The sequence below is a fragment of the Zingiber officinale genome, chromosome 1B (assembly GCF_018446385.1).
Source record: "Zingiber officinale cultivar Zhangliang chromosome 1B, Zo_v1.1, whole genome shotgun sequence".
Lineage (NCBI taxonomy): Eukaryota > Viridiplantae > Streptophyta > Magnoliopsida > Zingiberales > Zingiberaceae > Zingiber > Zingiber officinale.
Window position 1 is genome coordinate 107,515,359 of NC_055986.1, and position 144,179 is coordinate 107,659,537.

Consider the following 144,179-nt stretch of genomic DNA (forward strand, 5'->3'; position numbering starts at 1 on the left):
CAATCTAGGATAGGTTTCGTTCTTTTTGATAACATGTCGAGCTCCAATAAATATTGGAAGGAGCACTTTTTCTATATGCGTTTCCCCGAGCCGCCGACCTTCCGTATCAAATGGCAGACGGCGATGCCAGCGCAACCAGAGCTCGGCAAGTTTAGAGGCGATGTGGCCTACCTTCATGCAGCCGATCGGCTGGTCGGCCAGCGCTATCACATCGACAAGCTGCTCCTCCCGGGAGTAATGTGTATATTCGGCTTGTCTTCTACCCCGGCCGATCTGCCCTGCAGTATGAGTAAGTTCCCTTATCATCCCGTTTGTTTTGTTCTAACTGATTTATTTTTTACTTCTGCAGCTGAAGTCATGTGGCGCGCCAATGCTACCGAGCGGCTGAAACTGCGAGCCGCCGAGATCGAAGCGGCAAAGAATAGGGAGGTCGCCGAGCGGGGCTCGGCTTCAGCTGGTCCGGCCAGCGAAGAGGATGAGGGGACGCAAACCGTCCCTGAAGCCTTAGACGCTCCTGCTTCTCACGACGAGGCCGCGGGCGACATAGAACCCTCTGCTCAAGCCGAGGTAGAGGGTCGTTCGGCCGACGACGTTCCTCTGGCAACTCGGAAGCGCAAACAGCCGGAGTCAGCATCTATACCAACTCCATCTGATGAGCCACAGTCCGAGTGGGGCGATGAAGCTCCGGTGTTATCCGGGACGGTCTCTATAGAGAGTACCCCTACGCCGCTCGGCTCTCCAAGGGCTACCTCTGAGGTGCCGCACTCCAGTCCTCCCCGAACCCTGCGGCGTCTCAAGCGATTGGGCGACCGTCCTTCTTCCTCCACCGGTGAGCCGTCTGGTAAGGCCGCTGCTTCGAAGGGTGATCCGAGCGGCCCAAAACTGATAAAAACCATCCTGCGCCTCCCGTCTGAAGAATACATGGCGGCCGCTGATCGGCCGGTGATCCCTAAACAGCAAATCACACTCACGGGTCCCCTCGCCAAACCTTGGGAGGCGCTCGTCTCCGAATCGCCATAATGACTCCTGGTCAGCTCGGCGATAGCAATCTTCAACAGGCGACCGGGGTATGTTGCTTTGCTTTGCTGGTTTTTTTTTTTTTTTTGATCGAGCCTCTAACTTGCTCATATTCATTCGCAGAACTGGGTGGAGCAGATTGCCATCAGCAATCGCCTAGCCGAACTGGAGGACGAGCTGAAGAAGCTCAAGGCCGCGGGGGACAGCAGACAATCGACGGCCGCTCTGGAGAAGGCCAAAAGGTTGTTGGAAGCCGAACGGGGTAAATCCTCTGGCTTGACGAGCGAAGTGGCCCGCCTAGAAGCCTTGGTCAAACAGCGGGATAAGGAAGTAAAGACCGCGACCACCCGGAAGCTTAAAGCCATCGAGGACATGGACCGGATGAAGGTGGAGAATCGGGGACTAGAGCTACATGTTAAGGAGCTGGACGCCTCGTTGACTGCCGAACAAGAAGGCCGCTCCGCCGACCAAGCTAAAGCAGAGGGGGCTTTGAAGGACCTTCAAGATGCTCTTGACGCTTCCAAGGTTACTCTCAAAGAGTATCAAGATGGGGAGCCAGGCCGGGCGGCGGAAGCGTGCAAAGCATACGTCCGCTCAGATGAATTTGGTGAAAAGTTCAGCGACAAGCTGTCCTTAACCTTTGAAGAGGTGATCAAAGTGGCGGTGGACTATATGAAGACCAAGGGCCACATACCCGCCGAGCTGTCCGTCCCTCCCGAAGATCTAGCGAGCATGATGGGCTCCATCCCCGACTCTCTTTTTAATTTCGATGACTGAATGAGAGTCTGTTAAGTTTCTTTTAAGTATCTCCGCTCTTCTGTACGCTTGCCGCTCGGGGCAGATGTTTATAAATTTTGTCTGTCCGTCGCTTGGCTTGAACGGATTTTTTCTTTTGTTATTCGTTTATTTGACCAGCGTCCAATCTCTATCTTTCGTCTTGGTCATAATTTGTCCGCGTCAGAGTACATTTGGCGAAGGAGCCGCCTGGCCATACGATGGCTTCATTCTCGCTATCACAGCCGACCCGATCACCGTTCGGCCCTTTCCACCGAGGACCTCGCATAGAGCCATTCGTCCGACGGCCTTACCGGCTCCGATTGCCCATCTTTTAACATCGAATTTTATCATCGGATCCCGACTACCTTCCGGTCGGAAGGCTTATAGGCGCCGATCCGTCTCTCGATTTTTAACGTCGGAGCTCGACGGTCTTCCGCTCGGGGGTTTATAGACGCCGGCTCATCTCTCGATATTTAACGTCGGAGCTCGACGGTCTTCCGCTCGGGGGTTTATAGACGCCGGCTCGTCTCTCGATATTTAACGTCGGAGCTCGACGGTCTTCCGCTCGGGAGTTTATAGACGCCGGCTCGTCTCTCGATATTTAACGTCGGAGCTCGACGGTCTTCCGCTCGGGGGTTTATAGACGTCGGCTCGTCTCTCGATATTTAACGTCGGAGCTCGACGGTCTTCCGCTCGGGAGTTTATAGACGTCGGCTCGTCTCTCGATGTTTAACGTCGGAGCTCGACGGTCTTCCGCTCGGGAGTTTATAGACGTCGGCTCGTCTCTCGATGTTTAACGTTGGAGCTCGACGGTCTTCCGCTCGGGAGTCTATAGACGCTGGCTCGTCTCTCGATATTTAACGTCGGAGCTTGACGGTCTTCTGCTCGGGAGTTTATAGACGTCGGCTCGTCTCTCGATTTTTAACGTCGGAGCTCGACGGTCTTCCGCTCGGGAGTTTATAGACGCCGGCTCATCTCTCGATATTTAACGTCGGAGCTCGACGGTCTTCTGCTCGGGAGTTTATAGACGCCGGCTCGTCTCTCGATATTTAACGTCGGAGCTCGACGGTCTTCCGCTCAGGAGTTTATAGACGCCGGCTCGTCTCTCGATATTTAACGTCGGAGCTCGACGGTCTTCCGCTCGGGAGTTTATATACGCCGGCCCGTCTCTCGATATTTAACGTCGGAACTCGACGGTCTTCCGCTCGAGGGTTTATAGATGTCGGCTCGTCTCTCGATATTTAACGTCGGAGCTCGACGGTCTTCGGGCTAGTCTGTAACATAGCCGCTCGGCAAACATACTAGCCATCCTTTAATTTCATTTCTGCTTCCTGCATTACAAGGACATGTGCGACTAGAATATACACAAAAATGAATTACACCAGTGCACCTTTCATCCGGCACGATAAGGCTGGAGATGATTTGCACTCCATGGCCGATCCAGCTGCCGTCCGTCTTCATCCTCCAAATAGTAAGCGCCCGAGTGGAGCTTTTTGATAACCTTGAAGGGGCCCGCCCAGGGAGCTTCCAGCTTGCCGACGTCGCCGACCGGCTTGACTTTCTTCCAGACAAGGTCACCGACCTAGAACGATCTGGGGATTACGCGCCTGTTGTAGTTTTGCTTCATCCGTTGACGGTAGGCCATCAGCCGGACGGACACCTTGGCTCTCTCTTCGTCAACCAAATCCAGCTCCATGTTTCTCCGCTCGGCGTTGCCTTCATCGTAACTCTGGATCCGGACGGATTCGACACCGACTTCGACGGGAATCACCGCTTCGCCGCCATATACCAGATGAAAAGGCGTGACGCCCGTTCCTTCCTTTGGAGCCGTTCGGATGGCCCATAGGACGCCCGGCACTTCATCCACCCAACTTCCTCCCAAATGATCGAGTCGAGCGTGCAGAATACGAAGAATTTCCCGATTAGCTACTTCGGTTTAGCCGTTGCTTTGGGGATAGGCTACATATGTGAAGTGTTGCTCAATGCCGAAGCTTTTGCACCAATCTTCGAGCAATTTTCCTGTGAACTGCCGCCCATTGTCGGAAATAAGTCGACGGGGGATGCAGAACTGACAGATGATGTTCTGCCAGATGAACTTCTTGACCATCTGCTCGGTAATCTTGGCTAGCGGCTCGGCCTCCACCCATTTGGAAAAATAATCAACCGCCACAAGTAAAAATTTCCGCTGCCCGGTCGCCATAGGGAATGGACCCACAATATCCATTCCCCACTGATCAAACGGACACGAGACCGTTGACGCCTTCATTTCCTCCCCGGTCGGTGGGAGACATTGTGATACTTTTGGCAGGATAGGCACGTCGACACGGTCCGAGCGGCGTCTGCTTGTAAGGTTGGCCAGAAGTATCCGGCCAGCAGGATCTTCTTAGCTAGTGATCGTCCGCCCGGATGCCCACCACATGATCCTTGATGCACTTCTTGGAGGATGTAAGCCGAGTCTTCCGAGCTCACGCATTTCAACAGCGGGCGAGAGAAAGCCTTCTTATAGAGTTAGTCACCAATAAGTGTGAACCGACCGGCTCTCCTCCTCAGTAGCTGGGCCTCATCCCGATCGGACGATGTGGCACCCGAGCGGAGAAACTCCATGATGGGTATCCGCCAGTCGCTCGGAGATGTGAGGCCCTCCATCCGATCGACGTGCGCCACCAAAGATACTTGTTCAATTGGCTGCTGGATGGCGATCGGCGTTATTGAGCTTGCAAGTTTGGCTAACTCATCAGCCGCTTGATTCTCCGCTCGGGGTATCTTCTGGATAATAACTTCTCTGAAGTCGGCCTTGAGTTTCTCGAAGGTTTGAGCGTAAAGCTTGAGCCGAGCGTTGCTGATTTCAAAAGTACCTGTCAGCTGCTGAGCGGCCAATTGGGAGTCTGAATGGAGTGTTACCCGTCCGGCCCCTACATGTCGGGCAGCCTGTAAGCCAGCTATAAGGGCTTCATATTCTGCCTCATTATTCGTAGCTCTATAATCCAGCCGGACGGATAAGTGCATCTTCTCTTCTTGGGGAGACAGCAATAAGACACCAATACCGCTCCCGAGCCGAGTGGAGGATCCGTCTACAAATACCTTCCACATGGCTTCGGGCGCTGGCCTTTGTATCTCGGTGACGAAATCCGCCAAGGACTGCGCTTTTATCGCTGACCGGGGCTGGTATTGAATGTCGAACTCGCTTAATTCTGTTGTCCATTTGATGAGTCGCCCGGATGCTTCTGGATTCAGTAATACTCGCCCGAGCGGGCTATTGGTTTTGACAATGATGGTATGCGCCAGGAAGTATGGACGAAGGCGCCGAGCGGCGAGGACCAGAGCGAAAGCCAGCTTCTCGAGCCCAGTGTAGCGAGATTCAGCATCTTTTAAAATATAACTAAGAAAATACACAGGCTCTTCCCCGCTCGCCTTCACTAGTGCCGAGCCGATTGCTTGCTCGGTCGAAGACAAGTAGATACAAAGTGGCTCACCCGCAGCCGGCTTGGCCAATACAGGGAGAGAGTTCAGATATGTCTTCAAATCTTCGAACGCCCGATCGCATTCTTCGCCCCAGTGAAACTTAGTGGTCTTGCGCAAGATTTTGAAAAAAGGAAGGCTCCAGTCGGCGGTTTTAGATATGAATCTGGACAAAGTAGTTATCCGACCGGTCAAACGCTACACTTCCCTCGTATTTCGCGGAGGCGGCATGTCTTGTAGAGATTTCACCTTGCTGGGATTTGCCTCGATACCCCACTCGGTCACTATGTATCCTAAGAAACATCCTCCTTTTGCTCCGAACAGGCATTTCTGAGGATTTAGCTTGACTCCATATTTCTGTAACGTTCGGAAGGTTTCCTCCATGTCTTCGAAGAGATCAGCCGCTCGGACGGACTTGATAAGGATGTCGTCCACATAAACTTCCAGATTCCGCCCGATCTGCTCCTTGAACACCTTGTTCATCAAGCGTTGATAGGTGGCTCCCGCGTTCTTCAATCCGAACGGCATCACATTATAGCAGTAGGTGCCGTCAGCCGTCACAAAACTAACTTTTTCTTGGTCTTGCCGGGCAGCCGGCGGTAGAATCCACCAGTTGATCGATTCGGGGTAAGGGGTAAAAGTCCTTTGGGCACGCCTTGTTAAGGTCCCGAAAATCGATGCACACTCTCCACTTGTTGCCGGGCTTGGAAACTAGCACCACGTTCGCCAACTAGCTCGGGAACTGGACCTCGCGTATATGGCCGGCCTCCAAGAGTTTCTCCATCTCCGCTCGGATTATGGCATTCTGCTCGGCGCTGAAGTCCCTTTTTCTTTGCTTTACTGGCCGAGCGTCCGGTCGGACGTGGAGCTCATGCTGCGCTATACTTGGTGAAATTCCGGGCAGCTCATGTGTCGACCAGACGAAGACATCATGGTTTCTTCGGAGGCATTGGACCACCTCCTCTTTCTGATTCGCCTCCAGATCGGACGCGATGAATGTTGTGGCCTCCGATCGGGTCGGGTGTATCTGCACTTCCTCTTTTTCTTCATAAACTAAAGAGGGAGGCTTTTCAGTGATGGCGTTTACCTCGATCCGGGGCGTCTTCCGAGCGGAATTGGCTTCTGCTCGGACCATCTCGATGTAGCATCGCCGAGCGGCCAGTTGATCTCCCCGTACTTCTCCCACTTTGTCATCCACGGGGAACTTGATCTTCTGGTGGAAGGTGGAGACGGCCGCTCGGAATTCGCTGAGAGCTGGCCGCCCCAATATGACGTTGTATACCGAAGGAGAGTCCACCACGACGAAGTTAGCTGTGCGCGTCCTTCTGAGCGGCTCCTCTCCCAGAGATATGGCCAAACGGATCTGTCCGACCGGCTGAACTTCATTGCCCGTAAACCCGTAAAGGGGGGTTGTCATGGGCAGCAGCTCGGCTCGATCAATTTGCAGCTGATCGAATGTTTTCTTGAATATGATATTGACCGATCTCCCTGTGTCAATAAAAACGCGGTGAATAGTGTAGTTGGCTATTACCGCTTTGATGAGAAGGGCGTCGTCATGGGGGACTTCCACTCCTTCCAAGTCCCGGGGTCCGAAACTAATTTCGGGTCCGCTCGCCCGTTCCTGGCTGCAGCCGACCGCATGGATCTGGAGCTGTCGGACGCTCGCCTTTCTTGCTTGGTTAGAATCACCTCCGGTCGGCCTGCCAGCGATGATGCTGATCTCGCCTCGGGAAGTGTTACTTCTATTCTCTTCTTCCCGAGCGGACGGTCGAGACAGTTCTCTAGACATTCGGCGATTCTCACGCCTGGGAGAGCGATGCCGATCAGGAGTTTGTTGTTTTCGCCTGTCACTTTGAGTCCGATCGGCTTCATGAGTTCTCTGTCGCCTATCGGATGAGGGAGATCGTTGACCACCACTTCGAGGAACGGGTTGAGCAATCAAGGGAAGACTTCGACAATCCCTTGTGTTGTGCGTATCCATCCGGTGGAAGAAGCAGAACATCGGGGTCCATTTCTTCTTTGGCTTGGGTCGGGCGGCAGCTACCTCTTGCACGTGGGACCTTGCATAGGGGGAGTGGATTGCTTCGGCTCTCGGTCCTCTGGGTGGATGAGCAGCGTGCGGCTTCCGCTCGGCAATAGGAGCCCGCTCGGTTGGTGTTTCTTTTTTCCGGGCTGCTTGGGCTTCCTCTACGTTGATGTATTCGTTGGCCCGGTGTAGCATGTGGTCGTAGTCTCGGGGCGGCTTGCGAATGAGCGACCGGAAGAAATCCCCATCCACTAGGCCTTGTGTGAAGGCATTCATCATTGTCTCCGAGGTGGCCGTTGGAATATCCATGGCCACTTGGTTGAACCGCTGGATATAGGCTCTGAGCGTCTCTCTGGGCTCTTGCTTGATTGCGAACAAGCTGACACTCGTCTTCTGATAACGCCGACTGCTTGCAAAATGATGGAGGAAGGTCGTTCGGAAGTCCTTGAAGTTTGTGATAGACCCATCTGGCAGCCTCCGAAACCATCGTTGAGCCGATCCAGAGAGGGTGGTTAGAAAGACTCGACACTTCACCCCATCCGTATATTGGTGAAGGGTAGCCGTGTTGTCGAATTTACCCAGATGATCATCCGGATCGGTGGTCCCATTGTATTCGCCGATTGTCGGGGGCACGTAGTGCTTTGGCAAAGGATCCTTCAAGATGGCTTCTGAGAATTGGCGATTAATCCGCTCGGGCGATGCGTCCGCTCGGGGGGCTTTCCCTTATCTGTCTTCTCGTCTCGGTCTTTCATCAGAAGAAGATCCCCGATCTCTATGGGTTGCTGCAGCTTCGGGGGTGCGGAATAGGGCCCGATGAAATGCAACGGTGGCCTGCGGTGCTTCCGCTCGGCCACCAGACGCAGACGTTGCTTGCTGCTCCGGCCGCTCGGCTGCTGCTTTCTGTTTTTGCTCCACAAGCTTGGTGGCCCTCAACTCGACCAGAGCGTCGAGTTCCTCCGTAGAGAGCGTCACCGTGTGTTGTCGTCCAGTCTCGTCCATTGCTTCCGCTCGGATGCAGGAGCGTTCCCACAGACGGCGCCAAATTAATCCTGTCCGAATGCTGAATCAACGGACGCTGGGCACGTGGTGCTTCCCGGCTGCTGACGTGGGTCTTCGATTGGTTGCACGAACCTTCGGTGAACCTGCACAGAAGTCGGGCCGGGAAGGGGTTCCCAGCGGCGACCCTCCGACGCTCAAGTCAGGCAAGCAAGCAACAGAAAAGAGTGGCTCCAAAGGTGTTGAACGCGTACCTCCGGCGAAGTATGAGGCTCTTTATATAGAGTGGTGAGAGAGCTCCTGCACGTCCACCGAGGCACCTACATGTCCGCAGCCCATACCTCGGTATGTGTCTGTCAGAAAGCTTACCTGACGTCATACTGCTACAGTCCAAGTATGTCCTCGATGGGACAACAGAACACCTCGTTGTCATAGGACTTGACAGCTGTTATAAGATGTTCTTGTCCTTCTCTACCGACCACAGGCCGGGGTGTCCGGCAGGCCGGCTGGACGGGAAGTCCGTCCGGCCAGCCCTCATCTTACGCGCCGGACGGCACTCACCTCCCGTCCGGCCTGCCGTTGGTATCGATATGCTGGGGATATTTTCGGTAGGGTACTATGTAGGGACTGTTAGCAGTATGTCACCTTCTCTTAGGCCTTCCGCTCGACTCCTTGTTACTGTTCCATTGAGCGTCGGAACCCCGAGTTCTGTCGGGGCGCCTTTTGCCTTCGGCTATTCACCGGTCGGCCGGCCGGGGCCGGTCGGGAGGTCGGCCCCTCCTTCTCCGGTCGGCCCCTTGGCCTTTTGACTCCAGCGTGGCATTGACCCCTCAAAATGGGGGTCCCCTGTTCTAACCGCCGGATCAACTAACATTCGGAATAAATTTTTTTGTTTAAATTCTATTCGAAATTAAGTATATAGTAATTTTTCTAAGAAATATGATTTCATGTCTTTTTTTAGAAATTTTTTCAGAATTTTCTGTTTAATATATTATTTCTTATGAACTTTTTTAATAAAAATCATATTTTAAATTTTAAAAATATTTCTTAGGATCATCTTTGTGAACTTTGTTTTTTGTGAACCCTTACCATTTTCTATATATAAAAAAAATTCTAAAATTTTTTGACCATTAGTGAATTTTCTATGAATTATTTATCCAAATACTACCTTTTAATATTAAAAATTCTTAATAAGTTATTTTTTGAAATTTTATTTTTTTTCAAATAAATTTACTATAATATACATATTTATAAATTTTTTCAAGATTTTTCCGGCATAAAAAATATTTTTAAGTAATTTTTAAAGAAAATATATCTTTATGTAGAAACAAATTTCTAACTACTTATATTAATTTTAATTTTTCATGAAAATTATATCCCTAGTTTAGATATTTCTGTTTAACTATTATAAAAATTTTCATATTTTTACCATGATTAAAAATATTTTTTAAATTATTTTTTTCAAAAATAGTTTATAAATTGTGAAAATCTAGATTTTTTAAATTTAAAGTTCATGATTTTTATGGATGATAGTCATTGTATTTTTATCTCTTAGACTCTATTTTAAATTTACTTTAAGTTATTTTCGTAGTATATCCTTATTTTTAATGTGATCAAAGGGGAAGCTTTAGAGGTTAAGTCTAGGGGATGGTACATTTTAATTTTTACACATTTTTTTAATTATAAATTATATACTTGTTACCAAACTGTTTTTGTTTTTGTTTTTGTTTTTATTTTTATCCTAACTTAACTTGATTTGTTCATATTAAAAAGGGGAAGATTGTAATTACCCCGTGATAGTTTTGATATGATCAAACAAGTCAAGTTAGGTCCTGTTGTGATTTGATGTCTTGTGTCTAAGTGTGTAGAAACTTAGGAGCATAAGAATTTGAGCAAAAGATGCAGCTAGCGAGAAGGACGGCACGGGAGAGAGTTGATGGGCTCGGTGCATCCAAGGGACGAGGTGCTGCGGAAGAGTACACTGGCCGATGAGAAGGAAGCGCGCGACATTTCCGAGAGATGAGAAGCTAGAGTGGAAAACTACTCGAGAAGGCCAGAAAATAAGTTTGGGTGAGTCCAATTCCAGATGACCGAAATCACCCAAGTGAGCAGAGCCAGAGTAGAAGACCCGAACTGAAAGTCAACTTGAAGTTGACTATAATTCGAGGGCCTGGACCTGGTCCGGGCACTCTGATCCCCCGGGCAGTCAGGGGGTGCCTCGACTTGCTCAGCAATGTGGATAAGATTCATAGGGGTCAGGGTGCCCGAAGCTGGTCCAGGTGCCCAGACTAGAGAGTTTATACAAACTCGTTACGACGCAATCTGTTGCGACGTGGATAAAGTTTTATCCATGCTCAGGTGCTTGGAACCCTACTAAGTGTTCGGATCAAGGTTATAAATATAGCCATGATCCCAGTAGTTCAGAACAAAACTTGTAAATGATTCTCTTTCTGTTCTACTACTTTGTTTGTGAATTGTCAATATTGTAAGAGGCTAGTCTGCCCAAAGGAGATTTTTAGTGAGTTTTAATTGCCTTGAATTATCAATCCTCTTATTGCAAACCAAGTAAATCTTTCTATACCTCTCTCTTTAATTAATTAGTTTCTTAATTCTTTTGTACAAAGGTTTGTCTTAATCAAGCTATAAGATCGAGAAAGGCATTTATTTTTTTTTATGCTGGACAATTCACCCCCTCTTGCCGGCCACCGGGGACCAACACAAAGGACTCCAAACTAAGCTGGATCATGTTAGAGGAAGTTGGGTAAATGAATTATCCAGTGTGTTATGGGTCTACAGCATATGCCTAGAGAAGCCACATGTATAACTCCTTTTCAGCTTGTCTATGGTGGAGAAACAACCATCCGGTGGAAGTCGACTTGGAGTCTGATCGGCGATAGTTATATAATCATGACAATGTCAATCAGCACCTTAAGTTGCTCAATCTAATAGACAAGATTAGAGATAAAGATGTTGCTCGGTTGTCGTCATATCGTCAATGAATGAAACAAAATTATAATCGGAGGGGCATCCCAAGATCCTTTCAAATAAGCGACCTCATTTGGAAGCGGATCAAGTCAATTGGGGATGTCAGTAAGTTAGAGCCACAATGGGGAGAACCATACAAGGTGGTGTAGAGACTCACCTTGGGATACTATTATCTTCAGGACACTAAGGGAAGAAACCTAGAGCGACCGTGGAGTGCAAACTACTTGCAACCTTATCGAACATTAGAGGATGCTGGTAATTTGTTTATATATGTTGTTAAATATGCATGCTCAATAAAAAGACAAGCAAACTTAGCTCAGGGGTCATGACTTCCAGACTCTCGAGCCTTAGCGCCGAGTTTCCCCATACCCTCCAATCGGTCACCCGGTCGGGGGTTCAATTCTAGACTCTCAAGCCTCAGCGCCGAGTTATAAGTGGGTTTCCTCATGCCCTCTGATTGCCCGTCCGGTCGAAGGTTGTATTCCAAACTCTCGAGCCTTAGTGTCAATTTATAAACAGGTTTTTATTAGGATTAAAAGGAATTTAGATATCTCCATAATGGTATGATTTTATCTACTTTAGGCCTAAACCCTCATGATTTTATTTTTGGGCTCTACCCAAAAGGCTTGATGCCAATAAAGATATCTTTTTCTACTATGTTTGCAACCTTGCAACCTTAACAATCTCCCCCCCTCAAACAAAGGACCCCAAGATCCCTCTCATGAATCATGTCACTCTTGACCTGCTCAGAGCCTCCCCTCGAGCATCAGGTCACTCTTGACTTACTTAGGGTCTCCCCTCAAGTATCAAGTCACTGACCTACTCAAGCCTCTCCTATTTCATTCAAGATTTCACCCAGATGGTTCAATTTTGGATCATGGCTTTCTTTAGTGCTTCTTCTAGCAATTAGTTCAGTGAAGAGCGACCTCACTCTAATACCAATTGTTAGTTGAATTTATTAGATTAGTTTTATCTGTAGATTTATCTTCAAGATTTTTATTTATTAAATTATTTTTGATAGAAATCTCTAGATTGACATTATCTAGATTATCAAATATTTTATTAAGAAATTTATTGATTTTATTTATTTTAAGTCCGTCAATGTTATCACTTGAATTTTTAGAACTATTTAAGTTTGAATTATTATTTAAATTTTTAAATGTATTAAAATTTAAATTTTCTGAATTATTACAACTAAAATTTTATTAATTATTTTAAAATTTTTTATTTAATTAAATCTAAATTTTTAGATTTTCTAAATTAATTAAATCTAAATTGTTTAATATATTTACAGGGGTATTTTTATGAATATCTAAATCATCATGCAGATTTATAGAAGAATTTTCTAAACTATCATGTACAATATTTAAATTGCTATTGATAGGGGTATTTTGATAAAAACTATTAATCTTAAGCGCGACCCCCTAATTTTGTAGGCTTCTCCGTTGGATTGAGCTCGAGCTTGGATTCATTTCAAAGACTGAGTCTTGGGGTAAGTAGTGTGGGATGAAATGAAAGTATTAAAATTCGATTGGAGTTGCACCAATTCAGAGTATTTTACAATAGAAAAAAATTGTCCAAATAGATAAATGCACCAATTTAAATTATATCAAAAAGCTCAAAACCAAAATAGAAAATTAAAAGAAGGTTTTGAAAGTCAACCCTTTACCTGATTGGTAGTTGCACCAATTCAAAGCCAACTTGGTTCTGATACCACTTGTTGGATCAGAAAGATGCTAAAGGGGGTAAATAACATTCTTCGCTTTTTCTCAAAATCAAGAATACGCAGCGGATAAAAAGATAATGAAAAAGAAACTAGAAGGAAGAAGACAAGCACGCGCTAATATAAATAATTTTTTACTTGGTTTGTAGACTTTGATGACTCATACTCCAAGGTCCATGGTCATCAAGTGCTTTCGTTGGACAATCCACTAATAGTTTGAAAAGTTACAATAATGAAGTACAAGAACTATATATGAAAGGTTACCGACAATAGAGAAAACTAAGAAGAGCTTGATGTTTGGTTGTCGATGGAGTGTTACAGCATCGTAGAAGCTTTTTCGGAGTAGCGCGCAAGAATGAAAGTTGGAGCAGATATTCTATTGAAGTTGTCGATCGAAGGCCCTTATATAGGCTCATTCTAGGAGCCTGGAACCCCTTTGGGTGCTTGGACCATTGCTGACGTGATGATCTCTCGTCGAAACTTGATATGTCAAGTTTATCCACCTCCCGGCGCCTGGACCTGCTCCGGGCGCTTGGACCGTTAACCCACTCCAACTCAACTTCTAGATAACTTTTCTGGTCTGAGCGCCTGGACTAGCTCCTCGGACCTAGCCCACCCAGGTTCCTAGCCAGGCATCTGCCCTCCGATCGGCCATTCAGTCGGAGGTTAAATTCTAGATCTAGAGCCTCAGCGCCAAGTTATGAGCGAGTTTTCCCATGCCCTCAATAGATCACCAATCAGAGGTTCAATTCCAGACTCTTAAGCCTCAATGTCGAGTTATAAGCGGGTTTCCCCATACCTTTTGATTGGCCACTCGGTCGGAGGTTCAATTCCAAAGTACTCTCAAACCTTAGCGTCAAGTTATAAGCGAGTTTCCTTGTGCCCTCCGATCAACCACTCGGTCGGAGGTTCAATTTCAAATTCTTGAGCTTTTGCGTCGAGTTATAAGCGAGTTTCCCCTTTCTCTTTGATTGGCCACCTGGTTGGAGATTCAATTCCAGACTCTTGAGCCTCAGCGCTAAGTTATAAGCGCGTTTTCCCATACCCTTCGATCGGCCACCCAGTCGGAGGTTCAATTTCTTACTCTCGAGTCTCAGCATCGAGTTATAAGCAGACTTTCCCATGCCCTCCGATCAGCCACTCGGTCAAAGGTTCAATTCCAGACTCTCAAGCCTTAGTGCCAAGTTGTAAATGGGCTTCCCTGGACCCTTCGGCTATCGGTCGTTGTTCAAAATTTTCCTAACGGCCAAAGTGATACTTATGTGAGTTGGCAGCGGTTCAAGTACTACTCGCACAAATTCGAGCAAATAAATTGGTGTCATGCCAAGGAAAAATGACATGACATAATGCTTAGGAAAACACCATGGAGGTAAAAAAAAGTAGTGGAAAAATATATACATCAAAACATCATAAGTTTTTAAGTTCTTCACAAGACTAAGGAGATGAAACCCTGTAGGAGAAGTTTCTTTTAAGTACACTAAGCAAAGTCTTCGAAGGCGTCCTCTGGAATGCTCTCAAAATTTTTTGACAACGAATAAATTTCTTAGGGATGTCCACTGTTAGATGGCCTGCTTCCCTAAGTTGCTTTATAACCCCTTCTGTGTCATAGCTAAACATTTTGGAGATCCAACGAGCGACTATCATGTTGAAGTCCTGAGAGCGTAGATATTCCACTCGAAAGGCCTCGATCCAATCAGGGTCCCCATCTTTGTAACTCGTCAACTCGAGCTTTATGGCCTCCAGCTCGACATCCTTGGAGTTTATGACATGTTTATTCTCTTCAAACTGAAGTTCTTGATCGTTAGTTCAACGATTTTGTTGACCCACTTAGAGGTAAGAGTGGCCTCTGTTTCTTCTAGATTTTGGGCGAGGGTGAGGGCTTGGGCATCAATGTTCTTCATGTCCAAGTCAGCTATGGCTTAGACTTTATGAGTGTTCTCTGATCGAAGGCATGACTCAGATTACTTCTGTAGCCTCTCAATCCGGACGGTCTGGTCGTGTCCTTTATCTTTTTCTCCTGTAAGAGCCCACTCAGCTCTTAGCAATAATTTGGATTGGCTCTCAAGTTCACTCTTCAATTGAGCCAGTTCAATTTCGAGAGGCTCGCCAAAGCCTTGAGAGGTTCTCACTCCTCCTACTGAGCCCTACAGAGTTCGATAGTTGTGATTTAGCTCTGCCATGTTTTGGCAAAGTGATAAGCCAACCACCTAGAACTGATGAAGTAATGAATGATTAGTGCGACATACAATAAAGAAATGAATATGAGACAATGTAAATAACTTACCCCTGTGACATCTTGGGAAAAACAATCGACCAACTCCTCAGGAGAGAATTCGGCCATGCAGGCCCGAGAGTCCGCCCAAGTCTGAGCTAGGGGGCTTTGTATTTTTATTAGATGCTGGGGGTGAGTGACTCGGCTGCGTGGGTGTAGAGCCACTCGTGAGAAGGTAGTCGGGGTGTGGCGCTAACCTTCTTGGGCTTGTGTTGTCTGCTTAGTCCCTGTGAACTAGACTTGGACTTTGATTTGGGGGTGGAATATATTTGGAGCGAGGTTGCGATGGTTCGGTCGAAGGAGGTGATAAAAAAAAGATAAGCTATACAACAATCACGCCTGTCAACAAGGCAAAGATTGACAATGTCTTCTCGGATGAAGCAAGAGTTGGGGGGTCAGTTCCAACTATCGGAGGAATGAAGGAGGGGCTCTCTCTCTACTCAAACAATGGACGCAGAGCTGGTGCTTCAAAGGAAATTTATTGTGCGGGGGTAGCTGATCGACGCCTCTTGCATCATTGACGTTGAAGTAGGGGTTCTCCAGAGGTGGTGGACTCGGAGGAAACCTCCACTAGCAACAGAGAAGGTCGGGGCGGCATTTCCTTGGTATTTGCGACTGAGTCACTTCTTGCGACTTAGTTTGAGCCCTCTTCATTGGTCGGCCCCTCGGTTGAGCCGATCAGGATAAGCTCGTGGCTTCCAGCTCGTCTTCACCGCGGGCATCTAGTTCCTCATTGTCTAATTTGGTGGAGTCTCTGAGACAAGCTTTCCACATGGTTTTGGTTACAAAATAGAAAAGAAAATTAGTTAGATACAACAGTAAAGGGAGATCAGATTTCTTACCGAAGCTGTCAGGCAGTCGGACTTGGATGGGGTTAAGCCCGAAGATTTACATAACGCCCTCCACAAGCAGCTTGTGAATGTTGAACTTCAAACCGGATGGTTGATTGGAGGAGGTACGGTAGATCAACTCCCATCAAAATACACTTATCTCGGGAATCGGGGTAGTTCCATTTGCCAACCAGTTAGGAAGACTACTAGAGTGACCGGTCAGAGATAAAAATAATGAGATTTCCAACCTTTGTTGGAAGTTGACATCTTATCAAAGAAAATGAATTCACTCAAACTTAGAAGATAAAGACACCCGACTCAAATTTCTTTTGATAATAGAAATAATGAAAGATTCAGGGGTATAGGGGGACTCGGTACAAGCGAAACAAGATGATGACTCCACACAGTAGCCTAATGGAATTGGGGGATAACTGTGGGAGGGGAATATGGAAATAGTTACAAATTTCGATGAAGAAAGGATGCAAGGGAAAACAAAGGGCGACTAAAAATTGAACCTTAAAGAAAGTTAAGTAGCCGGTAAGGGAAAGGTTGGAATGATCGTGGTCTAACAGGATGACAATGTGGTGGTCGTGGGGAAGATTATAAGTAAGGCGCATCTCGTCCACTTCCCCACCATTGAAGTCGGAGGCGGTGGAAGTATACCAGAGACCATGGACGTTAGTGGGAGGAGCATTGGCCATGGGGAAGAAGAAGAATGAACGAATAAGGTAGGGAAAATGCACTTACGATGGGAAGATGGAGCGTGAACCGTCACTTGCAACAGCAAAGGAAGTTGAGGAAGAAGGTGAAGGAGAAGACAAAGAAGAAGAAGAAGATGCAATTGTGAAAATGATAAGGGTTGTATCAAAGGTTGTAAACTTTAAAAACCCTAGTGGTGGCCTCCTACAGTCGTCTGATCATGGTATCAAAGGAGAAAAGATTAATTCGGATCGTTGAATTTAAACTTCCAGGAGTCACATCAAATCTCAATAGTGGTCTGTCATTTCAGATATCTTTCTCACAGGCTTGTGCCATGTGGCAGAAATATAAAGGTTGCATTTATTAGGGATGGTAAACATGCTTATGATAAAAAAGACGTGTTCATCATACTAAGCATTAATGATGAGTAACATGTCCAGTTTTCAACGCGCCAATGTGATGTCAACTTCGGCAGAGCAACGAAACAAGGACTGAGTGTCTGGTCAGAGAACGAGAGATATAAGAAACACAAGTGTCTAGTTAGTCGGGCTTGTAGTCTCCTTTGACTAGACTTGAAGGGAAGGCTTATAATATGACAAATAATGCGAGACCCCGAAGTTGGGGTCAAAGTCAAGAAAATCGGTTGAGGTGGCGATTAAGATCAAAGAGGGATCAACAATTGGGGGCAAGTGTGGTTGTATGTCTCAGCCAAGTGTGGTCGCATGTCTCGGTCGAGTGGTCTAGCCGATTGGACCTTTGGTGTGATCAGATCCTAAATTCCTCAGGATTGATGAAACCTCGAGTTGTATTGGTGTGATTCAGAACTGAGTCAGGTGTCATGACCAAGTGGTCTGGCCGATTGGACATTCGATCCAATCAGACATGCTAGGCACATGGCCTGACTCGACCGGACTCTTTGGCCGAGCGAAAAGGTTGAGCGAAAGTCAAGTCCTCGAGAGGCTTATCATTCTTTAGCCAACCCAACCCCAACCATGAGTGAAGGCCGATCGAACATCAAAGGGGACTCCGTCGGTCTACCAACAAAGCATGTTAAGAGCCCCTCAACCCAACAACTTAATATTCCCTTTTGACATTTTGTGTAACGATTGTCAGAGAATCAAGAGAATATTCCCTGTTCAATCTTTACAATAGAAGTTGCTACCTTGCAAAACATAGAAACAGTGAGTCCATTTCCGAAATGTGTCAGAATGTCAGAACGATGATAGGTCATTTTTTGGAATACATCAATATTCGTGCACAAAGAAAAATTGACACTGTATATGGAGTCTCCTCCTAATAGTGCATGTATGCAAAATTACGCACTCAAAGCCTATTATTCTTTTCTACTGTTCATTATATTCTTTTTCCTCTTGGTCGTCTGCTCGTTGCTGACATTTTCTTCTCTCTATTTTTCCCTTTTTGATACACAAAATCGCTTGGCACCCTTTGCTTCCAGCTTAAAGTCTTCTCACAATTAATATCGAGGTCACCTACCCAGCACGCCATCTTCCCCGATTTCAAATAGTCTCAGACTTGGTTGGGCTGATCAGGCCTGCGTCCACCTCTTGAACTTGCTCTTCAACCCAAGGTTGGTTTCACCTCCCGACAATGGAGGCATCTCCTTTACCCGCGCTTGCGCCGGCCGATGGCTGTTTCTCAATGGCGGATGACGGACCTATCATCTTCCTTAATCAATCAAAGTCTAACCTGAAAAAGCGTATCAAGTTTCGAATCCTTCGACACTCTATCCTTCTCCTACCTCACCATCATCTGATTGCAGGAGTTGGCCGCATTCCGGCGGCCTCTCAAGGCGCCACTGAAGATAAGTTTACTGTAATCAAAATCGAAACTTGATTGTAAACAACTCAGTTTAATTCTCCACGCCCGTTTTGACTCTCCACCTCATCGATCGAACTCTAGAATTCCTTGGCTTGCTTCTCCTGATTCCGCCCCTCCGAAAGCAGCATGCATTCGAGTGGAACCGGAGACCAGTCGCATGATCTCACACGCCAAATCCGATCACGAATTGAAGGCGCAGCAGAAGCAACAGAGGCAAAATAGATAGTCGAGATCATGTTACTGAAACATACATGCATCATTTATCCAAACATGCACAGAGCCGAGAGCGACAGTCCCACTGACGCCACCCCCCTCTCCTCCCTTCCCTCCGCAACCCTGCACTCTGCCTGCAATAGAAGCTCAAGAAGAAGTGTATTTCAAGACACAATCATTACTTCGTTCCGGAGAGGCAGAGCAGGAGGCGTGGAACTGGAAATTGGAAATCCCCTCCTGATCTTTTTGATTTTTCTTTCTTTCTTTCCATTTTATTTTATTTTATTTTCTCCTCGCGCGCAGTACTCGATTCACCAGAACTGGTCGCTTGATCTTCCGTTTGCTTTCTCTGTTCTGTTCTTTTTTATATGCTTAGTGGCACTGATCAGTTGTTGTCGGGCCGGGGAGAAGAGGTGTAATAATAGGGCTACGAACGAGGTGAGCCGTCTTCGATTTCGGCATGGGAAATCACAGAGCGAATCGCGTAAGAGCGAAGTAATAATTCTCTGGCTCGATCTTCTTCCCTTTCCTCCAATCCGCATGAGGGTTTACGCTTGCTGCTAGCTATACAACCAAAGGGGGAGACAAAAAGTTGTTCTTCCTCTCTGCGCCCATCATGCGACCACGCCGTGGACGATCGATGTCCATCGATTGATTCCTGCAGCTGATATATATGCATGTGTTCCTCTGTTTGTGTTTCAAGAATCGAGTCGATATGGAAGGCAACAGCGACGACGCCGGTGAATTCCAAGTCTATGATCACCAGCAGCAGCAGCAGCAGCAGCAAGAAGCGGCGACGGCGGCAGAGGATGGAACGGTTTCCATCCACAACGACTGCACTGCCGAAACCACTTCCACGATCCTTCCCTGGCCGGCCCTCCTGATCCCGCCTACAACGCCGCCGCCGCCGCCGTCGTTATTGACTTCTTTCTACCACGATCTCTACGGCGCACGGCGGCCCTTCCAATTCGCCTACGACCGCGGGGGGCCGTCGTCGTCGTCGGCCGCGGATCCGATGGGACTCGCGGCGCTCTATAACTGCAGCAACTACCTCGGCAGCGCTGGCGGGCGGCCGGGGATGCTGATGTCGTCAACCGCGGCGGCCCCTTTCGAGATGGGAAAGATGACGGCGCAGGAGATCATGGACGCGAAAGCGCTGGCCGCGTCGAAGAGCCACAGCGAGGCCGAGCGCCGCCGCCGGGAGCGCATCAACGCTCACCTCGCCCGCCTCCGAAGCCTCCTCCCCAGCACCACCAAAGTAAGCAATTAATTATTACCGATAAAAATGGATTAACCTCCTCTGTGAGAATCAATCAATCTTCCAAATAGCTTGCTAGCCTGCACACGTCTATAATCACCCTAGCTAGATACATAGAGACAAAGGTGGAGGAGGAGCCGCCTCTTTGACATGAAAAAGAGGAACCAGGGAGAGGAAGCAGGCAAAAAGCTTACACGGAGAGAGAGTAGTTGCCGGAAGGAGGAGCAGTCGAAGGAAGGAAGCACGCGCACTCGCCAGCTGTGTCAGAAGAAAAAGGAATTAATATTGCACCAGTTGCAGTGACTCGCTCGATTCTCGACCTCCTCCATCTCCATCTCCATCTCCAACGCCAAATTCCATTTCTATGTGGAAGCGTGCATGCGAACGCTGATCGACTTCCTTGCAGCTTCCCCTTCCCCATTTAGTACCTACTTAATTCTATTTTTAACATATATATACAATCATGCATATTCTTTGTAGGAGATTGGGATCGATAAGAAATTAAATCCTAAAAACATGCATCTCGTTTTCAGTCTGCAATTCACTATTGATGGAATTTGCTATTTTGATTGCATCATGAATAGACGGACAAGGCGTCGTTGCTGGCGGAGGTGATCCAGCACGTCAAGGAACTGAAGCGCCAAACCTCTGAGATCGCCGAGGAGAGCTCGCTTCCGACGGAGACGGACGAGCTCACGGTCGTCTCCGCCGACGAGGTGGAAGGCTCCGGCGGCAGCCCGCAGTCCCTAGTCCGCGCCGCCCTCTGCTGCGACGACCGCGCCGACCTCCTCCCCGACCTCATCAAAGCCCTCAAGGCCCTCAAGCTCCGCTCGCTCAAGGCCGACATCACCACCCTCGCCGGCCGCATCAAGATCGTCCTCCTCATCGCCCACGACATCGACGACCACCATCTCCAACCGCCATCCCTCGCCGCGATCCAAGACGCGCTGAAGGCCGTCATGGAGCGCGCAGCGACACCGGCATCCGCCTCCTCCTCGGCCGCGGAGGACTCCTCCGCCACCATCAGCAAGCGGCAGCGCACCGCCGCCGCCGCCGGCCTGCCCAGCATACTCGAGCACAGGTCGGCGTGAGGCCCGTGGACGATACACTCATAGCCCGATCGCACGCGCGCATGTGATTCAGAAAGTATAAGTGTGCTAATTTATGCGTTGTGTTCAATCGATTGCATGCCCACCATACGCTGCAGAGGACCAGTAGTGCTTTAACTGTTGTTACACCAATTAGGGTTTCTTGGTTTTATATATTCAAGAGGTGCTAAAGGAGTGTTCCAAGTGTAGAACAAAAGGAAAGGGTGGATCTTTTTCGTAACCAGGGTGGACTACTTGTACAACAATATATATCATGAATACATTGATCTATATATATATATCTACTTCTTGTGTTTTGATTTCATGTTATCTTTGTTGTTCTCTTGGACTTGCAGTGGCACAGTGAGTGCATGCATGCAAGTGCATGTCATCAACGTGTAGCACAAGGCATGAATCATTATCATTGAGGTACAGTTTAGTTCATCTTAATTATCAGTCTATATATATCTGTATAGCTTGGATCTTGGAGTTTGTGTTCATATATACTGTTTTTACTAAGATTTTACGTACCAAGATGGAGTTTCTGAATGAGATCATGAAAGTATTCATTGTTTTAATTTGTGCTGTCAAAATAAATTCAATGATTTAGTAGCATATAGATACTTAGATACTTGTTGATTTTCACTCTCATATATTTCACTTTGATAACATTCTTAGTATTTACATGTTATTCTTTTAGCCAAAATTATAAAATGCCTCAATTTAATTCTATTTGATTAATCCTTTTAATCTCAATGAAAATTCTCTTCAGAAGGTTTTCTATCTAGCCATGCATGAAGCCTTTCACTTAAGTGTTTCCTATGTAATTTAATCACCTTATAATCTTACATCACTATGTGGCATAATTAGGACTTAGAATAATGTACTATCTGATTAGCTAGGTGTATTAATTATTCAATTTCATAAATGACTAACTCATAAAAGTAAAATAAAAATATTCTTCTCAATTAATTGTTGAGTGTTTGTTTTCTCTTGGCTAGAGCTTGCAATGTAGCTCTGAGTCCTATTGTTTACTTTGCTCTATTGTGATCTTGATCTCAAATTAAACTTTTAGACCCTATGGATAAACTAACCTAATAAAATGCAATGTGTATAGCCAGACTACATGCATCTCAGGTGGACTCAACTAGCATAGTTTCGCTCAACCTAAGTATAAACTCATTCATCTCTGATCTACCTTATAGTCTGACTAAATCCATCTTGAACAAACTCAAATGACCTCCCATCCTATAAAATATATTGACCAATTTTGATACTTTTATAACTATCTAGATAATTTAATTAACCAAAATACTTTGATAGTTTGATGTAGAGACAGATCCATAAATTAAACCCGGGAGGGGCTTGAACTTAATGAGGTGGGTTGGGCTTTAAGTGTGGAAGTCGTTAAGTAAAAAGTTTACATAGGCAACAAAAAAAGATCTGTCTTGCCCCTACTTTGATGGTCAATAGTTATTCAATGTAATCATCTAAAGTCATTCTACAATGCTTCAACAAGTCTATCTATAGCTTTAAATGACCAGTTTGGGTAGTTTATAATCATTAAAACATTTTAGCTAAAATTAGAAATAATCCAATTTGATCATCTTATATGATTAAATAATATATATATACTCATAAATGTTTTTCCCAAACACTTTGTTGGCAAAAATGGCAAGTGTTTTGACAAAAACAATTTCGTGGATAAAAATAATGTAAATTGGAAATATAAAATCCTCTCATTGAGTGTTGGGTCTTTCCACCAATCTAACTACATCCTCAATGTTAAATTTAGATATTTTATAGCTCCAAGTAATAAGTGGAAGGGTAATTCTCACTCTTCAAATTGAAAAAGAAAAATCTCGAATTAATGAAATGTCATACATTAAACCCAACCCCAGCCCACAGTCTAAGGTCTTAGCCCACGGATCACGGCCCACCGCTCACGGCCTACGGCCCAACTGGTCAATAATTCGCGAGAGAGAGGACCCCAAAACTGCGGTCGCCCTCGCCCTCGCCCCCTCCTGCCCTTCTCTTCGCCTCAGCGGTGGCGATGGGCCCGATGGCCAAGGCTGGCGGCGGCCCCCCTGCGATCCGTCTCCTTTCCATCCCCAAGGAGGGGGAGCGCGTGCTTGCGCCCACCCGGAGGCCTGACGGCATCCTCAGAAAGCCCATTCGCATCCGCGCCGGATACGTCCCTCAGGATGAGGTTGCCATCTACCAGTCCAAGGGCGCCCTTGTGAGTCTCCTTCCTCAACTCTCCTCTTTGATTTGATAAAGGTTGAATATTGTTCTGGTCATTGGGCTAAATGTGTCTCCTTCTTGTCACCCGTCATGGGGCGCAATGTCCACGGATACAGTTAAGTAAATCGAGCGAGGCCACAGTGCCTCCAGGGTACGATCCGGATCTGGCTGAGAAGACGAAGACCAAATCGGCAAGGAGGAACGAGAGAAAGAAGGAAAAGAGGCATCAGGTTTCCTATCTTTTACACCTATCTCTTTGTTGTTGTTGCCTGTTTACGCAAATTGATATGTTCACTAGTCAATTAAATAAGCTTTACAACTAGGTTGAGTGGATATTGAGGTTTTTGGAGGAGTATAAGGAAGCAATCAGGAATATACACACAAAGACGTGGCTTCCTTTGTTGTACTCTTTTAATCTACTAGTTGCATCAACATGTAATTACAAATACAATTTTTGTTTGTAACAATTGTTGTATCTTTTCATCAACTCAACATAACTACTAGTTTGCTGGATAGAATTTCACAAATAAGTCAGAATTAATAGGTAGACGAGCTTGATACACATTAGCAGTCATAAATAGACATGTACCAGTTTAACGTTAACATAATTCATGATTGTTATAAGTAAATTGTCAGTTGCCAAAGTGAGTCCCACCATATTCCTGGTTCTTTATTTGGTTTCCAAGTGAAGCCAGTGTTGTAAATGGTGGTAGATGATGGTGGTACGGTCAATGATCGCTTACCGCCTTTGCTACCTAGGCGGTGCCTAAGCAATGCCTAGGCTGTGCCTAAGTAGTGCCTAGGCAGTTGATTTTTTTACTATTTTTATACATAATCAAATAATATATTAACTAAATGATCAAAAATTTTAAAAAATACTATAAAATATATTAACTAAAAATAAAAAAAAATAAATCTAAATATTTTTTTTAAAAAAAATATAATAGTATATATATATATATATATATATATATATATATATATATATATATATAGGTTACTTTTATTGGGTTTTAATTAAGGTTATTTAAATTATCCCAATTGAAGCGGTGGTGATGAGGGGCCCCACCCCGCAGAGGATAGCTGTCATGGTGGAGGTCAAAGTCAAGGCGGTCAACGCGCAGATAGCATCGGCCGGTTGGGCGAGCATGCCCCAGCCGAGGGGAGAAGGTCCCAATCCGATCCCGCCTTCGACACGGCGACGCTCAATGGGGTATTGGACGTTGAATGGAGGAGGAGATGATTGCAGAAGCTGTGCCGAGCGGCTACCCCACTCGGCCAGGCAGTAAAACTCGACATTTGGCAGAGCGGAACTTCGGCCGGGCAGACGAGACACAGGAACGGAGTTACGGCTGAGCGGACGTGACACAAGTACAGCGCAGTTCCAGCCAAGCAGACGTGACACAAGTACAGTGCAGTTCCGACCAAGTGGATGGGACACAGGAACAGCGAAGCTCCGGCCGAGCGGCCAACCCGCTCGGCCTAACAGTACACTCTGATATCTATCGATATCCTTTTGGGAGTTGGTGTCGTTGACACCGGGCATGGACAGCCAGAAGATCGTACGGCGGAAGCTTCCACTATTACTTCAGAGATATGCTCGGCCCGTTAAAGTACTGTGTCAGAGACACTTTATTGACAAATCTTTTCAGGGGAAACTTTGGGAAGCATGCTCGCCTTAAGGAGCGTGGACGCACGTTACAGGAGCTTTATATAAAGGGGGGTCCAAGCATCAGCGGAGGTACGCAATACGCGATAGACACTTCTCGCTATTGTTCATTTTGCTCCGCCTTCTGCTTCATCGCCGGTGATTGACTTGAGCATCAGAGGGTCAACGCCGGGGACTCGTCCCTGGCTCGGCACTAACGTAATCTGTGTTGCAAGTTCGAGTGGAGTCTACAGGCAGTCAACGGGAGCGCCACATCCCCAATTTTTCCATCTCATCGACTTTCGAGCAGGATCACCAATCATGATTAAAATTATTAATTAAAGTTTCGATTAAATCCTAAGTTAAAAAAAACACCACCTATTCTATTCAGCGATCGGCTTAGGCGTTTTGGCGTCAGACGCGTCGCTTGAGCCCGACGACAAGTTCGAACCCATCGTTTGGCCCGACGACGAGTCTCGAGTCCGAATCGGAAACACTTTACCGCCGCCTAAACACAAGATGGTTCGATTCAAGACGATGCGGTTGAGGTCTGCCTCCCGCCTAGGTGGCACTTAGGTGGCCACCTCAACTGTTCTTTAGAACACTGAGTGAAGCTATTAAAGTTCTGTAGTCTTTAATTAGCTAAAGGAACTACAAAGATTGCATATTGGACAACCTGAGGCTTTCAAGAAAAAAAGAGGAGTTAGAGGCTCTCATTTTGTGAACTATTTTACACATGTTACTCCAGTTTCATGCTGAAATGCTCTGTAGCAAAAGGAACTATAAAAGATTTGTATATTGAACAATAAAAGTTTTCCCGAGGCTTTTCAAGAAAACAGGAAATAGAGGGTCTCATTGTATGGACAACTATTTTACACACATTACTCAAATGTCTACCTAACTTGTCTTTCAAACTTTTGAAATTATTTCACCTAAAATTTATGTTGAATCAATATCTTTTACTTCACAAAGTTCTATATATGTTTGTTTTATTTTTTTAAATTTTTTATAATCTCGTTATGTCTTCTCTAATCCCTAGTAGAAGATAGGACTTGCTTGTCAATACTCTTTTGTAAATTGTCTGATTAATAATGCTGCATCTTTGGACTTCGTAGGTTTTTTTAACTTCATGTGTCTATCATTTTAGGTTTATAGAGGTAATTAAGTTTGCATATGTTGTCGTTAAGTTATTCTTTCAAATACTTTTAGGGATGTATCACCTCTGATTGCTTTGAATTTATCTTGAGGCCTTTGATAGCTACATAGTGCTCAACTAGCCTGTAGCTTCATATTGCCATTGGCGGTTATGTTCTTATAATCTCAAAAGATACCTCCTAATTTTATAGGCTGCACTTGCAAAAAGAAAAAAACATGGTTTTCTGAAGGAGCCGAGGTGGTAAGAACTGCTAAATTTGTTTCTGCTGATAGTACCTCTCAAATAGAGGAATTTGAAGCTGTTACGGAGCAGATAAGTAGAATAACCTTATTGGCAATGCCAGCAATACCAGAGGTGTCAAACTCATCTGCAGAACCAATGGAAGTCTCAAAAACCAAGTCTTCTGGCCAGGATTTTGATAAGAAAATTTCAGCACTTAAAAAGAAGGTAAATTTGGTTCAAAGCCTGGACATAGCTCTGGTTCTATGCTTTCTTTCTCCTTTTATATTACAGTCAATTGCTTCCTAACAAAATAGGATCGATGTTCATGTAGCCATTCATTCATAAACAAGTGCCTCCTGAGAAACTTAAACCAATACCTTCTGAAATGCCTAACGATCTTCACTTCACTACAAAAATTACTGCATTTTGGGATGAATTTTGGGACGAATTTACAAAAGAAAATTCGTTGCAGAAGTTTTGGGGACGAAATTTGGGACGAAAACATTTTCGTCCCAAATAGGTTGATGCCAACTTTTGGAACGAATTTATATTTGTTGCAAAATTGGCAACGAAATTGGGGGTGAAATTCGCAACGAAAAAAATTTTCGTCGCCATATTTGTAACAAAAAATTATTTTCGTTGCAAAACTTTATACAATTTTGGAACGAATAATTTTTTGTTGCAAACTTAGCAACGAATTTGGGGTCAGAATTTTTTGTCGAATTTTGTTTTGTTGCCAAGTTTGTCCCTAATTTTGCATATAATTTTCCAACGAATAATAATTTTGTTGCAAAATCGGCAACGAATTTGGCAACAAAATTTAGCAACGAATTATATTTTCGTTGCCAAATTCGTCACCAAATTTGCAACAAACCATATAATTTTGGGACGAAAAATTTTTTGTTGGAAACTTTGCAACAAATTTGGGGACGAATTCAGTGACGAATTATTTTTGTTGCCAAGTTTGTCGCTAATTTTACAACGAATAAGATATTTGTTGCAAATTTGGCAACGATTTTAGCAACAAAATTTGGCAACGAATTACGTTTTCGTTGCCAAATCCGTTGCTAAATTTCATTAGGTATTCTCAGACGAATCTACGATAGAATGGCAACAAATCATTTTTGTTGCCAAATTCGTTCCTAATAACAAAACTAAATTCCAAATACAACTGATTTCTACAATTCAATCCATACATACATATACAACAAATTCAAATAACACATTCATATACATTCAACACATCCTAATTAACATTATCACATCTTAATTAATTCAAATGTCTATTCACATACATCTATTCACAACAAATTCAAATGTCTCAAACTCAACAAGTCATACAAGATCTTTGTTCTCTAAGCTACTCAAAAATATTTCACAAGTTCAACAATCCAACAAGTTTCCATACAAGTCCATCAATCCAAGAAATTAAACAAACTAAGATACATCAAGTCATCTTCTTATTCCACAAAAGCTTTCATCCCCATCAAATCTTCTTTTCCTACATAAAAACAAACAAATAAACTAGATCATATGTAACCAGAAAGATAATTACTTAAAATGTAATAGTCTCATAATTAGTTTGCTTGCATGGAGTGTGACATCACAAACTTGGTTTGAGGCTTGATGCTTGAGGATGTTGTATAAGTATTGTAGGCATCAAATAGATCCAACCAGTAGCCCTAGTGTTTGAAGATGTCAAACACAGGTAGAAGATGCGGAGGGCAAGAGTATTAATCGGAATTATATTGAGTAGTGAAACAAAAGGTAAATAACCGAACTATCGCTTCAATGTGCTTAGATTGGTATAGGAAACAACACATAACTCTGAAATTCCTTGAACATTCAAATAAAGGCCCTATTTACCAACGGTATCAACTATCCATTTCATAGCAACGATAAATTAAAATATAAGAAGTACCTTGAAACTAACTAAAAGTATCTTAAATATGATACAACATATTTCATCATATCAAATAAAAGCTACAAATATCCTATTTCCATCTGGCATGAATAGCATGAGATGCATTCTTAAAGTTTCTAACATATGAAAATATCTCAAATGAATAAAACACAAACTTGTTAAGATCAATTAGTTGATACTAGTATTTTTAGTACTCAAGGTTGCTTGGTTGCTAGGCAAACTCTAATCATAATTTAGAATGTGAACTAATAATGCAGTAGTAGCAAATTTCAACAAATTTATAAAAAGAATGATACCCTTATTTAACGGTTCAAATGCAACTTGGAAAAAAATAAATAAATCAATAAAATTAGATTACATAATACTTATTTTTTTCTTCGACATATATTTCACCTCACCAACCTTGGCAGTTGATGAATTTGTTTGGTCCTGTGAGCTCCGTCTACGTCCACCACGTCGAAATATATGTTGAAAATTCCACCAATACAGGATAAAGTAAATTATAGATATGATACATAAAAAAAAACATTTAAAAACTTACCATTTTTATGTAAAGCTTATAGAATAAGGGGAAAAAAATATGAGATAGTCACCTCTAATGACATGTAGGAACAAATACAATGTATTAACAGATAAAATAAATAAAATTATAAATGAGACAGTATAAAAAAAAAATATGGCAAATTTCTTTAAATAAGCTAACAAAACTTACCCATCATCAATAATCAAAGTCATCATTGTCATTATCATCCATCAGATCAAAATGAAGGAACACAATTAATCAATCAACTATAACCTAATTATTTAAAGTTAACTTTATATACAGATAAGAAAATGTATATTAATGTACTTAGGAATACCGAAAAGAGACGAACAAAAACAGTTGTCCTGATCGTACACTGAGATCACGGCAAATTGAGACCTGCAAAAACAACACAATGAATTCTAAGAGCACCTTTCAAATTTTAAATAAAATTTGATACAATAATAAATTCCATGTTGTCGCGCTTAGCCGGGGCAGCCGCGGCCAGCATGGGCAGCCGCATCCCTCGCGCCCAACAATGGCCACAGTGGGCAGCCGCTGCCACCCTACGTGTGCAGCAGCGGCCACGCCCCGTCACGGCCAGATTTGGCCAGTCGCTGCCAAGGTCGGTCATGCGGCCACCTCCGACCAAACGTAGCCACCCCCAGCCAAACTCGCCCACCCACAACCAAACGCGGCCAGGCCACAGCCAGGCCAAGCACGGCGACTCACGCCTGCCGGCAGCCACGGCCAGGCAACGGCCAGGCGCGGCAACTCATGCCTGTCGGCAGCCACGGTCAGGCGCGGCGACTCGACCAGGCCACGCTCAGGCGCGGCGACTCGGGCTTGCCGGCAGCCACTCGCGGCTGCCACCGTCCATGCGGCCACAGAGGAGAAAGGGGAGATGGGAGAGGCCGAGATAAAAGATGCATACCGCCACACACTTCCGCCGTTGGAGATCAACACCGTCGCCGGAGTACAACGCTGCCGCCGAAATGAGCGTAGATCTGGGAAGGTCGCAAGGGGCAGAGACGAAGACTAAGGGACAGAGACGAAAAGAAGCAAAGGAAATTAGAGCCCACATATCAGATCTAGGGTTTTTTTTGCATCAAACAAGTTTTGTTACCAATTTCATCCCAGATTTGGGGACGAATCCAGGATTCGTCCCAGATTTGGGGACGAATCCAGGATTCGTCCTAGATTTTGGGACGAATCCTGGATTCGTCCCAAAATTTTAAAAACTTTTTTAAAAAAAAAGAAAAAGAATCGAAAGGCTTATATCTGAACCTAGAGACATCAGAATTTTATGAAATAAATTTCTATACATTTGTATCGTTGTCCTAATCGTAATTATGTCACATAAATATTTTTTACCAAATATATTGATTGTTGGAATTTTTTTATCCTAATTTGATTTAAAAATTTGAATCACTCAAAATATTAATTTAAAATTATGGATGATTCATATTTACGATCAGAACAACGATACGAACTCATAGAAACTTGTTTCACGAAATTTCGATGTCTCTAGATCCATATTTAAGGTTTCGGTCACTTATCTACGAACATGCGTTGCATAATAACTTTTTAGTTAGTAGTAAACTATATATGTTTTAAAAAATATCTACCTAGAGACATTAGAATTTCATGAAATAGGTTTCTATGTGTTCGTATCATTGTCCTGATCGTAATTATGTGCACATAAATTTTTTTGACCAAATATATTAATTGTTGGAATTTTTTATCCTAATTTGATTTTAAAAATTTAATCACTCAAAATATTAATTTAAAATTATGGATGATGATATATTTACGATCAGGACAATGATACGAACATATAGAAATTTATGTCATGAAATTCCGATGTCTCTAAGTTCAGATATAAGCCTTCTGTGTTTTTTTCTTTTTTCTTTAAATAATTTCAATTCTGGGACGAATCCTGTATTCGTCCCAAGGATTCGTCCCAGAATTTGGGACGAATCCCGGATTCGTCCCAAACTTTGGGACGAATAGATGGATTCGTCCCAAAATTAAAAAAAAAAAAGATAAAAAATCGGAAGGTTTACATATGAACCTAGAGACATCGGAATTTCATGAAACAAGTTTCTATGTGTTCGTATCGTTGTCCCTAGAGTAATTATGTCCACATAAATATTTTTGACCAAATATATTGATTGTTGGAATTTTTTTATCCTAATTTGATTTAAAAATTTGAATCACTCAAAATATTAATTCAAAATTATGGATGATGACATATTTACGATCAGGACAAGGATACGAACGCATAAAAATTTGTTTCATGAAATTCCGATGTCTCTAGGTCCAGATATAAGCCTTCCGTGTTTTTTTTCCTTTTTTTAAAATAATTTCAATTCTGGGACGAATCCAGGATTTGTCCTAGATTCTGGGACGAATCCAGGATTCGTCCCAGAGTTTGGGACGAATCCTGAATTCGTCCCAAAATTTATAAATTTAAAAAAAAATAATAATAATTGGAAGGCTTATATCTGGACCTAGAGACATAAGAATTTTATGAAACAAATTTCTATGTGTTCGTATCGTTGTCCTAATCGTAATTATGTCACATAAATATTTTTTACCAAATATATTGATTTTTTAAATTTTTTTGTCCTAATTTAATTTAAAATTTTGAATCACTCAAAATATTAATTCAAAATTATAGATGATGACATATTTACGATTAGGACAATGATACGAACACATAGAAATTTGTTTCATGAAATTCCGATGTCTCTAAGTTCAGATATAAGCCTTCCGTGTTTTTTTTCCTTTTTCTTTAAATAATTTCAATTCTGAGACGAATCCAGGATTCGTCCCAGATTTGGGGACGAATCCAAGATTTGTCCCAAACTTTGGGACGAATAGATGGATTCGTCCCAAAATTTAATAAAAAAAGATAAAAAATTGGAAGGCTTACATATGAACCTAGGGACATCGGAATTTCATGAAACAAGTTTCTAGGCGTTCGTATCGTTGTCCCAATCGTAATTATGTCCACATAAATATTTTTGACCAAATATATTGATTGTTGGAATTTTTTTATCCTAATTTGATTTAAAAATTTGAATCACTCAAAATATTAATTCAAAATTATGGATGATGACATATTTACGATCACGACAAGGATACGAACGCATAGAAATTTGTTTCATGAAATTCCGATGTCTCTAGGTTCAGATATAAGCCTTCCGTGTTTTGTTCCTTTTGTTAAAATAATTTCAATTTTGGGACGAATCCAGGATTCATCCCAGATTTGGGGACGAATCCAGGATTCGTCCCAGATTTTATAAATTTTTAAAAAATAAAATCGAAAGGCTTATATCTGGACCTAGAGACATCAGAATTTCATGAAACAAATTTCTATGCGTTCATATCGTTATCCTAATCGTAATTATGTCACATAAATATTTTTTACCAAATATATTGATTGTTGGAATTTTTTAATCCTAATTTGACCTAATTTGATTTAAAAATTTGAATCACTCAAAATATTAATTCAAAATTATGGATGATGGCATATTTATGATCAGGACAATTATACAAACTCATAGAAACTTGTTTCACGAAATTTCGATATCTCTAGGTCCATATTTAAAGTTTCGATCACTTATCTACGAACATGCGTTGCATAATAACTTTTTAGTTAGCAGTAAACTATATATGTTTTAAAAAATATCTACCTAGAGACATCAGAATTTCATGAAATAAGTTTCTATGCGTTCGTATCATTGTCCTGATTATAATTATGTGCACATAAATATTTTTGACCAAATATATTGATTGTTGGAATTTTTTTATCCTAATTTGACCTAATTTGATTTAAAAATTTGAATCACTCAAAATATTAATTCAAAATTATGGAAGATGGTATATTTACGATTAGGACAACGACACGAACGCATAGAAATTTGTTTCATGAAATACTGATGTCTCTAGGTCCAGATATAAGCCTTTTGTGTTTTTTTTACTTTTTTAAAAAATAATTTCAATTCTGGGACGAATCCACGATTCGTCCCAGATTTGGGGACGAATCCTGGATTCGTCCCAGATTTTAGGATGAATCATGGATTCGTCCCAAATTTTAAAAAAATTTAAAAAAAAAAAGAAAAATAATCTGAAGGCTTATATCTGAACCTAGAGACATCAGAATTTCATGAAACAAATTTCTATGCGTTCGTATCGTTGTCCTAATCTTCACATAAATATTTTTGACCAAATATATTAATTTTTGAAATTTTTTATTCTAATTTGATTTAAAAATTTGAATCACTCAAAATATTAATTCAAAATTATAGATGATGGCATATTTACAATTAGGACAATGATACGTACACATAGAAATTTGTTTCATGAAATTCCGATGTCTTTAAATCCAGATATAAGCCTTCTGTGGTTTTTTGCTTTTTTTAAAATAATTTCAATTCTGGGACGAATCCAGTAATTTCAATTCTGGGACGAATCCAGGATTCATCCTAGATTTTGGGACGAATCTAGGATTCATCCCAAACTTTGGGACGAATAGATGGATTCGTCCCAAAATATTTTAAAAAAAAGATAAAAAATCAGAAGGCTTACATATGGACCTAGAGACATCGAAATTTCATGAAACAAGTTTCTATGCGTTCGTATCGTTGTCCTAATCGTAATTATGTCCACATAGATATTTTTGACCAAATATATTGATTGTTGGAATTTTTTTTCCTAATTTGATTTAAAAATTTGAATCACTCAAAATATTAATTCAAAATTATGGATGATGACATATTTACAATCAGGACAAGGATACGAATGCATAGAAATTTGTTTCATAAAATTCCGATGTCTCTAGGTCCAGAGATAAGGCTTCCGTGTTTTTTTTTTCTTTTTTTAAAAATAATTTCAATTCTGGGACGAATCTAGGATTCGTCCCAGATTTGGGGGCAAATAATGGATTCATCCCATATTCAGGACGAATCCTGGATTCATCCCAAAATTTAAAAAATTAAAAAAAAAAAAAAATCGGAAGGCTTACATATGGACCTAGAGACATCGGAATTTTATGAAACAAGTTTCTATGCATTCATATCGTTGTCCTAATCATAATTATGTCCACATATAAATTTTTTACCAAATATATTGATTGTTGGGAATTTTTAATCCGAATTTTACCTAATGTGAGCTAAAAAATTGAATCACTCAAAGTATTACTCCAAAATTATGAATGATGATATATTTACGATCAAGACAACGATATGAATGTATAGAAACTTGTTTCATAAAATTCTTATGTCTGTAGGTCCATATGTAAGTCTTCCAATTTTTTTTTCGTTTGTTTTAAAATATTATCAATTCTCGGACGAATCTAGGATTCGTCCCAGATTTGGGGACGAATTTAGCAACAAAATTTTTGTCTATTGCGAACTTGAAACGAAATATTTTTGTTGCAGATTTCGTTGGTAATTTGAGTCGATATTTATTTTTGTCACTAAATTTGTTCTAATTTTGGGACGAATTTTTTTCGTTCTAGAATTTGTCCCTAAATTAGTGTTCTTTTGTAGTGCTTGCAGATTCTTCTAGCAGAAGCTAAGCTAGTCGGTGATCAACAAGGTATGAAACCTAAACAGACGGAGAAGATGAGAACAGTCAGAGAGCGACATGAGGAACTAACATGAGGAACTAAAACTCTTAGAAAACAGAACGAGGGAGTCACTCTCACGAGCTCGACAAAAATTTAGGTCAATCTAATTTATTGTGGCCACAAGTTGCAAGTTATTATATGATATTTGATCCCTCGGGGCTACGGTGCACTTCCATAGTTAATCAAACATTCATGGATCAATTTTCAGCTATAATGCATTGCATAATTAATTCCCTCTGGTAAAAAGACAATTCTGAAACGTTGGCTACGGAATGATGCGCCGTTTGTGTTTCTAGATTTATTTTGATGGTCGGTAGAAATTTTCATGGGGTCTGATCACCTTCAGGGTTAGTTTGAAAAGTTAAATAATTGGATTAACAATTATCTGATATTTGATCTTCTCTCCTGAACTCAGCCAGATCCTCTGGACCGCAAATGCGGTCCAGATAAAGCTCCCTTTGCATATATTGGTGGAGATATATGGTCCCCACTTATAAAATAAGTGGGGACCATGCACCTCCACCAATATATGGAAAGGGAGCCTCCTCTGGACCGCTTTTTGCGATCTAGAGGATCTCTGCTCGAACTCAGGACCCCTATTGAATCTGTATCTTGATGGTGTGTGCCTGAACACGTTCCTTTCACAGTGACGTGGGTTTCATCTTTGAACATTCTAGGTGATTACAATCCTTGACATTCGGAACTTTGAAGATCGTCTCACAAGTTGGTGAGTTATATGACAAACAATTCAGCCTCTTTATTTGAATGGTTGCTCTAATGATTTGATGAGGATGTTGCATCTAGGGTTGTAAATGAATCAAAGATTTGTAAATATGATAAAGAACTTATTTATGTTTAACACCCAATATCAATTAAATGAACAAATTTGGATAATTTATTAAATAAAATGAATAAATTTAAATATATGTGTTCAACTTGTTAATATTTATGAACATATTTATGAATATTATTTGTAAATAATATTTATCAATAAAATTCTTATTACATGTTAAATAAATAAAGAAAATTTTAAAATAAATAAATACGTTTATTTTATCAAATTTAATAATTAATTAATAAGTTTAAAATTTTAAAATAATCAAATAAGTTTAAATTGAAATTTTGATAACATTTAAATAAATTAAGTTTGAATCAAATTAAGCTTATAAAAAAATCACTTGGAATTCGGTTTGGTTCGTTCACCGCGTCTCCCCCTGCCACTGCAATTTGGACCGAAAGACAATTAGTCAAAACTGTTTGAAGTCAACATAAATTGTCCATGTCTTCTGTAGAGATAGACTCGGTGTACAAAGTCTCTTGAACCCTCACTTTCACTCCAGCTAAGGGAAGTGGATCTTCCGTTTCGTTGCAGCTGGAATTTCATCGGATGTTTTGACAGCAATTGCTCGACACTGAGTCGATCTCAGTGCCGACTTCTCTTTATCTTTGTTTGGTGCTCAGCTAAGGAAATAGTTTTGCGGTTGACTCCATGAATTTCCATCACACACCTTTGTCTTATTAGTTGCAGTTAAAGCAACAGAACCTGGTGAATGTTTCATGAAGAGAAGAAACAGAGCTGAAGTACATATTCTACAATGTATCTATTAGCGTTTACTAGTCTGGCTTAAACAGCGGTCGTTGAGGACGAGGTAGAGGAGTTCAAGCCGGGCTAAATTCAAGAAATTTTAAGTAGGTAAGTCAAGTATAGTGCAGCGGTAAAACATTCAACAGGCTCTCAAGTATTCACAATTCGAATCATAATTATAATACATTGGCTCTCAAATACTCATGACTTAAATTTTAGTTACGACACATTGACTTCCTAATATTTACTGTTCGAATCTCAATTATAATGTATTGTAGGATATTTTCTACGGTGAAATGATAAATCTTAGAAGTGGGTTGTTGGATGTGAATCTGTTTATACTTTCGGATTCATTCGATGTGTGAACCAGAGAAATATCATCCACGGATTAGTTGACACTTTAATTTATCACAAGAAGTTTAGTTATGCCAATGCTCCAAGTTAAACAAGGGTAACGGATCTTTAAAATAAGAAAGACGAACTGATTTTTTTTACTTGATATCGAGTTTGAATATTAACAAGGTGAAATAAATATAAATATTTATTTTTTAAAACAAAATTTAAAATTGGAAGCCATTTAGAAAAAATAAATAAATAAATTAGGTAACATAACTTAGAACATTGATTCAATCGTTGTTAAGACATCACAAATACCCAATATATATGGTTGCACGTTTTACTTGGAAAAAAAATCTTTATAAATATCTCATAATTAGAGATTGAATTATAAATACATAATATTTTGAATAACAACTTGACTTGCCTCTAGATTTATCATTCAGTATAATATTCAAATTGTTATTGAGACACTTACACTAATTGAATTTATTTAATAATAACTTGACACTTTTAGCCCCGGAAGTCATTTTGAGTAGAGATGAATATTCGGTTAATTCGGTTAATTTAATATTAATTTTGTATAAATTCTTTTTATTATTATTTTAAATAAATTTAATTAATTCGATGTTAATTAAAAAAATTAATTTAGTTAATTCAATTTTAATAAATTTTTGATTTAATTCGATTAATTAATACTAAACCGATTTTCAATTAATTTGATGTTGAATTTTTAATTTAATTTAAGATGCTAAGGAGGCAACAGTTTGGATGCACTTTGTTTATTAATGGACAATGGAATCCATTCAATGTCACGCGACGCGACGCGACGCGAGCCTTGTCGATGACGACCCTTCCATGACGCCACGCAGCGAAGCACAGCCTCCTCTGATCCAACGGTGGATGGCGGATCATCGGACTGCTGAGATTGAGTCTTCTCCGCCGCGTTTACCCGGCGAACAAGTCTTCGCACACTCCTCGCCACACTACTCGACAACGACTTGCGGGATCCCTAAAGCCTCTGTTTTTCATTTTTTTTTTCTTTTTTTTCTTCTTTTCTTTGTCTTCCCTTCGTCGGTCGAGGAGCGCAATAAATCGTCGACTTTCTTGGCGACTTGTTCTCGATTCCTCATTCTGTGCCCGAAGTTTGCTACGTTTTGTTGATTCACTTCACTGAGTTTACAATTTTCTTGTTTTGAGAAGACTCTTCTCCCTGGATTAAAGCTCGTTTCGTCTGAATCATTTGGGATTTTTGCTTCTTTGAGCCAAAGGTTTCGTCTTTTGATTGGTTTGGATGGGTCAGCTCCTCAAAATCCTTTCTTGTTGCGGGTCTTGGTGATGAGTTTTGCGCTACAATGGTGCCTTGTTATTGAGCCATAAAAAACGTGGCGTCTGGCTTGGAGCGGCTCGGGATGGACTCTCGGAAGCCGCTGTGGAAGCCTCCTCAGCGTCAGCAGAAGCAAGGGGCGGCGTTGCGGCCGAGACTGGAGCGGTGCAACGCGTTGAAGCACATTGACTACGAGGCGCCGGCCGTGCGGGCGTCGTGGTCGGCGGGATCCTCCTCTGCTGCGTCAGAGGAGCAATCCAACACCCGCGCGACGCGGTCGCTGGACATCTGGCCGCTGGCTTACGCCCACCAGACGAGCTTCCGGATCGACGGCAGTGTCGAGGACGAGGTTGGCATGCTTTGTCGCAGCCTCGGTCTCGAAGGCCCCGATGACTTTGCCATTTCACTTGACGAGTGGGAGAAGCGAAAGGTGCAACCGTCTCCAGATACTGTAACTAGGTCTAGGCTTTCTCCGCAGGGCAGCCGAACCAGCTTCAGCCACACCTTGTCTTCGGGTCCTTCTGTGTCCAATTTGTCTGATGCAGACGAGCAGAATAGACAGGACTCGGGAGAAGGAGATATGAAGCTCTGTGTTGTTCGGAAACCCCATACTATGGTTTCCGAAACTGAACCCATCGAGATTCCATGTGCTTCTCCAAGGTCCAGGGCAGGAGATGGAGGTATCCGAGGAGTCCGGCCACCGGCTCTGTCTCCTCCACCACCTTTCACAACATTTTCGCCTCCACAGTCTGGACCTACAAGGAACAATCTACCATCAACTCTCAAAACTCCTCCCTCTATGCCCGTTCAAGTTTTTGATTCTTCCAGCACAACTTTCGATAACCTTAGAGCCTTGGCTCCAGAGAAGAGTGGGCGGGAGGCAGATCAAATGAAATCTGTGGATTCTGAGGACAAAGTGAAGGGGGGAGTTCCAGTAGTAGATGAAATGAGTAACAAGGAATTGAGGGAGATGTGGTTGGAAGACATATCAGCTGATGACTTTACTAGGACATCTTCTTACTCAACAATGAATGATGATGATACATCGAGTTCGACTACTGAAACATTCATCATCTCTCCAAATGGTAGGTTCAAGCTGAAGATGAAATCATGGATGCGTGGCGTACTCTTGGGGAGTGGTTCATTTGGTTCAGTGTACGAAGGGATCAGTGAGTAAGTAATGATGCTAAACTAATCCAGAGACTTATTGTTGAATTTCATAATATGTTAGTTGCATAATTCACCAAATTGAATACAATATGATTTTGCTGAGTACTTTTTGTTAGCTACTGCCTACTTGATCTTAAAGAGAATGATTTCTGTAGAGACTTCCTTACTGTGAAGTGGATTAATTTGATTTGCATGAACTTGTAATGGTTATTTAGGATGAAAATACCTAACATGTTAAATTTGCTAATTGGATTTTGCTTTAATTTATGTGAGCATGGTTAAGAAAAAAATGAAGCCATTCTGGCTCAGCAAATGGATGTTCGAAAACCTATCCAATCACTTCCATGGAAAAGTTAGTTATATTTAGGAATAGTTCTATTGCATCAAGGTTGTTGTGGTTCAAATAGATCCTTTCTGTGTGATTTTCAGCTCTTTCCAATTTTCAAGAATAAGTAGATTCTAGTTCAATATCTCATAGTTCCAGTTCGTTGTGGCATATAAACCAGTTCATGAGGTTGGAAATTTTGGTCACGTGTCACATTATATGATCGACGAAATGATAGTTTCTAATATACTTGGATTTGCATGTTAGATGGCATCTATTGTGAAACAGTGGAAGAATGACCTGTATCTAACTTTTAAGTGGAAACTTTAGTAATTTGCAAGTGCTAGGGTGGCCTCTCATATGATTTTGATGCCCTACAGATTCTAGCCTGTATTTTGTTAGCTCTTTCATTCTTGCAACTTAATCTAATCATCAGACACTTAGGTTCTTTTGGATGTTATTTCCCTTGTTTGTTCGGTAGTATTTTGTCGACATATCTACAATCTAGTATAATTAGATCTTGTATCTTGCTCCTTTGGAAGCTTTGGCTGTTATAAACTGGGTTAAGTATCATGTGATTGACTTATTATTTATCACCAAATATGTTTTGTCCATAGGGATGGTATATTTTTTGCTGTTAAAGAAGTGTCTTTGCTTGACAAAGGATGCAATGCTCAACAGTGTATTATCCAACTTGAGCAGGTATCCTGATACCAATTTCAAATTGTTTTATCCTGTTTCTGTTTATAAAATTGCTCTTATCTTTCACCATTCGAGTTAAATTTAAATTCAAGTTTAAGTATATTCTGACCTTGCTTACTTTCCCTTGCCAGGAGATTTTGCTGCTAAGTCAGTTTGAACATGAAAACATTGTTCAATACTATGGGACTGACAAGGTAATAACTTGTTTCTTCACCTTTCACAGATCACCAATTTCATGAACTTATTCTTCAAGATGGTTGCATATAGTTAAATGTATCAAATTATCATCAACTAAAGGAGATTTTTGCCTTAATTAATATGTCTTCTGTCAGAAACTACATGTGTGGCAAAAGACTAGTTGGTGGAATGAGAATACCCTTTTCATTTTTTCCTTAATTATTTGTATAACTTCTATAGTGGCATGTATTATTTTGTAGGAGGAGTCAAAACTATATATCTTCCTTGAACTTGTCACACAAGGTTCCCTTGCGTCTCTATACCAGAAGTATCGTTTGCAAGACTCCCAGGTTTCTTCTTATACCAAACAGATTTTAAATGGATTAAACTACCTTCACGAGCGTAATGTTGTGCACAGGTGAGGCAGCCATTTATTTTATGTTGGTGAAAATCTGATCTCTACTAGATATGACATTGAGATTTTTAGATCAATTTTCTCAGTTGAGGTTATGTTCCCCTATCTGAATCCATTTATAACTTAAAATTTTCTTATTATGATCATGTATTTATCCTGGCCTGTGACCACAAATCCTGCATACAAGAAAATTTGCTCTTTCAAAATTTTCAGAAAAATTCGAACAAATCTATTGAGGGAGATGCAATGCTATCTGTTCATTATCTTGGTAGCATGATCCATTTGGTCACTCATCCTTTGTCCTTGATTTTTGATCATCTCCTGGTACAATTTGACAAATGTTTTCCTTAACACCATATGATAACTATATTTTTCATATTTTTCTAGGTTTTTTGTTTTGCTGTTTTCTATATATATCCTATGACAAGGAACTTAAGAGATCATTTCTTTTGTCAGAGATGTCAAATGTGCAAATATATTGGTTCATGTGAATGGCTCTGTGAAGCTTGCAGATTTTGGATTGGCAAAGGAGGTTTGTTCTGATGTTCTCGAACTTCTTAAATGCACAATGTCTGTGAATATATAATTCATTGTTTCTGTTGCTATAAACCATTTCAGATGACCAAGTTCAACATGCTGAAATCTTGCAGAGGAAGTGTATATTGGATGGCTCCAGAGGTTAGGCCCTTTCTTGATTTTAAGTGGATATATCTTAATGTTTCAATAAACATTGCAAAACTTTTCAGAACACTGTCGTTTTTCATCATTTTGTTATGGATTTGGTGAGAGGCACTTTGTCTAAAGAATCTATATGATAATGCATGGTATGTTAACATTCTTATTATCAACTAAGATACCCGTTTGACTGGGGGCTGCAATATCAACATTCAAACCTAAATAGAAAAAAATTTGGACTCACGTCATGAATTGCTAATTTCATGGCATTTTCTCCCTCCTAGTTTGAGGGAACTGGACATCATGAGCAAATATAACTTGCCAAATTAAGTAGATTTGATGATATGGGAGCATTTTCTTCTTTCTAAATGACTCTACAAGATAACCCATAATTCACTTGGCTTACATCAACACGAGCCTATGCAAATGTTTGGGTCTTAAGTTTGTTGATAAATACAGAAAAAAGAGTCTACGAGATAACCCATAATTCACTTTTGTTAACATCAACATGAACCTATGCAAAAGTTCAGGTCTTAAGCTGGTTGACAAATACAACTTGGGAGACCATCCTCGGTAGAAGGCTTCACAACAATCAAATCACAGATAACTTATCCACTACCTAAGCAATCACAATATTGCTACAATGATGCTACATGCACAGAAGCAAAAATCAAATATTATAACTGATCCGGCGGTAAGAATGGGGGACCCACAGATGGGGTCCCGTCCGAGCGGAACCAAAGATTACCCAGCCAAAGGTTTGGATTTCCGACGCCAAAGCAGGAGAACCGGAGCCGAGTGGCCGAGCGGAGGTGTTCGCTCGGCCGAGGACAGAATGGCCGAGCGGAGGTGTCCGCTCGGCCGGAATCGTGGCGAGGGAACAGTGGTTAGCCGAGCGGCCTATTCGCTCGGCTCGGGATATGGTGTGTCAGCAAAGGCATGATGATTAGACTGTACGCAAGATGACACTATTAAAGGCCCCACCATCACGTCACGGAAAGGTTGATACAGTAGCAGTATGGTCTTATGGATGCCCTTCTGACAGGCCCACACCTAGGCATGGTCGAAAGCAGGTGATTGCTTCGATTGGTGTGCCCAGGCTCCTTCGAGAGGTCTATATAAGGCCTCCACTTCTTCAACCGGAGGTACACAAGTCTACATTTTCTAAGCCACTTTCTTATTCCTTCGCCTAACTTGAGCGTCGGAGGGCCGTCGCCGGGACACCTCCCGGCTCGGTTTTGTTGCAGGTTCGCTGGAACACTCGAGGATCCAGCAGGGAGCGCCACATCCCCAGCGTCCGTTGACTCCTGGTTCGGACAGGATCAATTTGGCGCCGTCTGTGGGAACGCACCTGCATCCGAGCAGAGGCAATGGACGAGGCTGGAAGACTACATACCGTGGCACTCTCACAAGAAGAGCTTGACGCTATAGTCGAGGCGAGGACAGCCAAGATATTGGCGCAGCAAAAGGAGAAAGCACAGGCTGAGCGAGCGCAACAGCAAACAACCTCGGCTTCAGCAGGCCGGGCGGCGCAAGCAGACCGCCCGAATATGTTTCAACAGGAGGGTTCCCTCAGGCACTCTTCCGTACTCCCCCAGAAATCGCGCCCGCTCACGGGGAGCAAGGATCTTCATCCGATTAGCCTCCCGTTCGGGATCATAGGAAGGGCAAAGCTCCCCGAGCGAACGCACCACCCGAGCAGGTTCACCGACAGTTCTCTGAAGCCATACATCGGGATCCGTTACCAAAATACTATACACCACCGCCGATCGGAGCTTACAATGGGACGACCGACCCTGACGATCATTTGGGGAAGTTCGACAGCATCGCCACCTTGCATCAGTACTCCGATGGCGTAAGGTGCCGGGTATTTCTCACCACTCTATCGGAATCTGCACATAGGTGGTTTCGGAGGCTGCCGGACGGCTCCATCACTAGTTTCCAGGAGTTCCGAACGGCATTTCTTCATCACTTTGCGAGCAGCCGACGTTATCAAAGGACAAGCGTCAGCCTGTTCACCATCAAACAAGAACCAAAAGAATCTCTCCGGGCGTATATACAGCGATTTAATCAAGTAGCGATGGACATCCCCACAGCCACCTCGGAGACAATGGTAAACGCATTCACGCAAGGCATCGCGGAAGGGGACTTCTTCCGCGCGCTCATTCGCAAACCGCCTAGAGACTACGACCACATGCTACACCGAGCGAATGAGTATATAAATGTGGAAGAGGCGGAGGCTGCCCGACGGAAGGGAACTCATGCCGAACGTCCAGTCCAAGCCGAACGGAAGCAGCCCGCTGCCCATCAGCCACCAAGAGGACCAAGAGTTGAGGCATCCCGGGCACATCATGCGAAGTCCCCGGTGGTTCAAGAGGTAGCGGCCGAGCGGTCAAAGATGAAGAAAAAGAGGGTATGGACCCCAATGTTTTGCTCTTTCCATAATACTAACTCCCACAATACCCGCGACTGTCGGGGCCTGCCTTCAATCACCCATCCCGTACGACGGGGTGGCCCTCGTCGATCGCCTTCACCCGACCGCCGGCAACGACATCAAGAGTCCGGTCGGCGAACATATAGGAGATCTCCCGAACAGCGTTTCCCTCCAAGGCATGAAGATCGCTCTCGAAGGTCCAATGAGCAACCTAGGCAGTCCGCTCGGGAAGAGGAGAACAGAAACAACACCTCCCGGGGAGAAATCAATATTATTGCGGGTGGGCCGACCGTAGGAGATTCACACAGGGCGAGAAAGGCAAGCGCCCGGCAGCTCAGAATCCATGAGGTGGGTTGCAGCCAAGAAAAGGCGAGCGGACCCGAGATCAGTTTCGGGCCCAAGGATCTTGAGGGAGTTGAAGTGCCGCATGATGATGCCCTTATCATCAAAGCGGTGATAGCCAACTACACCATCCACCGTATCTTCATTGACACTGGCAGCTCGGTCAACATCATCTTCAGAAAGGCTTTTGATCAACTACAAATCGATCAAGCCGAGCTGCTGCCCATGACAACCCCCCTCTACGGGTTTACGGGCAATGAGGTTCTTCCGGTCGGACAGGTAAGACTGGCTATCTCCTTAGGGGAAGAACCGCTCCGGAGAACGAGGACAACAAACTTTGTGGTGGTCGACTCCCCTTCATCCTACAACGTGATACTGGGGCGACCGGCGTTAAGCGAATTCCGAGCTGTTGTGTCGACGTTCTACCAGAAGATCAAATTCCCGGTCGAGGACAAAATCGGTGAAGTACGAGGAGATCAGTTGGCCGCTCGGAAATGGTTCGAGCCGAATCCAGCGCCGCGCGAAAGGCTCCACGGATCGAGGTACACGCCATAACCGAGAAACCTCCTGCTTTAATTTATGATGAAAAGGAGGAGGTTCAGATCCATCCGAGCCGATCGGAGGCTACAACCTTTATTGCCGCCGACCTGGAGGACGAACAGAAAGAAGAAGTGGTCAAATGCCTCCAGATGAATCATGACGTCTTCGCTTGGTCGACGCATGAGCTGCCCGGTGTCTCCCCCAGCATAGCCCAACATAAGCTTCACGTCCGGCCGGACGCTCGGCCAGTAAAACAAAGGAGAAGAGATTTCAGCGCCGAGCAGAATATTATCATTCGAGCGGAGGTAGAAAGGCTCTTAGAGGCCGGCCACATACGGGAGGTTCAATTCCCAAGCTGGTTAGCAAATGGGGTGCTCGTCTCCAAGCCGGGCAACAAATGGAGGGTGTGCATCGACTTCAGAGATCTGAACAAAGCTTGCCCGAAGGATTTCTACCCTCTGCCCCGAATCGACCAGCTCGTAGATTCTACAGTCGGATGCGAGCTTATATGTATGCTGGACGCCTACCAAGGCTATCATCAAGTGCCACTCGCCCCGGAGGATCAGGAAAAAGTTAGCTTCGTTACACCGGACGGGACGTATTGCTATACGGTGATGTCGTTCGGACTGAAGAATGTCGGAGCAACATATCAAAGATTGATGAATAGGGTCTTCCGCGAGCAAATCGGACACAACTTGGAGGTCTATGTAGATGACATCCTCATCAAATCTTTCCGAGCGGCCACTTTATGCAAAGATATGGAAGAAACCTTTCGTACACTCAGAAAATATGGGGTCAAGCTAAATCCTCATAAGTGTTTGTTCGGCGCCAAAGGAGGACGTTTCTTGGGCTATATTGTGACCGAACGAGGTATTGAAGCTAATCCTAGCAAGGTGAAGGCTCTTCAGGACATGCCATCGCCCAGAAACATGAGGGAAGTACAGAGGCTGACCGGTTGGATTACAGCGCTGTCACGCTTCATCTCCAAGACTGCCGACCGGAGCCTTCCGTTCTTCAAAATCCTCCGCAAAGCTACAAAGTTCCAATGGAATGAAGACTGCGATCGGGCCTTTGAAGAACTGAAGACGTACTTAAATTCCCTACCTGTGCTGGCCAAGCCAGCTGTCGGCGAACCGTTGCACATTTATTTATCCTCAACCGAGCAGGCTGTGGGATCAGCGTTAGTCCGGTCGGGAGGTGAGGAGCAACTTGTATATTTCCTTAGTCATATCTTGAAAGATGTTGAAACCCGCTACACCGGACTCGAGAAGTTGGCCTTTGCTCTGATCCTTGCCGCTCGGAGACTTCGTCCTTATTTCCTGGCGCACCCGATTATCGTCAAGACCAATAGCCCGTTGGGACGAGTGCTTTTAAATCCAGAAGCTTCCGGACGGCTCATCAAATGGACAACCGAGCTAAGCGAATTTGATATCCAATATCAATCCCGCTCGGCTATCACCGATTTTGTGACGGAGGTGCAGGACCCGGAACCCGAAGCTGTGTGGAAAGTGTTCGTGGATGGATCGTCCACTAGACACGGGAGCGGAATTGGCATAGTTTTGCTGTCCCCACAAGGAGAGCGGATGCAACTCTCCGTCCGACTGGATTACCGAGCGACCAACAACGAAGCAGAATATGAAGCCCTTATTGCTGGATTGCAGGCCGCTCGGCACGTTGGAGCCGTCCGGGTCATCCTCTATTCAGATTCCCAGTTGGCTGCTCAGCAAATCTCGGGGATTTTCGAGATAAATAGTACAAGGCTCAAGCTCTACGTGGAGGCTATTGAAAAACTTAAGCTCAACTTTAGGGAGGTGATTATTCAGAAGATCCCCCGGGCGGAGAATCAAGTGGCGGATGAATTGGCCAAGCTGGCAAGCGCGTTATCCCCGGTCGGCTCCCGATCGAGCAATTATCTTTAGTAGCACATGTCGATCGGATGGAGGGCATCACATACCCGAGCGACTGGAGGACAACTATTGTGGAGTTTTTGCGCTCGGGAGCTACCCCATCCGACCGGGAAGGAGCTCATTTACTGAAGAGAAGGGCTAGTCGGTTCACCCTCGTAGGAGATCAACTCTACAAGAAGGCCTTCTCCCGTCCGCTCCTAAAATGCGTCAGCTGGGAAGATGCCGAGTACATCCTTCAAGAAGTGCACCAAGGTTCGTGCGGTGGACATGCGGACGGTCGTTAACTGGGAAGATTTTGCTAGCCGGGTATTTTTGGCCAACACTTCAAAAGGATGCTGCCCGGACCGTTGCAAATTGTCTATCCTGTCGAAGTACAACATGTCCCACCGACCGGCAGATGAGATGAAAGCATCAGCTGTGGCCGACCAATGGGGATGGACATCGTGGGACCCTTCCCATGGCTAGCGGAAGTTCTTATTGGTGGCGGTTGACTACTTCTCAAAATGGGTTGAGCCACTTGCAAAATATCCGGCGGATGGTTAAAAGTTCATACGGCAAAATATCATCGCTTTGGCATCCCAAGACGACTCGCTCCGATAACGTCGATTCACCGGAAGTTGCTCGGAAGTGGTGCGAAGTTATGGCATCGAGCAGACTTCACATCGGTGGCGTACCCTCAAAGTGGTCAAGCCGAAGTAACCAACCGAGAGATTCTCAAAATTTTACGGGCTCGGCTCGACCGTGAAGGAGGCGGTGGGAGCCGGGCGTCTATGGGCTCTCCGCGACACGAAAGGAGAACGCAGGCGTCACTCCATTTCACTTGGTATATGGAGGGGCGATCATTCCGATTGAAGTTGGGGTGGAGTCCGTTCGGTGCAAAATTATGATGAAGATAACGTCGAGCGGAGGCGCTGGAGCTAGACTTGGTCAAGAGGAAAGAGCTAAAGCGTCCGTCCGGCTGATGGCGTACCGGATGAAACAGAACTACAACCGGTGCGTGATCCCCAGCTTTCAAGTAGGCGACCTAGTTTGGAAGAAAGTCGGCCGGTCGGAGATGTGAGTTGGAAGCTCACAGGCGGGACCCTTTGAAGTGGTCAAGAAGCTCCGTTCGGGCGCTTATTACCTCAAGGATGCGGAAGGTCGAATGCTAGATCGGCCATGGAGTGCAAATCACCTTCAGCCATATAGAGCTGGGTGAGAGGTGCGCTTTTGCTCTATTTTGTGTAAATTCAAAATAGCTGTACTCCTTTTATCGCAGGAAACAAAATATTCCCAAGGCATTATGTGTTCATAGCCGAACGGTTAGTTATCCGAAGGCCCCGTGCCGCTCGGCCGGAGGTAAATTATCGGAGCCAAGCGCTCGACGACGAAGGCCCCAAGCTGCTCAGCCGGAGGTATATTGTACGAGCCAAAGGCTCAATTCCGAAGACCCTGTGCCGTTCGGCCAGGTAAACGTTGTCCAAATTGGCTTAAAAGTCCGACGAGCTCCGTCGTTAAAGATCGAGAGCCGCGCCGACCGGCTATAAATATCCGCGCCGACGAGCCCCGTCGTTAAAAATCGAGAGACGGTCCGGCGTCTATAAACCCTCCGGCCGGGAAACCGGGAGACGGTCCGGCGTCTATAAACCCTCCGGCCGGGAAACCGGGAGACGAGCCGGCGTCTATAAATCCCCGAGCAGAAGACCGACGAGCTCCGTCGTTAAAGATCGAGAGCCGCGCCGACCGGCTATAAATATCCGCGCCGACGAGCTCCGTCGTTAAAGATCGAGAGCCGCGCCGACCGGCTATAAATATCCGCGCCGACGAGCTCCGTCGTTAAAGATCGAGACGGTCCGTCATAAACCCTCTAGGGAAGCCGGAGACGGTCCGCGTCTATAAACCCTCTACGGAAAGGAGACAGCGTCTATAAATCCGGCGAGGCAAGGCGAGCTCGAGTCGTTAAAGATCGAGAGCCCGACCGCTATAAATATCCGCCGACGAGCTCGTCGTTAAAGATCGAGAGCCGGGCCATAAATATCCGCGCCGACGAGCTCGTCGTTAAAGATCGAGAGCCACCGACCGACTATAAATATCCGCGCCGACGAGCTCCGTCGTTAAAATCGAGAGACGGTCCGGCGAAACCCTCCTAGGAAACCGGGAGACGAGCCGCCGTCTATAAACCCCGAGCGGAAGACCGACGAGCTCAGTCGTTAAAGATCGAGAGCCGCGCCGGACGGCTATAAATATCCGCGCCGACGAGCTCGTCGTTAAAGATCGAGAGCCGCCGACCGGCTATAAATATCCGCCGGCGATAAAGAAGATCGAGAGCCGCGCCGACCGCTATAAATATCCGCGCCGACGAGCTCGTCGTTAAAATCGAGAGACGGTCCGCCTATAAACCCTCGTAGGAACCGGGAGACGGTCCGTCTATAAACCCTCGGTCGGAAATCGGGAGGCGAGCCTATAAATCCTCGAGAAGACCGACGAGCTCGTCGTTAAAGATCGAGGCCGACCGGCTATAAATATCCGCGCCGACGAGCTCCGTCGTTAAAATCGAGAGCCGACGGCCTATAAATATCCGCCGACGAGCTCGTCGTTAAAAATCGAGGACGGTTCGTGCCTATAAACCCTCCCACGGGAAGCGGAGACGGTCCGGCCTATAAACCCTCCTAGGAAACCGGAGATGGTCCGGCGTCTATAAACCCTCAGGCCGGAAGAGACGAGCCGGCTATAAAAATCGAGCGGAAGACCGACGAGCTCAGTCGTTAAAAATCGAGATGGTCCGTGCCTATAAACCCTCCGTAGGAAGCGGAGAGGCCGTCTATAAATCCCGAGCGGAAGACCGACGAGCTCAGTTAAAGATCGAGAGCCGCGCCGACCGCTATAAATATCCGCGCCGACGAGCTCCGTCGTTAAAGATCGAGAGCCGCTACCGGCCATTATAAATATCCGCTACCGACGAGCTCGTCGTTAAAATCGAGGCGGTCCGTGCCATAAACCCTCGGAAAGGAGACGAGGCGGCCTATAAATCCCAGAAGACCGACGAGCTCCGTCGTTAAAGATCGAGAGCCCGCCAACCGGCTAATATCCGCGCCGACGAGCTCGTCGTTAAAGATCGAGCCGCCGAGGCTATAAATATCCGCGACAAGCTCCGTTTAAAGATCGAGAGCCTCACGGCTTTAAATATCCGCCGACGAGCTCCGTCGTTAAAGATCGAGCGCCGCGCCGATAAATAGCCGACGAGCCTCGTCGTTAAAAATCGAGAGCGTCCGTCTATAAACCCTCCGTAGGAAACCGGGACGGCAAGGCGTCTATAAATCCGGCGTAAGCGAGCTCGTCGTTAAAGATCGAGCCGCGGCTATAAATATCCGACGAGCTCCGTCGTTAAAGATCGAGAGCCGCGCCGGCCGGCTATAAATATCCGCGCCGACGAGCTCGTCGTTAAAGATCGAGAGCCGCCGACGGCTATAAATATCAGCACCGACGAGTTCGCAAGTACGAGATTGATTAAGGCCGCTCGGCCGTCGGTTTGCCAAAGCCTCGCAGTCACTGAATGCAAACGATATAGCCGAGCGCTAAACGATCGAGGAAACGAGTCAATGATTAACCCGACGGCCGTTAGAGCTGCGCCGACCGGCTATAAATATCCGTGCCGTCGAGCTCCGACGTTAAAAATCGAGAGACGAGCCGGCGTCTATAATCGTCCGAGCGGAAGACCGACGAGCCCCGTCGTTAAAGATCGAGAGCCGCGCCGACCGGCTATAAATATCCGCGCCGTCGAGCTCCGACGTTAAAAATCGAGAGACGAGCCACGTGGCGCTCTGTCACCGAGCGCAATTAATGCGCCCATACCGCGCATGCTTCGGCTTAATGAAAAAGACTTGCGCGATTTTCAAGAGGATTTAGACAAGCAAACATCCACGTTGGGCGCCAAGGCATACAAAGCGAAGAGCCGAGCGGCTAAATTTGGCATGAGGGCCGAACGGCTCAAGGGATATCAGCAGCAGCGATGAGGCGACGACCGCCCGCTCGGACACACAGTCCAGTCAGTCGGACTCACTGCCTCCTTCGACTAGACTTGAAGGGGAGGCAAGTGATCCGGCGGTAAGAATGGGGGACCCACAGATGGGGTCCCGTCCGAGCGGAACCAGAGATTACCCAGCCAAAGGTTTGGGTTTCCGACGCCAAAGCAGGAGAACCGGAGCCGAGTGGCCGAGCGGAGGTGTCCGCTCGGCCGGAATCGGTCCGCTCGGCCGGAATCGTGGCGAGGGAACAGTGGTTAGCCGAGCGGCCTATTCGCTCGGCTCGGGATATGGTGTGTCAGCAAAGGCATGATGATTAGACTGTACGCAAGATGGCACTATTAAAGGCCCCACCATCACGTCACGGAAAGGTTGATGCAGTAGCAGTATGGTCTTATGGATGCCCTTCTGACAGGCCCACACCTAGGCATGGTCGAAAGCAGGTGATTGCTTCGATTGGTGTGCCCAGGCTCCTTCGAGAGGTCTATATAAGGCCTCCACTTCTTCAACCGGAGGTACACAAGTCTACATTTTCTAAGCCACTTTCTTATTCCTTCGCCTAACTTGAGCGTCGGAGGGCCGTCGCCGGGACACCCCCGGCTCGGTTTTGTTGCAGGTTCGCCGGAACACTCGAGGATCCAGCAGGGAGCGCCACATCCCCAGCGTCCGTTGACTCCTGGTTCGGACAGGATCAATAACAATAAACATAATATCTCATGAGTCTCATGCTCTCTGGTCTTCGTCTCCTCGAGTCCATCAAACTCCTCCCTGAGCTCCAAATGCAACATTGAGACTGTTGTTGTGGTCGAAGATCGAAACTCATACGCAAGACGATATTTTGAAGCTTACATAAGTCATCTTTAAATGTATAAGATTTCTTACTTGAATTAAGCATTTTCTCAGGTTGTTGATCCTAAAAGAACGTATGGACAAGCTGCTGATATATGGAGTCTTGGTTGCACGGTTCTGGAAATGCTGACTCGCCGGATTCCTTATCCTCACCTGGAACCGGTTAGTTGCTAATCTGTCACTATGAAAGTTTCTTAATTTTTTGTTAAAGTGCCTTGTATAAAACAATAGAACTTGCTTTCTTCATGTAACTATCAAGCATTTTTCTCGTGTGTTCATATTCCTCAATATTAGTCCAAAGATTTCCAAGGAGTTATAAACATCTTGCTTCTGATCTTCACTGTTCAGGTTTTAGCATCTTCTATATTTTTTTTAGCACATTATTAAGTCTTAATGAAAGTTTAACATATAAATGAAAGTTTAAATAATATCTAGCATGTAAATATTCATATAGTGTCCTCATTAAAGTTCAACATATAAATGAAAGGTTAATCTAAAATATAAGCATATTTAACTTTTAATAGAAAATCTAAAATAAATTGGAACTATGAAAATAAATTAAACATTTTCTTTACTTTAATTAAAAAATTATGGATAGGGACTTTTTTAATTACATTAGTGTTGTTTTTATTATTTTTTTAAAAAGACAAATGTTATATAAATCTTAGTTATTTATGAATCTGGATGTATTGTTTATTTTGAGTACATTAAATTATTGTATAGTTTCAAAACTGAAATTCAGTATTTTATCTTTTTGGTTGAATTCTTTTAGAATAATAATTATTTTATAACTGATATAAAATTTCAATATTTGCAAATTTTTGGCTAAATGAAAATGACCCCTTTAAATTTAGCATGATTAAAAGTAAATGGAACACATCAGAATGAATTATTGGTTAAATTTTTATTTTGAGTTTGATTCATAATTTAACTTTGGAGATATGTTTAACTTTAGTTTAAATATATTTAATGACAAACTAATGCCTAAATAATTAATTTTAATTCATAGTTCATAGTAATAAAACCCGTGAAACTGTTTGAAACTTTCAAAAATACATTTGGATGGGAATATTAACTCTCAACTGGAATTGGACTTTAGACGCAGCGGTTAGAGCACAATGAGCTAATAATGCATTATGGCATTCAGAGGAGATAATGATGCATCAGTACAGGATATTTCTGCTTGATTTTTTTTCGTCAGTTTTGATTACATGTATTGATAGATGGTTCAATGTATTGTCGTATCACCCTTTGCACTGCACTGACTTTTCAGTTAACGTTTAGTTTACACTTAATAGTATGTTTGCATACTTTGGAGTTTATATCTGTTGCAATCAGTTGTCTATTGCAATACACTTATACAGAAGAGCCATACTGATTGTTATTTCTCGATTTTGTTTAACATTGCAGACACAAGCTTTATTCAGGATTGGCCATGACGAACCACCACCTATTCCGGACTCCCTCTCTCAAGACGCATACGATTTCATTAGCAAGTGTGTTCAAGTAAACCCTGATGACCGTCCTACTGCTTCTGAATTGTTGGAGCATCCATTTGTAAAACGACCGCTGAAACTCTAAATTCTTCTTCAATCAACAATGAGAAATTATACAGTTAGATGGCATTAGTGGCCTCAAATACTCCAAGGTAAACCACTCAAATGTTTGTTTTTATTCATATAGAGATTCCAAACAAGTAGGAGAATGATTCTTTGAGGATTGCCATGCCATTAATTATATGAAATCTCAAAACTCTTTGCTTCGACGGTCACTAATGAATGCTATTAGTGTGTCGATTACTGCAAACATGGAAAGCCCGGTTGACGTCGGATGTCATTTCTTCAGTAACAGTAGGGGTTAGTTTTCTTTTTCCGGGGTTGTTGCCTTACAATTTTGATTTACACTGTCAATCCACTCAAAATTTTGATTTACATCTTTGTTTCATGTATCTTGTCTCCATAAGATTGCAGTGTGATATATAGTTCTAATTCCATATTAACTAGTTAGGTTATTGCACAAACTGTGTATAGTAAGTATTATTGAAGTGATCTTACTTTTGTGTACTACTGTTATCTGCTTCTTCTTCTGCTCTTTAATGGTGTGCTTGGTTCATGCAGTGAAATAAAGATCTATTTCCAAAGAATGGAGTAAATAGAGAATAAATTCGGAACAATTGTTGTATAGTTTATAGAATTGATGTGAAATAGCTGTCCTTACATTTCTTCTTTGAGAATGCCATAAAGAATAGAAGAAGTAACAGTCAATCATAGCTCTTCAGCATCAGCAATTGATGGTTTCAACTGTTGAGCAGTGTGTCAAGCACATCGAGCACGATGCAGAGAAACATCTCAAGAAACCTTGACAGATACCTGAACAGACCCCCACGCACATCACACCTTTCATTAGTTATGCATGCTCCTAATGACCCCACTCATGATCAACCAAGTCATCATTGCCTCATGCTCAACGCCTTGATCTAGTTGGACCTTTTCCATGAAGAAATCTAACCATGCTCAATCAAGCCACTCACACGTGTGTGATAATTATGAAGGAATCCACGGCATAACCTTCTTCATTAATTTGCACCCTAAGAACAATGCTGTCTACGTGAAGAGAAATGAAAGAAGAATCATTTGTGGGTGGGTGGGGCTGCATTGTTGCACCTCTCTCTTTTCCTTTTCACAGTTAGTTTTGGGGTTTATTGCAGAGAACAGCAGCAGTGAAGCATGCGCCAGTTGCTTTTGCTTTCTTCCTTGTCTCTCCATGTTTGAAGCTTTTATACCTTTCAGTTATTCATGGAGATGGAGATTTAGGGTTTGGTTGGCAGTAGACAGATTGGTGTTGATGGCTTTGTCAAAGCTTGTGGTCTTTGTCTGCATGCATAAGTGCAGTGCAGGCCCCTGCCACCGAGTCTCCTCCATTATGAGTTGAGTTCTTGAGGAGGAAAAGTGGTGAGCATGCCTGCCTGGTTTTGTGGCTGCTTGTCCCTGCACAACAACTTTACTATTATTATGTCACTCACCCTTCACATACTGTTTTAATACATTTTAATTAGATAATGAATATATATCAGGAATAAACAAAGAACAACTAGGGTATAAGATTATAGTTACTTGACTTAGTCGATTGATCTATCAACCATACAAGCTGACTAGCCCAATTAATTTATTAGGCTCATTTACTTAGCTCGATTGATCTTTGAACTTGTTGAAGTCATCTAGTTCAATGAGTTTAGTTGATTAATCAAATGTGTTAGTCTAAGGGATACACTATGTTAGAAATAAAATAGTCTTTTTTTGAAAGTTCAAAATTATTATTTTTTTAAAAAAATAAAATAAAATAGGACAGAAAATGTTTATTGTACAAGAGAATACATCTTCATCGAACCATGGCATGGTTTGTAACCGACACTAGCCGGTCAAGACGGTTATTTGATCGCATCATTGTTATTGACTACAAAAGGCATCGAATTTACGAGAATAACAGCGCAAACTCGGAGAAGGACCAATTTGTATTTAACGAACTAGCCAGGGCGTTGTAGTTCTAATGCTTCCATAAAGTGCTACTCCCCTCGCCTTCTTCTTCCCCTCGCGATCGCTCGTGCTTGTTCCAGAAGAAAAAGATTCGTTCTCTGCCGCCCGTCATTCTTCCGCTGCTAGAGCGCATCTTCTCGTCCGCGCCTGGAAGTCGCTCTTTTTGGTGCTCTGCATCTAGCCAGCTTCCTGGAGGCCGAGTGGGTAAGATCTGTTACGGTTAAACCCTGGAAATTGCCGAACTCTTGATTTCTGGTTCACGAATCGATCGAAGGGTTTCGTAGAACGTGGATTTTTATATTCAGAATCGAATTTTTCATCCTCATTTTTTTTCCGGCATAACATGTTTTGATGCTTAATTATCTTCTGTCGAACGGGATCATGTGGGTTTCTCCTCGTGTTTCTGGGTTTCCCTCATTTCTTCGTATCAAAAATCCATTCTTTTAGTAGTAGCTCGCACTTCAAATCAACTCAAACTTACAGTTTTTTTTTTTCCAGCAATTGTTTTTTCCCGCATGTTCTTTTCGCACAAGTTGATGAGTGGTGGGGCTTAATTACTTTTCTCTAGATGAAGCATATGCTTGATTTTTTGGTTTCTAAAAGTCAAAATTCTCCTGATATTATTGGTTACATCGTTGAAAACTTTGGTAGATTGCGTTGACGCAATTTGTTTTAACTCCTGTTATTTTTCATTAAAAAAAACTTTTGTATTCTTCTTGATGAACTGGTAACCAAGTATGCTTTGGAATTCTAATACTTTGATTCGCTAGCAGCTTGATTTTTTGTTGTTGCAGGAAGTTCTAGCTGCAAGAGGTGGCCTTAAATAAAATTTGAGGTTAAGCATTTGGAACGGTATGCAGTGGTTGAATCTGTACGTTGATGTTCACCGCCGAGTGAACCTATATTGTAGGGTGATTCTGTGATTAATTTCTATCTGTTTCTTCCCTTCTACTGTTTTCTCCCTTTTCTTATTCAGGCATTAAATCCCTCACTCTTGGTGTAGCTTCTTCTGCTTGTCTCCTTAATTATATTCTTGTTCATCAAGTATCATTTTGATCTTTTCCTCTTGATTTCTTTGTGCTCCCTTGGTTTCTTGGTGAACTGGTTATCTTGAGGAAAGAACTCTAGGAATGGTGTGCCAAGCAGAAACAAGGACAACGTTCCAAGCTTTGAAACATGAGAATGGGATTGCTGGTAGCTCCACCATAATCATTAGGATTATTGCTTGCTTCCGTCCATTGCAAGATTGCCAGGTAAAGATACAATCTGCCTATTATCTGTTGTGTTATTGTTAAAAAAAGGACAATGAGTATCTGTTTTTCCTTTTCAACAGGCTGAATACTTCCGCCACCTCCTAAAGCCAGTTGCGTAAATTATCGTCTGTTGCAGTTCATCTTCAATCAAACTCGAAGAATTTTGCCTCCTTTTTTATTTTTGGTTAGATCCTCTCGTGTGGGAATAATATTTGACACTACAATTGCCTGAGGTAAGAAATGTGCTTTCATTTGAATTGTTACTGATTTGTCCATTATTGTTAATTCATAAATCTATTTAAACCAACTGATACTTGCTTTCAGGTGATTAACACGCACATTCTTTTGATGGGGCAAGATAATAATCCTCGTATCAATTTGCAGTGCCCAATTTGGCAATTTAGTTACATAATCTCTGCTAGAGATAACAGACAATTTGCTATCAGGCGTCAAAACTTGAATCCAGTGTTTTTCTCTACTTGCGTTAGTCCAAATGCTTGTGTCTTGCCAGTGACTTTTGCAACACCTTTCCCTGATTTCTACGCACGCAATTTCTTTCACAAAGCTTCACCTTTGATTCCTCCTCTGGCCCCATTTCATGTCACTTCCAAATTTGATGGCTCAGAGAAGAGATACTTGGTTTTTGATCAGCTAAGGGATGGAAGGAACTTTGCCTTTAGCTCATCAAGTGTCCCCATTCCATGCATGGATTCTGTGAACCCAGGTTTCGATGTGCAGGGCAGCACTGAACCTTCTGATTGGCATGGATCTGAAGAGATACATGAAAATACTGAGGAACTTGATGCACTGTTATACTCGGATTCCGATGACAATCATGTTGTAGATGAAGCCAGCACTGGAAGTTCTCCAATTGAAGAAGTGGAGAAGACTATTTCTGCGGTGGCTAGCTCTGTACTTTCAGTAAAGCGGAAAAGAGCTGATGATGAATTTGATGCATCAGTTACAGATACTGCAAGTTCGCAAGTTCTTCACTTTCCTAATATCTCTTCAGATAACAGGAATAAAGAGGATGACAACTCTGCATCCATCTGCTTTGAGTTAGTAGATGATCAAATTGAAGAGACCAGGCAACTCAAGAGAACGAAAATTCAGGAAACAGTTGGCCTATTGAGAAAGATCATCCCTGGTGGTAATGCGATGGACGCCATCACTGTCCTTGACAAGGCCATCAACTATCTCAAGTCCCTTAAGTTAAACGTCAAATCTTTTGAAACTTTTCCATAGTATCTATTTGAGCAATAGTTTCATCAATAGCACCCCATATGAGGGTGGTGTTATGAGAAGAGAGAAAAGTAAGTCAAACAGTTGCTCCTCACACAGCTGGAATATGATTGAATGCACGAATCAAATTCTTGTAAGGGGAAGAGGAATATGATGGTGCAATAAAGCATAACTATGTTGTAGTGTTTGTTTGTGCAAAGGGAGGACTTCAAATTAGCACAAAGCTTCTTTTGACCAAAAGTTTTGATGGGCTACGCAAGGTGTGCGCATGGGGGACGGATCTACAAAGGGTAGGAAAGCATGCACATGTTATGTTGTGCGGTGATTGTGACTCGGTTGGTGTGCTCCTTTGAACAGCAGAGTAGCATTGCAGTGAAGGAATGCAAGTCTGGTTGTGCTGTGCCACTTTAATGATTTCCTTGAGGTTTGTGGATGTTATGTTGCTTTTGTTGGCATGGGGAGTGAAGGAAGAAGCTTCATTCATTACTTTACCTTGCTATGGGGCCGTTCTTGAAATGCTTTGAAGAAAAAGGCATTTGGCATCATGATGAGTGGATAAGTTTGTGGTCCATTGATCCTTTTTTTTCACACAAGTGGGTGCCACTGTGCTATTGGAAGGTCTGTCTCTAGTTAAGCTTGCTATTGGATGAGTCTGGGAATGCTTGCTGGAAAGACTTTGTGCCAGCATGATGGTTTGGAATGCTCATGGTTTTTTGCTATTGCTATCCTCAACTTCTTTGTTGTTAACTTTGATGGCAAATATTGTCGAAAATGAGGCTTTCTACTATAACTTCATTCCATTGTTTGTGCTTATTGATAAGATATTTATGTCATTATTTGTGGTTTGATATGTGTGTGCTTGTGTGTGTTTGATCGCGTTAAGCATGTTGCAGAATGAAAGGTATTGACACAAAGATTTAGTGTTAGCAACTGAGATTGTCATTCTCTTCCTATAATGATAAGCATTAACCATATTTGGTGTTAGGCATTTGTGCTCCAAGAATGTTATTGCATTTGAATTAGCAAACTGATTGGGCTTTATTTTAGGTTTGAAATTCTATTTAGGTTTGTATTTTTATTTTGACCCCATGATTTAAATGATAATATCTTTCTAAATTATAGGTGTAGAATGAAAACCCCTAAACCACTTTGATAGAAAAGGGCAATAATTTTGAGCTTTCAACAAGTAGTCTCTTTGGTTATTTTCATGTATAATTTTCCTCTTAGCCCCTTCAGGGCAGTACGATGGTTGAGACATGAGATGTTGTTGACATGTTCGAACATACTTTTTTCCATTTCTTAGCCGTCTACACTAAAGGTTAATAGTCATTTATAATTTATTTTTTTTCGTGTTGACCTAAGGATAAATTAACAAGGATACTACGGGTGGGCAGATTATTTTTTGTAAGATCGAAAAAAATTTAGATATGTCCACAATGATATGATATTGTCCACTTTGGGCTTAAGTCTTCATGGTTTTGCTCTTGGGTTCTACCTAAAAGGCCTCATACCAATGGAGATATCTTTTCTCTTATAAACCCATGATCTTTTCCATGTATTTTTAATATGGGACTATGTTTGCAACCTTGCAACTCCAACAATCCCCTCATCAAACAAAGGACCATAGGTTTCCCACGTCCGATCCTCGACCCACCAGGTCTTCCTGCCCCTCGGTCCACCCGACCTACTAGGACTTCCTTGCCTAGTCGCAACTAGGACTTCCTGCCTGGTATCTAGTCCTCTTGATCCGAATATAGGAGCCCCCACTTTCTTTATTTGAGGTCAATACTACACCCACATGGCTTAATCAGACCATAGCTCTTGTGCACAGTCGGCGGTTAAACCTTTTGGCAGTTGACCATAGCTCTTGTGCACAGTCGGCGGTTAAACCTTTTGGCAGTCGACCATAGCTCTTGTGCACAGTCGGCGGTTAAACCTTCAGGCAGTCCGGCTCTGATACCAATTGTAGGATCGAAAAGAATTTAGATATCTCTACAATAATATGATATTGTCCACTTTGGGCCTAAGCCCTTATGGTTTTGCTCTTAGGTTCTACCCAAAAGACCTCGTACCAATGGAGATATCTTTTCTCTTATAAACTCATGATCTTTTCCATATATTTTTAATATGAGATTATATTTACAACCTTGCAACCCCAACACTTTTTATCACTGATAATCTTCCTCTTGCAATTTTATAATACAAGGACACTGAAACTATACTTTTTGAACATTTTGAATTGTCATCACTGGACTCCTCTGAATTCATCAAGTACCCTTGAAACATAATATTCGAGACATTTATAAAAAAAAAAACCACTTCCTAACTCAAACGGTAGCAATTGTGATAATAAGTATAACTGAAAAGCTAAAAGCACGCTGCAATATTCACCCAGATTGAAATGGAACAAGCTATATCACTAACTAGAACATAAAAAAAGACCAATCTTTCAGAGTATTCCCAATTGTTTTGAGTTTTGAATTGCATTCTGACTCTTCTCTAATCATCAAAAGTACATGATCCATGCAAGCTTCTTATTTGTCACTCTTCAAATTAAGGTCAAACAGAAACAGCTTATTCAACAAACATGCATGAAGATTAGTGCCTCTGTAACAGATATTTTTGTAGCTATTTTTGGGTCGAAGATGAGTGCTGCCGCCTGCTCTTTGATCTGTGTCTGTTCTTTTGCTCACTCCCATTAGTGACCCCCTTAGTCACAGAGCTTGAACTGAGCACTGCACACCTTGTTGATCGTTTCCGAGAATTCCAATCAGTGCTCCTAAGTGCAGCCTTGGTGACGTTATCAGTTACCACCTCCCTTGACCTGTGGGACTTAGGCGGCCGCTTGTTGAGGTAGGCAAGATGGGGAAGGAGGCTGCAGACCACCTTTTGGAGCTGGTCATCCCCGATATGGGTGTGAATCGGATTCCCGAGTAGGTTGAGAGCTAAGAGGGAATTATAGTTAGCAACAAGTTGGCCAAAGGCTTTTGCTGTGGTGATCTTGTTGAAGCTCAGATCAAGAACAGTAAGCTTCAAAAGCCTGTGGAGTCCTTCTACTTCACTGATCTTGTTGCCAACAAGGTATAGCTCTTTTATGAGAATGCAGTTTGACAGTCCTGGAAGTGGGAAAAAAAACAGAAACTCACAATCACTGACATTGTTAATCGTTGACAATAACATAAATAAAATGTTATTAATTCATTGGAAGGATTTACAGTCTTTAGTAATATTCCTTATTATTGGATTAGCAGCAAAGAGAATTAAAACATCAATATCAAAGGTAAATGATCCACTTGGACTTTAGTATTGAACATTTTTTACAACAATTGACTATCCCAAATCACAACCTTAACAATCATCCATTGCCAACAGTTATGATTTTATTTTACTGATGATTACTTAATAAAGAACAGTCAAATTAGAACGGAATGAAAACAAATGCTCCTTAAGGTAGCACTAAACTAAGTGCTTTTATAGTTCAAATTTATTCTATGATGCCAATGCTTTAAGCCCATTTGCACAAAGAATCATCCAAAACGGTTTGTTTTTAGGTTCACAAGCAAGGATATGGTAGAGTTCAAAAACAAAAGAATCACTTCTAGCAAGAAACTAAAAGATGGAGTGAGGATTTTACCATGACCAATCCGCAGGATTCTATTGTAATTAAGATTTAGTACCCTTAGCTTCATCAACTCTCTGAAACCTTCAATTGTGGAAATCTTGTTCCTTGATAAATCAAGTGTATGAAGGCTCTTAGGTAACGATCCAGGTGTAACTCGAACTGCAGCAAAAGCAAATAAGTCATGAAGAGATTAAAAACAAAAACTCTAGATATAGAAAACATAGTAATTAGGTTACAATCTCATACCTATGAAATTGTTTGATAAATTGACTACTCGAAGGCTAGTGAAAGCTGAAATTCCAGGTATAACTTTTAAGCCCATACCAGAAATATGGGCCATTGAATGCAAGGAATTGAGAGATCCAATGATGTTGTTGGCCTGCACAATTTCCTCCAAAGCATGCTTGGCAATATGAGTGTGGTTCTTTTGTGAATGCTTCCTCACCCTAGCCGAAGCTATCTCACAATTAGCGCCAGATGATATTTCACCATTTTCAATTGGGAAAAAGGGGCCTTCCTCAAGACTATGGACCCAAGCATTAACTTTGTCTAAAGAAGAGGATTCTGCACAAAAAGCAATCCATTGATTCTGAGGCCATAAACCAGCAGCAATTTCTGACTCTTCCATTGGTTTCTTCTTCTTTATGTCAACAATAGGACTTGACTGAAGTGTATTGGACCAGTAACCATCTTTCTGGTTTGAGGCACCCCCTGGAAGGACTTCCCTCTCTGGTTTTAAGGTCCAAGACCTTTGGAGATTCCTATGACTCCAAATGAAAAGCTTCCACCAGAGCTTCCTGCTTCTTGAGGGAAGCACCTGACTTGAAGATACCTTCTTTAGTATTACCTTGTCGGCACTACAAGAGGTTAGTACTGACAAAGGGCTGCCTAAAATGTCATGTGATTCTCCAATGCCGTGTCCAGGCAAATTGTGCAGATCTTCGTAGGGAAGAGACTTGGAAAGTGATATAGACAACTTACCGTTTCTCTTTCTTTCGATCATGGAGCATGATCGCTTCAGCAAAGGAGAAACCCAAAAAGCCATTGTCTTTTCCATTCCAGGATCACTCACGTGTCCACTTTCAATCAGCATCTCAGGAGTGATCCTCTCATTTTTCTCGGAATTATACTCCCTCATTTTGACACGGCATTCTAGATTAAAATCGGGTGATTCAAGTTCACCTTTCTCTCCAGCTAGTGCCTGGAAATCAATAACAGAGAAGTCTCTCTTTATTGATTGAACGTCATCATGCTCTTCACTTCCTTCATAAGCCACCTCAACCACTTCTGGATTCTTAATCAAAGCACCATCCTTGCTTTCACTCTCTACCACACTCCTCGTTGAAGGGTTTTTCTGCTCAAAAGATGCCTCTTTTGTTCCCTTATCAAGAGAAGGATGAACTGATTTTGCTTTAGCATGCAAATCTCTCATAATGTTAAACCTTCTGGCATTGCGTGGATTAATGGATTTCTACCAACATCAATTAAGAATCAGTAGAAAATTCTACCAAGATATTTTCAGAAATAGCAATAAGAGGGTAGCGCTTACATCAGATTTCTTCTTCTTTGGGATGAGAAGACTAGAGAAGCAATTGAACCTCGCCATCTTTGCAGGTACTAACAGATCAACAAAGGAGTAAATAACTTTTCTTCTACAATCACGAACAAACCGGTACAGACTAAAGCTATACAAGTCTCTTTCACTGATTCTCCTGTCAACCGTTGTCAATCAGGTATCCTTTTTCCGAACAATGAATGAGCCAAACAAGGACAGTGGGGAAGACTGGAAAGGCAGCGTCCTCCTCAGTCCACACCTTCAGAATGATGCGAGGAATCACCTCAGTGCCGGCCAGAGTGATTGAATTAGAGTTTGAAAACTAGTGATCCTTTCCGAAGCCGTCTTTGATATCTATCGATATAGGAGAGGAACAAGTTAGAATCTAGCAAGGAAATACACTGATCCATGACACCTCTATATTTTTAAAGAGAAGACGGCAGTTGTTGTTTGAGTCTCCCTCTCAAAGACAATAACATCAACAACACTGCAACACTGCATTCGAATTCGATTCATAAAATCATTTCTCTTCCCATTGTTTTACCAACCAAAATGCCATTTTTATTATTATCTTCATGATCCGAACCCTCCTAAACATTAACTCTTTTCTATCTGAGCACTTTAACCGCCGACGGAAAAGATGCGGAAACACATTCTTGATCGAATCGAGGATCAAAACCAAACAGACATCAACAAGAGAAGGGGAAAAAAACGCATTCTTGGATGAAATCGGTCGAACAATCAAAGAAACCCCACTAGAAAGCAAATCTGAACACAACAGTATACTAAAAGCCAAGTGAAAGAAAGAGATAGAGATCTTTCTACCAGAATCTTCCCCAAATCCAACCTTCGTCCAACCAAGACGAAAGACGATAAGAAGAGAAGGAGATCGGAAGAATGCTTAGAGGATAGCCAACAAAGATACGAATGCCACGTTGCTGACCTCGATCCGATGCAGCAGAAGGAGAAGCTTTCCTCAGATGGAGCAGGAGAGAGAGCCGCGCTTGTGCCTTCGATTGAGAGAAGCGGGCGCTTGATCGACGAGGAAAGGAAATGGTGCGGAGGCGGCCTACAAATAGACAGCGAGGTTCCGTGAGAACTGACAGTTTCTGTTTTGTTCTAATTTGCATTTCGCCCCTATAATTTTGAAAACTTACATTTACCTCCAATAAATCTTACTTATTCTTCAGTTACTTCCTCCTCCTAAATTCCTCTAGCCTTATTTCCAACCCGAGGTCAAAGCTAGAAGCTCAAGACTAGAAAACTTCTACAATAAGTTCCTTGAAAAGGTTTATCGGTCTCGCTACGTCCAGTTACAGATTTATTATAATAGAATAAGAGATTAATTTCTAATAAAAGTGTTTCTTTGAAGAAAAAAATCTCTTCCATCTCATAGTTAATTTGACAGTCAATCCATAATTTACTTTTCTTCATATAATCTAAGAACGAATTATGAAAGACGTATGAGATGAGTGTAATCATCTTTTACTATAATTGAAAAAGTTTATCGCAACTTTTATATTGCATTAAGACATCAAAAATTTATGATTTTTTATAAACTATTTAGTGTCTTGCATATGTTTAGTCGTTTGAGATTTAGGGTTTATGTATCAATTTACAATGAGTAGCCAACTAATTCAAGCAACTGTTATTCTTTAGCTCAACTAGATACCATCCTTTCCAAAAACTCGGTGCATAGATTTAATTGATGAAGAATCTTTATCGGGTGGCATTTAACTAAAGAGGGGGATGAATTAGATAGTATAACATGAATGATTGAAACATCGAAGATTTCGATTCACCATCTTGAGGTGGAGGAATCAGATGCCTTGCATCTCCATTCACCCACAACCTCACACTTTCTAATCAACGAGTAATTCGATCTCATTATTCTTGTGTTATAATCCCTTTTCGTATTGGAATACTTATAAATATAGGGGTTAAGATGCAAATGGGGTGTTGAGCGAATCAAGAGAATGAGATGCTAACTAAATATTTAAGAGAATATATAATTCTAAGCTAAGTGAGCATTTGTTCTTTTCTTGCAATTGAAAATATTGGTCAAGATCCTAGGTTTAGGGTTTATTCTCTCTCTAGGATATTAATTTCATTACTTAATATGTGATTAGATAATTTTTTAAAAATGTTAAATTGTAGTAGAACAATGCTATATATATATAACATTCTAAATACATATATATTATACCCTATGAGTATATAAAATTGTTTACCTTGACCACTATAACCCAAGAGGAAAGTCTGAATCTTGGAAAAAAATCTTATTAACTTAAACTTATCTAACCCCTAAGTTTTAAAATTTTAAACCCTAAACACATATAATATATTCGTGAGTATCTAAAATTTTTAATTTGAACACTATATATATATATATATGATATACTGCGCGACGCTGCAGTGTGCGACTGTGCGCGTCGCACAGCATATCAACATTCGTTTTTTTTTAATTATTATTTTTTAAGATTTTAAATTTAAAAAATTCAATATTTTCTTATATAAAATATTAATACATAAATATATTCCCTAAACACATTACAATACTCCGTAAATACTTAAACTTATTTTATTTTTTATTTTTCTTTTAATTAAACATTATAACTCAATTGGGAAGCTTGAACCTAGAGAGAGAATGGGTAATGTAAAGTATTTTCAAAAAGATTTAATTAAAATTAATAGAACTAAGTAGGAAGTACCTTTCCAATTTCTTCAGTAGCTTTCTTATTTCTTAAAATAGAACTAAGTTCACTGTAGCTAGAGTCTTCTTACCTACCTACCAAGCACCAAGCTAAGTCGACACGTCTAAATGCTAGTTGACAAAGAAGCTAACCAAGTGGAAGAATATATATGTTAGGGACCAAACGTGTCTTATATTTGTCCATATTTTTCTTTTCTTTCTCTTGTATTATTTTATAAATTAAGAGTCATTTTGATATCTCAAGTATTAGATAACTTTAACTCAACAAATGATGAGGCACAGTTTGAACCATTACTTGTGGCACAAAGTACTTAAGAAGCATATATAGATCACACTTGGCAAAAGAATCGACTGCCTCTACGCATTTGACCCGTAACAACATGACACCTAACTTTAACCAATCCTTTTTCATGAGTAACCACCCTCCTTTAAGTCATCTCCCAATTTCAAATTAAAGAAGTTTGTCCTTACGAACAAATTAAATGTAAAACTCTTATTCGAAAAGATTTTCTATACATTCACATAGCACTCTCTTAATTAACATAGTTACCATTTTCAAATGAAATTACATAGAAGAATGTCTATTTTTAAAATAAGGAATCATTGCAATCTGTTAACAATAAGGCAAAAAAAATCAACTTAAATAAGGGGGTGTTTGGTTCAAATTTATCAATCGGAATGATAATGGGTTTGATTATGGAGTCAATGGGAATGGAAATCAGGATTGCATTATCAGCGTTTGGTTCAAAATCTGGAATGAATATGATTATAATTGATGATATTTGTTTCGAATCAACATTAGTAATGCGAATCAAATAAATTCTCAATTTTACCCTTATTAGTTAATGCATTAAAAAATATTTAAAAAATAATATCTCTATTTTTCAAATAACATACATGTTACAATTATCACAAAAAATATTTTAATTTTTGATCAAGTTCAGAATAATAAGCTTTTATCTAAGTTTTGATCACAACTATCAGCAGCAACAGAATCCTTATTTCAATTACTTTCTTAACACCAACACGTAGTTGCTCAGGTTCTCATCTTCACAATTAGATGAAGAAAAATCTTTGAAAACAAATATGTGAGATTAGATTTAAGCAACACTGTTCAAATCATCTTGCCAGATGCATTTCGTAGCATACCACTATTTCGTTTCACTGTCAAAATATACTGTATAGACTCATCTATTATAATTTTTTAGGTAGATTATATCTTTGAAGATGGCAGCATATGAAACACGGTAAGTCTCTATTCAGTCCCCTAATGCTCCAACATGGAACTCACTATTAATTCCATATCCTCCATTAGCATATTGAGGTCGGTAACAATCTGATCCTGACATGAATGTTACAAAAATATCTTCAATTCATTTGCTTGAATCTCCAAGATTCGGCGAGGCAAAATAGTTTTCATTTGGCCACTGGTGCAAGAACCCTTCTCATGTAGTAATTTCCAGTGATTCACTTTGCTATTTTACTCCCGATTCAAACTAGTAGAAAAAGGAACAGTTCCCAGTTAACTTCAACTTATGCATATGATTAAATTGTTGACTGTTTTACCTGTCGAGCCTCAATACTGGAAGCCGCCATAGCTCCTACATAAGGAAGGCTTTCGATAACAGCATCAGCAAGATCTGAAATAAATATAGGCGCACATCCTAAAGTAGGAACACATCCCCAATTCTCAATGCCTGATTTGAGAGCCAATTCTTTATATTCCACATCAATTTCTTCTAGTGTTTCAATATGTTCACTGACAAAACTGCAATGGATGCGAGAAGAAAACAAGTTTATGATAGCTCAAAAGCCAATCAAAACATGCATAATTTTCATAGAAACAAATTCTTGAGGTACACAAAATGAATAGATGATACATAAATGCAATAGTAATAGAGAGGGCAGGCAAGGTTTTATATGCAAGGATGAGGCTAGAGTTGAGTGCTCAGTTGTTGAATAAAAAGAAGATGGAGGAAGAAGCAGGAACACTGGAGAGAGTAATAGAGGTGAAGAGAAATGGAGGGACAGAGGAAGAAGGCAGAGGAAGAGTGAATCAAGAATGAAGTTGGCAAGTTCATGCATACATCATCTATCCATTTTTCAAGTAACATATTCAAAATATCACCAAATCATTTTAAAAAATTATCAAGTAACATATTCAAAATATCACCAAAGACAATATTAGTAATAACGCTGTCCATAACCATTTTAATACAAAATGAAATGTCTCAATGCAAAACCAACAATGAGAAGCAAAAAATAAACCTATCCATAAAACATTAACCTCAATAGTTGAGGATAACAATGCCAAAATCAGGATCTTAATCGACTTTAGTTATATTAAAGTGAGCACATAATCTCTCTCACTTCAGTGGAATCTAAACTGAATAATAAGTCAACATTCAAAGGATCTTGACAAATTGCTTTAGAAGCCTTGTACTTATCCGGACCACTGAACCCATGCTTTTCCAGCAGTTCAAGAACTTGTGGCATTCTTGAGGTTGTACCTTGCATCCAAGTTGACATTGTGCTAAGGTGACCATCAAGACTCTTCATAAAACCCCGAATTTCATCATTAAATTCCTTGTACTCAGTTTCAGCATTCTTCACAGGTGCAAACTTGGTCTTCTTTGAAGCTTTATGAACTTGATGAGGACATTTTTTCTTGGCAGCACATGAACTGGAAGAATTAGATGGTAGTGACTCCATGGTAGATAAAAATTCAATTTCAGTGTTGGAATCACTCTCATCTGTCACAGTCAAAGTAACATCAACATTTCCTAAATTCTTATCAACAGCAAGTGAATCTTCAGCCACATCCCCCGTTGCTCGATCCTTGCCATACACAATATCCAAATCCGTAAAGTAAGGGAATGAAACATTATATAAGCCCTTAGCATCTTTGTGAATCTGTAAAAAAAAAATACAAAGCCAAAATTGTAATTAGATTCTACATAAAATAATAACATAGCTTTTTAATTATAGATTCATGAAGGGTTCAAATTTGTCAAATTTGTGAGGTAAATAAGGATTATGAATTCCAATAAAAACCTGGCATCCACCAAGTAGTAACAATATGTTCGAGGACAACATCAAAGTTCAGAATAATAAAATAGAGATAATAAAAGCATGATTCTTAAGATACTTAGATACTGTGTTGTAACATGAACTTTGGTGATCTAAGCTTAGATATCTTGATAATAAAACCTGAACTTGATACTTGATGATAATAAAACCTAAACTTTGATGTTATCTAAGATAATAAAAGCTTTTATCAAAGTTCAGGACAACATCTAATTTATTGATCAAGTTCAAAATAATAAAAAAAACATGGTAAAAAAAAACATGATTCAAATACTTGTGAATCTGTGTAAAAAAAAAGATACAACATTAAAGTAACATCAGCATATACCTTTAATAATATTATAAAATTACAAATTAAAACACATGAATTGACATACCTTAATCCATTCGGTATACCATGTAAATTCACATGCAATCTTTTTTCAACATCATTCCAAGAACATTCACTCTGCTTGCACATTTCATTAATAGCATGATACCTTCCCTTCAAGAACTTGATCCTAAAGTCAATGTGCTTCACTTCAATTATCAACTGGGGTAACTTTTGCACCATTAATCTTCTTATCTTGTTCATATAATTGTTTTTAAAACCACCATCTGTTTTCCAAAGAGGATCAATGGCCATATCTTGTAAACATCTAATTAAGACCCAACTTTTCTCCTTTGTCCAAAATTGCTTATTCTTGCCTCTTCCGTATTCTACATCATTTGTTTCTTGGTTATGGACATCCACTGTACTACTTTTCATCATACTGTTGTTCAAAAAATATGTGGTGAAGCAGAGCAGAGATAAGAAAAGCACAAACATATGCAAATGTTCTACAACTCAAAAATATAAATATCAAATAATGTTGAAACAGTTAGGCAGTACATAAGGCAGCTAGTAGAGTCATACAAAATCCTACATCACATTGAAAATGTTCTAATCAAAATACAACAAAAGCACAAACATATGCAATAGTCATCCCATATTAAAAACTCCATTTCTCTAACTATTAAACATTTCAATTGTCATATTAGTTCTAAACGCATTCCACTGGTCAGTTGGGGCAATTGTTCGTATGTATTCCACTTCATCATCACTTTCCTCATCTTCGCTTTCTTCATCATCCTCTATAGATTCTTAAGGATCTGTACTCATAAATTTGCGAATCAGATTATAGAGTAGACAACAGGAAATAATAATACGGACTTGGGTTTGTATTGGGAAAAAAGAAGGGGATGCTAGAATTTTTCAACGCCCCTTCAACAAACCAAAACACCTCTCAATTACATTTCTTGCTCGAGAGTATTTCATATTAAAATATTCTTCCGAAGTCTCGGGTCGATGACCATCAAACTCATTAAGATGATACCTATGCCCACGATAAGGCGCAAGAAATCCAGAAGAATTACAATAACCAGCATCCACCAAGTAGTAACAACCTTCGGCAATAAAACAATACTAAATGTAAGACTACAATAAACAACTTAATTTAGAAATTTAAAATTAAGGTAATTAGTTAATTCACAACTTTTTATATATACCTTGAGGTACTTTAAGCCCAGTAGACCTACTAATGGCATCACGAAGAACACGACCGTCGTGAGCAGAACCTTCCCATCCAGGTAACACATATATAAATTGCATATTTGGGGAACATACTCCCAACACATTCGTCGCTATACCTCCTTTCCTTGTGTGATAACGTTGTTTTTCTTCTTTAGGAGGTGTCACTAGAATAAAAGTACCGTCTAACGCGCATAAGCAACCCTATATTATTCAAATGAATTAATAAGAAATACTAGTAAAACATAATGACCCTAACATGTTACTAAATATTTATCATATGTTATTACCTTAAATGGTTTCCATCTGTCATCTTCACAGTTTTCGAATATAGGTTCTGGTGTTTTGAGTAATATGTGGTGAAGCTTCAAAATTGCATGAAGACACAGATTGAAGTGACGACTCACAGTCTCTTGACTTCGATGAAAAAATAGACTAATTGTTCTATTTTTCTTGTGATGTGCCAAAACATAGATAAAAAATGCAATAATTTCATCAACGGATGCATTTCTTGTATCTTTTAATCCCCCAATGTCTCTTACCATATCACATAATATCTCAAAGGTTCTCCTATCCATACGGAGTTCACTAATACAAAATGCATCATTCTCTTTTGTAAGGCTAAATATCCATTACATTCGCTTAATTCGTTTTTCTTCCTTATTTTTTATTCGGCAAATTTTAGTACGTCGATATATTCGATACGAATGTTGATAGAATATGAGAACCAACACAGCCATAAGTGTAATATGTGTAGCCCACAATGTGTACATTAAATTTTGACTTCTGCTATTAAAAGGAGGTCGCGCCATGTTTTTCTACAACAATACAAGTAAAAAAATATCAATGGAATATAAGAGAAACAAACAGAAATTAATGCATAACTAACGAGGATATATAACAAGAACACAAAGTTTAATAGCAAAAAAAAAAACATGTCTAGTTGAATAATAATATATATGAAACATTCGTAAATCTGAACTATAGTTCCTTTTTAACGTTGTTGGACCTGGACTAAAGCCCATGTTGACACCAACTATGAGACATGAGTTATGATACAAACATAAATATCTGAGAATTATTGTAAGGTCGTATATGCATGCGGTTTGGAGGGTGTGGGATGGAATTGTCTTCAACAGCATGGATGCTTCTAACAAAATGCTTCATTTGGAGGATGCTAAATGACTGGTTTTACAAAGTTCCCTCTGCTTTAAGAGCAGACTAATTTCAGAATTCTTCTAGAAAGATTAAAGTTAACATATACGATCATGGTTTATTGGTAGCCACAACAGATGATAATTATCCTTTTTGGAAAGGTATTCCGCTGTATTTTCAGAGCTGTAGGATTTCTATTCTATTCTAGACATACTACTGCAGTGGCTGGAAATTCCAGTATATGATAGTTGTGATTACTATTAGTAAAAATTTCACTCCATCAAAGAAAACAATTAACGAATTTATAACTGAAAACAAAAATCTCAGGTTTTGGATATCATGTTTCATACTCAATTAACAGATTGAGTATCCTATTTTGGGTATTTATTTCACAGACCTAGGGATTACATCGATTATGTTCGAGGACACAGATATCTTTGAATCGAGAGGAAAAAACATTGCATTAAAGGGGTACCTGGTGGTGAGTGTGGGGAGGAGACGCAGCGGTTCGTGATCCAGTTGGAATACCTAGGGCACCGGTACGACGCTACTGGGGAAGGCGGAGGAGTTCAGATTCGGGGAGGAAGGAGATCTTCGAATCCCTGGCGAGGTGGGGCGTTCGGCGAGGTGGCGGCGTTCGACGAGGTGGAGGCGTTCGGCGAGGTGGCAACATTCAGCGTCGAGCGACGTTGGCGTCGTTCGAGAATAGGTTGCAAAGAGGAGAGGAGGAGAGAAATGCGATGGGAAATTAAGTTAAGGGTATTTTTGGTATTTATGAGAAATTGTGATTGCTGCAAATACAGGAATGAGTGATTGAAGGGGTGGGACACCGGAATAAGCCATTACCCACTAATAAGGAATCATTCCCTCATTTATATTGCCATTGTTGTAATCCAAACATTAACATTGATTGCTATTCTCATTCCTTACTTCTATTCCCTTAAACCAAACGCCCCCTAAATTTTGATTACATATTTTAGATAAACAGTTGGTTAATGAGAATTAATTGTTTCATTAAAGATCTGCATGGATTCAAACCTTCGCTTGTCTGGGTTCAAAGCTGTTGAATTTGTATGAATGGAGAAGAGGTGGAATAGGATAAAAGGTCCATTATGAATAAGATTTTAGTTCAATATTGAAAGTTTTATGGTATATTGGTTAATTTATATTGATTCACATGATTGAAAATGTGAATAAATACATAGGGAGAGACTCTTTCTCACATGTGGGTGCGCAGGAGGGGTGCAAATTCAGGGCCGGATTGTACTAAACCAAGTTGACTAATGTGCGGGCACGACCTGCGCGCGGCGAATGCCGGACCAGTTTGGACAAAATTTGCCCAAGTGAAATAACCAACATTCACGAACAGCAGCTCTCCACTTTCATTCCCCCCCTCCTCTGTCGTACAACTCCTGCTCGCTAGAATGCCCGTGATAGCAATCGAGTGTCATTCAGTTCGTCGTAACCATCATTGCTTAGTGGAGATCACGGTTAGCCGAAAACTGTGACTCTCACAGGCCTCGGTCTGTTGCTCGCTCTGTTCTATTGGTCCCGCTTGGTGTCAAAGCTCGGCCGCCCATTTGCTCAGAATCTTCACTCGACCAGTCTCTTTGCTCCTCGGCCTATCCACCCGACAGCCTAGCCTGTTTGCTTCTCCCGGCCTGCCTCTCGCCCCGCCTATCTACTCGACCGCTCGGCTCTAAATCCCGGTCAACCTCTCTACCCGCCGAGCTGATCTTCCTGCACAAACATTTTGCTCGGCCTACCTACCCGACCGCTAAGCCCGCTCTGTCAACACTGTGCAGTCTGCCTTCATCACTTGACAGAAATCAGCTCCTGCTAGCAACCTGAGATTATCAGTTCATGTCATCTCAATTGTAAATTAAATTAAATTTAATTATTTAAATTCAACTAATATCTCATATATCTCCGACAACGTATTATTTGTACAACAAAAATCAGAGCATTTATTGGTCCAAAGTGCCCCTTTACGCCACTAATTTCTTCTTGAAAACACATGAGATAGAGAAAGAGAGACCATGAATAATTAGTGGAACTTAGGTAACACACAAAAAAAAAAAAAAATTGAACGACAATAGCGTAGGATTCTTGAAGAATAAATGTAGTATACCTTGTGAAAAAATTTAGCCTCAAATTTTCCAACTCGTCGGTCAGTAGTAGTAATATCTATTTCTTCTTGGCCTCCCTCAATAACCACCTACCAAAAACAATAGAGGGAGCTAGAATCAAGATGAATTATAAACCTGACAACGTACGTAATTCTCAACTGTCGGACATTGCCATATGAACATAATTCATCAAAACTCCACTGCTAAGATATTTTAAATATCAACAAACAGTTAGAAATTTTTGAGGCGTGCAGTTCAGCACATTGTATATAATTTCGTCCAGAAACTGAGTTAGATGGGACCGAACCGGTGACGAGGATGAGAATGTTGATGGAGGGAGGACTAGGAGCTAGTACCGGAGGACGGGAAACACGGTCTAAAGTGGTATCCACGAGCTTGCACACACTACAGAGAGATCACACAAGAGTGTTAAGGCGAAAACTAAGGAAGAGGTGTCTAGCGCAGGCACTCCGACACTCAGGTTAGAATCAAGATCAAGAGAAAAGTGTAGGAAACGAATGAACAATAAAACTGTAGTAGATGCGTGTATGTGCACGCGTACCAGGCCAACGGAGATGATCATTGTTTTTATACCACCATTCATAACCTCCACAATAATGAAGCATAAGGGAATGTCTAGTGTCAAGCTATGTCAGGTGATGGAGGATGTATGATAGACTTTCATTCGGTAGAAGAAGGTTCTATGATATATATGTGGCAAGGTATCGAAATATTCCCTTGACAAATGGTCATTATTCTCTGATAGATGGTTGTGATTATCTGACAATGTTGTTTCCTGGTGAGGGTCAAATTGACGCTTGGGTAGGTCGGAGGAAGACTAGGAGGCATGCCCATAAGAAATGAGGGGCAGAGCCCTGGGTGTCCAACCGACGATTGGGCCGACTAGGAATAGACTGAGTGCCATACCCATGAGAAGTGAACAACTGAGCCCGGTGGTCAGACCGGCACTTGGGCCGACCAAGAGTAAACTGGGAGTCATGCCCATGAGAAGTGAGAGATTGAGCCCTAGAGTCCGACCAACGCTTGGGACGATCAGGAGTAGACTGGGAGTCGTATCCATGAAAAGTAAGGGGCTGAGCCCTAGGGTCCGACCGACACTTGGGTCGACCGGAAGTAGATTGAGAGTCGTGCCTATAAGAAGTGAGGGACTCAGCCTTGGGGGTCCGACTGGTAGTTGGGCTGGCTGGGAGTAGAGTCATGCTCATGAGGAGTGAGAGGCTGAGCCATGAGGATCCGTCCAGTGCTTGGGTTGACCGAGAGTAGACTGGGAGAGCCGCGCCCATGAGAAGTGAGGAGCTGAGCTATGGGGATCTGCTCGGTGCTTGGGTTGACTGGGAGTAGATTGGGAGAGTCGTGCCCATGAGAAGTGAGGGACTAAGCTCTAGGGATCCGACTGACGCTTGGGCCAACCAGGAATAGACTGGTAGTCGTACCCATGAGAAGTGAGGCTAGGCCTTATTCAGGGGACAATGGTTCGTTAGGACATGTACTCCCCTACCTTGACCGCTATCTCTTCTTAATTCTTGATCGTCACATCACCTTGACTATTGGCCCTATCCTATCCTTGGGGTTAGCCACTATACGTCATATCTCAAGCCTCTCATTCAAATCTAGTCGAAGGAGGTCCATGACCGATTGAAGAGGCTCAAGTCTTATCATCGTTCCGCCGTTTGGGTAGATGGTAGCTCCAATGGCCTTTCTTCAATATTGCTATAACATATTTTTTTTTTAAAAAAAAAACACTTGTTAGCCATTTTAAATGCAAAATAAGGCGTCGATAATAGTGTATTAGTGCAATGATTTAATTATCTCGTCCATCATAATTGTCATTTTATGGGCAATCACCACATGCCCTACCAACTTCATTTGGATATGATGATTGATACATGTCTTTTCGTAAGAATTTTGAATGACGATCCATCTCCCTAGATCTTACGGCTGCCATTCACAAGGCTGTTTTGATCGGACAGCTTAGGCTTTTAAACACCCTTAAGGCTCTCGTTAAAATCCCTAAGTGTTGCAAGAAATAATTCATTCGTGATTCGTCTTCTTCAACTTTCGGCTCTAACGATGCTTATTGTCTGTGATTCTTTTTTTGTGATCTCCCTAATAAGCGTCCTTTTTTGACTTTTACTCCTTTTCTTTTGCTCTTCGATGGCTCAAGAAACTTTCACCCCCTGGTATGTCACCTTCCATTCTAATTTTAATAGTTGTGACCTCGAGTCGGCCCGACCGAACCTAGAGATTCCCAAGACTTTTCACATTCGCATTTCTGGCCTTTAAGAGTATCCCTGCCGTCTTCCTCCTGACTTTGTTATTTTTTTTTTCAAAGATCAATTTCACGTGGATTTGTGATTTCTCATTCCTTAATTCTTCTTTGAGATAAGTCAATATTTTTATATTTCCTTTTCTCAATTTACTCCCAATGTCTTTCGACAATGATTGAAAGAGAAATAAAATTAAAACAAATTCTTTCCCCTCCATTCTAAGAAATTACATTGATTTCCCAAGCAAAGTTTATCCTTTTCTCCCTTTACCCTCACTCTTCCTTCCCCTTCTCTCACATCCTCCCAAATCGAGGGATGTATCAGGAGTAAGAACCGGTTGAAGCCGGTTCGAATCCAATTGTGCCGGGCTTAAACCATTGACTTTGAATTGACTTAAATTCCATAGAAAATAAATAAAACGGACCTAGTTTTCGGCTAATAAATTTGTTGCGTTGGTCAAACATATCCAATCAAATTTTGCCACGTGGATTGACCTACAGTTGACTTTAGCGCAACATCCATTACATCACGTGCCCCTCGTACTCGGCGAACTCCCTGCATAGCTACGAGTTCCAGTTGTCGTCGTGGTCCCGGAAACAGAGCCACGGCTTTACCATTAATAGTTGCCCTATAAAAAGTCAACCATGTAAAATCGAAACAATGACAATCTACTCGAAACCAAAGCCCCGTTGGATGTCATAAAAAGGGGATGCTGTTGAAAATTTCAATAAAAAAAGCACTTGGACCAAATAAATGCAACAGCGAATCAAAGATAAGATATAAACTCAACTTCCAAAAACGCCAGAACTGCAAATATTACAAACTACAGCCAATTCAACAAGTCGTCATCACTGAAACAAAAAACACTGACTCAAATGCTTGATTTCCTGAAGACAACAGGTACAATGTCAGGCTACAAGATTCACTGAAAAGAAGATGGAGGAGCAGCTCCATATCCTCCACCACCACGGCCAAAACCAGGTCTACCACCAGAACCCTGCACAATTTCCACAACATGAATCCAAAATAGTTCAAGATATTGTCGGCTCTTTAGTATCATTTGCACAATGTTACTGCTTGAATCTAGAACACATTAGCAGACTAAATGTCATGCGAATGAGCAAAATCTTAACAGTACAGAGATAGAACCAGATACATTTCAAAAATCATTATCTTGTGTTAATACTGTGAAAACAGAAAGTCCAGTAACAATGACACGATTTACATTTTACACATTCCAGTGATATTATGAAATGCCTTACACTGCAGAAACAGAAAAAAAAAAAATGATAGTCATGTTATACATTGACTACTGAACTTTTGTTATTTCATCATTGATATAACATCTTAAGCAGGTAGGAATGTGCACACAGTTTATAGTCACATTTACACGGGGCTTACCTTAGATGTACATTCTTGTCCATCTCAATCTTGAGAATGCTTCAAATCCAAATATCCAACACTAAACAAGCTTTTTACACTATAAGTATTATACCCTTGAAATGAAGTTGTAAAACTATGAAAAAAGCTCCAATGTCTTCAGCTCGATAAGCAAGTCACATATGGGACAGAAAAATGCTTGAGCATATAGTTTAGGTCTGTTTGACTTGGCTGATTTAGATGAATGAGCAAAGCTCATGAACAACATTTCACAGTTCATGTTTATAAGCTCATTGTTGCATCATATAAAAACAAAATTATGGGTTTAACATGACATTTCTATATTGTTGTGCACACATAAATGCCTCATTAATTATTTGATAAGTAAGTTCATGCAATTGTACTCAGGAGCTTTGACCAAATTTTTTAAAACCCCAAAGTTTTTAAACAACATTGATTAGATTGCTAAATATATTCATTTGTTGTTGGGCCTATCAATAGTCCTAAGCTCGCCTCTACTTCAGCTCAGTAATATATAGACTTGAACAAAAATGTTGATTTGGTGGGTCATGCATGACACAATTGGTTTACTGCCCCACTGGCAAGACATTGTTAATTATTTGCAGTTTAGTGACAAACTATACATAGATGTCAGGAAACTGAAGTTCAAAAATGAATGCAAGAAAGAAAATAGACTAAGGCAACAGATTTTAACTACAAGTGCATACCCTGAAAGAAGGCTGGAATTCAGGAGGTGCGCCACCCTTGTCACCAGCCTCGGCTGGTGGTCCTCCGGGCCGAGGACCTCCACGATATCCATCTCTGTCCCCGAACCTCGGTCTATCTCCCTCAAACCGTGGTGGCCCCCTGGATAAACAATGGAACAAATAAAATACCACCAGAGACTCATAATGAAGTACAAAAAAGATCGCAGATTGAAGAAATTTTGTAGCACCTTGGGCGGTCACCAGGAGGGCCAGAGCCAAATGGGCGAGCGGGCGGCCTTGCAGATTTCTTCAGCGTAGCAGGGACAATCTCAGAGGGAAGGTTAAGGTAAGTTCTTAGGTGCTCAATACCATCATTGGTGAGGTACCAGTAGTAGTGCTGCCATGCAAAGGTCTCCCTCACGAATTCCCTCGACTTGAAGCTCTGCATCAGCTTGATCACCTGAAGATTCGGCACGTCGATCTCCGGGTGCTTGGCAAGGTCGAAATCCTTCTTGGCGTAAAGCACTCCCTCTACGCCGAGACCAACGTACAAAAACAAAAATCGGACCTTTCCACCAAAAAATTAAAAGCAAGAATAAAAACGACAGTTAGAAGTAAACATACCCTGGAATAGGTACTTGCAGATCTCATGGCGATTCTTCTTGGGGATGATCTGAGAACGACAGAAACAGAAATCGTTATAATTGACATCAAAGAATAGAACGTTTACACGGGAATAAATAGAGAATAGCGAGAGTCCTCACCATGGTTGCGCAGGGCCGAGCGCAGCCTCCTGGGGTGAAGAAAGGAAGGTGATACCCGATGCGGCGTGGAGAACGGAGCCCTAACTCCAAATATCTTATAGTAGTTCAAGTGGGCCGGATAAGGCGCCATCTTATTGGGCAAACAAAGCCCGATCCATCAGTTAGATGAATTTGTGTCTTTATAACTAATTTTAAAATAGAATTATTCTAGAGATGACCAATTCTATATTACAAAAATTTCTTATTCATCACTAAAGTAAATCAAGAACTGATCATGGAGACACATCGGTCAATATTCTTAGACATATTCTTTTACTAATCACCCTGCTCTCCTTAACAAAAATAATGAAGCAGGTAATATTAAATCTGGGATGACTAGTCTGATTTTATGAAAATTTCCTATTAACTATCTGGATAAATCGAGAAAATACACATAAAAGGTCATCCTAACAATCAATGTTCTTGAATCTACTACTTATTAGGGAGAAAATCCTTCATAATACGTCGTAGTTGAGTTTCGAACTTCAAATACCTGATTTATCATTGAAAGGTCTAATCATGATATCCTGTCTTATGAGCCAAGATTAACCAAGTCACATAAACATAGAGTGAACAGTTTGACTCTATGAAAATTTTTCATCGATGATTAAAATAAATCAGAAAGTGTTCACGGTGGATAATTCAAAAATTTAATATCTCTAAATTATATATTTTATTTAAATTTTTTTTTACAAATATATTATAATTGAAAATCAAAGGGTAACGAGTAGATACCTGAATAACAATTAAATACCCTGCACCATAACCGACGGTACCCTGCTCTCCATACTTCTAAAGATAGAGGATAACGACGAGAAATCAGAATTTTGTTAGACTTTTAGGGAAGTTAGAACCTGTGCTAAATCATAATTGAATATTAGAATTTCAATTTGGTTGAAGAGCCAAATTATACACGGAAATTAGAATCTGCTCTCAATAGTTCTTATTATTTATTTAAGTCGCCTCCGGGCTATGATGCAACCACAAGAAATTTAGGTTGTCATAAAGTATTTACAGTTCGAGCTCCAATTATAATAAATTTAGAAGAATTTTTTTTTTAAATAGGGCATGTAACTAAAGAATGTTGGGCTCCTAGTTATCCGATGCGAGCATTTCCTGATTTATCCTGATGGTCGATGGAAAAATTTCTGTGGAATCAAGTCGATCACCCCAGGCTCGACGTTACCCAGCCTGGTTAATTATTTTATTATTTCTTTAAGTCGTCCCCGAGATCATGATACCGCGGTAAAATATTCAGATTGTCCCTCAAACACCCACGATTCGAACCTCAGTTACAGTGTATTTGTAAAAAAAAATTCTCCAAACGGAAGAAGTAATCAAAGGATGCTGGGCTTTTGGACTGACTGTCACGTGCACTTTCCGATTTACCTAGTGACCAATGAAAAACTTCTATGAGATTAAATTAGTCATCCCTAATAATAGTCAATAAGAGTAACTAGGATTATCATTTTTTTGTTTAAGTTATATTCATTATATTCTCAATTACTTCTCAGCATATACACATAAATTAGTATACTGGTAGTGTTTAACTTTCGAGCATTTATGTTAAACTAGCTTAATGGGAAAAAAAAAATAAAAGAATGGTGAATCAGGTAATAATGAATCTAAACCAAAGATGATGGGTCTGGCCTTATAAAAAAAGTTAATAACCGTACAACTATAAAGATGCTAGGGGGTGAGGGGAGAGGGGAGAGGGTGAATATCATTCTCATTTTTTTTAGAAATTAAAAATACACAGTGAAAAAGAAACACAAAAATATAAACACTATCACAAGTAATTTTCACTTGGTTCAAAGTTTTCGATGATTCCTACTCTAATACCCGCACTCATTGAGTGCTTTCATTGGGCAATCATTATCAGCTCAAAAATGAGTTACAAATATTTGATTACAAGAATTGAAAAATAAAAAATTACCGATAATAAGAAAAAAAATAACAGAATTCTTTGATCGTTGGTTGTTAGAGAAGCTTTTCAGAATCGTCGAAGCCTTCTTTAAATAGCACACAAGAACGAAACTTGTAGCAAAATGTTGCTATGAAACTGCTAGTCGAAAGCTGCTTTTATAGGCTCGTTTGGGTGTCCGGACTGTGCTGATGTGGCGAGCTCTTATCGAAACTCCATCCTCGAAGTTTATCTACCTCCAGGCACCCGGACCCCTCTGAGCACTTGGACCACTAACATGGGCCGACCAATTGTTGTGCTCCACCACACCACGGAGATCAACTTTCACTGGTTCGGGCGGCTGGACCAACTCCGGACGCCCGAATTGCCCGGGTGCCTGGCTAGGCACCCGTTTGGGGGCTGGTCCTTTGTGAAACTGGTCCGGGCACCCGGATAACTCCCTTTTACTGTTCACTTTCCTGCAAAAAAAAAGATAGTCCAACCAATAAAAAAATATATTTATCCTGTAAAACAGAATTAACACAATAAGGTAGTAATAGTAATTAAGTCCTATCTCCCCGAAACCAGGATCTAGTCAAAGTATCAACATATGTTTTCCCAATGAACTTAAGCTGGACCGACGTCTACTGTTCCATCAACCGGGAACGCATCCTCACTGAATCTCTCCTCCTGTAACTTACCTTTTACTTACCAATTACAGTTACCTGATTTGCCTTTGACCCATCAGGTCTTCTCGCCAGTTGTCAGGTCCGCAGATCTAATTAGATTTCGGTCGATTATCAGGTCCTGCGGACCCAATCAGATTTCTCGCAAGATATCAAATCCCGTGGACCTATCTAGAGTTCGCACCAACTATCGGGTCTCGAGAACCTAGCTAGATTTTACCCCTAGTGTTAGGTTCTCCAGACTCATCAACTCCTGCATACTAGGTAAATCAATTAGATCACAAACACTCTAATTTTAATCCACTTGTCATTTATCAAAATCAGAATTAGATCATTAGTGCAAATTGAACCAACAATCTCCCCCTTTTTGATACAATGACAACCTAAGCTAAAGTTAGAAAAAATAATATTGAAAGACAATATACAAAATGTAAACAAATGATAAGTTAGTTTTGAATTTGATTATTTGATAAAGTTTGTTTGTTTTCTTTTCCTACATTAACCCTTATCCCCCTCCTTTATTATTCATCAAAAAAAAAATCTAAGGTAACAGAAAAATATGCATAATATGGAATAAATAATGTCAGAGATTAATACAGAAATATAATTAAAAGTAAATACTTTGTATGTATCAGACTTAGGGAGAAGTTTGAACAAAAATTCAATATAACAAAAGAAACTTTCAAATATTTTTTAAGAGCATTTTCTAAGTCAAGTTTTGTCAAATTGTAATCCCAAGGAAGATTTTGTCAAAGAATTTTTCAAGTATTTTTTTAAAAAAATTTCTAAATAATATTTTTTAAAAAATTTCTAATTAAATTTTTTTAAAAAATAATTGTAAGGAATTTTTTTTTAAATATTTGTAAAAGAACGAAATTCTTAGTAAATATTTTCTAATAATTTTCGAAATAAATATTTTTAAAGTAATTTTAAAGAAATTTTTTTTAAAATAACTGTAAAGAAATATTTTTTTTAAAAAGGATTATCAAAGTAATTTACAAAAATTAATAAGAAAGATTGTTAAAGTAATTTTGAAGAAATATTTTTTAAGGAAAAAATATTTTTAAAAAAAATTTTAGATAGACGTTCTAAAAAATTTTAGTAAATATTTCAAAAAAAAATCATATAAGAAATATTTTTAAAATAATTTTAAGAGAACGGATTTAAAATAATTTTTAAATTTTTGTTTTTAAAATTGATCTGATTTTTTAAAATCTTTCAAAATTATGTATTTTTAAAAATAATTTTCTAAGATGTTTTGATAAAGCTTTTTCAAGACAAAATTTCTTAAATAAATATTTTAGAAATTTTTTTTTGACAAATGATTTGAAATTAAATTCTCCCTTGAATATGATAACTTTATTTAAAAATAATTATTCAACTACCAATATCCTTAGTGTTAGAGTAATCTGGATATCTTAGGTTTTAATGTTTGGATAAAGGTTTAAGATAGGTTTATTGTTGTATTTAATATGCATTGTAAGTGTGCAGGATACAGGTACAACAAGGAAAGTCCAAGTGTGATCTTGGCAAAGGAGGAAAATCCAAGGATGAGTCTTGGCGGTGTAAATCCAAGCATGTAGTCTTGACAACGTAAGTCCAAGTGTGAGTTGGCAATGGATGAAGTCTCGGAGGCGCAACCTCTTGGCAAAGAAAAACCCAACAACAATGACAAGACCGATGAAAGCTCCAGAAGGCAAGACGTGAAGGATGGGGAAACATCCGAGGGACACAAGGCTGATGGAAGAGGTTAGAAGGCTAGGTCTAGGATGGTTGGGCGAGGATGAGTGTTGAGTGAATGTACTCGTGTAACGACCTGGCCCTCTTGGCCCATTTGACGGCCCATTTGGCAACCTCTCATGTCGTCGACCGTCGGCCCTTATGTCGTCGGCCCATTTGGCGACCTCTCATGTGATCTCACTTGGTTACCAGGATTCATAAACTCTAATACTTAAGCCTGGAGGTTTAGAGTTCGAATCCTGGGGGAGGCAAAAATCCACTGACCAGGGGTGGAAAGTCCTAGTGAGTAACGGCACGGCCAAGGGTCGTCGGTCGACGACATGAAAGGTTGCCAAATGGGCCGCCAAATGGGCCAAGAGGGCCGGGTCGTTACAATAAAAAGGCGCATTTTTATTGTAACGACCCGGCCTTTTTATTGTAACGACCCGGCCCTCTTGGCCCATTTGGCGGCCCATTTGGCGACCTCTCATGTCGTCGACCGTCGGCCCTTATGTCATCGGCCCATTTGGCGACCTCTAATGTCGTCGACCGACGATCCTTGTGTCATCGGCCCATTTGGCGACCTCTAATGTCGTCGACCGACGACCCTTGGCCGTGTCGTTACTCACTAGGTCTTTCCACCCCTGGTCAGTGGATTTTTGCCTCCCCCAGAATTCGAACTCTAAACCTCCAGGCTTAAGTACTAGAGTTTATGAATCCTGGTAACCAAGTGAAATCATGAACCTAATCCAATTGGTTCCGCGATTTTGCCTTCTTCATTTTCCTTGTCGAGCATGAACAAATCCTCCTTGTGGCATTGATTTAGAGTTTTTTTCTCTTGTTTGTTTTTGAAGTTCTGCCATGAGGATCAAAAGGTACAAATGCCGTGAGTTTCATTAGGGAAATAAAAGGGGAATTGTTAGGTTTTGGAAAACTTTGACCTTGCAGTGGGGATTTAATTCTATAAAGAAGGAGGTTCAATTTGTTTTCCTTGCTTCCGGATCATGGTATACAGCATTGGGATAGCTCCGAAGTTTATTCCTTGTTTCCTTTCCTTGTTCCGAAGCCTTGCATGAAACCTTAGAGATTGCTTGTAGATAATTTTGAATTCCAGAAGTTAAATGGTGAAATCTGTAGGTTCCGTTGAATGCTAGCTTAAAGAATGTTGTTCTATTTACTGGTGGGGGTAAATGGTTTATTGTTTTTATTTATCTTTCTTTGTACCAATTAGAATGTTGGTATTGATAAAACATCTACCTCACTTTCAATTTTTCTAGTAGCTATTGAAGTTAGATTAGGGGTTTAGTTTTGTTTACTAAAGCATTTTCTTTTTAGTCATTGTTATTAGATAAATAGATTCTGGACTAGGCAAGACAGGTCATCCTATAGAAGAAGACAATATATTTGCTTTTAAGGCCTGTGTTTTAAAAAAAAAAGCTTACTTATTCATGATAGCTTGATTACCTATTTATGTGGTGTTTCTTCGGTTTGAAATGATCTTTGAATAAGTTTCCATGTCCAGTGTACCATTTGCTCGGATATGATTTAATGTACAAATCCTTATCCTGATCTTGATTCGGCAAAACATGAGTGAATAGAATGTGCCTTTAATTCTAGTTGGTTATCAACTTCACGGAGTCACTAGATGAAATTTGATAATAAATATGGTTCTGAACTGAAACTCAAGAGACCTTTTAATACATCTGTATAGTGATGTGGAAATGGACAATCCAAAGCTGAAGTTAAGAATAATTAGCTTCTGTGATTGTACATGTTTAGATTGTCTGACTTATTTGTAGCATGCTTAGAGAGCTCAGTTTGTTTTCCTTTGATTTATGTTTATTGTAGCATGTTTAAAAAAGTTTGATTTGTTTTCTTTTGCTTGATTCTGTTGATACATTTTTAAAGAATCTTGTTGCTCTATAAAAACTCTAGTATCTACCTGTAGGTGGGAAGAATAAGAGTTTTAATAAATTCTTTAGAGGTTTATAAGAAGTTATAAGAAAGAAAGACCAATGTCTTAATAGGATCCCTAATTTAAAGAATTGGGATCAGTAGCATATCAAGTGCTCAAATAAATGCCAAGACATTTTATTATAAGAGAATTAAAGAATAGCAAGTATAAGGAAGTTTTATTGTAACGGCCCGGCCCTTTGGCCTCTTGGGCGGCCCTTGTGGCGGCCCAACTGTCGGCCCTTATGTCGTCGGACCATTTGACGACCTCTAATATCGTCGACCGTCGGCCCTTATGTCGTCGGCCCATTTGACGACCTCTAATGTCGTTGACCGACGACCCTTGGTCGTGCCGTTACTCACTAGGACTTTCCACTCCTGGTCAGTGGATTTTTTGCCTCCCCCAGGATTCGAACTCTAGTCCTCCAGGCTTAAGTACTAGAGTTTATGAATCCTGGTAACCAAGTGAGATTCTTCCTGGGGGAGGCAAAAAAATCCACTGACCAGGGGTGGAAAGTCCTAGTGAGTAACGGCACGGCCAAGGGTCGTCGGTCGACGACATTAGAGGTCGCCAAATGGGCCGACGACATAAGGGCCGCCAGTGGGCCGCCGCAAGGGCCGCCCAAGAGGCCAAAGGGCCGGGTCGTTACAATAAAAAGGCGCCTTTTTATTGTAACGACCCGACCCATTTGGCGGCCCATTATGTCGTCGGCCCATTTGGCGACCTCTCATGTCGTCGACCGACGACCTTTGGTCGTGCCGTTTGTAAAATACCGAAAATATACGAATATTAATAAGGGAATTTTCAGGAATTGTTGAAAATTTTTCGGGAATTTTTCGGAGCTCGTATGGACAAGTTAACGGGGATCAAGATGGGGCCCGGAAAAGCCTGTTTAGGCTACCCAGTTTTAATAAGGAAAAGTTTTATTTTCTTTTCTTTTTTCTTTTTCTTTATATTTTTCTTTATTTCCTCCGTTTCTCTCCCTTGCACACCCGAGCCGCTCCTTTCTTCTTCCCGACGCCGTTCTTTTCTCCTCTCGAGCCCTAACCACCGGCGATCCCTTCCACTTCTTCTTCTCTTCTCTTCTGCACTGCCGCCCCAATCGTCTGTGCCCTAGCCGCCGGCGATGCATGGAGAAGCGCCGCACCTCCTGTGCCCTAGCCGCCGGCCGCCATTGAGCCCTGCCGAAGCCGCTACCCTCTCTGGACCGGAGCAGCGCCAGCCGTGACCTAGATTGGGTTGTGCCGCCGCCGAGTTTGCTTCGTCGCCACCGACCCAGCGCTGCCGCCGACCTTCCTCAGCCCTACCGTCGGCCCTTCTCCTCTTTCGAGCGTCGGCTACCGACCAAACTCCTCTGCCCTAGATCGTCGTTGCACGGAGCAGCGCAGACACACCACAGATCCCTCTACCCTAGTTGGATTCCTCCTTTCTGTGGCCTAACTCCAAAATAGGTAAGGCAGATTTTGGGTAGGGTTGTTCATTGTAGGATTTTGATTTGGGCTCCTGTGATGAACCGATTGACGATTTACTGTGGTAAAAGTCGCTGATTTCGTTGTCTTACTGTTGGAGCAGGGAAGAAACACTGCTGCTAGGGTTTTTGGGTGTTGATCACGCTGTTGTATTGCCGTCGAGGAGTTATAGGGTTTGATTTACTGTGGAGTGTTCTTGGTTCGGCAGCAGCCTTCCCTAGCAGTGGGTAAGTACAGATTTAGATGTGTTTTTGTGTTGAATCTGTGATGGATCATGTTATAGTAAGTCCTAATTAGAAGGTGGAACGATTAGGGTTAATTTCATTAACCCTAATTGATCAATGGATTAGGATTTAGTTTAGTTAATGAATGCATGATAGAATTAACTAAACTAAATATTATGACACAGGACTTTGATTCGAGACGAGCATCTCGACGTCCGAGTTGGACCGGACTGATCTTATTTTCCTATTGGAGGCGGGTACTTTGACTTATGTCTTTGATATGCATAATAATATGTTTAACATATAGCAGTGATTGTGTAATCATTTTGTTCGGTTGGTCACTACATGATAGTTACATGGTTGCTTGTTTATTTATTCTGCACTGCATATTATTTACCTGATCATATATGCCTTAGGTAATGACCCAACCACATGCTATGTTATCTTCTGGATCTAGGGTTTATTTGATACCCTATCTGATTTGTGTACCTTCTATCTGATACATCTTCCAGTGGTACACACTTTGTATTATTTATATGGTCATTACTATATTATTCATGAGATCGCCATGCTCAGTGTCATGCATCATGATTGCATGCTGTGCGATTGTCGGCTCCACTATGGTTGAGCCCATCGCCAGTTACATGTACTGCACACACCACCACCGCCCATGGGTTAGTGGTATATCAGACAGGTGTGTGGCGGTTCTGCTGTTTGGCTCCGTTGGTCTGAGGACTCAGCGTGGTAGCCGGCAGTCAGTTCCACTCTGTTTGGCTCCGCTGGTATTTAGTGTAGCAGCATGGTAGCCGGCAGATGGTGGACTTTGTTTGGCTCCGTTGGTCAGATGACTCAGCGTGGTAGCCGGCAGAGATATCCTCCCCGTCATTGTGTACCGGGAGATGAGAGCACTGTGCTCCCCCATTTATGATTTGGGATCAGAGGACAGGAGTACTCCGACAGCATCCCGTCCACTCGGTCGCTCATCAGGAGCAGTGATGTCAGAGTGCACGGTCACCATATGCATTTATTGCATTTATTGTTTATGATTGCTGCATTTACTTGCTGTATTTATATGGATGCATATGATTGACATGCATACAGGATTGTGACTTCCCCGGTCTGACGACCCTGTTACCTTTGTACTTTGATCCCGGTTAGTACAGTTATCTCCTGATTTCGTTTCAGTTGCATTTATCCTTCTCGTATTCAGGAGACTGTACGCATGATTAGTGTTGTCTGTTATTTGTTTTATTATGCATATCAATTGTACCTGCTGAGTGTTGGACTCACCCCGCCTCCATTGTTGATATATTTTCAGGTTGAGGCTGTCCGGAGCAGTTCTAGTCGCTGGTCCCCACAGCACATAGTGCTAGTCCATCTGCTGGTCTTTGAGTTGTTATTTTATTTTAGCTTTTCGCTATCAGACTTTGTTTTAGTCTTGTTTTGGATTTTTCATATGGATATTGTATGGAATCCTTCCGTTTGATGGACTTTTGGTATGATTTGGATTTTATTCTACTACATGCCTGCTTGGATGGCAGAAGAGGTGAGTTCGTCGGATTTGAGCTTTACGAGTGTAGTTGAGTAGGGTGGATTTCGAGTCAGAGTACTATTGTTTGTGATTACTATTATTAACTGCGTGGTTGTGACAGCCAGAGGCTGAATATCTATATAAACTGCGTGGTGATTGTTTTTATTTATTGTTATAATTCCAGCCGCCTGTGGCTGAGGTATATGTGTTATGTAGAAGTTTCAGATTGTCCGCCGTACAGGGGAGATGCTGCCGAAATTTCTTCGGACAGGGACTCCTCTGGGGTGTGACAATTTAGTGGTATCAGAGCTTATGTTTTACGATCGTTGTTTTCGTATTTTGGATATTTGGGATAACATGATACCTATTGATATGGTATCAGAGTGCCAAAGTTTGACGATACTTGTTTGGTTTTCGTGTGTTGGATTTGTGAGATTTATCTGATACCAATTTATTGGTATCAGAGCAGGGTGTGATACCTGCTTTTAGTATTCTGGATATGTTATACTAGCCCTAGTTGCGAGACATATTGGTCTAGGCAGTTATTTTGGGTTGCACGGATTTTTCCGTTTCGATTATGTTATGGACTTCCGTTTTGGATTATATGGATTTCCGGTGTTGTTTTTCTCGTACGGAATTCCGAGGTCATTTTGGGGACTGGACTTTCCGGTGTTTGTTTTTCTCGTACGGAATTCCGAGGTCATTTTGGGGACTGGACTTTCCGGTGTTTGTTTTTCTCGTACGGAATTTCGAGGTCATTTTGGGGACTGGACAGCGACGGAACATCTCCAGACAGCAATTAGGTATGATGTCATTTTGGTAGTTGGTTATACTGGTAGTAATATCTGTAATATAATTTAACAGATATGAGGCGATCTACACGTATTGCTGCGAGACGTGGTGCTGGACGACCACGTACGAGGACCGCGGGATCTCTGGATACACCAGAGATGCCTTCTGTTGATGAGCCTGCTAGCCAGGGACAGACTCAGCATACTGTGAGTGCGTCGGGCTCTCAGACCCCGATGGCTCCCTTAGAGGTACCTACCTCAGCTGCACCGACAGTATCCATTGCTACTGTATTTCCGGTACCATCAGGGGTACCATTGGCATACCCGACACCGGCTCCAGCCCAGCCTACGGTGTATCCGGCACCACCGCCACCTGGACCCACCGTGTATCCGGCACCAGCAGCCCCTGTGCCCCCAGTACATACAGTGTACCCAGCAGCACCTGCACTAGGGATACCGACCATTCCACATCCGGTACCATTGCCTACTGTACATCCAGCCGCAGCCACCTATGTTCACCCTACAGTTCCACCGACAGCATATGCTCCTGTTTACCCAGCAGCACCGGGAGTACCTCCTCCGGTTTATGCACCGGTATCACCTGTAGCACCAGCTCGATGCCGCCCACTTGATTGCCCGACACACCTCATCGACCTTGCCCGAGCCAGATTCCAGTGTTGGCGGAATCGATGAAGAGTCGATTCACACTCTTAGGAGAAGAGATCCGAGTGTGGCCTTGTCTTGGATTGAGACTATGGAGCGGACTTTCTTTTATATTGCTTGCTCGAGTGGGAGAAAGCGGTGGCCGCTTTTCATTTACGGACGCCGACACAGTGGATTACTCGGTTCCATCATCGGTGAGCGAACATCACTTGGGCGGATTCGCAGAGGCTTTTGAGAGGCTGTTTCTTTCCACGAGCTTATCGGATGGCTCGTCAGATTTCGAGTTTGCGGCAGAATAATCGGATAGTGGTGAGTATAATGCGAGTTTGTGATTGGCGAGTTTTATCGAGCTAGTTCGAGGGCTCACGACGCGATAGCTCATTCAATGGATGGACATTTGCAACTAAGACTTGTCGGTCTTGGTATCACATCTTATGCGGAGATGTTGGACAGAGCCCTCATTATTGAGTCAGCTCAGCAGAGAGTTTTTCCGGATAGGAAAAGGAAGCAGCCGAGTCAGACATCTGGATAGATCCAGCAGCCTCAGGCTACACCACAGCAGAGCAGGCATAGTCGATCAGATCAGGGTACATCTGGGGTATCACGTAAACCTCAGAAATCAGGGCAGTCATCTTCAGGATGTTTCCGGTTTTCTCAGCAGAGCCGGAAACAACCCGCCAGCGACATTCGCTGTTTTAGATGTGGATCCAGAGATCATGTCACTTCAGCCTATTCTCTGGGACAGTCAGTTTGCTTTCATTGCAAACTGTCTGGGCACCAGAGCCGAGATTGTCCGCAAAAGACTCAGCATATGACTTCCGGAGGGTCTGATCATGGAGAACAGTCCGGTCAGTCCGGAACTTATCGTGGAGGGCGAAGAGGCCAACCTTCGCATGGCCAGCAGCGGAGTGCTTCACCTGCAGCAGCGGCATTTGGCATGCTTGGACAGGAGTACTCCAGTGCTTCCATAGCACCTCAGAGTTCTGTTCCGGGACTTTATTATCCGACGCAGGGGCAGTATCAGATGCAGCCTCAGCCTTTAGGCCAGTACCAGACTCAGTCTCAGCCAGCTGCACAGTATCAGTCGCCGTCCTCTCAGTCTTCTCTGGCGCAGTATCCAACACCGCCTCAGTGGCAGGCTTCTGCCCAGCCGCAGCAGCCACTGGCAGCGTTACCTCCTCCTCCTCCGCCAGAGACTGGACGTGTTCATGCGATGACCAGAGAGGATGCGCAGCGAGCCGACGGATCTGTTTTCCGCGGTATGATTTCTATTTATGCCTTATCTGCAGATATACTGATAGATACTGGTAGCTCGCATTCATTTATATCTCGCACCTTTATGCGGGAGGTTGGTAGATTACCCACTTTCAGACCCCCAGCGATTGACCGTCTCCCTACTGTCCGGTGATTCATTGGATGTCACCCAGGAGGTCAGAGGTTGCCCGTTAGATTTTGGCAACCTAATACTTACAGTGGATCTTTTAGTATTAGAAATGGTCGATTTTAATATTATTCTTGGCATGGACTGTTTGTCAGCATATCATGCCATAGTTGATTGCCAGACGAGGGTGATCACATTTCGGCCTCCGAACCAACCCTCGTGGGATTTCACTGGCATCAGAGACGACGACTTATCGATCATTTCGGCGATACAGGCTCAGAAGTTGCTGTCACATGGCTGTCAGGGTTTTCTGTTATCTTTGATCAGTACTGAGGACAGCAGCAGTTCGCAGCTCTCCGACGTTCCTGTAGTCCGGGAGTACCCAGATGTATTTCCAGAGGAGCTGCTAGGTTTGCCTCCCAGAAGGCCAGTGGAGTTCGCTATTGAGTTGATTCCGGAAACCGCACCGGCATCGAAAGCTCCTTATCGAATGACACCAAAAGAGTTGAACGAGCTGAAGGTTCAACTCCAGGAGCTTTTAGACAGGGGATTCATTCGCCCTAGTATTTCCCCATGAGGTTCTCCGGTATTATTTGTCAAGAAAAAGGACGGCACCATGAGGTTATGTATTGACTACAGACAGCTGAATGCAGTGACCGTCAGAAATAAATATCCTTTACCACGGATCGAGGATTTGTTTGATCAGCTTAGAGGTACATCAGTGTATTCTAAGATTGATCTGCGATCCGGATATCATCAGCTGAGAGTCAGAGACTCAGATATTCAGAAGACAGCTTTCCGTACCCGATACGGTCATTATGAGTTTTTGGTAATGCCATTTGGGCTTACCAATGCTCCAGTGTTTATGGATTTGATGAACCGCATATTTCTGGAGTATCTTGATCAGTTTGTTATCGTCTTCATTGATGACATATTGGTCTACTCGCATTCCGAGGAGGAGCATGCACAACATCTTCGTATAGTCTTGGAGATTCTTAGACGACATCAGCTGTATGCGAAGTTCAGCAAGTGTGCATTCTGGTTATCCTCAGTCGATTTTTTGGGACACGTGGTTTCTAGTAGAGGTATTTCAGTTGATCCTCAAAAGATCGAGGCTGTCACCAGTTGGGAGCAGCCGAAGTCAGTTCAGGAGATCCGCAGTTTTCTGGGATTGGTCGGATATTACCGACGTTTTGTAGAGGGTTTCTCGCGTATTGCTATGCCGCTGACACGCCTTACCAGGAAGGGCGTGAAGTTTACGTGGGAGACCAGCTTTCAGGAGCTGAAGCGGAGATTAGTGTCGGCTCCAGTTTTGGTTTTACCTTCTGGAGAGGATGGATTTGTACTTTACACCGACGCATCTCTTCAGGGTTTGGGCGCTGTTCTGATGCAGCACGGTAGAGTAGTCTCTTATGCTTCTCGTCAGTTAAAGGAGCATGAGAAGAACTACCCAGTTCATGACTTGGAGTTAGCTGCCATCATTTTTGCTCTGAAGCTTTGGCGACATCATTTATACGGTATCACATTTGAGATTCTCACTGATCATACGAGTCTCAAATATATTTTCACTCAGAAGGAGCTTAATCTCCGACAGAGGAGATGGATGGAGTTCCTGAAGGACTACGATTGTATCATTAGCTACCACCCAGGCAAAGCTAATGTGGTTGCCGATGCACTCAGCAGGAAGTCCAGAGGGACTTTGGCTTGCCACCGGACTTCAGTCACGGACTTGATTCAGAGTTTTTCTGAGTTAGACTTGGAGGAGCAGGGATCTACAGAGCAGGGTATTCTTGTTACTATGGTTGCTCAGTCGTCGATCAGGACGAAGATCCAAGAGGCACAGGCTGGTGATCAGCATTTGCAGTTCATTAGCAGTCAGATAGCTTCCGGGCAGCAGACCGAGTTTACACGAGATGAGGAGGGTGTTATATACTTCCGAGGCAGATTATACGTACCTCAGTCTCATCCGGTCTTACAGGAGCTACTCCAGGAGGCACACCGTTCTCGATTTGTGATCCATCCAGGCGGGACCCGTATGTATCGAGACTTGAGGCGTTCCTATTGGTGGAACGACATGAAGAAAGACATCGCGGATTTCGTAGCTAGATGTCTTGTCTGTCAGCAGGTGAAGGCTGAACACCAGAGACCTGCAGGATTACTTCAGCGGATTCCTATTCCTGAGTGGAAGTGGGATAACATCACTATGGACTTTGTGGTGGGTTTGCCGAGGACACGACGAGGTCATGACGCGATTTGGGTAATCGTTGATCGATTAACCAAATCCGCGAATTTCTTAGCGATTCGGAGGACTGATTCCCTGGATCGATTGGCAGATCTGTATTACCGAGAGATTATCAGACTATATGGTGTTCCGTTGAGTATCATTTCGGATAGAGATCCACGGTTTACGTCTCGTTTCTGGCAGAGTCTGCAGCAGGCCTTGGGCACACAGCTCCGTTTCAGTACAGCCTTCCATCCACAGACAGATGGACAGTCAGAGCGGACCATTCAGACTTTAGAGGACCTGCTGAGGTCATGTGTTATGGATTTCGGAGGCAGTTGGGAGGACCATCTGCCGTTGGTAGAGTTTGCTTACAACAACAGCTTTCATTCGGCTATCCAGATGGCACCGTTTGAAGCGTTATATGGTAGACCTTGTCGGACACCCGTCCTTTGGGATGAGATTGGAGAGGCCCAGTTGTTGGGACCTCATAGAGTTCAGCAGGATGCAGAGTTGGTCCGTACTATCAGACGGAGGATGTCAGAGGCGCAGGACCGCCAGAAGAGTTATGCTGATCGGAGACGCAGACCTCTCGACTGGCGACCATGTATTTCTGCGAGTTTCACCCACGAAAGGGGTGAAGAGATTTGGCCTTAGAGGTAAGCTAGCTCCGCGGTACATTGGTCCTTTCGAGATCTTGGAGAGGATCGGAGCGGTAGCTTACCGACTTGCACTACCACCGTCCCTGTCAGGAGTTCATGATGTATTCCACGTATCTATGCTGCGGAAATACGTGCCCGACCCGACGCATGTGCTGGCAGATATTCCAGTTCCAGTTCAGCCTGACATTACATATGAGGAGGTTCCGGTACGGATTCTCGACCGGAAAGAGCGTCAGTTGCGGAACAAGACTATCCGGCTGGTTAAAGTCGGATGACAGCATCATTCGGACGAGGAGGCTACTTGGGAGCTCGAGGATACGATACGAGCTCGATATCCCCATCTTTTCACTTGAGGTATGTGATTTAGTATACCGTTCAGCATTCATACTTTCTATATCTGTCGTAGTACTTGCTGATGGTAGATAATGAAATTTGGGGACCAAATTTTTGTTAGTGGGGGAGAATGTTAAATACCGAAAATATACGAATATTAATAAGGGAATTTTCAGGAATTGTTGGAAATTTTTCGGGAATTTTTCGGAGCTCGTATGGACGAGTTAACGGGGATCAAGATGGGGCCCGGAAAAGCCTGTTTAGGCTACCCAGTTTTAATAAGGAAAAGTTTTATTTTATTTTCTTTTTTCTTTTTCTTTTTCTTTATATTTTTCTTTATTTCCTCCGTTTCTTTCCCTTGCGCACCCGAGCCGCTCCTTTCTTCTTCCCTACGCCGTTCTTTTCTCCTCTCGAGCCCTAACCACCGGCGATCCCTTCCACTTCTTCTTCTCTTCTCTTCTGCACTGCCGCCCCAATCGTCTGTGCCCTAGCCGCCGTCGACGCATGGAGCAGCGCCGCACCTCCTGTGCCCTAGCCGCCGGCCGCCATTGAGCCCTGCCGAAGCCGCTACCCTCTCTGGACCGGAGCAGCGCCAGCCGTGACCTAGATTGGGTTGTGCCGCCGCCGAGTTTGCTTCGTCGCCACCGACCCAGCGCTGCCGCCGACCTTCCTCAGCCCTACCGTCGGCCCTTCTCCTCTTTCGAGCGTCGGCTACCGACCAAACTCCTCTGCCCTAGATCGTCGTTGCACGGAGCAGCGCAGACACACCACAGATCCCTCTACCCTAGTTGGATTCCTCCTTTCTGTGGCCTAACTCCAAAATAGGTAAGGCAGATTTTGGGTAGGGTTGTTCATTGTAGGATTTTGATTTGGGCTCCTGTGATGAACCGATTGACGATTTACTGTGGTAAAAGTCGCTGATTTCGTTGTCTTACTGTTGGAGCAGGGAAGAAACACTGCTGCTAGGGTTTTTGGGTGTTGATCACGCTGTTGTATTGCCGTCGAGGAGTTATAGGGTTTGATTTACTGTGGAGTGTTCTTGGTTCGGCAGCAGCCTTCCCTAGCAGTGGGTAAGTACAGATTTAGATGTGTTTTTGTGTTGAATCTGTGATGGATCATGTTATAGTAAGTCCTAATTAGAAGGTGGAACGATTAGGGTTAATTTCATTAACCCTAATTGATCAATGGATTAGGATTTAGTTTAGTTAATGAATGCATGATAGAATTAACTAAACTAAATATTATGACACAGGACTTTGATTCGAGACGAGCATCTCGACGTCCGAGTTGGACCGGACTGATCTTATTTTCCTATTGGAGGCGGGTACTTTGACTTATGTCTTTGATATGCATAATAATATGTTTAACATATAGCAGTGATTGTGTAATCATTTTGTTCGGTTGGTCACTACATGATAGTTACATGGTTGCTTGTTTATTTATTCTGCACTGCATATTATTTACCTGATCATATATGCCTTAGGTAATGACCCAACCACATGCTATGTTATCTTCTGGATCTAGGGTTTATTTGATGCCCTATCTGATTTGTGTACCTTCTATCTGATACATCTTCCAGTGGTACACACTTTGTATTATTTATATGGTCATTACTATATTATTCATGAGATCGCCATGCTCAGTGTCATGCATCATGATTGCATGCTGTGCGATTGTCGGCTCCACTATGGTTGAGCCCATCGCCAGTTACATGTACTGCACACACCACCACCGCCCATGGGTTAGTGGTATATCAGACAGGTGTGTGGCGGTTCTGCTGTTTGGCTCCGTTGGTCTGAGGACTCAGCGTGGTAGCCGGCAGTCAGTTCCACTCTGTTTGGCTCCGCTGGTATTTAGTGTAGCAGCATGGTAGCCGGCAGATGGTGGACTTTGTTTGGCTCCGTTGGTCAGATGACTCAGCGTGGTAGCCGGCAGAGATATCCTCCCCGTCATTGTGTACCGGGAGATGAGAGCACTGAGCTCCCCCATTTATGATTTGGGGTCAGAGGACAGGAGTACTCCGACAGCATCCCGTCCACTCGGTCGCTCATCAGGAGCAGTGATGTCAGAGTGCACGGTCACCATATGCATTTATTGCATTTATTGTTTATGATTGCTGCATTTACTTGCTGCATTTATATGGATGCATATGATTGACATGCATACAGGATTATGACTTCCCCGGTCTGACGACCCTGTTACCTTTGTACTTTGATCCCGGTTAGTACAGTTATCTCCTGATTTCGTTTCAGTTGCATTTATCCTTCTCGTATTCAGGAGACTGTACGCATGATTAGTGTTGTCTGTTATTTGTTTTATTATGCATATCAATTGTACCTGCTGAGTGTTGGACTCACCCCGCCTCCATTGTTGATATATTTTCAGGTTGAGGCTGTCCGGAGCAGTTCCAGTCGCTGATCCCCACAGCACGTAGTGCTAGTCCATCTGCTGGTCTTTGAGTTGTTATTTTATTTTAGCTTTTCGCTATCAGACTTTGTTTTAGTCTTGTTTTGGATTTTTCATATGGATATTGTATGGAATCCTTCCGTTTGATGGACTTTTGGTATGATTTGGATTTTATTCTACTACATGCCTGCTTGGATGGCAGAAGAGGTGAGTTCGTCGGATTTGAGCTTTACGAGTGTAGTTGAGTAGGGTGGATTTCGAGTCAGAGTACTATTGTTTGTGATTACTATTATTAACTGCGTGGTTGTGACAGCCAGAGGCTGAATATCTATATAAACTGCGTGGTGATTATTTTTATTTATTTTTATAATTCCAGCCGCCTGTGGCTGAGGTATATGTGTTATGTAGAAGTTTCAGATTGTCCGCCGTACAGGGGAGATGCTGCCGAAATTTCTTCGGACAGGGACTCCTCTGGGGTGTGACACCGTTACTCTTTAGGACTTTCCACCCCTAGCCAGTGGATTTTTTGCCTCCCCCGGGATTCAAACTCTAAACCTCCAGGCTTAAGTATTAGAGTTTATGAATCCTGGTAACCAAGTGAGATCATCTCACTTGGTTACCAGGATTCATAAACTCTAATACTTAAGCCTGGAGGTTTAGAGTTCGAATCCTGGGGGAGGCAAAAAATCCACTGGCCAGGGGTGGAAAGTCCTAGAGAGTAACGGCACAACCAAAGGTCGTCGGTCGACGACATGAGAGGTCGCCAAATGGGCCGACGACATAATGGGCCGCCAAATGGGTCGGGTCCTTACAACTCGGGGGTTAAATCCTAGGATTAGGGTTACTGTAGTAGTACTGTAGCAGTATTGTAGCGTTACTGTAGCAGTACTATAGCAGTCGACTGGTGATTTTATCAGTCGATTGGTGCAGTCGACTGGGAGCGAACAGAGAGCTGATATCGAGTCGTTGGGCTGTAACGATAAAATTTCCACGGATGGCAGTCGATTGATGGTTTTGGCAGTCGACTGGTAAGCGGGATTTTCCAACCCGTAGCCTATATAACCAATACTTTAGAGCTTGGTTGAGGTTGACGAAATAAAGGTGGTTAACCCCTATTAGTAGTCTACCTGTGCTCTAGCGTCTCAAGTGTTCTTATGAGAGTTGTGGTGAGGTTTCTCCACCCACAAGGAGCTACGTGAGCTAGCCGGAGTTTGCCAGGGAGTCATCCATCGATGGATCGGGATTGTCCACCTTACGGACAGCCGTGGAGTAGGAGCCCTAATCTCCGAACCATGTTAAATAATAGTGTAGCTTGGTTTGCATTTCTTGTCTTGTATTTAGATTAGCTTTCTACTTGTTTGTTTGTATTTTCGCTACGTAACTAACAAGTGTAGGAAGAAACGATCGATTTGGATGAAACGCTATTCACCCCCCTAGCGAACGTCAAGGTCCCAACACTCAGTGCATGTCTAATCGTTAGTTACTAACTATCTACCAGAAGATAATAGTGTTCACTTGATTAGTCAAATTAAGTAAAATTGGATCTAGCTTATTGTTTATTAAGAAGCATTACTTAACTTAATCACTGTATTTTGATATTTTTTGTCAAGACTTATGTTGATGCACTAATATAAACATATGAAGTCCAGGCAAAAGGTCTACGCATCTCACGTCATTCTATGTTTTTGAATACACAATTAAAATAGACCTAATATATTTGATCATGTCCGTGCGTTGAGTCGATGAAAGCTGGGGACGTGGGGCTCTCTGTTGTTCCCGGGTGATCTCCGCAGTGACGTAAGCTTCCGATAAACCTGCAATAAAGCCGGGCCGGGAAGGGGTTCCCGGGGACGATCCTCCGACGCTCAAGTCAGGCGATGGCGAGAAGAAACAGAGGCAGAATAGAGAGACTGTGGCTACAGTAGATGAGGAGAAAAATCATACCTCCTTTGAAATTGGGGGGTCTTTAAATAGGACCCCGGAGAGGCGTGTGCATGCTTCCCGAGGCGTGCACACTCCTCAAAGCATACCTCAGAATGGTTGTGTCAGAAAAGCATGTCTGACGCCATACCACAATTGTCCGAGCATATCTCTGCCACGGCAGCGGAAACTTCCTCCGTACGATCCTTGGTAAGGCTTGGCCGCCGACCATGCTGTTTGTCGGCGACAAGTGTCTCGAGAATGATATCACTAGCTGCCCCTTTTGTCCTCTTCTAAGCCCTTTGTCTCTAATTGGGCCCAACGGGCTGGTCGCTCGGCCTCCAGGGCGCTCGGGTATATATGCACCTCGGACCGGGCACCAGCTAGTTGTTTTGTAGTTCAGTCGAGCAGCTTGGCTACTCGGCATAGCAGTTCCTCTATAAGGGAGTTTGTGAGCGTCGGAAACTCAATCCGAGGTCGAGCTGTCTTCGCATCGACCCGGGATCTACTCAGGCCGGTCGGCCAGGAGACTTCCTCCCCACTCAGCTGGAATTTTGACTCTCCTGTGTCGTTGACTCCTTCCTCTGTGGGCCCTCGATCCTTACCACCGGATCATGTGTCTTCCCTTCAAGTCTAGTCGAAGGAGGCGACAAGTCCGACTGATTGGACCGTTGGCTTGGTGGCACGCCTGCCACTTAGCTACCGATGTTAGTGTCCATCTGATCGGGGATTACGCAAGTAGTGTTGGTTGCTACTCGGAAAACCTAGAGGTTCCACTGTACAAAAATTTGTACAAAGGTCTGAACCTTTTCCTAGCTACCATGTGTTCTTTTAAATTAAATTTTGGATCGCCTGCGGAACTTAACACGTTTGATCCAAAACTTAATCTATTCGTTCTTTTAGGTTTTGACTTGGGTCTCCTGCGGAACTTAACACGTTCGACCCAAATCACCTTAAGTTATTAATTCCATTAAATATTAATTTCCATAATCGGTTCCCAGTACTGACGTGGCGAGGCACATGGCCTTCTTGGATATGGGAGCAACCACCACCGACTAGACAAAACCTTTTATAGAAAGCTAATATTTAATTTCCTAAAATAACTTTAGGTTAACCGAAAAGAACAATCAAATCACAAGGAAAAGAAAAAACAAAAGAACACAATATCGAAAAACATATTCAAAATTCTAGAATCGTAAGCCTCTTGTATTTGGTATTATTTCCAAAAATAACTAATATGATGCGGAAAGAAAAATTACTAGTTATACCTTTTAGAAAGACCTCTTGATCTTCTACCGTATTCCTCTTCTAACCTCGGACGTTGTGTGGGCAACGATCTTCCGAGATGGGAAACCACCAACCACCTTCTTCTCCTCCTAGCTAGGTTCGGCCACAAAGGAAAAAGCTTCACCAAGGAAGAAAATCAAAACACTAACCAAACTCCAAGAGATGCTCGCTTCCTCTCCTTCTTCTTCTTCTTCTCCAAGTAGTATCCGGCCACCACAAGAGCTCCAAGGAAAGAGAGGGGTTCGGCCACCACAAGAAGAAGAGAGGGAAAGGATGGCCGACCACACCAAGGAACAAAAGAGGGAGAGAAATAAAATAGAGGTTGTGTCTTGTGAAGGCACCCTCACCCCTTCTTTTATATTCCTTGGCCTAGGCAAATTAGGAAATTTAATTACAATAAAATTTCCTTAATTTCCTTGACATGATTTAATTGAGAAAAATTAAAATAAAATTTCCCCAATTAAATTCAAGTGGCCGGCCACATCATGAAGAACAAATTGAACAAGTTTCAATCAACAATTAAAACTTCCTAATTTGTTTCCGGAAATTTTAAAATTAAAATTTCTCTTCAAAAATCTCTTCATGGTTGATAAAAAGAAATTTCCATAATTTTAATTTTACAACATGTGAATAATTTTTAAAGAGAAAATAAAATATCTCACCAATCTACAAATAAGGAAAGAGATCTAATCTCTTTCTTTAATCTATTGTAGATCATTTACAAGAGAGATATTTTAGTTTTAAATCTCTTTAATAAATTATATCTTCCACATAATAAAAATTAAAATTAAATTTCTTTTTTAATTTAATTTGGCCGGCCCCTACTAGCTTGGGTTCAAGCTAGGGCCGGCCACCCAATCTTATACCTAGGCCGGCCCTAGCTTGGTTCCCAAGCTAGCTTGGCCGGCCCCTTATTGGTGGGTATAGAAGGTGGGTATAGGTGGGTATAGTACTCTATAAATAAGAGGCTACGATAGGGACCGAGAGGAGAAATTGGTTTTGGTCTCCCGATAAAATTAAGCATCCCGTGTTCGCCCCGAACACACAACTTAATTTTATCAATAATAATTCATTCCACTAGAGAACTATTATTGAACTACCGCACCAATCCCAAATTACATTTTTGGGCTCCTTCTTATTATGAGTGTGTTAGTCTCCCTGTGTTTAAGATATCGAATGTCCACTAATTAAGTGAGTTACTGACAACTCATTTAATTAATATCTTAGTCCAAGAGTAGTACCACTCAACCTTATCATCATGTCGGACTAAGTCAACCTGCAGGGTTTAACATGACAATCCTTATGAGTTCCTCTTGAGGACATTATCAACCTAGTATCTCTAGGACACAGTTTCCTTGTATAATCAACAACACACACTATAAGTGATATCATTTCCCAACTTATCGGGTTTATTGATTCATCGAACTAAATCTCACCCATTGATAAATTAAAGAAATAAATATCAAATATATGTGCTTGTTATTATATTAGGATTAAGAGCACACACTTCCATAATAACTGAGGTCTTTGTTCCTTTATAAAGTCAGTATAAAAGAAACGACCTCAAATGGTCCTACTCAATACACTCTGAGTGTACTAGTGTAATTATATAGTCAAGATAAACTAATACCTAATTACACTACGACCTTCTAATGGTTTGTTCCTTTCCATTTTTGTCGTGAGCTACTGTTTATAATTTATAAGGTACTGATAACATTATCTTCTGCATGTGACACCACATACTATGTTATCTACAATATAAATTAATTGAACAACTACAACTAAATGTAGACAATTTGACCAAATGTGATTCTTTATTCATAATGAATGTTTACAAAGCTTAGGCTTTCAGTATACACTCCAACAAGTAGGTGATGCCGATCGGCGCGGCACCGGTTGGCACTTGGAGAGTTTTGTTTGCCAGCAGTTGTCCCGCCGCTTCGGCAGTGGTCAACGCTGGTATCCCTAGAAACTCCTCCGGATTCATGCAAATCACCGCCATTAAGGCTGAGCACGCGACCACGCCCGCATAATGGTGCTCATTAAATGTGACCCGTGGGTGGGCACCACGTGGCCGCGTAGCCGTCGCCGCTCGCTCGAGCTGTCAGTGCTGATGTGACCTTTGGCCTTTCGAATTCGACGGTCAGATCTGCTCCTCGGATCTCGTGACCTGGATCGGATGGCTCCAGTCGATCGAGCCCAACGTTTATAAGGACGTCTCTTCTTTCCCAGCCGCTTCGCATTATCGCGTGTGCGCATCCGAAGGCTTCTGCTCCATCTCGTTCAGTGTTCCGACGAACTAGTTTCTCTGCGTTCCGGCGATCCCTCGCCTTCTCCTGCGGTCATATTTTCTGTAAGGCCCCTTTGTCCTTCTCCTTTCAGATCTTTTGCGTTTTTCTTTGCACTCTCGCCGTATTCGTGCCCCTTTTGACACTGTTCCGACCATTCTTCTCGTCAACCCTTGCCTTCTTTTGCTTCGGCCCTTGTCCTGGTAATGGCCAGTTCTTCTCGCCAGTCTGACCTCGCTCCTGGTCTCTGGTATACCACCACGGAGAGCCGGTTCGACGAGAGGGAGGCGCTAAGCCTCGTCCGAACCTTTGAACTTCCTTCTGACCATGAACTAATACTAGCTACCCCATCTGATCGGCCATATGACCCTCCGATCGACACTATTTGCTTTTTTCGAGACCAGTTTATAGTCGGTCTACACTTTCCTGTTCATCCGTTTATCGTTGAGGTGTGCAACTACTTCCGCTTTCCGCTCGGCCAACTCGTCCCAAACTCCTTTAGGTTGTTGTGCGGGGTAGTTGTCCTCTTTAGGCTGCACGACATCCCCTTAGTCCCCAAGACTTTCCACTATTTCTACTATCCCAAACAGTCCGAGTGGGGCACCTTCCTCTTCCAGTCGCGGATCGGTCTTGTTTTCTTCGACAAGATGTCAACCTCGAACAAACATTGGAAAGAGAACTACTTTTACCTTCGTTTTCCCGAGCGGCCACCTTTCCGAACTAAATGGCAGACCACCGTGCCGAGCCCGCTGGACCTTGGTAAATACAAGAGTCAGCCAGATTACCTCCACGCAGCCAATCTACTGGTCGGGCAGAGATTCAACATCCACAAGATGCTTTGCGAGGGTGTGCTATACATATTCGGATTGAGCCTGATCCGCACCAAGCTTCCGAGCAACATGGGTAAGCGTTTTTCTCGCCCCCTTCCTTTTGGTCTAACTGATTTATTTTTCTTTTATGCAGTCGACATCATGTGGCGTGCCAAGGCTACTGATCGGATGAGGTTGAAAGCTGCCGAGCTAGAGGCGGCGGCAGCTAAGGAGATGACCGATCTGGGCATCGAACCGGTCGGCTCACACGAGGGTGAAAGCGAAGAAGCTCCACCCGCAGTTGGAGAGTTGGCCGTTCGGCTCCCTGCAACCGAAACGGTCGATGATGCCATCTCGTCTTCTGGACATCCTACGTCAGAGGACGCGGTCGCCCGATGACTCCCCCCTGGTGATACGCAAACGAAGCCAAACGGACCTTCACACCCACTCAGTTATATCTGCAGAACCGGTGACAGATTAGGTCGGCGCCCCCTCTGCAGCAATCACCCCGGCCCCCGCTTCAGTCGAGGCCATCTCTTCGAACCGAACTCCCTCCCAGCTTGATCTGCCGGTGGCTTCCCTTGAAGCGCAACCCGTCAATTCCATGCCTCGGGCTCATCTTCCGCTTAGGCGTTCCGGCATAATCTCTGCTCCGGTCGGCGAGTCGTCTGGTCGTTCAGCCTCAGCCAAATCTGATCCGAGCGACCGTCGAGTGATTAAGGTCATCCTCCATCTCCCCACAGAAGAATTTCTTCTAGCGGCTGATCGGCCAGTTGACCCAGAACATTATATCACCATCCGCGGACCGCTCGCGAAGATATGGGAGGATGTGAGGGCCCGTGTGGCGTTAATGACCCCTGATCAGCTCGGCGACAGTCATTTGCAGCAGGCTACTGGGGTATGCTCCTCAAACTCTTATATAATTATTTTGCTCACTCCTTGATATTATTTCATTTGAGTGCAGATCTGGGTGGAAAACATCGCGGTCAGCAACCTTTTGGTAGCGTTGGAGGAAGAGTTGAAAAAACTTCAGATTTCTGGAGGGGCGCTTGCTCAGGGGCCTTCATACGCCACTCTTCGGTCCGAACTGAACAAGACAGAGAAACTTCTTGCGGCCGAGCGGCACAAGTCTTCTGGCCTGGAAACCAGGGTAGCTGGGCTTGAAGCCCAGGTTAAGTCTCACGACCAGGAGATCAAGCTAGCGACTAATAGAAAGAATAGGGTCGTCTCTGATTTAGAAGCAAAGAATGTGCAGGCCCGAGCGCTGGAGCAGCGCGTCCAAGAATTGATCGACCTGCTATCCACCGAGCGAGAAAGCCGATCAACTGCTGAAGCTAAACTTCAAGGAGATAAGAAGGATCTCCAAGACGCTCTCGAAGCTACCCGAGCTGCACTCAAGGAGTACCAAGATGGCGAATCGGGCCGCTTCGCAGTGATGAAGCAGAACTATTTCTGCTCAGACGAATTTAGTGAGAAGTTTAGCAATCGGCTAGTCCTGGCCTTTGAGGAAGTCATCCGGGCTACAACTGTTTATCTGAAGGCTAAGGGTCATCTCCCGGAGACGGTATTTATCCCCCCGCCCCCCAAAGACCTGACCGGACTGCTGGAAACCATCCCCGAGCCCATCTTTGATGTCTTGGAGTGAGGAGCGTCTTTAGCTTGGCTTTGTCTTTATATTTTGAAGTTTCATCTGTATGCTCGTCGTTCCGCGAGTTAATGTTGGTGCGGGAAGCATCCGACGATCGAACCCAAGTTTTGATAATGGCAAAGGGTTCAAAGTTAAGTCTTGTTGTTATCTAACATGTTGAATGAGTGTTTCAGGAAAGTCCTAACTGCGGTTAGGCAAAGGTGAAAGTCCTAGGGGGTGGTAACCCTAGGTCCTAGGGGGCGGTAACTCTAGGTGGAGGAAAGTCCTAGCTGCGGTTAGGCAAAGGGAAAACCCTAGGGGGCGGTAACCCTAGGTCATAGGGGTGGTAACCCTATGCGGAAAGTCTTGGCAGGTCGATAGCTTCAGGCAAAAGTCCTAGGGGGTGGTAACCCTAGGTGGAAAGTCCTGGTGTCGCGAACCAGGTGAAAGACTGGACTGGCCGGGAAGCGGATGTCCAGCAGAAAGTCCGGAAACGTCGAGTGCTGAGCAAAAGTCCAGTCGATCTGGAGGATCGACTGGCAACAGGTAAATCTCCTGAGTGGAGTAGGTGAGGACGCGTTCCCCGTAGAGGGAACAGTAGGCGTCGGGTCGACCTAGGGTTTCCGGTCGGAAATCCGAAGTCAGACCCGGACAGTCCGGAGACTGTCGAACTTTCATTCATATTTATGATATTATGTGTGCTAACTTTGTCTTGTAGGATATGTGTGTAGTTTGTAGACTAACACATTGTGCAGGGACAAAAGAGCAATATTAGCCTCGGATGAACAGTGTCCGAGGCACCTCCATGGAGCTTGGAGGCGCCCCGGGTGCGAAGGTGAGCTGGCTGTGCGCTGGAGTTGGAGGCGCCTTAAAGGGCAGTGAAGGCGCCTTAGACCGCAGCATGGAGGCACCTTGAAGGTGCGTGAAGGCGCCGTCAGAGGGATAATGCGCGACTTGATCAGCGCTTATCGACGCGTGCAACCCGGGGCTTGGAGGCGCCTCGGACAGCTTTGGAGGCGCCTCCAGCACCCTTTATAAGCGGTGTTCGAGCACCTCTTCCAGAACAACTCTCTCTGAATAATCTCTTGCTACGTGCTGCGAACCTGACGACCCAGAAGTGCTACGACGTGACACCAACGACCCGGAACTACGCTTCTCCATCTTTAGTTGTCAGTATAAAGTTTATGAGCTGTAAATTCCTATAATTGTACAAATATCGTGCTTATAGTTGTTGTCCATCGAAAGCAATCAAGGATCGCGGGCCTTCGAGTAGGAGTCGATCTAGGCTCCGAACGAAGTAAATATTTTGCCTCTTTGTGTGATTGTTTTTATTTCCGCTGCATTTACTCGAACGGTTTTACGATTCCGAAAAACGAAATAGCCGCGAGCGCTATTCACCCCCCCTCTAGCGCGGTCTCAATCCAACAGTTAATATTATCCGCTTTTATCTGACTTTTAGCCCACTTGTCTGTGTTTTTTTATACGACGAGTCAATATAAAATTCTGATTATGTTAATGTTACTTTTTCGAACGCATTCTTTCCGAGCGGCATTCAGCAGTCTTCGGGCCAGGGGGTTTATAGTCGTCGGTCCGACTCTAGGATTTAACGTTGCCGCTCTGGCCGGGGGGTTTATAGTCGCCGATTCGACTCTGGGATTTAATGTCGCTGCTCGACGGTCTTTGGGCCGAGGGGTTTATAGTCGCCGGTCCGACTTTGGGATTTAACGTCACCACTCGATGATCTTCGGGTCGGGGGGTTTATAGTCGCCGGTCCGACTCTGGGATTTAACGTCGCCGCTCGACGGTCTTCGGACCGGGGGATTTATACTCACCGGTCCGACTCTGGGATTAACGTCGCCGCTCGACGGTCTTCGGGCCGGGGGGTTTATAGTCGCCAGTCTGACTCTGGGATTTAACGTCGCCGCTCGACTGTCTTTGGGCCGGGGGCCTTATAGTCTTCGGTCCGACTTTGGGATTTAACGTCGCCGCTCGACGGTCTTCGGGCCGGGGGGTTTATAGTCGTCGGTCCGACTCTAGGATTTAACGTCACCGCTCAACAGTCTTCGTTCGGCATAAATTGTTCGTTTCCTTGGTTTCCTTTGATTTTACTCCTGCGGTCAAAAGATACAGCAGGATTGAACATTATGAGTTATAATGGCACACCTTTCACCCAGCTCGGTACGACTGGAGGTGATTTGCGCTCCATGGTCGCTCTAGCTTCCGTCCATCTTCATCCTCGAGGTAATAGGCGCCCGAACGGAGCTTTTCTACAATCTTGAACGGCCCAGCCCAAGGAGCTCCCAGCTTGGTCACGTCGCCGATCGGCTTGACTTTCTTCCAGACGAGGTCGCCGACCTGAAAAGATCTGGGAATTACCCGTCTGCTGTAGCTTTGCTTCATCCTCTGTCGGTACGCCATCAACCGAACGACGGCCTTGGCTCACGTCTCGTCCACCAAGTCCAGCTCCAAATGCCTCCGCTCAACATTGTTCTCATCGTAGACTTTGATCCGGTCGGATTCTACCCCGACTTCTACTGGGATGATGGCTTCTCCCCCGTACACCAGGTGAAAGGGGGTTGCTCCTGTTCCCTCCTTGGGCGTCGTTCGGAGCGTCCATAATATCCCGGGCAGCTCGTCCACCCAACTGTCACCTTCATGGTTGAGCCAAGCCCGGAGAACTCGTAAGATCTCCCGATTGGTGACTTCGGCTTGCCCGTTACTTTGGGGATATGCTACGGAGGTAAAGGCTTGTTGGATGTCGTATCCCTCGCACCATTCCTTGAACTGCTGACCCGAGAACTACCTCCCATTATCAGAGATGAGCCGTCGCGGGATGCCGAACCGACAAATGATATGCTGCGATATAAATTTCTTGACCATTTCCTCGGTTATTTTAGCTAGTGGCTCGGCTTCAATCCACTTGGAAAAATAGTCCACTGCTACTAGCAAGAACTTTCGTTGTCCGGTCACCATTGGAAATGGTCCCACAATGTCCATGCCCCATTGATCGAACGGGCAGGACACCGTGGAAGTTTTTAATTCTTCCGCGGGACGATGTGAGATACGGTGGTACCATTAGCAGGATAAGCATGTGGCGACTGTCCGGGCGGCGTCCTCCTGTAAAGTCGGCCAAAAATAGCCGGCCAAAAGAATCTTCCTCGCTAATGAGCGACCGCCCGGATGCCCGCCACATGAGCCTTGGTGTACTTTTTGCAAAATATAGTCCACATCCTCCGGGCCGACGCATTTAGCAGAGGCCTGGAGAACGCTTTTTTGTAGAGCTGGTCGCCAATGAGGACAAACCGACCAGCTCTCCTTCTGAGCAGATGTGCCTCCGACCGATCGGACGATGTTGCTCCTGACTTCAGAAACTCTGTTATAACCGTCCGCCAGTCATTGGGGAATGTGAGTCCCTCCATCCGATCGATGTGGGCGACTAGAGATACCTGCTCGACCGGCTGCTCGATGATGATTGGTGATATCGAACTGGCTAGCTTAGCCAGTTTATTTGCAACCTGATTCCCCTCGCATCACCACATCTCGGAAACTAGCCCTCAGTTTGGCGAAGGCTTCCGCATAAAGCTTGAGCCTGACGTTACTTATCTCAAATGCTCCGAAAAGTTGCTGAGCGGCCAACTGTGAATCTGAATGAATCAAAACATTACTAGCTCCCACATGACGAGCAGCCTGCAAACCTGCTATAAGCGCCTCATACTCCGCTTCATTGTTGGTTACTTTATAGTCCAGTCGTACGACCAGGTGCATTCATTCTCTGGGGGGGAAACCAGCAGCATGCCTACCCCACTTCCTTGCCGAGTGGACGATCCATCTACGTACACCTTCCAGGTGGCTTTGGGCTCGGGATTTTGTACCTAAGTGATGAAGTCTGCCAACGACTGTGCCTTGATTGTTGTCCGGGGCTGATACTGTATGTCGAACTCGCTAAGCTCCGTAGTCCATTTGATCAGTCTCCCGGACGCCTCGGGGTTTAGTAGAACTCGGCTTAAGGGGCTATTTGTCATGACAATAATTGTATGCCCTAGGAAATAGGGTTGGAGCCTTCGAGCGGCTAGAACAAGTGCGAATGCAAGCTTCTCAAGACCAGTGTAGCGAGACTCAGCATCCTTTAAAATGTGGCTAAGGAAATACACTAGCTGTTCTTCGCCGTTCTGCCTGACTAACGCCGAACCGACCGCGTGCTCGGTTGAAGACAGATAAATGTGGAGGGGCTCGCCGACAGATGGCTTAGCTGATACAGGTAATGAGTTTAGGTAGGCCTTCAATTCTTCAAATGCTCGGTCACATTCCTCATCCCATTGGAATCTGGTCGCCCGGCGCAGGATCCTGAAGAAGGGCATGCTCCGATCGGCTGTCCGGGAGATGAACCGGGATAGCGCTGTTATGCGGCCCGTAAGGCGTTGGACTTCCTTCAAGTTTCTGGGCGGCGGCATATCTTGTAGCGCTTTGACCTTGCTAGGGTTGGCCTCAATGCCTCGCTCGGTGACTATGTAGCTTAGGAAACGACCACTTTTTGCTCCGAGTAGACACTTTTGCGGGTTCAGCTTGACCCCGTACGCCCGTAATGTCTGGAAAGTTTCTTCTATATCTGCACAGAGGTTGGCCGCTCGGAATGATTTAATGAGTATATCATCAACATATACCTCTAGGTTTCTCCCGATCTGCTTCCGGAACACCTTGTTCATGAGTCGCTGGTACGTAGCCCCTGCGTTCTTCAGTCTGAACGGCATCACATTGTAGCAGTAAGTGTCGTCCGTCGTAATGAAACTGACTTTCTCTTGATCTTCCCGGGCGAGCGGCACCTGGTGATAACCCTGATATGCATCCAACTGTATATCAATTCGCACCCGGTGGTTGAGTTTACCATTTGGTCAATCCGGGGTAGTGGGTAAAAATCCTTCGGACACGCCTTGTTCAGGTCATGGAAGTCGATGCAGACTCTCCATTTGTTGTCGGGCTTGGAGACTAGCACCACATTTGCGAGCCAGCTTGGGAACTGTACCTCGCGTATGCGGCCGGCCTCCGGGAGTTTCTCGAATTCCGCCCGTATGATGACGTTCTGCTCGGCATTATAGTCCCACTTCCTTTGCTTGACGGGACGAGCGTCTGGCCGGACATATATGTAGCTTGTGCTGCGCGACGCTTGGCGAGATTCCTGACAGCTCGTGCATCGACCACGCGAAGACGTCATGGTTTCGTTGGAGACATCTGGTTAGCTCCTCCTTCTGGCTTGCCTCCAAGTCGGAGGCTATGAACGTCGTGGCCTCCAATCGAGCCGGGTGAATCTATACCTCCTCCTTTTCTTCATAAACAAAAGTATGCGGCTTTTCGGTTATAGCATTTACCTCGATACGAGGGGCCTTCCGAGCGGACCTCGACTCTGCCCGCACCATCTCCACATAGCAACGCCGCGCTACCAACTGATCGCCTCTAACTTCTCCCACTTGGTCTTCCACGGGGAATTTGATCTTCTGATGGAAAGTTGAGATGACCGCCCGAAACTCGTTGAGAACCGGTCGGCCCAGAATGCCATTGTACGCCGAGGGAGCGTCCACAATGATGAAGTTAGCAGTCCGCGTCCTTCTGAGTGGTTCTTCCCCGAGCGAAATGGCCAACTTCATCTGACCGACTGGTTGAACCTCATTACCCATGAATCCAAACAAGGGCGTGGTCATCGGTAGTAGCTCCGCCCTGTCGATTTGGAGCTGGTCGAACGCCTTCTTGAAAATTATGTTGACCGAACTTCCTGTGTAAATAATGATGCGATGAATAGTATAGTTTGCTATTACCGCTCGGATGATGAGGGTGTCATCGTGAGGCACTTCGACTCCCTCGAGGTCGCCAGGACCAAAGTTGATTGCCGGCCCGCTCGCCTTCTCTTGGCTGCATCCCACAGCATGTATTTCCAATCGTCGGGCGTACGACTTGCGGGCTCGGTTGGAGTCACCACTTGTTGGTCCACCGACGATGATATTGATTTTCCCCCAAACGGTATTGCTTCTGTTTTCTACCTCCCGAGCCGACGGTCTAGCTCGCTCATGGGAGACTCGAGGGTTGACCCTTGGCTGGTGATGTTGCTGCTGATGGTGATGCTGCTCGGGTGAACACCTAACTACTCGCCGCTCGGCGTTCTGATGATGAGCTCGTCTATCCAGTGAAGGCGATCGACGACGATAGTTCCTCGGCTCAGGTTGACTGACCGCGGGGAGACTTCGGCAGTCCCCCGTGTTATGAGTGGCTGATTGATGGATTTTGCAAAACATGGGCGTCCATACCTTGCCTTTTTGTAGAGGCCGCTCGGCCGCAATGTGCTGAACGGCGGGCGACCTGGAATCTTGAGGTGGCCTCATCCCCTCGGCGCGTGGTCCTCTCGGCGGTTGCTGGTTGGTGTGTGTTCTCCGTTCGGCTGGGGCTGGGGGCTCGCCTGGTGCTTCCTTCTTTCGAGCCGCTTGCGCTTCGTCCACGTTAATATACTCACTTGCTTTTTTCAGCATGTGGTCATAGTCGTGAGGCGGCTTCCTGATGAGCAAGCGAAAGAATCCCCGTCGACTAAGCCTTGTGTAAAAGCATGCATCATTGTCTCAGACGAGACCGCGAGGATGTCCATAGCTGCTTGGTTGAAGCGCTGGATGTAGGCTCGGAGAGTTTCCCTTGGCCCTTGCTTCATGGAAAATAGGTTGACGCTAGTCTTCTGATAGCGCCGGCTGCTGGCAAAATGATGGAGGAACGTCGTTCGGAAGTCTCTGAAACTCTTAATTGATCCGTCCGGCAACCTCCGGAACCAGCGTCGAGCCGAACCGGACAATGTAGTGAGGAAGACTCTGCATTTGACTCTGTCGGTGTATTGATGAAGAGTAGCAGCATTATCGAACTTACCGAGGTGGTCGTCCGGATCAGTTATACCGTTATACTCTCCGATCGATATGGAGGCGTAATGCTTTGGGAGAGGGACTTGTAAGATCGTCTCGGAGAACTGGCGATTGACCCGCTCGGGGGATGACTCTGCACGCGGCGCTTTCCCCTTTCTGGCGTCCCGCACGGGCGCTTCATCGGACAACCCCTGGTTGGCTAGGGCCAGCTCCGACGGAGTCTGGAACAGTGCTCTATGGAATGGAATAGGGGCGACCGACGCGTCTCCTAGTGTACCGGTATGCCCTTGTTCTGAGCCCAGGTAGAATATTGTTCCGGTCGGTCTTCTATTGCTGCTCGACCTTCCGAAACTGAGGCGGCCTGCTGCGCTATCCTCTTGGCTTGGGCCTTCTGCTGTTGCTCGACCATCTTTGCGGCTCGCGCTTGGATGAGTGCGTCCAGCTCCTCGGGAGAGAGCGTCACCATGAGTTGGCGTCCAGCTTCTTCCATCTTCTCGGCTCGGATTTAGGTGCGTTCCCACAGACGGCGCCAATTTGATCATGTCCGTGCGCTGAGTCGATGAAAGCTGGGGGCGTGGCGCTCTCTGCTGTTCCCGGGTGATCTCCGCAGTGACGTAAGCTTCCGATGAATCGCAACAAAGCCGGGCCTGGAAGGGGTTCTCGGCGCCGACCCTCCGACGCTCAAGTCAGGTGATGGCGAGAAGAAACAGAGGTAGAATAGAGAGACTGTGGCTATAGTAGATGAGGAGAAAAATCATACCTCCTTCGAAGTTCGGGGGTCTTTATATAGGACCCCGGAGAGGCGCGTGCACGCTTCCCGAGGTGCGCATGTTCCTCAAAGTATACCTCAGAATGGTTATGTCAGAAATGCATGTCTGACGCCATACTGCAATTGTCCAAGCATATCTCTGCCACGGCGGCGGAAACTTCCTCCGTACGATCCTTGGTACGGCCCGGCCGCCGACCATGTTGTTTGTTGGCGGTAGGTGTCTCGAGAATGATATTACTAGCTGCCCCTTTTGTCCTCTTCTAAGCCCTTTGCCTCTAATTGGGCCGAACGGGCTGGTCGCTCGGCCTCCAGGGCGCTCGGGTATATATGCACCTCGGACCGGGCGAGACGGCCGCTGGATCACATACTCAAACGGGACACCAGCTAGTTGTTCTGCAGTTCGACCGAGCAGTTTGGCCACTCGGCATAGAGGTTCATCTATAAGGGAGCTTGTGAGCGTCGGAAACTCGATCTGAGGTCGAGCTGTCTTCGCGCCGGCCCGGGATCTACTCAGGCCGGTCGGCCAGGAGACTTCCTCCCCACTCAGCCGGAACTTTGACTCTCCTGTGTCGTTGACCCCTTCCTTTGTGGGCCCCCAATCCTTACCACCGGATTAATATTTATGAGATAATCATTACTTAAATCTATAGGATCATGCTATCTATAGATTCGATTTAGACTAAGGTCAAAATAAATCTTGAACACTAAGAAAATAAGAATTTTTAAAGAAATAAAAATAAAATTAGCTTAAAATTTACAAATCACTTGAAGAAATTGTTGGTTGCTACTCGGAAAACCTAGAGGTTCCACTGTACAAAAATTTTGTACAAAGGTCTGAACCTTTTCCTAGCTACCATGTGTTCTTTTAAATTAAATTTTGGATCGCCTGCGGAACTTAACACGTTTGATCCAAAACTTAATCTATTTGTTCATTTAGGTTTTAACTTGGATCTCCTGCGGAACTTAACACGTTCGACCCAAGTCACCTTAAGTTATTAATTCCATTAAATATTAATTTCCATAATTGGTTCCCAGTACTGACGTGGTGAGGCGCATGACCTTCTTGGATATGGGAGCAACCACCACCGACTAGACAAAACCTTTTATGGAAAGCTAATATTTAATTTCGTAAAATAACTTTAGGTTAACCGAAAAGAACAATCAAATCACAAGGAAAAGAAAAACAAAAGAACACTATATCGAAAACAAATTCGAAACTCTAGAATCATATGCCTCTTGTATTTAGTATTATTTCCAAAAATAACTAGTATGATGCGGAAAGAAAAAATACTAGTTATACCTTTTAGAAAAACCTCTTGATCTTCTACCGTATTCCTATTCTAATCTCGGATGTTGTGTGGGCAACGATCTTCCGAGATGAGAAACCACCAAAGCACATTCTCCTTTCTTCAAATTTCGGCCAAGCACAAAGCTTCCAAAAGATGATCTTTTCCACCAACCAAGCTCCAAGGGATGTAGGCTTTCTCTCCTTCTTCCTCAAGCTAGATCCGGCCACCAATTAAAACTCCATAAGCTTGAAGAGGTTCGGCCACAAAGAGAAGAAGAAGAGAAGAAGGAAGGGCCGGCCACACCACCAAGGAAAAGAGGAAGAAAAATAGAATAGAGTCGTTTTCCCATGAAGGCACCTCTATCCCCTCTTTTATAATCCTTGGTCTTAGCAAATAAGGAAATTTAAATAAAAACTTCCTTAATTCTTTTGCCATGAAAAGGAAAATTTATTTAATTAAAAATAATTTTCTCTTCTCCAATTTATTTGGCCGGCCACCTCTTTCCCCAAAACAAGGAGAGTTTTAATTAAAACAAAAATTAAAACTTCCTAATTTGTTTCTAGAAATTTATAAAAATTTCTCCAATAATTTTAATCCCTTCATGATTGGTTAATAAAAAGAAATTTTATAAATTAAAATCTTTCTTTTAAACATGTGGATAATTTCCAAAAAGGAAAGTTATCTCTAAAAATTAAAATCTCCTTTCAATCTACAAATAAGGAAAGATATTAAATCTTTTCTTAATCTTTTGTAGAAACTAATAAAAGAGAATTTTTAATTTTTAAACTTTCTTTTAAATCATGAACATAATTAAAAGGAAAGTTTTTACCAAAATTAAAATCAACCTTTTAATCTACAAATAAGGAAAGAGATTTTGCTCTTCTCTTAATCTTTTGTAGAATCTTATAAAAGGAAAGATTTAAATTTTTCAACTCTCTTTTAAATCATGTTATCCACATAAGAAAAATTTTAAAAATAAAAATCCTTTTATTTTAATTTGGGCCGGCCACACCAAGCTTGAACCCAAGCTAGGGCCGGCCACCTTGAAGCACCCATGAACCAAACTTTGGCCGACCCTAGCTTGGTCTCCAAGCTAGCTTGGCCGGCCCCTATGGGATGGGTAAGAAGGTGGGTATAGGTGGGTATAATACTCTATAATTAAGAGGCTACGATAGGGACCGAGAGGAGGAATTGATTTTGGTCTCCCGATAAAATTAAGCATCCCGTGTTCTCCCCGAACACACAACTTAATTTTATCAATAATAATTCATTCCACTAGAGAACTATTATTGAACTACCGCACCAATCCCAAATTACATTTTGGGCTCCTTCTTATTATGAGTGTATTAGTCTCCCTGTGTTTAAGATGTCGAATGTCCACTAATTAAGTAAGTTACTGACAACTCATTTAATTAATATCTAGCTCCAAGAGTAGTACCACTCAACTTCATCATCATGTCGGACTAAGTCCACCTGCAGGGTTTAACATGACAATCCTTATGAGCTCCTCTTGGGGACATTCTCAACCTAGATTACTAGGACACAGTTTCCTTCTATAATCAACAACACACACTATAAGTGATATCATTTCCCAACTTATCGAGCTTATTGATTCATCGAACTAAATCTCACCCATTGATAAATTAAAGAAATAAATATCAAATATATGTGTTTGTTATTATATTAAGATTAAGAGCACACACTTCCATAATAACTGAGGTCTTTGTTCCTTCATAAAGTCAGTATAAAAGGAACGACCTCAAATGGTCCTACTCAATACACTCTAAGTGTACTAGTGTAATTATATAGTTAAGATAAACTAATACCTAATTACACTACGACCTTCCAATGGTTTGTTCCTTTCCATCTTGGTCGTGAGCTACTGTTTATAATTTATAAGGAACTAATAACATGATCTTCTGTGTGTGACACCACACACCATGTTATCTACAATATAAATTAATTGAGCAACTACATTTATCATAAATGTAGACATTTGATCAATGTGATTCTTATTTCTAGATAAATATTTATACCAAAAGTTAGGCTTTTAGTATACACTCTAACAATCTCCCACTTATACTAAAAGACTAAGTTGTCATATCTGCTGCCATACATCTGATTCCCATGCCTTTCAAAAAGCTCTTGCCTTAAGGACCTTAGGTTATCATCTGATGCAATCTAGGCGGCAACAACTTCTCCTCGTTATACAATTTCTCGTATTGGGTAGTACTTGCGCTCTATTGTGTTTACTTGCCTTATAGACTCATGGTTTCTTCGAGTTTGTTACTGCACCATTATTATTACAATAAATTGTAATAATCTTTGGACAAACTAGAAATCATATCTAAGTCTATCTTGAGGTAATTAAGTCATTCAACTTTTATGGCTACCTCAGAGGCTTGCCATATACTCAGCTTCTATGGTGGAGTCTAGAAAAACACCTATGCTTATCACTCTTCCATAGTTATGACTTTTCCTCCTAAAGTAAACACAAAACCCCGAGGTCGACTTATTATTGTCCCTATCCGATTGGAAGTTAAAATCCGTGTAACCCATAGGGACCAAATTAACTGCCTTATAAGCTAGCATATAATCTCTAGCGCCTCTAAGGTACTTTAATATATGCTTTACTGCAGTCCAATGTCCTTGTCTAGGGTTACTTTGATATCTGCTCCCTTGGCAAAACAGATTTCTGATCTCGTGCATAGCATACATTAGGTTGTCTAACTGCCGAAGCATAAAGAACTGCCTACATGTCCTCAATCTCCTTTGATGTCATCGGAGACATCTCTTTAGATAAAGACACTCCATGCTTAAAAGGTAAGAAACCTTTCGAGAAGTTTTGCATGCTTAAAACGAGCAAGAATTTTCTGATGTATCAAGCTTGGGATAAGTAAAATATATTTTTTCTTTCGATCCCTTATTACTTTGATCTCAAAAATATATACATTCTCCCAAGTCCTTTATATCAAATTATTTGGACAACCATACCCTTACTTCTGACAACATTTTGATATTGTTTCCAACTGCAAAAAATGTTATCTACGTATAGTACAAGAAATACCACCACGTTTCCATCACACCTTTTGTATACACAAGACTTATCCGTTTACTCAATAAATCCATAGGTCTGGATTACTTTGATAAACCGGATGTTCCAAGATCTTGAAGCTTTGCCTCAGTCCATAGACTGATTGAGCTTGCACACAAGATGCTCTTAGCCCTTTGCAATGAACCTTTCTGGTTGCTTTATATGGATGCTTTCATCAAGACTTCCATTAAGGAATGCTGTCTTGACATCCACTTGCCAAATAGATAAAAGAATCCGGATAGACTTAAGCATGGCTACCAGTGAAAAAGTTTCCTTTTTCATCAAGCCTTGCTTTGAAAGTTACTACCTTCCTTTCTATCCCTCTTTTCCTATTATAGACCTTTTTACACCCAAAGGCTTTTACACCATTTGGTGGTTCTACAAGCTTCCAGATTTTATTAGAATACATATATTCTAATTCTGTTATTCATTACTCTTTGCCAAGATGTTGCATCTTTATCTTGGAATGTTTCGTCATATGTCCGGAGATCAGGTTCATGTCCTCCAGGGATCGAGTCCAAAAACTCTCCCAAAACATGAATCTTTTTAGGTTGCCTAACAACCCTTCCACTACCACAAGGCACTTTCTGCAATTGTGTATCATTTGTGATACGTGTTGCAGTTTCCTTGTGGTATCTCATCTTGTACAGTTGGTACTAGATTAGACATGCCTTTTATTATTTCCTTAAGAACAAATTTTCTTATGGGCACATGGTTTATTACATAGTCCTTTTCTAAAAATCGGTCATTGATGCTAACAATGACCTTCTGATTTTTAAGACTATAAACCTACTTTCATTTTACTAGGATAACCCACAAACAAGTGAATTCCTGTCCAACTTATCATTGTCTCTCTTCTGCATATGTGCTGGACTACCCGAATCCAAATATGTTTCGAAATAGGCTTACGCCTATTCAGCAATTCTATATGAGTAGAGAGTTCTGACTTTAGAAGGTACTATATTCACTCCCATTTCCAGAGTATATCCTTAAAATGATTTTGATAATATTCTTAATAACTCATCAATCTACTTATTTCCATAAGAGTCATATACCTTCCTTTTCCTACACCATTCTGTTGGAGTGTACCAGGTGCAGTTAGTTTGGATTGAATCCCTACTTCTGATAAATGACTCCTAAATTCTCCTAAGAGGTACTTGCCACTACGATCTTACCGTAGTATCTTGATACTTTTACTTTATCGTTTCTCCACATCAGCCTCGTACTCTTTGAACTAATCAAAGCACTTAGACTTGCGGCACATCATGTAAATATATCTGTATCTCAAATAGTTGTCTATAAAATAGATGAAATATTTGAAACAACCTCTTGCCTGGATGCTCATAGGATCACACAAATCAAAATGAACCAATTCCAATATATCTTTGACTCCATACCCCTTAGACTTAAAAGCTTCTTGGTTATTTTTCCTTCTAAGTAAGACTCGTAGGTTGGAAAGATTTCCACTACTAATGAACCCAAAAGTTCATCGGCTACCAATGAATCCTACTCAAGTTAATATAACCTAGCCTTAGAAGCCAAAGATATAATTGGTTCATTTTCGAAGGTTACTTTCTCTTAAAGTTAGAAGATGTGTTACTAATTTCCATTTGTTGCATCGTGAGAGTTATTGGATTTATAAATTGCCAACCAACGTACCAGAATAGATAACTTCCCTCTTTTTCTTAATAACAACTTTGTTTTTAAAAGAGGCAGAATATCAAGTTCTTTGAATAGTTTAGAAACTGAAAACTAGTTCTTTCTAAACTTGGTGCGTAAAGACAATTACTCAAAAATTCATGTTTTATTCTTATCAAAAGATAAATATCTCCCACTGCAACAGCTACCATTTTTACAGTATTGCCCATGTAGACAGTGTTTTAATTTTCATTTAGTTGCCGGGTTTCCTGGAACCCTGCAATGAATTACGGACATGATTAATGACATCTGTATCTACACTCCAGGTTCTGGTAGATAACACCACTAAACATGTTTCAACTAATGAATTAAATACACCTATATTGTTCTTAGTTCTAAGAAGACAGTTTACCTTAATGTCCAAGTCCTATTTCCAATCATTACAATTAGGATTACTAAGTCTTTCTTATAGTATGACTACTAGGGGATTGACAAACATTTTAAATCCTAAGAATCACAAAATTACTTGGTCAAGATCAACTCCTTAAAAATCCCCATGAATTTTGTATGCCACGATAGTGTGGACGTATACAAAATCGAAGAGGAGATTTTATTCATTAATTTTATTATCTCGTCAACTTTACTTTATGACGAATAAAATTAATAGTTGATCTGTCTTTGATCAAATATTTGGTCAAAAACTTTTGAATTTAAAAAATATTGATTCCTCAAACAATATTATTTAAATTCACCAACACCTCAAACACCGTGAATTTTGCATGCCACGTTAGTGTGGACGTATACAAATTCAACATTTGTAAAAGGAGGGTTTTAACCCATTAATTTTATTATCTTGTCAACCTAACTTTTTGACAAATAAAATTAATAGTTGGTATCATTTGGTCACACAAATAATAGCAGTGACTCCGATGGGGAGGATACTATTAGATGTGTCTAAGTGTATACCATTACTTGACACTAAGTCCATTAATAAGATTATGCCCCTTCCGTTGGGGAAGATCACACGCTCTTAATTAACTTCCTATAGTTATCCAAAAATGGAAGTCTGTTCTAGTGATCCACAAACAAGCTCATCCGTTATGGAGGAAGGCACTCAGAGCCAACGCGCAAGCTTGTTTGCATCACTTACAAACCAGTAATGGAGACCATGGGATTTACTTAAAAATCCCTCTCCCACTTAGTTATTTATAAATGAGGAATTTTAACTATGCTAGCCTACTAAATATGTAAACTAACATGCACACACAGCACAATATAAAAGCAATAAATAGAAAATCTAATTTTCAACTATTATGACTTTTATCTCTTGTTGTCCTCCGTGTGTTGTCATCCCAAGCTGCTGCCATATTTGGCCACTGCCATCGGGTCTAGCTGTCGCATCCATCTTGCTCCTAGTTCCGCTGCGCCTCTGGTCCTTAGAAGGTTCCACGCTTTGCAAGATTCGATCCGCGACATAAATAGAATTTTACATTTTGATCCTATATTCCTCGAAGGAATGTACATGTAAACTAGATCGAACATAAAATAAAATTTACATCCATCGATCCTATATTCCATAAAAGGAATGTACATGTAACTAGATCAAAAATAAAAATCCTAATAAAACTAAATACAGCTCCTGCTGTATTTTATAATACAATCATGCACACACAATAAAATGCCCTTGACATGTCCAAGGGTCCAATCACACACATAATAACTATAAGCCATAATAGTTGGATCCTGCATCCACAAAGTTAGCACATCCTACTATTAACCTGCCTAAATTTATTACGATATGTAGCAATTAAACTATATACGGAGGCGCCTAGAGCTCATGTCCTTGTTGGTTGCTACTCGGAAAACCTAGAGGTTCCACTGTACAAAAATTTTGTACAAAGGTCTGAACCTTTTCCTAGCTACCATGTGCTCTTTTAAATTAAATTTTGGATCGCCTGCGGAACTTAACACGTTTGATCCAAAACTTAATCTATTTGTTCTTTTAGGTTTTGACTTGGATCTCCTGCGGAACTTAACACGTTCGACCCAAGTCACCTTAAGTTATTAATTCCATTAAATATTAATTTCCATAATTGGTTCTCAGTACTGACGTGGCGAGACACATGACCTTCTTGGATATGGGAGCAACCACCACCGACTAGACAAAATCTTTTATGGAAAGCTAATATTTAATTTCCTAAAATAACTTTAGGTTAACCGAAAAGAACAATCAAATCACAAGGAAAAGAAAAACAAAAGAACACTATATCGAAAACAAATTCGAAACTCTAGAATCATATGCCTCTTGTATTTAGTATTATTTCCAAAAATAACTAGTATGATGCGAAAAGAAAAATTACTAGTTATACCTTTTAGAAAAACCTCTTGATCTTCTACCATATTCCTCTTCTAATCTCGGACATTGTGTGGGCAACGATCTTCCTGTTGGTGCAACCTTAGGTCAAGGTTGACCTGGTTGACCCGACTCGAGGTGACTTGACTCGAGTTGTATTTTGATGTTTGACTTGGGAAGATTGTCGGTGCAACCTTAGGTCAAGGTTGACCTAGTTGAGTTGCATGTTGATGTTTGACACTCGTGAGAGAGTTCTATTCTTGATGTGAGACAAGAATAGATGGTTGGGAGATTATTGGTGCAACCCTAGGTCAAGGTTGACCTGGTTGACCTGAAAAGTCCAAGTATGGAGACTTGGCACTGGAAAAGTCCAAGCAGGGAGCTTGGCACGCGAAAAGTCCAAGTATGGAGACTTGGCAAGAAGTCCAAGCGGGGAGCTTGGCACGAGAGAAAGTCAAGCAGGGAGCTTGGCACGAGGAAAGTCCTAACTGGGATGTTAGGCGGTTGGAAAGTCCGGTGAGTGAAGCGAGGCGGTGGGAAAGTCCCAAGCGGGATGTTAGGCGATTGGAAAGTCCAGTAAGTGAAGCGAGCGGAGAAAGTCCTAAGCGGGATGTTAGGCGGTGTAAATCACGGTGAGTGAAGCGGTGGAAAGTCTGGTGAGTGAAGTCGGGCAAGGAAAATCCAGATAGATCAAGGTGATCGGACATCCGGTGTTGAGAAGTCAAGTGAGTGAAGCTTGGCATATGGAGTCGGAGAGGGCTCGGTGGCTCGTTCTTCGAACTAGGTTAGAGAGGGCACTCTAAACCTAGGAGTTGGATCGGTCTGACGCCGATCCGGTGATCTCGATGTTTCTGATCGGTGCGGTGACCGATGATTCCTCGATGGCATCATGGAGTTCTCGATCGTTCCTCGGACCGATCGGTGACGATCAGTGAAGAAAAGCTCTGATCGGTCCGAGGACCGATCAGGTGTATCTGATCGGTCTCCATGGCCGTCCATCGAGCGAAAAGCGATTCTCAGAGAGCCGGAGAGCTGGGATCGATGCGGGGACCGATCGGAATGACTGATCGGTCCGCGGCCGATCGATGACGATCCATCTCTTCCACGATCGGTTTGTAGACCGATCGAGGGTTCTAGCGATGCCGCAACGCGGCTAGTTTCTTCGATGTCTTCTTCGCGGTATAAAGGGGTCGAGGCTGGCTGCGCGGTAACTTCTTCTTTTCGCTAGAACTTCATTCTTCTGCTGCTGAAGCACGCTTCAACTGAGCTTTGATTGAGCTCGCCTCCGAAGCTTCGCGTGAGCTTCCAGTCGTCGACCAGCTGCTGCGTTTGGGTTGTGAAGTTGCTGCTTCACCTCCAGTCGACAAGAAAGCAAGCAATTGGTAGAGTGCTATTGTATTCATATTGTATTGTTTTTCTTACTGTTCTTGTACTCTTTGTTTGCTGTTGCAAACGTTTGTGGCGAGGTTTCTCCACCCACAAGGAGTATATTGTATTAGCCGGTTCTCCGGGGACTCATCCACCGACGGATTGACTGGACTCGTCCACCCTACGGACACGCCGAGGAGTAGGAGCCCTAATCTCCGAACCTCGTTACATCCTTGTGTTAAGGTATGGTTTTCTTCTCTTTCGTTTCTTTGTATTTTCCGCTGCACTAACACGTTTTGTAGAAAGAAACGACGATTTGGGGTCGGCTATTCACACCCCCCCTCTCTAGCCGAGTACGAACGATCCTAACAAGTGGTATCAGAGCGAGGCCGCTCTTCGACGGATCAACACCCGGGGGAGCACGGGCTAGAGATGGATCTCTATGGAGAAGATGTCACGATTCAACCCTTCTACGAGTCTCACGACAACTTCACATATTGGAAGGTAAGGATGATGTATTTTCTTAGGACTAATATGTTAAATTGGTTTTGTGTACAAGAAGGGTTTTCCCCTCCGATGGATGAGGAAGGAAAATCTATCAAGAAGAAGGAGTGGACGAAAGAGCAAATCCGACAATCCGAAATCAATGACGAGGTAACAAAAATTATTGAATTTGCTTTACCTAATAATGTTTTGTGCAAGATAGATAGGTACAACAACGCCAAGGAATTGTGGAACAATTTGGCAAAATTTCATGAAAATGAGCCTAGTGAGCCAAGTAGCTCACATCATGGAGGAAGCGAATTGGGAGTTGAGGGCTACTCAACATCCAAGGAAGAAGAGGAGGAGAGCTCTTGTTCAAGATCGGAGCAAGAAGAGGCATCTACCTCCGGAAGGGATGAAGAAAGGCTCATCTCCTCAACTTCCAGACAGGAACGTGATTTCAAGCAAATTACACATAATGTGTTTTGAGTGTAGGAAGTTTGGGCACTACAAGAGTAAGTGTCCAAAGAGGGTTAGAAAGACTCCACCGGCACCAAAGGTCAAGGAAGCCGGAGTCCCGACATGCAAGAGCAAGAAGCACGTGGTGTGCTTCCAATGCAAGCAACGGGGACACTATAGGAGTCAATGTCCAAGGGGGAGGCAACCTCACAAGGACAAGAGGCCAAACACATGTAAAGGGGGAGCTAAGGCAAACCCTAAGGTAACATTTAAAGCTCATTCTTGCAATTCTAGTAGGATGCATGCTAGTAGTCTTATTGCCATTGTCAATAATGATAAGCATGTTAACACTAGAAATCGATACATGTGCTTAGGAGCCAAGCATGTTAGCCTAGATAAGAACAATTCTAGAAATGCTAACCCTAGAATTAACTCATCTAAGGCTAAGGAAAATCTAGATGGAAATCTCAAATCATCTAGACACATGCCTAGGAATACCTCAAAGAGAAATGATAAATCAAAACTTGAGGTATTAGAGAAAGAAAATCAAGTCTTGAGGTCAAGACTTGACTCTCTAGAAAAGGCTCTTAAGGATTTGACTCTAGGGTCTAGGGGTCAAAAACCCAAGTCCAAGGACAAGAAAGATTTGGGTCACAAACCTAAGTCCCAATTGGTCAAGCCCACTTATCATAATGTTTCATTCGATTATGGAACAAAACCTAGGGCTAGGAAGACCATTACCAAGGTCACAAGGGGAGTCACCCCTATAGTTGACCTTGATGAGACCCAAATGACCAAGGCTTTAAAGCCTAAGCGGGTCATTAGGAGGGTTGCTAGGGAAGTTATCCCTAGTGAATATTTAGTGAACCCAATGAGCTCTAATAGGTATTGGGTTCCTAGGAGCATCTTCTCTACCCCATAGATGGGTTAGAGAGTGTCAACTCCGATTAGAAGGGTAGTTAACCCAACTTTGAGGAAATTGACACTCAAGGAGCATTTTCAAGGTTTTGTGAACCTTTGAAAATGAAATGGAATTATCATTTACTCCTTGGAAGAGTAAAATGTGCCATTATGGAAAAGAATGATTTTAATTAGCACAATTTGGGAAAATCTAGAGAACTCTCGAGGAAAAATGAAACATGCAAAGTTTTGAGGATAAATTTGATCTTTAAATGGCATGAATTAATCTAGAGTTCAAGAAGTGTCAAAATTAGGATTTTGGCATTTTAGGGCAATCAAGGGTTAAATTTTAGGTTAGCAAAGTGGTTAAGGATACTTAGATAGGTAATCTAGGTATATTTATTTATGCTAAATCTTGCCATGATTGTTTGCCCTCACATGTCATGACATCATGTTTAGTTTCATTATCATTTGAAATGTCATGATAATGCTTAGGCTAGTTTATATGTCATGCTTTATTTAAGTTTTCAAACTTTATGCTATGACATCATGACATTGGCACATGTTTTTACTTATGATATCATTATATGTCATGTCATCATCTCTTGCATTATAATCAATGAAATTGATTTAAGGACAAACATATAATTTGATATTGAGATCAAATTGATGTTTAGAAAATGCATGAGAACTTAGCCTAAGTTGACCTTAATCCATATCTCACATCAAATTGACTTGAATGTGGTTTGATACACCTTAGATGTGTGTGAGATATTAGGATCATGAGTTAGGATCAAGGTGCATAGTCCTTGTACCTAGATGACCCTAATTCAAGAAATTAAGTATCATAGGGAAAGCTTATGTACAAGTCATGTACATCTAGCCCTAAGATTATGGTCCTAAATTTAAATGGTTTTAAAAGCATTTTAAAATTGATTTGAAAAACCTTGATGAAGCTTTCCTAGTGATAGCATTCATCATTGAACATTGTGATACAAAGTTGGTCTCCAAGCTAGCTTGGCCGGCCCCTATGGGATGGGTAAGAAGGTGGGTATAGGTGGGTATAGTACTCTATAATTAAGAGGCTACGATAGGGACCGAGAGGAGGAATTGGTTTTGGTCTCCCGATAAAATTAAGCATCCCGTGTTCGCCCCGAACACACAACTTAATTTTATCAATAATAATTCATTCCACTAGAGAACTATTATTGAACTACCGCACCAATCCCAAATTACATTTTGGGCTCCTTCTTATTATGAGTGTGTTAGTCTCCCTGTGTTTAAGATGTCGAATGTCCACTAATTAAGTAAGTTACTGACAACTCATTTAATTAATATCTAGCTCCAAGAGTAGTACCACTCAACTTCATCATCATGTCGGACTAAGTCCACCTGCAGGGTTTAACATGACAATCCTTATGAGCTCCTCTTGGGGACATTCTCAACCTAGATTACTAGGACACAGTTTCCTTCTATAATCAACAACACACACTATAAGTGATATCATTTCCCAACTTATCGAGCTTATTGATTCATCGAACTAAATCTCACCCATTGATAAATTAAAGAAATAAATATCAAATATATGTGCTTGTTATTATATTAAGATTAAGAGCACACACTTCCATAATAACTGAGGTCTTTGTTCCTTCATAAAGTCAATATAAAAGGAACGACCTCAAATGACCCTACTCAATACACTCTAAGTGTACTAGTGTAATTATATAGTTAAGATAAACTAATACCTAATTACACTACGACCTTCCTGTTGGTTGCTACTCGGAAAGCCTAGAGGTTCCACTGTACAAAAATTTTGTACAAAGGTCTGAACCTTTTCCTAGCTACCATGTGTTGTTTTAAATTAAATTTTGGATCGCCTGCGGAACTTAACACGTTTGATCCAAAACTTAATCTATTTGTTATTTTAGGTTTTGACTTGGATCTCCTGCGGAACTTAACACGTTCGACCCAAATCACCTTAAGTTATTAATTCCATTAAATATTAATTTCCATAATTGGTTCCCAGTACTGACGTGGCGAGGCACATGGCCTTCTTGGATATGGGAGCAACCACCACCGACTAGACAAAACCTTTTATAGAAATCTAATATTTAATTTCCTAAAATAACTTTAGGTTAACCGAAAAGAACAATCAAATCACAAGGAAAAATAAAACAAAAGAACACAACTTCGAAAAACATATTCGAAATACTAGAATCGTAAGCCTCTTGTATTTGGTATTATTTTCAAAAATAACTAGTATGATGCGGAAAGAAAAAATACTAGTTATACCTTTTAGAAAGACCTCTTGATCTTCTACCGTATTCCTCTTCTAACCTCGGACGTTGTGTGGGCAACGATCTTCCGAGATGAGAATCCACCAAAGCACCTTCTTCTCCTTTCTTCAAGTTTCGGCCAAGCACAAAGCTTCCAAAAGATGAAGATCTTTTTCCACCAACCAAGCTCCAAGGGATACAAGCTTTCTCTCCTTCTTCTTCTTCTTCTCCAAGTAGTATCCGGCCACCACAAGAGCTCCAAGCAAATAGAAAAGGTTTGGCCACCACCAAGAGGAAGAGAGGAAGAGAGGTTGGCCGGCCACAACACCAAGGAAAAGAGGGAGAGAAATAATAGAGGTTGTTCACCATGAAGCCTTCTCTACCCCCTCTTTTATAATCCTTGGTCTTGGCAAATAAGGAAATTTAATTAAAAACTTCCTTAATTCTTTTGCCATGAAAAGGAAAAATTTATTTAATTAAAAATAATTTTCCTTTTCTCAATTTACATGGCCGGCCACACCAAAGCTACAAACAAGGAGAGTTTTAATTAATTAAAACTTCCTAATTTGTCTCCAGAAATTTATAAAATTTCTCCAATAATTTAATCCCTTCATGATTGGTTTATAAAAAGGAAATTTAATAAATTAAAATCTTTCTTTTAAACATGTGGATAAAAAGAAAGTTATCTCTAAAAATTAAAATCTCTTTTAATCTACAAATAAGGAAAGATATCAAATCTTTTCTCAATCTTTTGTAGAAACTAATAAAAGAGAATTATTAATTTTTAAACTTTTCTTTTAAATCATGAACATGGTTAAAAAGGAAAATTTTCTTAAAATTTAAAATCCTCCTTTAATCAACAAATAAGGAAAGATTTCAAATTTTAAACTCTCTTTTAAACATGTAGATGATTTACAAATAAGGAAAGTTTTTACCAAAAATTAAAACCATCCTTTTAAACTACAAATAAGGAAAGAGATTAATCTCTTCTCTTAATCTTTTGTAGAAAGCTATAAAAGGAAATTTTTAATTTTTAAACTCTCTTTTAAAATCATGATATCCATATAAGAAATAATTTTAATAAAAATCCTTTTAATATTCTAGTGGCCGGCCACCTAAGCTTGGGACCCAAGCTTTGGCCGGCCACCTACTTACTTGGTCTTGGCCGGCCCTAGCTTGGGTTCCAAGCTAGCTTGGCCGGCCCCATTGGATGGGTAAGAAGGTGGGTATGCGGTGGGTATAAATCTCTATATACTAGAGGCTACGATAGGGACCGAGAGGAAGAATTGGTTTTGGTCTCCCGATGAAATTAAGCATCCCGTGTTCGAACACACAACTAAATTTCATCAATAATAATTCATTCCACTAAAGAACTATTATTGAACTACCGCACCAATCCCAAATTACATTTTGGGCTCCTTCTTATTATGAGTGTGTTAGTCTCCCTGTGTTTAAGATAACAAATGTCCACTAATTAAGTAAGTTACTGACAACTCACTTAATTAATATCTAGCTCCAAGAGTAGTACCACTCAACTTCATCGTCATGTCGGACTAAGTCCACCTGCAGGGTTTAACATGACAATCCTTATGAGCTCCTCTTGGGGACATTCTCAACCTAGATCACTAGGACACGGTTTCCTTCTATAGTCAACAACACACACTATAAGTGATATCATTTCCCAACTTATCGGGCTTATTGATTCATCGAACTAAATCTCACCCATTGATAAATTAAAGAAATAAATATCAAATATATGTGTTTGTTATTATATTAGGATTAAGAGCACACACTTCCATAATAACTGAAGTCTTTGTTTCTTTATAAAGTCAGTATAAAAGAAACGACCTCTAATGGCCCTACTCAATACACTCTAAGTGTACTAGTGTAATTATATAGTTAAGATAAACTAATACCTAATTACACTACGACCTTCCAATGGTTTGTTCCTTTCCATTATGGTCGTGAGCTACTGTTTATAATTTATAAGGTACTGATAACATGATCCTCTGTGTGTGACACCACACACCATGTTATCTACAATATAAATTAATTGAACAACTACATTTATGTAGATATTTGACTAACGTGATTCTTATTTCTAGATAAATGTTTATACCAAAAGCTAGGCTTTTAGTATACACTCTAACAATCTCCCACTTATACTAAAAGACTAAGCTGCCATATCCGCTGCCATACATCTGATTCCCAACCCTTCAACATGTCCATCAAAAGCTCTCGTTTTAAGGACCTTAGTGAAAAGATCTATAGGTCATCATCTGATGCATTCTAGGCGGCAACAACTTCTCCTCGTTTATACGATTTCTCGTATTGGGTAGTACTTGCGCTCTATTGTGTTTACTTGCCTTATAGACTCATGGTTTCTTCGAGTTTGTTACTGCACCATTATTATTACAATAAATTGTAATAATCTTTGGACAAACTAGAAATCATATCTAAGTCTATCTTGAGGTAATTAAGTCATTCAGCTTTTATAGTTTCCTCAGAGGTTTGCCATATACTAAGCTTCTATGATGGAGTCCAGAAAAACACCTATGCTTATCACTCTTCCATAGTTATGACTTTACCTCCTAAAGTAAACACAAAACCCTGAGGTTGACTTATTATTGTCCCTATCCGATTGGAAGTCAAAATCCATGCAACCCACAGGGACCAAATTAACTGCCTTGTAAGCTAGCATATAATCTCTAGTTCCTCTAAGGTACTTTAATATATGCTTTACTGCAGTCCAATGTCCTTGTCTAGGGTTACATTGATATCTGCTAACTATGCCCTTGGCAAAACAGATTTCTGATCTCGTGCATAGCATACATTAGGTTGTCTAACTGCCGAAGTATAAAGAACTGCCTACATGTCCTCAATCTCCTTTGATGTCATCGGAGACATCTCTTTAGATAAAGACACTCCATGCTTAAAAGGTAAGAAACCTTTCTAGGAGTTTTGCATGCTTAAAATAAGCAAGGATTTTTCCGATGTATCAAGCTTGGGATAAGTAAAATATTTTTTTTTTTCTTGCGATCCTTTATTACTTTGATCTCAAGAATATATACATTCTCCCAAGTCCTTTATATCGAATTGTTTGGACAACCATACCCTTACTTCTGACAACATTTTGATATTGTTTCCAACTACCAAAAATGTTATCTACGTATAGTACAAGAAATATCACCACGCTTCCATCACACCTTTTGTATACACAAGACTTATCCGGTTACTAAATCCATAGATCTGGATTACTTTGATAAACCGGATGTTCCAAGACCTTGAAGCTTTACCTCAGTCCATAGACTGATTGAGCTTGCACACAAGATGCTCTTAGCCCTTTGCAATGAACCCTTCTGGTTGCTTTATATGGATGCTTTCTTCAAGACTTCCATTAAGGAATGCTGTCTTGACATCCACTTGCCAAATAGATAAAAGAATCCGGATAGAATTAAGCATGGCTACCAGTGAAAAAGTTTCCTTTTTCATCAAGCCTTGCTTTGAAAGTTACCACCTTCCTGTCTATCCCTCTTTTCCTATTATATACCTTTTTACACCCAACGGCTTTTACACCATTTGGTGATTCTATAAGCTTCCAGATTTTATTAGAATACATATATTCTAATTCTGTTATTCATTACTCTTTGCCAAGATGCTGCATCTTTATCTTGGAGTACTTCATCATATGACCGGAGATCAGGTTCATGTCCTCCAGGGATCGAATCCAAAAACTCTCCCAAAACATGAACCTATTTAGGTTGCCTAACAACCCTCCCACTACGACAAGGCATTTTCTGCAATTGTGTATCATATGTGATACGTGTTGTAGTTTTCTTGTGGTATCTCATCTTGTACAGTTGATACTAGGTTAGACATGTCCTTTATTATTTCTTTAAGAACAAATTTACTTATGAGCACGTGATTTATTATATAGTCCTTTTCTAAAAATCAGTCATTGATGCTAACAATGACCTTCTGATTTTTAAGACTATAAACCTACTTTTTTTTATCTAGGATAACTTACAAACAAGTGAACTCCTATCCAACTTATCATTATCTCTCTTTAACATATGTGCTAGATTACCCGAATCCGAATATGCTTCAAAATAGGCTTACGTCTATTCAGCAATTCTATATGAGTAGAGAGTTATGACTTGGAAGGCACTATGTTCACTTTCATTTTCAGAGTTTATCCTTAAAACAAATTTGGTAATTATCTGAATAACTCATCATCTATCTAATTATTCCATAAGAGTTCTTTACCTTCTTTCTACTACACCATTCTGTTGGGGTGTACCAGATGCAGTTAGTTGGGATTGAAATCCAACTTCTGATAAGTGACTCCTAAAATCTCTCAAGAAGTACTTGCCACTACGATCTTCCATAGTGACTTTTTACTTTATTTCTCCGCATCAACCTTGTACTCTTTGAACTAATCAAAGTACTTAGTCTTGCGGTACATTAAGTAAATTTATTTGTATCTTGAATAGTTGTCTATAAATTAGACAAAATATTCAATACTACCTCTTGTCTGGATAGTCATAGGATCACACAAATCAGAATGAACCGATTTCAACATATCTTTGACTCCATACCCCTTGGACTTAAAAGCTTCTTGGTTATTTTTCTTCCAAGTAAGACTCGCAGGTTGGAAAGATTTCCACTACCAATGAACCCAAAAGTTCATCAGCTACCAATGAATCCTACTCAAGTATAACCTAGCTTTAGATGCCAAAGATATAATTGGTTCATTTCCGAAGGTTGCTTTCTCTTAAAATTAGAAGATGTGTTACTAATTTCCATTTGTTGCATCGTGGGAGTTATTGGATTATAAATTGTCAACCATCATACCAGAATAGATAACTTTCCTATTTTTCTTGATAACAACTTTGTTATCAAAATAGACATAATATCTATAATAGTTTAGAAACTGAAATCAGGTTCTTTCTAAACTTGGTACGTAAAGACAATTACTTAAAATCCATATTTTATTCTTATCAAAGGATAAACATCTCCCACTGCAACAGTTACCACTTTTACAGTAGTGCCCATGTGGACGGTGATTTACCTTTCATTTAGTTGTGGGGTTTTTCCTGGAACCCTGCAATGAATTGCAGACATGATTAATGGTATCTTGTATCTACACTCCAGGTTCTGGTAGATAACACCACTAGACATGTTTCAACTAATGAATTAAATACACCTAAATTGTTCTTAGTTCTAAGAAGACAGTCTACCTTAATGTCCAAGTCCTATTTCCAATCATTACAATTGGGACTACTAAGTCTTTTTCTATAGTATGACTACTAGGGATTGACAAACATCCTAAGAATCACAAAAACATTTGGTCAAGATCAACTCCTTTAAAATCTCCATGAATTTTGTGTATACAAAATCGAAGAGGAGATTTTATTCATTAATTTTATTATCTCGTCAACTTTACTTTATGACAAATAAAATTAATAGTTGATCTGTCTTTGATCAAATATTTGGTCAAAACTCTTTGAATTTAAAATAACATTGATTCCTCAAACAATATTATTTAAATTTACCAACACCTCAAACACCGTGAATTTTGCATGCCACGTTAGTGTGGACGTATACAAATTCAACATTTGTAAAAGGAGGGTTTTACCCATTAACTATCTTGTCAACGTATCTTTATGACAAATAAAATTATCTCAAACACCGTTAATTTTGTATGCCACGTTAGTGTGGACGTATACAAAATCAATCATTTGTAAGAGGGGTTTTAACCCTTTAATTTTATTATCTTGTCAACCTAATTTTATGACAAATTAATAGTTGGTTTCATTTGGTCACACAAATAATAGCAGTGACTCCGATGGGGAGGATACTATTAGATGTGTCTAAGTGTATACCATTACTTGACACTAAGTCCATTAATAAGATTATGCCCCTTCCGTTGGGGAAGATCACACGCTCTTAATTAACTTCCTATAGTCATCCAAAAATGGAAGTCTGTTCTAGTGATCCACAAACAAGCTCATCCGTTATGGAGGAAGGCACTCAGAGCCAACGCACAAGCTTGTTTGCATCACTTACAAACCAGTAATGGAGACCATGGGATTTATTTAAAAATCCCTCTCCCACTTAGTTATTTATAAACGAGGAATTTTAACTATGCTAGCCTACTAGTCATGTATACTAACATGCACACACAGCACAATATAAAAGAAATAAATAGAAAATCTAATTTTCAACTATTATGGCTTTTATCTCTAGTTGTCCTCCGTGTGTTGTCATCCCAAACTGCTGCCATATTTGGCCACCGCCATCCATCTTGCTCCTAGTTCCACTGCGCCTCTAGTCCTTAGAAGGTTCCACGCTTTGCAAGATTCGATCCATGACATAAATAGAATTTTACATTTTGATCCTATATTCCATAAAAGGAATGTACATGTATCTAGATCAAAAATAAAATCCTAATAAAACTAAATACAGCTCCTGCTGTATTTTAATACAATCATGCACACACAGATAAATGCCCTTGACATGTCCAAGGATCCAATCACACATAATAACTAAAAGCCATAATAGTTGGATCCTGCGTCCACAAAGTTAGTACATCCTACTATTAACACCTAAATTATGTATGACATGTGCATAATTAAACTAATACCAAATACACAGAGGCAAATCCCTAGCTCTGATACCAATTGTTGGTTGCTACTCAGAAAGCCTAGAGGTTCCACTGTACAAAATTTTGTACAAAGGTCTGAACCTTTTCCTAGCTACCATGTGTTCTTTTAAATTAAATTTTGGATCGCTTGCGGAACTTAACACGTTTGATCCAAAACTTAATCTATTTGTTCTTTTAGGTTTTGACTTGGATCTCCTGCGGAACTTAACACGTTCGATCCAAATCACCTAAGTTATTAATTCCATTAAATATTAATTTCCATAATTGGTTCCCAGTACTGACGTGGCGAGGCACATGGCCTTCTTGGATATGGGAGCAACCACCACCGACTAGACAAAACCTTTTATAGAAATCTAATATTTAATTTCCTAAAATAACTTTAGGTTAACCGAAAAGAACAATCAAATCACAAGGAAAAATAAAACAAAAGAACACAACTTCGAAAAACATATTCGAAATACTAGAATCGTAAGCCTCTTGTATTTGGTATTATTTTCAAAAATAACTAGTATGATGCGGAAAGAAAAAAATACTAGTTATACCTTTTAGAAAGACCTCTTGATCTTTTACCGTATTCCTCTTCTAACCTCGGACGTTGTGTGGGCAACGATCTTCCGAGATGAGAATCCACCAAAGCACCTTCTTCTCCTTTCTTCAAGTTTCGGCCAAGCACAAAGCTTCCAAAAGATGAAGATCTTTTTCCACCAACCAAGCTCCAAGGGATACAAGCTTTCTCTCCTTCTTCTTCTTCTTCTCCAAGTAGTATCCGGCCACCACAAGAGCTCCAAGCAAGAGGAAGGATTTGGCCACCACCAAGAGGAAGAGAGGAAGAGAGGTTGGCCGGCCACAACACCAAGGAAAAGAGAGAGAGAAAATAATAGAGGTTGTTCACCACGAAGCCTTCTCTACCCCCTCTTTTATAATCCTTGGTCTTGGCAAATAAGGAAATTTAATTAAAAACTTCCTTAATTCTTTTGCCATGAAAAGGAAAAATTTATTTAATTAAAACAATTTTCCTTTTCTCAATTTACATGGCCGGCCACACCAAAGCTACAAACAAGGAGAGTTTTAATTAATTAAAACTTCCTAATTTGTCTCCAGAAATTTATAAAATTTCTCCAATAATTTAATCCCTTCATGATTGGTTTAAAAAAAGAAATTTAATAAATTAAAATCTTTCTTTTAAACATGTGGATAAAAATAAGTTATCTCTAAAAATTAAAATCTCTTTTAATCTACAAATAAGGAAAGATATCAAATCTTTTCTCAATCTTTTGTAGAAACTAATAAAAGAGAATTATTAATTTTTAAACTTTCTTTTAAATCATGAACATGGTTAAAAAGGAAAGTTTTCTTAAAATTTAAAATCCTCCTTTAATCAACAAATAAGGAAAGATTTCAAATTTTAAACTCTCTTGTAAACATGTAGATGTTTTACCAATAAGGAAATTTTTTACCAAAAATTAAAACCATCCTTTTAAACTACAAATAAGGAAAGAGATTAATCTCTTCTCTTAATCTTTTGTAGAAAACTATAAAAGGAAATTTTTAATTTTTAAACTCTCTTTTAAAATCATGATATCCACATAAGAAATAATTTTAATAAAAATCCTTTTAAATATTCTAGTGGTCGGCCACCTAAGCTTGGGACCCAAGCTTTGGCCGGCCACCTACATGGCTCATCCACTTGGTCTTGGCCGGCCCGAGCTTGGGTTCCAAGCTAGCTTGGCCGGCCCCATTGAATGGGTAAGAAGGTGGGTATGCGGTGGGTATAAATCTCTATATACTAGAGGCTACGATAGGGACCGAGAGGAGGAATTGGTTTTGGTCTCCCGATGAAATTAAGCATCCCGTGTTCGCCCTGAACACACAACTAAATTTCATCAATAATAATTCATTACACTAAAGAACTATTATTGAACTACCGCACCAATCCCAAATTACATTTTGGGCTCCTTCTTATTATGAGTGTGTTAGTCTCCCTGTGTTTAAGATAACAAATGTCCACTAATTAAGTAAGTTCGACAACTCACTTAATTAATATCTAGCTCAAGAGTAGTACCACTCAACTTCATCGTCATGTCGGACTAAGTCCACCTGCGGGTTTAACATGACAATCCTTATGAGCTCCTCTTGGGGACATTCTCAACCTAGATCACTAGGACACGGTTTCCTTCTATAGTCAACAACACACACTATAAGTGATATCATTTCCCAACTTATCGGGCTTATTGATTCATCGAACTAAATCTCACCCATTGATAAATTAAAGAAATAAATATCAAATATATGTGCTTGTTATTATATTAGGATTAAGAGCACACACTTCCATAATAACTGAGGTCTTTGTTTCTTTATAAAGTCAGTATAAAAGAAACGACCTCTAATGGTCCTACTCAATACACTCTAAGTGTACTAGTGTAATTATATAGTTAAGATAAACTAATACCTAATTACACTACGACCTTCTAATGGTTTGTTCCTTTCCATTATGGTCGTGAGCTACTGTTTATAATTTATAAGGTACTGATAACATGATCCTCTGTGTGTGACACCACACACCATGTTATCTACAATATAAATTAATTGAACAACTACATTTATGTAGATATTTGACCAACGTGATTCTTATTTCTAGATAAATGTTTATACCAAAAGCTAGGCTTTTAGTATACACTCTAACAATTCCAATGGTTTGTTCCTTTCCATCTTGGTCGTGAGCTACTGTTTATAATTTATAAGGAACTAATAACATGATCTTCTGTGTGTGACACCACACACCATGTTATCTACAATATAAATTAATTGAGCAACTACATTTATCATAAATGTAGACATTTGACCAATGTGATTCTTATTTCTAGATAAATATTTATACCAAAAGTTAGACTTTTAGTATACACTCTAACAGAAATATCCTTCCCCTTAACCTAAAGTATTAGGTTCCCAATAAACACACTATACTATAATTATTTACAAATATGATAGATTAATAAGTTTAAAATAATTAATTATTAAATTTTAGATTGATTAATTAGAATTAATTATAATTTAATTTAATTTAATTTAATTTAATTTAATTTATCTTTATTCATCTCATCCCGTCTATATTTTCAATCAGGGAATCATATGATTTTGTGAAATGAGTTAAGTTAAATTTCATAATTTAGTTTAACTTGTGTTAAATTAAAGTTTAGTTTTTAGTTCAACAAACAGACATTTTTTGGATAAACGTCTAAGCTGTGGTAAGTCACCTGGACATCATTAGAGTAACCACATCTTTGAAAATTTTCAAATAGTCCTATCCACTGAACTTAATACAAAACTTTAGTCTAACCAGCTAAGATTAGTAAGAAGTAACTTCAATTAATTCTACTAAGTCAAATGCATCAGGTCGAAATCATATCTTCAAAATATGCATAGATAAAATTTCTCTAGCCTACTATCATCCAAAACTTCTCTAATGTTGTTTGTCAAGTTAAACTTTTATCCCTTTTTAACCTAATCCTAATTACTCAGTCGGGTACACTATTGTTTTGGAGGTGCCAACTAATGTGAAGTCTCCCCTTGAATTATTGAACTTTAAGTTAGGTTTTAAGTTTGTGTCGATTGATTTTATAGTTATAATAAACTTAGTTGTAACTTGTGTTTAAATTAAATCTATAGTTATTAGATTAAAATTTAGTTTTTTTATTTGAATTTGATTTATTTGATTTCGTTTTACATTTTAGGTTTAGGCTTGAATTAATAAGTTTAGATGGATTTGATTTTAGGTAATGAATTTCAATTTTAGGCATATAAAATTAATTGAGTTCTACTTGCTTGGTTAAATAAACTTTTGGAACTCAAGCTTTGGTTTGTTTTGAATTTTGACTTATTAATGAGATGAAAGTTTTATTTGTAGAGTTGGACTTATATTTGAACCCGGATTTATTGTATACAACTTTTTGTGATTTAAAGATTAAGTTTAAATTCTTTGATCTTATGGTGAAGGTTTCTAACAATCCTTTAAGTTTATCAATTTCACCTTGTAAAATTGTATTTTCTTCCTTCCGTTTTACAACTTGATTTGGATTCCTATTTTCAATTTGTTCCTTGAGGCGTTGATTTTCCCTCAAGAACTGTTTCAGTTTGTTTTCCATATCTAATTAATTTTTTATTCAGATATGTAATTATTTTTAAAAAAGTTAGTAGTTAAGATAGACGATACCTCGTTCAAACCTTCAAATACAAGTGTGGACTCGTGGCTTGATTCGTATTCAAACTCGTCGTCCTGTTCGGCTTCGCTTTCTAATTTTGGTCCGGATGCTATTAGTGTGAGGTAGTTGTAATGCTTTAATTCGTCATTGTTTGATTCTTCGGAAGACGACTCGTCCCAAGTCACTTTGAGTGTCTTCTTTCTTCTGATTGTCTTGGATTTGTCCTCTTTCATTTTTGGAAACTCATGCTTATAGTGAAAGAGGACAAATCAGAAGAAAGAGGACAAATCCAAGACAATCAGAAGAAAGAAGACACTCATAGCGACTTGGGACGAATCCATGAGTTTCCAAAAATGAAAGTCACACCTTTTGCATGCTTATAGTGGAAGCATGAGTTTCCAAAAAGAAGATCGCATGCTTACAAAAGGTGATCAAATCAAATGATGCGAAGGTGAAGATAAAATCAAACGATTCTTGTTACACCCATAACATGTGATCTTCGCCTTCGCATAGTTTGATTTGATCACCTTTTGTAAGTCCTCTGTGAAATTGTTCTCCCTTCTTGTAAACATTTTTATGACCATGTTTATGAGTTGTTTTTTTCGTCGGCTTCTGAGTCAGATTCATCTTCTGACTCAAGCTTGACTCGAGTTCTAATCTTTGTTTCTTTAGATGGACCTGCAAGAAAAGTCACACCTTTCTCGACCTGCTTTGAGTTAATCTGTTCGTGGAATTCAAGTTCACAAAATAGGTAATCTAATTTTAATTTATTTAAGTTCCTCGAAACTTTATAGGCATCTACTATAGATGCCAACAGTGCATTTCGAGGAAAAGAGTTTAAGGCATACTTGACTACATCCCTGTTCTCTAGTTGGTGATCAATTAGGTGGAGTCCGTTCAAAATATCTTTTATTCTTGCGTGTAACTGAATAGTCATTTCTCTATTCTATATTTTAATATTAAATAAACTATTTAAAAGTAAATCCATCTTGGTTACCTTTGAATCAGTCTTGCCCTCATGTAATTCAACCAGCTTGTCCCACAGCTCCTTCGCATTCTTATGCAAGCCGATGTGGTTTAATTCTTCCTTTGTAAGTTCGCACTAGATTGTGTTCATTGCCTTCAAGTCGATGTGGGCATTTTTCTTATCTTCTGTATTTCATCTTTTTGAGTCAATCAGTACTTTTGTTGCTTCGTCTATCGACGCCATGTATCCTTATCGGATGGTGAACCATTGATCGATGTCGATCATTAGGTATACCTCCATCCACTTATTTAACACGAGAAGTAGTCCCCGTTGAAGAAGGGGATTGAACGATGTTGTATCCCTCATTTTGGGTCATTGATTTCTAAAAGAGAAACTTAAAAAATATTGCTTGATTTTGGGGTAAGTAGTGTGAAAGAAAAAGAAAAGACATGATTAGTGTTGCATCAATTCAAGATATTACAGAAAGAGACGAGAAGACTTGTCCAAAAAAGTAATTGCACCAATTTGGACTATATCGAAAAGCTCAAAAACAAAAAAGAAAAATTAAAAGAGAGTTTTGAAAGTCACTCTCTGCTTGATTGGTGGTTGCACTAATTCAGAGCCAACTTGACTCTGATACTAGTTGTAGGAACATAAAGACACTAGAGGAGGGGTGAATAGCATTCGTCGTTTTTTCAAAAATCGAAAGTATGCAGCAGAAAAGAAACACAAAAGTACAAACGCTAACACAAGTAATTTTTACTTAGTTCGAAGCCTTCAATGACTTATACTCCAAGGCCCGCACTAGTTGAGTACTTTCGTTGGACAATCACTATCAGTTCAAAAATGAATTACAGAGAATTGGGTATAAGAACTAGAAAATAAATATTACCGACAATAAGAAAAAAAGAACAAAGTTCCTTGATCGTTGGTTGTTCGAGCAGCTTTTCAGGATCATCGAAACCTTCTCGGAACAGCACGCATGAACGAAACTTGTGACAAATGTTGTTATAAAGCTACTGGTCAAATGCTGCATTTATAAGCTTGTCTAGGCACTTGGATCCCCTCCCGGACACTTGGACTGCGCTGACGTGGTGAACTTTCGTCAAAACTTCATCCTCGAAGTTTATCCACCTCTAGGCGACCGGAACCCGTCTGGGCGAGTGGACTACTGATGTGGGTCGGCCAATCGTTGTACTCCACCACACCGCGAATATTAACTTTCACTGGTCTAGGCATCTGAACCAACTCTTGACGCCCGGATCGCCCGGATGTCTAGCTAGGTACCCGCCTGGGCAAAGGTCCTTAGTAAAACTGGTCCGAGCGCCCGTACAACTCTCTTTTATCATTCACTTTCCTGCAAAATAAAATTAATCCAGACAATAAAAAATATATTTATCCCGTAAAACAAAATTAGCACAATAAGATAGTAGTAGTAATTAGATCTTGCCTCTCCGAGACTAGGATCTAATCAAGGTCTCAGCTTAGGTTTCCCAAATGGACCTAAGCAAGACCAACACCTATTGTTCCCTCAACCGAGAACGCGCCCTCATTGAATCTCTCCTCTAGTAACTTACCTCTTACTTACTAACTGTAGTCGCTTGATTTACCTTTGACCCATCAGGTATTTCCACCAGTTGTCAAGTCCGTAGACTCAACTAGACTTTGGCAAGTTGTCAGGTCCCACAGACCCAACCGGACTTCCCGCCAAATATCGAGTTCCGCGAACCTATCTGCACTTCGCACCAACTATTGAATCCCACGAACCTAACTGAATTCAACCTAATATCAGATCCTTCAGACCCGTCAACTCCTGCACACTAACTAAAACAATTAGATCACAATCACTCTAATTTTAATCTACTTATTATTTATCAAAACCTGAATTAAATCATTAGTACAAATTTCACTAACAATAACACTCAAAAATTTAGCATACTATGGTTGCGCATCTTATTTAAAGAAAAAATCTATACAAAGATACTATAGCTAGGGATTAAACTAAGAATGTCTAGATAAAAAATATATATAAAAAAAATTAGCTTAATCGAGAAGCATGTGAATGCTACTGATTAATCTTTTGAATGTTTTGCAGAGCTACATTGAAGCATTGTCATCAATCACAAAAGTTTGATTAGAGACTTAACTAGGTCAAGAGGTATACTCATGAAATTGAAGGTGCCAAGTGACTCACCAACTGATTAATTTTTTTGAACGTCTGTGAATATTTGGACATGATAGAAAGTTCTCTTTGATTTTATTGGTCAACAGGGCATGGCAATATTTTAAACTTTTTCCAAACTCAAATGAACTGAATTACAAATTTCAATTGCATTTGATTTAGTTGCATATCCAGAAATATGTTTACATTATTTCCAGATGTTTGTCTTCACAAAACAACATTAAATTTTCTGCATTCATAAAATATGAGATATGAAGTATCAGCATTTGTATAAAGAAACAAAACCAATTCTTAATTTGATTTTTTTAAAAATACCTATTCTAGATACTAAGATCTACCTCTAGGTGATAGTTCAGTAAAGGGGAGTGAATAGAGTTATCAAAGATCAGCTCTTCCTGGATATCTTGATATCTTGGAAAGGGTATAACTTCTCCGATGTTGTCGATGCCGGTAGTAAAAATAATCATTCCCTCAAACCCCTAAAAGCCAAAGCCACACAGTGCCAAAAGGGCGGAGCTCAAGTTACCATTCATAAGGCTCAAGCGGCAACCCTGCATCTTCAATTCTAAGGGTATAGATGAAATAAGTCAAGATATGCTTTAAATAAAACGAACAAAATATATCAAGAAGCTAACTACAAGTATGTTCAGAAGATGAATAACACTAATTCCGAGCATGTTAATCCATTCATATTTTAGCTTGGTTTCTTTAGGGCATGATGAGGAGAAAAAAAATTTAAATGCACATCCTAGATTTAAGCAAACGGGCGCCTGATCACAACTTCTCAGTTAGAAAGAAAATGACAGCGCATGAACCTTCCTTCAGAGTGACCAAACACTTCAAGCTTCATTAAGGAGTGTGCAATTGACTATCACTTCTGCTGAAGGAAAACTATTCCGGCCAAAGACATTCACAACCTCAGGCATGCTCCACAGTTGACATATCAAATGCAGAGGGTCGATGAGCGTCATTCATCATTATATCCCCAACAAGGCCTGAAATTGGCCAGCTGAAAAAAACCACTCTGATCTTACTATCTGATACCTATAAAAGGCCAGGTAAAAGATCTACCAAGGTAAATCCATCCTCCCTGGCAACTTGAACTTGACTAAGGGATGTTGGACTTCTAGGCTGTCCGTCGTAAGTGTTTTCCGATTTATCCTAGTGGATGGCCGGTGGAAAACTTCTGTGAGACCGGATCGATCACCCCAGACTCGACGTTACCCTATCTGATTAATTAATTTTTTTTGAACTTGTGTTCTAGTGGGTTTAATCCCACTAAATTGGAGCCAAACTGACTAGAAAATCTGACGACCTGAAGGCCAGCTTGGGGAACGATTGATCCACTCTAGTTTGGGCATTCTCTCTCTTCAAACAAATATCACACTAGTTCATCAGCCTGAGCCACTCTTTCATTTGGTCATTGAAGCGAAAAAAGGAAAAACATGAGCCTCATAGCTTCACTTTAATTATTTGAACCTTTTTGCGAGAATGTATAAACTTTCCTCTCTTTGGCTTCCTCCAATCAGCTCACCAACCTACAAACAAGAATTTTAAAGCTTGTAGAACAAGATTGCAGCAGTTGAACTTTCAGAACTTGAATCAATAACACAAAGCAAGAAGAAAGTAGAACTTTCAGTATAAATGGATGCAACAAGACATGAAGAAAATTTCACCCCCGCTATATACAACCAGTCAAATGCCATACCTTGGGCACAAGCACGTCCATAGCTGCTACTGTCTTTTGGTCATCATTGAGCCTCATATAAAATGCTTTAATACCTTTTGGATAGTTATATACAATTACAAGTCTCTTGAATATCTCCTGTCAAAAACCTGAATAATCCAATAGATCATCACCCACTCAAACCCTGAAATTTCCAAGACAAATAAATATGCTGCACAGAAATTTTACTCATACCTTTCATGATCGGATGCTTGATCAACTTCCCACTCTACCTTGTTCTCAAACTTCCTGTCTGTCACATTGGATAGAAGCTGCACTAGTGTATGAGATGAGCTCAAATGGCATAGATGAAACAAGTTTCAAAAGTTCTATAGCTGTTTTATCATAGTTTTTTTTACCATAAATTCCATGTCTGTCCAACAATTTTCAAGTAGTCATTGACAAAGAAATTTTACATAGTTCTCAGCATAGTTCATATCATCCTGCAGTTAAGATATCTGAAAATTTTAGAAATTATTGTTGGATCGAGACACGCTAAAGGGGGGGGGGGGGGGGAATAGCGCTCGCGGCTTTCACTCGGTTCGTTTCTCGGAATCGTAAAATCATACGAATAAAGCAGCGGAAAAGAAGAGTAACAAACACGCAGAATGAACACGAGGATTTACTTCGTTCGGAGCCTATCTTGACTCCTACTTGAAGGCCCGCGGTCGTTGACCACTTTCGGTGGGCAACAACTATAAGATCGAAAAGATTACAAGCTTAATACAATTTAGTGCAATAAGAAAAATATACCGAATGACAGAATCTAAAGAAATGGCGCTCTGGGTCGTCGGGATCTTGAAACAGCATGTCGAGGTCGTCACATAAGCAGCGCCCAGGAGAAAGAGCTCTAGAGGATTGATGTTTTGAAGAGCTACTCGTGACCTTCTTTTATAGCATGCTCAAGGCGCTTAAAATCCCATCCAAGGCGCCTTGAGTGAGCCGAATCAGCCGCGGAGATAAGAGCTGAACTAGTCGAACCTTATCACTTGAAGGCGCCTTCACTGATCTCCAAGGCACCTTCAGCCTCCCGTCCAAGGCGCCTTGAGCTTCCTTCAAGGCGCCTCCAACCCTTCTGGACAGCTGGCTTCGGCTTGCACCCGAGGCGCCTTCAAGCTCCATGGAGGCGCCTCGGACACTGTTCATCCGAGGTTAACTTGTGCTCCTTTGGTCCTGCAAAAAGTGTTAGTCCCAAACACTTACCCTGCAAAACAAAGTTAGCACAAAACAACAATAATTATGATAACAGAATATAATGATAGTCTCCGGACTGTCCGGGTCTGACTTCGGATTTCCAATCGAAAATCCTAGGTCGACCCGACGCCTACTGTTCCCTCCACGGGGAACGCGTCCTCACCTATTCCACTCAGGAGATTTACCTGATGCCAGTGCGATCCTCCAGATCGACTTGATTTTTGCTCGGTGTTCGATGCTTCCGGACTTTCTGCTGGACTTCCGCTTTCCGGCTGGTCCAGTCTTTCCCCTGGTTCGCGACACCAGGACTTTCCACCTAGGGTTATCCCCCTAGGACTTTTGCTTGAAGCACTTGACCCACCAAGTCTTTCCGCATAGGGTTACCACCCCCTATGACCTAGGGTTACCACCCCCTAGGGTTTTCACCTACCTAACCACAGTTAGGGCTTTTGCCTAAGTACACTTAGGACTTTCCTGCAATCTCATTCAGATCATTAGATCATCACACATCTTAACTTTGAATCCTTTGCCATTATCAAAACTTAGGTTCGATCGTCGGATGCTTCCCGCATCAACAATCTCCCCCTTTTTGATTATGACAACCGAAATTCAAAGTTAAGTAGAACAAATGCGTAAGATATATTAAAAGGTTTTAAGTGAGCAAGCTTAAGCATATAAATTCAGATAAAAGTATAACTTAAGCTAACACTTAAACTTTTGTGAAGTTCCCCCTTAATACAGGGTTTCCTTTTTGAATTTCCTACTCTCCCCCTTAATAAAAGCAACACTTTTTACTTTTGAATTTCCTACTCTCCCCCTTTGCCATATATCAAAAAATAAGCCAGTTGAAAGCAAGTTTTAAGTTTTTAGAAAAAATAGATATAGTCTTTGAAAGAAAAAAATGCTTGTGTAACACTTGGCTTATAATAAAATTTTACTGAAAATTTTATTAACTTAGCTAGAGTTTTTAAAGAATTTTGGAGGCAAATTATTTTGACGTCCCTTTTTACTTAGCAAAAATTTTTGAAAGTCATGAGTTAAATTTTGCAAGTAAAGAAATATGCGTTTAATACTTTTAGCTAAGTATAGAATGAATCTAATAGGTAACTTGGCAAAAATTCATAAAGATGGCTAAGTTTGAAGGTTGCTATCTGAGTCACTTAGCTAAGCCTTTTGCAAACATTAAATTTTGAAAATGTAGTTTCAGTTTGAAAAGATACTTAATTTTGAAGAAAATAGGAGTAAGAATTTATGAAATCTTAGGACGAAGAGGGAGTAACTAAAAATTTAATTTAGGTTATTTATTCAGTTGGTCCTTAAGTCCAAGCATGAGTCAGGTTAAATAGATGTTAAGTTATCCAAATTGTTTTGATCAGGTATCAGAGCCCTAAAGCATGCTCAATCTTACAATCTCCATTTGAAAAGTTTTTCGAAAGATATTTAATTAAATTTGAAAAGCTCTTCAAAAGTTACTTGATAATTAGCTTGACTCCGTTCACTCTCCCTTAATTAATGC

The 144,179-nt window shown here is 41.8% G+C and overlaps 6 protein-coding genes and 1 long non-coding RNA gene across 7 annotated transcripts; 4 read left to right on the plus strand and 3 right to left on the minus strand.

Annotated features, from left to right (window-relative positions):
• Positions 1-18,841: 18,841 nt before the first annotated feature.
• Positions 18,842-21,444, plus strand: LOC121971191 (transcription factor bHLH30-like). The gene is made up of 2 exons (XM_042522341.1): positions 18,842-20,094; positions 20,679-21,444. The coding sequence occupies exons 1-2, from the start codon at positions 19,510-19,512 to the stop codon at positions 21,183-21,185; spliced, it is 1,092 nt and encodes a 363-aa protein (XP_042378275.1). The 5' UTR covers positions 18,842-19,509; the 3' UTR covers positions 21,186-21,444.
• A 1,719-nt stretch (positions 21,445-23,163) lies between these two features.
• Positions 23,164-34,828, plus strand: LOC122040792. Its single transcript, XM_042600232.1, has 5 exons — positions 23,164-23,421; positions 23,543-23,656; positions 23,750-23,888; positions 26,421-26,677; positions 34,458-34,828. Exons 1-5 carry the CDS (start codon positions 23,236-23,238, stop codon positions 34,569-34,571), a joined length of 810 nt encoding a protein of 269 aa, XP_042456166.1. The 5' UTR covers positions 23,164-23,235; the 3' UTR covers positions 34,572-34,828.
• Positions 34,829-37,459: 2,631 nt separating this feature from the next.
• Positions 37,460-58,196, plus strand: LOC121971201 (mitogen-activated protein kinase kinase kinase 1-like). The gene is made up of 12 exons (XM_042522352.1): positions 37,460-38,958; positions 39,898-39,982; positions 40,114-40,176; positions 40,420-40,577; positions 41,031-41,106; positions 41,193-41,252; positions 51,377-51,484; positions 52,733-52,970; positions 53,440-55,059; positions 55,650-56,108; positions 56,189-56,341; positions 56,433-58,196. Exons 1-8 carry the CDS (start codon positions 37,871-37,873, stop codon positions 52,901-52,903), a joined length of 1,809 nt encoding a protein of 602 aa, XP_042378286.1. The 5' UTR covers positions 37,460-37,870; the 3' UTR covers positions 52,904-52,970; positions 53,440-55,059; positions 55,650-56,108; positions 56,189-56,341; positions 56,433-58,196.
• LOC122040800 (transcription factor bHLH145-like) lies at positions 55,986-57,353 on the plus strand. The gene is made up of 2 exons (XM_042600245.1): positions 55,986-56,108; positions 56,433-57,353. Exons 1-2 carry the CDS (start codon positions 55,986-55,988, stop codon positions 57,351-57,353), a joined length of 1,044 nt encoding a protein of 347 aa, XP_042456179.1.
• A 1,609-nt stretch (positions 58,197-59,805) lies between the features above and the next one.
• LOC121971210 lies at positions 59,806-63,587 on the minus strand. Its single transcript, XM_042522363.1, has 5 exons — positions 63,471-63,587; positions 62,522-62,881; positions 61,219-62,443; positions 60,985-61,131; positions 59,806-60,466 (listed from the first exon to the last, which is right to left on the minus strand). Exons 2-5 carry the CDS (start codon positions 62,576-62,578, stop codon positions 59,979-59,981), a joined length of 1,917 nt encoding a protein of 638 aa, XP_042378297.1. The 5' UTR covers positions 62,579-62,881; positions 63,471-63,587; the 3' UTR covers positions 59,806-59,978.
• Positions 63,588-67,563: 3,976 nt separating this feature from the next.
• Positions 67,564-71,750, minus strand: LOC121985577. Its single transcript, XR_006113219.1, has 3 exons — positions 71,507-71,750; positions 68,705-69,079; positions 67,564-68,153 (listed from the first exon to the last, which is right to left on the minus strand). It is a non-coding gene; the product is annotated as an uncharacterized LOC121985577 (long non-coding RNA).
• A 4,471-nt stretch (positions 71,751-76,221) lies between these two features.
• On the minus strand, positions 76,222-78,395 carry LOC121971218 (40S ribosomal protein S10-1-like). Its single transcript, XM_042522373.1, has 5 exons — positions 78,300-78,395; positions 78,160-78,208; positions 77,784-78,066; positions 77,557-77,695; positions 76,222-76,445 (listed from the first exon to the last, which is right to left on the minus strand). The coding sequence occupies exons 1-5, from the start codon at positions 78,300-78,302 to the stop codon at positions 76,371-76,373; spliced, it is 549 nt and encodes a 182-aa protein (XP_042378307.1). The 5' UTR covers positions 78,303-78,395; the 3' UTR covers positions 76,222-76,370.
• Between the last annotated feature and the right edge of the window lie 65,784 nt (positions 78,396-144,179).

Bases quoted from the DNA above. Each gene is read 5' to 3' on its own strand.
- LOC122040800 (XM_042600245.1), top strand. From the start codon at position 55,986: ATGGTGTGCCAAGCAGAAACAAGGACAACGTTCCAAGCTTTGAAACAT. The intron at 56,109-56,432 runs GTAAAGATACAA...ACTTGCTTTCAG, and splicing joins GTCCATTGCAAGATTGCCAG to GTGATTAACACGCACATTCT.
- LOC121971201 (XM_042522352.1), top strand. From the start codon at position 37,871: ATGGACTCTCGGAAGCCGCTGTGGAAGCCTCCTCAGCGTCAGCAGAAG. The intron at 40,177-40,419 runs GTAATAACTTGT...ATTATTTTGTAG, and splicing joins AATACTATGGGACTGACAAG to GAGGAGTCAAAACTATATAT. The intron at 41,253-51,376 runs GTTAGGCCCTTT...GCATTTTCTCAG, and splicing joins TATATTGGATGGCTCCAGAG to GTTGTTGATCCTAAAAGAAC.
- LOC121971210 (XM_042522363.1), bottom strand. From the start codon at position 62,578: ATGGCGAGGTTCAATTGCTTCTCTAGTCTTCTCATCCCAAAGAAGAAG. The intron at 61,132-61,218 runs GTATGAGATTGT...CTTTTGCTGCAG, and splicing joins TTTATCAAACAATTTCATAG to TTCGAGTTACACCTGGATCG. The intron at 60,467-60,984 runs GTAAAATCCTCA...TCCCACTTCCAG, and splicing joins AATCCTGCGGATTGGTCATG to GACTGTCAAACTGCATTCTC.
- LOC122040792 (XM_042600232.1), top strand. From the start codon at position 23,236: ATGGGCCCGATGGCCAAGGCTGGCGGCGGCCCCCCTGCGATCCGTCTC. The intron at 23,657-23,749 runs GTTTCCTATCTT...CTTTACAACTAG, and splicing joins AGAAGGAAAAGAGGCATCAG to GTTGAGTGGATATTGAGGTT. The intron at 26,678-34,457 runs GTAAATTTGGTT...GTTCTTTTGTAG, and splicing joins TTTCAGCACTTAAAAAGAAG to TGCTTGCAGATTCTTCTAGC.
- LOC121971191 (XM_042522341.1), top strand. From the start codon at position 19,510: ATGCATGTGTTCCTCTGTTTGTGTTTCAAGAATCGAGTCGATATGGAA. The intron at 20,095-20,678 runs GTAAGCAATTAA...CATCATGAATAG, and splicing joins TCCTCCCCAGCACCACCAAA to ACGGACAAGGCGTCGTTGCT.
- LOC121971218 (XM_042522373.1), bottom strand. The intron at 78,067-78,159 runs GTATGTTTACTT...GTCTCGGCGTAG, and splicing joins CTGCAAGTACCTATTCCAGG to AGGGAGTGCTTTACGCCAAG. The intron at 77,696-77,783 runs GTGCTACAAAAT...TTGTTTATCCAG, and splicing joins CCTCCTGGTGACCGCCCAAG to GGGGCCACCACGGTTTGAGG.